This window comes from Megalobrama amblycephala, linkage group LG21, assembly GCF_018812025.1.
Source record: "Megalobrama amblycephala isolate DHTTF-2021 linkage group LG21, ASM1881202v1, whole genome shotgun sequence".
Classification (NCBI taxonomy): domain Eukaryota; kingdom Metazoa; phylum Chordata; class Actinopteri; order Cypriniformes; family Xenocyprididae; genus Megalobrama; species Megalobrama amblycephala.
The window spans coordinates 14,558,289-14,702,467 of NC_063064.1; the positions used below are offsets into that span (position 1 = coordinate 14,558,289).

At 38.3% G+C, this 144,179-nt stretch overlaps 5 protein-coding genes, 1 long non-coding RNA gene and 5 other non-coding genes across 12 annotated transcripts in view; 6 read left to right on the forward strand and 5 right to left on the reverse strand.

The window, feature by feature from the left end:
* Positions 1–4,243, forward strand: part of magi1b (membrane associated guanylate kinase, WW and PDZ domain containing 1b) — a 1,153,738-nt gene extending 1,149,495 nt beyond the window's left edge. Inside the window, 1 exon segment of the mRNA XM_048172252.1 lies at positions 2,438–4,243. Coding sequence (XP_048028209.1) covers positions 2,438–3,603 — 1,166 coding nt within the window. The 3' untranslated portion in view covers positions 3,604–4,243.
* Positions 4,244–6,460: 2,217 nt separating this feature from the next.
* Positions 6,461–7,884, reverse strand: rhol (rhodopsin, like). Its single transcript, XM_048172288.1, has one exon. It carries the CDS (start codon positions 7,526–7,528, stop codon positions 6,461–6,463), a length of 1,068 nt encoding a protein of 355 aa, XP_048028245.1. The 5' UTR covers positions 7,529–7,884.
* A 47,554-nt stretch (positions 7,885–55,438) lies between these two features.
* On the forward strand, positions 55,439–99,851 carry adamts9 (ADAM metallopeptidase with thrombospondin type 1 motif, 9). Its single transcript, XM_048171915.1, has 28 exons — positions 55,439–55,959; positions 56,742–57,121; positions 59,302–59,461; positions 61,500–61,789; positions 64,218–64,301; positions 64,474–64,598; positions 64,973–65,013; positions 65,142–65,247; positions 74,310–74,456; positions 74,741–74,882; positions 75,145–75,249; positions 77,761–77,906; positions 78,169–78,350; positions 78,944–79,080; positions 79,180–79,297; positions 79,490–79,585; positions 81,220–81,386; positions 81,547–81,676; positions 81,895–82,021; positions 82,333–82,543; positions 82,669–82,827; positions 82,941–83,102; positions 85,688–85,807; positions 88,906–89,013; positions 89,119–89,286; positions 91,833–92,108; positions 93,841–94,002; positions 97,897–99,851. Exons 1-28 carry the CDS (start codon positions 55,863–55,865, stop codon positions 98,083–98,085), a joined length of 4,335 nt encoding a protein of 1,444 aa, XP_048027872.1. The 5' UTR covers positions 55,439–55,862; the 3' UTR covers positions 98,086–99,851.
* A 1,835-nt stretch (positions 99,852–101,686) lies between these two features.
* On the reverse strand, positions 101,687–116,918 carry LOC125256167. Of its 2 annotated transcripts, none has more exons than XR_007182067.1 (4): positions 116,770–116,918; positions 116,143–116,247; positions 113,700–113,816; positions 101,687–101,822 (listed from the first exon to the last, which is right to left on the reverse strand). It is a non-coding gene; the product is annotated as an uncharacterized LOC125256167 (long non-coding RNA). The 2 variants fall into 2 exon arrangements; XR_007182068.1 differs by lacking the exon at positions 116,770–116,918 and adding an exon at positions 116,486–116,758.
* On the forward strand, positions 110,434–110,506 carry trnav-cac. The gene has a single exon. It is a non-coding gene; the product is annotated as a tRNA-Val (tRNA).
* trnav-aac lies at positions 110,859–110,931 on the reverse strand. Its single transcript has one exon. It is a non-coding gene; the product is annotated as a tRNA-Val (tRNA).
* On the reverse strand, positions 112,337–112,409 carry trnav-aac. The gene has a single exon. It is a non-coding gene; the product is annotated as a tRNA-Val (tRNA).
* On the forward strand, positions 112,622–112,694 carry trnav-cac. Its single transcript has one exon. It is a non-coding gene; the product is annotated as a tRNA-Val (tRNA).
* On the reverse strand, positions 113,371–113,443 carry trnav-aac. The gene has a single exon. It is a non-coding gene; the product is annotated as a tRNA-Val (tRNA).
* A 73-nt stretch (positions 116,919–116,991) lies between the features above and the next one.
* LOC125257235 (A disintegrin and metalloproteinase with thrombospondin motifs 9-like) lies at positions 116,992–119,703 on the forward strand. The gene is made up of 4 exons (XM_048173698.1): positions 116,992–116,998; positions 117,093–117,136; positions 118,544–118,648; positions 119,268–119,703. The coding sequence occupies exons 1-4, from the start codon at positions 116,992–116,994 to the stop codon at positions 119,355–119,357; spliced, it is 246 nt and encodes an 81-aa protein (XP_048029655.1). The 3' UTR covers positions 119,358–119,703.
* Positions 119,704–126,405: 6,702 nt separating this feature from the next.
* prickle2b (prickle homolog 2b) overlaps positions 126,406–144,179 on the forward strand; it is a 111,918-nt gene continuing 94,144 nt past the window's right edge. Inside the window, 2 exon segments of the mRNA XM_048171916.1 lie at positions 126,406–126,649; positions 128,988–129,082. Coding sequence (XP_048027873.1) covers positions 126,596–126,649; positions 128,988–129,082 — 149 coding nt within the window. The 5' untranslated portion in view covers positions 126,406–126,595.

Below are 144,179 nucleotides of genomic sequence, written 5' to 3' on the forward strand. Positions count from 1 at the left end.
TATGTAGCTCGAAAGTGCTTCTACCTGTAGAATCTTAGTTTTGAACTGCTTCAGAAAAGAGTCGTGGGAACAAAAATGTTTGCCTGCAAGTTTTGCCTCAGGTTTGGTTACATCCATTTTTCTAATCATGTACCTGTCCAATCATCAACCAGTCCATTATGTTTGGAGTTAAATAATTAGAAATCAATTTGAGCGGCATTTAAAAGCATCAAATGCATGAGTTTGTGTCAGATGAGTATCATCATCCTCTGCATCAACACTAAAATGAATTGTTGCTTGAACACATTCAGAGTAGAAACAGAATCACCAAGTACGTAAACATGCACAGTTACAACAGGTTTTTGTACAGTCATTCAGGACTCTGTGCCCCTCATACACTACGTGATTTTCTGTAGAATCTGTGAAGTCTGACTGACGGAAATATGCAGACTGGCTCTGACTTGTGGTGACAAACATTGCCTCCAATCAGGGCGAAAATCATGTAGTGTATTCCAGCCTTGATTATTGTTTTAGTTCAAACTTATAAAAAAGTGCATGTAAACGTACTTGAAGTTTTAGTTCACCCAAAAATTAAAATTCCGTCATTAATTACTCACCCTCATGTCATTCCACACATGTAAGACCTTCGTTCATCTTTGGAACACAAATTAAGATATTTTTTGATGAAATCCGAGAGCTCTCTGACTCCTCAAAAGACAGCAATTTAACCACCACTTTCAAGGCCCAGAAAGGTACTAAAGACATTGTTGAAATAGTCGAAATGACTGCTTAATTTTATGAAGTGACGAGAATACTTTTTGTGCGCAAAAACAAAACAAAAATAATGACTTTATTCAACAATATCTTCGTTTACTATGTTTATGCCCAGCGCTTCCAGGTTCTAAGAGTCATTATTGGCCAGTGCCCGGTTGCATAAAGCACCTTAAGTGTAATTTTCCCTTAAGATCGCCCTTATGTTTCCCTTAAACTTAAGGGTGTTGCAGAAAATAACCGTTAAGTATTACTTAAGGGTTTCTTTAGGTGAAACGTCATAAACCCTAAGAATTTCCCTTAAGTATGTATTTTTCACTTAAGTAATCCCTTAAAAAACCGTAAGTGTTGCCTAAAGCCCCTTAACCGTCATTTCCCTAAGTATAACATAAGGTTAGGAAAACTTCACCTTGTGTTACACGGAGTGAGCAGGTTCAATCCAAGTCTTCTAACGAGACACGATCGATCGCTTTATATGATAAACAAATTGTACTTTAGCCGTTTATTCACATAAACATTGATGAGATCACATATGTAGCACATATCATATATGGACAACGGAAGCGCAAACGTGCGTACATCACACGCAAAAACAAACCTCATTGGTTCTTGCGCACACGTTTGAGCTTCCGACACAGCCGTAATCATATGGAAGTTTTTCAATAAATGGACATAAATGATGAGAGAATATTAAAAATATCTTTATTTGTTATCCAAAGATGAATGAAAGTCTTATGGGTTTGGAACGACATGAGGGTGAGTGAATGACGGCAGAAATCTCAATTTTGAGTAAACTATCAATTTGAGTTTCTCGTCTGGTCGTTCTCTTTCATATTTGGTTTTCTTTTTTGTTTTCCTTATCCATCTTATGTTGTTTTCTGTGAAAACTTACCACGATATGTATTAACAAATAACGTGTCCATGGCAACAGTAGAACTTTATAACGGCAAAACCTGGGTTGCTGTCGTGAAACACTTAACGGTTTCCCTTACCTAAGTGAACAGTTTAAGATATTATATGCAACACCCTTAAGTCATTCCCTTAGTTAAGGGGAAATCACGCCTTAAGTGTCATACTTAAGGGAAAAACTTAAGGTGCTTTATGCAACCGGGCACAGCTCCTGCGTCAGCATCACAAGCATCGGTCACGTGAACAGCATCGGCCAATATGGAGCCGGCATTCTGACGTAGAACCTGGAAGTGCTGAACATAAAAAGCATACGAGAAAGACATTGTTGAATAAAGTTGTTATTTTTGTTTTGTTTTTGTGCACAAAAGTATTCTCGTCGCTTCATAAAATTAAGTTTAAACCACTGTAGTCACGTTGACTGTTTTAACAATGTCTTTAGTACTTTTCTGGACCTTGAAAGTGGTGGTTAAATTGCTGTCTATTGAGAAGTCAGAGATTTCATCAAAAATATCTTAATTTGTGTTCCAAAGATGAATGACAGTTTTACATGTGTGGAACGACATGAGGGTGAGTAATTAATGACTGAATTTTCATGTTTGGGTGAACTAACCCTTTAATGGGGGCACTGTTGACTAGTCATGGTAACAGCCAAACAATATCAGCTTTTCATGGAAATATAATAAGGATAAAGACACATTCACCATCCATCACATAACATGATACTTGTTCAGGCAGTAAATGATAACTGAGTTCACCCATAATTACTCATATCTTACAGACGGCATCAACGACGGCAACGGCCTCGGCGCCGGTGCACAAACTGTTTCGGAAGTGAACGCAGCTCCTCCCGAAAGTCGGCCCCACCCACCATCGGAGTCCAGCTATCCACCAGATCTTCACAAATCATCACGAAATGACGACAGGAGGGGGCGGGAGCCGGGCCAACGGGAGCACGGCCACCGGTCAAACCACCGTCACAACAACCACAGATACCGCTCCCCTGAAAAGAAAAGCAGGAGCAAGGGTCACGGAAAGGACAGCGGAACTTCAAAGCCTCACAAGAGGAAGGGCGACAAGAAGAGGTCCAGCACGGATGACTCACAGCATCATCACCACCACAGCCACAACCACCACCATCACCACCGGAAGCACCGCTCCCCGGACAAGCGCAGATCTCGGAGCGCCGAGAACACCTTGGACAGTCGACACAACCAGAGACAAGGCCGCTCACCGGATAGACGGCATCATCGCCACTCTTCCCCTCGCAGACACAGTTCACCTCAGCGTTCGCCGCACCGATCTGGTTATCGCCACAGTTCTCCTTACCGCCGTAGATCTCCCTACCGCTCCCCTCAACGCTCCAGATACCAATCTCCCTCGAGACGTCCTATGGCTTCTTCAGATAAACCCTACAACGACGAGTTCGACGGGGTGGTGGATGTGACCTTAAAGGAACCTCCTCCTCCGAAGCCTCCATCCCGCTCCGAGAGCATTCCACTTTTGGCGGCATCCCTGGACCAGCTCAGTCTGGATAACACCCTACAGAGAGAGCCACCCAGCTACCTTGAAGCCTATCGCGATTCGAGCCTTCTCCGCGGGGCTTCTCGTGACGGCACCTTTCCCCGCGTTCGAACGCCCGACTCGGATTCGGCTTTCCGGAACTACAACTCTTTATTGAGGGGCCGCTCCCCTGTGAGAACTGGGGGCAGACAGGACGGATACCGTAGAGACGAGTCTCCGGTTTCATACTCGTACCGGACGAGGAGTCTAAGTCGAGACTTGTCTCCCATCAGAGGGTACCGCGATGAGGAGGAAGAGGAGGTCGGATCCCAGCTGAGTGGGTATTATAGCACGCTCAGATCCAATCACGGTAGAGCTAACAACAACGTACCTGAGCCGAGGAGGAAGGCCTACAAAGAGAGCTCCAAAGACCTCAGCATCTGATGGGTCGACTAGGAAGGACACCACACCCAGAGCCCACTGTCCACACGAGCCTTCATCCAAGGACTGCGCAGACCCTGGATACTAAATTATTGATTTGAAAACTGGTGTTTTCTCATGGTTGAACATCTTTACAACTCTCAACAGCAGAAGAATGATTTCTTTTCTTTCCATCGAAGTGTCATTTTGGTTTCTTTTATGACCCTTTTTTATAAATCTGCTAGCAGTTCTACAGAGTTTGACAACTATGTATAAAGAAAACGATTATGTGCCTAACAGTACCATTCTTGGTGTTTTCTTTTGTTTTGTTTTACAAAGGACAGCCTTTTGGATTATGAAACCTTCTGTTACAGAGAGCCCTCTCATGCACCGAGCAGCTCAGTCATTGTGGTGCTCAGACATATACTGTGCATGTCTTTACACTTTCAATGTCTTTTCTCTCTTTTATTTTCTTTCTCTTCCCCAGTGCCACTGTTTTTTAGACATTTGACCAGAGTATAGCACAAGCCTGCATTCGTTTGTATATTTTTGACAGTTTGCAGTATGTGTACATTCAGAGGTGATCATTTTAAAAGAATGAAGGGATAATGAAATAAAAACTATGATGATAATGTTCAAAAAATAAAAACAGTATATATACACATTTCCATGGTCTTTCTTATAATTCTCAAGCTCGCGAAGAGAAAATAGGCTAGTTAGCAGCCGGTCGAGTGGAGGATAACTTGGACTGTGAAATATATTCAAGATGGATGCGTGTGGGAGGTAGAGATGGTGTTTAACTGCATTGGGTTCTTTAACACTTTGCCAACATGTCTGGAAAATAAAGAGAAGGAGAGAACAAAGACTTCTTTATCTTCTTGTCAGTTCAAAAGGTGAAGGAAAAGAGATTCAATACACTACCCACGGAGTCGACAGCTTTTTAAAAAATCCAGTGAGAACGACTCCTCTCGGGTTATCAGATGAATAAGAGTCTGAGCCTTCCTCTCTGGCTTAAAGAGAATGATGTGAATGCATAAAAAGAGAAGCGCATCAGGTGTACTTTGTTCTCTACTACAGCCCTGGTAGGGATAGGATAGGGTGGATAGGGATCAGAGGGAATTAGTACGTCCTCACTTCAACGACACAACTTTACAGAGTGATAATAAACATTACAGACCCAGAAAAGTGCTTTGAAAATATCTCGAAACTTTCAGTTAATTTAGGTATGCCCAACAAAATCTATGCCTTAAAACTATTTAGTTAAAGCTGACACAGTTTGGTCTATAGCTAAATATTTAAAAGGTAGAAATCATGATTTTAACACATGAAAAGATGACTGGGCAGAAGAACAATGTTGAGAGTCCTCTGATATCTGGCACGAGACAAAAGCGGTTGATTCATTCCTGGAATGACATAGTGTTAGTTGGTGTGTCCTGGTGTGAATGGTTGTTATTTTGACCTCATTTTAGTCCCACTGCTGCATCCAAGAATAGAAGGCCTACATTTTGGAGAATAAAAAAAAAAAAAAAAAAGAATTGGAGTGACGTAAACTACTGCTGCTTTCCAGCTGTGCAAAGTATGCTGACTTCCCAACATCTAGATCCAAGCATATCTATCTATCTATCTATCTATCTATCTATCTATCTATCTATCTATCTATCTAGGCTAGCGTTTGTGCCCTTCTCTTCTGTTTATGCAGGTTTCAATTTGTATTCTGTTGTACATCAGGGGAAGGGTAGGAGGTTTCTGGGTTGCTATAGTTACCTCAAGGTCATTTTTACAGAGTTTCATAGGCGTTTGTTTCCAGAGAGCATGGCTCAAAAACCATAAAACGCCAATAAAAATAATTATCATGGAAACATTGATTGGATTTTAAAATATTTATTTTTCCATGCTCACATACATGACAGAAAATGCAATTGTTTATAGTCGACTTTGGCAGTCAATGTCATTGTGTCAATGGCGCCTTGATCATTGTAAGGAAAGACATTTTGAAGCTTTGCCATCAACTGTTCGATATTGTAGTCTAGATTTCAGTACAATAAATGACATTGTTTAACATTAAGTATAAAACCTTCATTGCCATTTACATTTAATAAAAAGTCATTCTTTGATTAATTCTCTGAAAACCTTTTTTATATATACACTGTATCTATACATCTATATCTATATATGTATATATATAGATGGATAGATAGCGAAATATTATTAAAATATTAATTTGATTTAAATTTGCTTTCTATTTGAATATATTTTAAAATGTAATTTATTCCTGTGATGCAAAACTGATTTTTCAGCATCATTACTCATCTTCAGTGACGCATGATCCTTCAGAAATCATTCTAATATGCTAATTTGCTGCACAAGAAACATTTCTTAATTATTAACAATGTCAACAGTTGTGCTGCTAAATTATTTTTGTAGAAATTTTGATACATATTTTTTTAAGAAATATTTTGTAACAATGTAGAAGTCTTTACTGTCACTTTTGATCAATCTAATGCATCCTTGCTATTCTCACTGACCTCAAATATATATCAAATCCCAATTATGAATATAATCTATAACATCAAGATTTGAACCCAGGTCCTCTTGCACATTAAGAGTTGTGTGACACCCCTGAATTCACATATAAATATATAAAGTGCTGTTCTTGTCATGCTATAATAATAATAATTGCACGTGTTATATTTCTTTATGTATATATATATATATATTTAAAATCATTTTATCCCATTCACAGTCTGAGCTGTATTGAAACGCCTGTATGCTGAGATATTAGTCTGCCGTTTCAGAATGTTCCATATGTCCTTACAGGGAAGCTGTTACAGGTTGCAGGTAGTTGAATTGTATATTCCACAAATAGCCTTGAGCATGACCCTCAGGCAGAAGATTCAGAGCCGGAGGAGACGGATGAGGTCTCTGTCTTGGACTTTGAGGTGGAACTTACTTCCTCCTCATCCTGGAAAGGATCCTTTCCTGAACAGACTATTAACATCATGGAGTGACGGAACTGCTTATTCATCATGACGTAAATGAGCGGGTTGTAGAGCGCCGAGCTCTTGGCAAAGAATGCCGGGATGGTCATGAAAATGGGGCTGAACTGACTCCCCTGGTGGGTGAAGATATACCAGGCGACGCTAGCGTAGGGGACCCAACATATTAGGAAAGCGATGACCATGAGGATTACCATTCTGGTAACTTCTCGCTCGGCCCTCTGAGTAGTTTCAGATTCTTGCTGCTGGGCGGCTGCTACCTTGACAGCGCAGAGCAGACGGCCGTAGCAGAAAGAAATGATGGTCAGAGGGATTGTGAAATGCACAAGGAACATGTAGATAACAAAAGACTCATTTTCAGTCTCAGGATTCAACGTGTAATAATCCACTCCACACGAACACTGCAAGCCCTCAGGAATGTAGCGGGACCATCCGATTAGAGGCGGTACGGCACACGAACAGGCCATTGTCCAAGAGAAGGCAACACCGATGGTGGCGTGGAGTTGCCTGAAGCGAAATTTGGTGAAGGGCTTGCAGACGACCACCCATCTCTCAACAGCCAAGACAACCAGAGACCAGAGCGCAATCTCACCGCCGAGCGTAGCGAAGAGGCCCTCCATGTTGCAACCAGCACGTCCTAGGACAAAATATCCATGTAAGGAGGTGTAGAAGGTCGTTGTGAATCCACCAAACACCATAAAGAGATCGGCCACAGCTAAGTTCAGAAGGATGTAGTTCAGCGGTGTCCGCAGCTTTGTGTTTTCAATGGTCACATACAGTGTGAGGCCATTGATGGGGGTGCAGGTAACGATGAGGAAGAACATGTATGCGGCGACACAGTAATACGCCCCTCGCGATGCCAGGTAGAACTGTGGGTACTCGTAAGGGCTGCGCACCATGCCAGTCGCATTGGACATGGGAACGTAAAAGTCCGGTCCCTCAGTGCCGTTCATGATCGCTGGTTTGTTTCTCGCAGTTGGTTTGTTTGGTCTAGGAAATTGAGCACACTCCGTTTAAGTGCATTTATAGGACAGATTATAGATTAGCATATTTGACTGCTCAGCAGAATATGGTTTAGACAACGCTTATGCTAATCTCTGCCTGCACTGACACTCACTTACGCTCATGGTGTGATCAGGTTATGTGGATTTAATCTGTCTACATCAATTGGGGTAAACAGATCAGTTAGTGCGTAGAGCAATTTAATACAACGCATCTCCTGTTGTCTTCTTATTCAGTACATATCTTTAACATATTATAAGTTTATTATAAGTACTCAACAACTAAAGAGGGTAAGAGTAGATGAATGAAAATGTACATGAACTTTTTTCAGCATAAAGATTTTAGGTTAAAAATAAAAGTGAAAGATTGTATGTTCTGTATCTGGTCTTGTTTTTGTAAGTTATTCACCAGTGTTACTCAGGTTTTTGATTTCTATAAATGTAATTCTTTATATTTGACCCTAAAGTGCTTTATGCTATATCTACTCCATAAACTTTTGGCAACAGATTACAAGCAATATTAATTAAAGTCAACAAATAGAATCGAGTTAGAATTAATCAACTTAATTCCATTTAAAACGAGTCAAATTTAAGTAAAATTTAAACAAAAATATCTGAATAACAGACAGACGTCAAAGATGAATTGTGAACTCTTTATTTGTTATTACCAACATTGAAGAAACCTGATGATATCAAGCAGAATCACTGAAGGAAACAGAAACACAAGAATTAACAGAGGTTTAGATGTTGATGTTGATTTTATTGAAAATGTTTGGTCACCATTAGTGTGATCAGTGTTTCACTTAATTGACTTGCTAATTTTACACATTTTAAATGCTTGAATTTTAAGGAATGAATTAGATTAATTCTAACTCAATTCTAATATGTTCAATTTAATTAATAATATTGCTTGTAACCTGTTGTTACAATTTTATTGAGTAGATAGAGCGTATCAGTGTAGTTAAATTCAAAACACTAATATAAAAACTGTTGAACATTTATATACAGTAGTCAATATTTGAAGTGGATCAAAAACCTTTCATCAAAGTTGTCCTAAAACCTCCTTCTTAGGACAACTTTTTTGATCCACTTCAAATGTTGACTACTGTAGTATGAGAGGAAATATTTGTTCAGTTTCTAAACTAATTTCTAAAAGGGTTGTCTTTAAATTCTGTAGTAGTGGTCAAAAATCGCCTGTGTAATTAGACTTTGTAGACAAGTTATTTAAGGAAACTGGGGGAAATTTAAATTATATTATTAGAATTTTTGGTCCCACTTTATATTAAGTGGCCTTAACTACTATGTACTTACATTTAAATTAATCAATTGATACAATGCACTTATTGTGTACATACATGTTTTTACATTGTACTTATATTTTTAAACACCTGCATGTAATTACATCTGTAATTCATCTCTGTAATTACATTTATAATTACACTGTTGACCCATCCCTTACACCTTACCCCTACCCTTACCACCAAAGCTTTCCCTTACCTTACCCATATCCAACCTCAATAGTACATAGTAGTAGAAAAGTACATAGTAGTTAAGGCTGGGACCGAATTTTTAACTAGTTCCATTCTTAGAGCATATTTTTTTATTTATATTTAAATATAGTTATTTTATAGCATATTTCTATTAATCACATTTCAACAAGCATCGATTTTTAAGACAGTACACCACTATGATGATATGTCTGATGTTTTATTTATTAATTATTATTATTATTATTATTATTTGATTTCAACAAAATAAGTATTATTTTAATCAGGTTCTATTTGGTATTCAGCACTGGGGACATGAAGTCTATAATTCCATATTTCTCTCAAAATGAAATTCGAAATAAACTTATAATTTAAAATGGTTTAATATCTTTTCTATGAAAGGACAGTGTCACGTCAACAGAAAAAAAGGTTAAACGTCAAGAGACAGCTTGGACTCAGTGTGCATTTTTGTGCAATAACTTCCCATGCGCCATCTTGTGGTGAATATCAGAAATCGCAGTTTCTCTACAACGGCAATCCCACACATTATTTATTTATTTATTTATTTATTTGTAATTAACATATCTAAAATCCAGAAACTACTGAAGTCATCATGTTAAATATTGATTGTATACTGACTATATTGACAATTTCTATTATTAATAGCTACATAAATACAAATATACATTGAAGTATAATCAAAACAGAGTTTTACAAGTTATATTTAGCTTAATGGGCTGTTTGAATGGACAACAATGGGGTCCATCCTTCATTGGCACAATGTAGACACGCCCTCTACTGCTGACAAACAGCCCTGCAAGAGTGTACAGAAAACCTCATCCCATTCCCACCAGACATGAACTCATCAATATTTGATTTATTTAGTATTGTCACAATTTTGAACTGGTATAATTCAGTACTTGGATTCATTATGTTTTCAAAGAAGGATACACTAAGTCCACTTTTCAGTGATGTCTTATTGTAAAATTATATTTGTTTCATTTGCTTAGACTAAGTCATATAACTTTGCATTCTTCACTTAGTACTTTTCTAAAAATAAAATTTTATTCTTTTCCATCTTTACATTTTTTTTCTATTTAGTTAAATTTAGGCCTACAGATGTATATAATTGCTGAGCATTGGTACATGCACTTCTATTCCAAATGGAGTATGAGTACTGGAGTGTGAGCCATTGCTCTTTGAAATGAATGCAGTATTTTCTCAAACATCAATCCTTCACTCGGCAGGAGCTATTGGAGGACTGGCTGTTTATTAGCATCGGGTTCTTGACTTTGACGAGAGATCTGGCCTGGGGAGTTGAATTATTTCATTCCAGTAGTGTATTAAATTATCTGTGCCTGTGACACAGAAAGACCAAACAAAGCTCTTCTCACATCAGCAGAACTTCCTGTGTGTCTTATACAGCACTCTTATCTCTCTCTCTGGTCCTTAAAGTGCTGGCTCTGTGGATAAAACTTACACGACTGTATATTATCCTGTTATTAATACCCCGGGATCAAAAGCTTTTTGTGCTAACTGATGGTAACAGTGTGTTTCTTTACACACATTCTGGTTTGTATCTTCTCCAAGGAAGGAGAAGCTTCTAGAAGAAGTTATTTCTCAGGGCTTTTTTTTTTTTTTTTTTTTTTCTGGACACAATGTAATGTATGTGTCGGTCCATACATCCATACACAAAATGTTACTTTTTATAAGAATGTATCACAATTAAAAACATAGATTTTTGATTCCCATTACCATATACTTTCAAGTGCTCTGGATTACTGTCCTGCTGGAAGTGAATCTTTGTCATAATGTGAATCTTTTGCTGACTGAATCAGATTTTTAAGACGTGTTTGCCTGTTTATGACACCATTCATGTTCCTTTTGCTGGCACTAAGCTTTCCACTTCCTCCTGCTGGAAGCCCAGAACATGTTTCTCCCACACTTGATAACAATATTGGTATTTTGGTTTGTGTCAGACATAACATTTAGCTTTCAGGTCAGCTTTAGCGTTGTCAGACTACAATATTTTCTTCCGAAAGGTTTTAGGTTCTGTCTAGTCAGTCTCCCAAAGAGCAATGTTGAACAAACTACTGATGTCTGGATAGTCTCTCCAGTTTTAGCCAGAGAGCGTTGAAACTTTGTTAGTGTTGCAACTGACCTCTTAGTCTGACAATTGCTCTTCTTGTCTAGATTTTTTTTTTTTTTTTTTTTTTTTCGCCACAGTTTACTTCAAAAAATTGGTTTCAAGGTTTTCCAGGATTTTGCCTAATAAAATCATAAAGGGGACCTATTATTCCCCGTTTTACAATATGTAATATAGTCTCAGGTGTCCCCGGAATGCGTCTGTGAAGTTTCAGCACAATTTCATTTATTATACCATGTTGTAAATGCCCATTTTTTTAGTGGAAGGGAAAACATCCTCTTTTGTGCATGTCTCTTTAAATGCAAATGAGCTGCTTTCCAGAAGAGGGCGGAGCCTGTACAACTCATGCATCTGATACTCTGACAAAAACTAACAAAACATCTATCTGGTTTTGATTATTATCTCTATCGCCGTCACACTCACGTGACACTGCAGTTCTTCGTCATGATGAAAGTTAATTATTTGCATGCAGTAGTAAAATTAATAGTTTTCTGATCACACACATCCAAAGCACGCACACAGAAAGCTGGCTTTCAGATGGCACGTCTTGTGAGTATTAAAGGTGCCCTAGAATTGAAAATTGAATTTACCTCAGAAATTTGATTTGTGCAAAAGACCTCTGAAAAAGAGGTGAATCTCAACATAACACAGACTGTGACGCAACAGTCGGGATCATTGATATTTACGCCTCCAACTTTTGCATATGCCAGCCCATGTTCAAGACATTAGACAAGCCAGTATTAACGTCTGGAGCAGCACAGCCGAATCAACAGACTTTATGCAGGTAAGCAAGCAAGGATGATAGTGAAAAATGGCAGATGGAGCAATAATAACTGACATGATCCATGATATCATGATATTTTTAGTGATATTTGTGAATTGTCTTTCTAAATGTTTCGTTAGCATGTTGCTAATGTACTGTTAAATGTGATTAAAGTTACCATCGTTTCTTACTGTATTCACGGAGACCAGGGCCATGTCGTTATTTTCATTTTTAAACACTTGCAGTCTGTATAATTCATAAATGCATCTTCATTCTTTATAAATCTCTCCAACAGTGTGTAATGTTAGCTTTAGCCCCGATAGCCCCAGCATAGGCTACTATCAAACTCATTCAGAATCAAATGTAAACATCCAAATAAATACCATACTTACATGATCTGATATGCTGCATGACGAACACTTTGTAAAGATCCATTTTGAGGGTTATATTAGCTGTGTGAACTTTGTTTATGCAATGCATTATAGAGTTGGGGGGCGGGGAGCGTGAGCATTTAAAGGGGACACACACTGAATTGGCGCATTTTTAATTATGCCCCAAAATAGGCAGTTAAAAAATGTAATAATAAAAAATCTATGGAGTATTTTGTGCTGAAACTTCACAGACACATTCAGGGGACACCAGAGACTTATATTACATCTTGTGAAAAAGGGTTCTAGGGTACCTTTAAACTTATTTCTCTTTCATGTCTTATTGCACTTAAATTGTCAAATACACACAAGGTTATGTCAAAAACACACAGAGTTCACAAACAGTGGGTTATGTCTGTGAACGTAAACAACAGGGAAAGAAATCACATTTGTATATTAGATCTGTGTATTAAAGTGACAGCTGTGTAATATACAATACCTACTGCTGTATATGCTGTTAATATGAACCAAACAACAAAAGAAAAACAGAAAATCACTCACTGCTCTTGATTAAATAACTTTAGTAGCTTTAATAAGAATACATTTCTTACTTGAATGCTGCTGTTAAATGCTCTGAGGAGGAGATAAACATGGCGGACTGTGTACAGCTCACTCAGCAGAAGAGCTAAGCTAATAGGGCAGAAATCTGGAACTTGTTTGGAGAGACTGTTTATAGGGATTATTTAAAAAAGGAGTGGGGGATTTTTACCATTTACAGGCTGGTTGTTTGCACACATCTGTGTTCAAGCACCTTATAAAAGTGAATTTAGCATAATAGTTCCTCTTTAACATTCATTTCAACACAGTGACTAATGACAGCATGATCAGTCTGCTTTGATGTTTGCTGATATTTTAAATTGTAAAAGTATTTTGATGCTTACATAATTTCTGGCCATCATCTGAACAAACATCCCATTTTAATTTGACAATGTATGTGCCGATATTTTAGTATTATTTATATACTATAGTATTTATATTTTGAGTTATTTTTTATATTTTCATTTTTTTGTCATTTTTATTTTGTCATTTTTATAAGCTTTTTAAAAATATATTGCTATTTAGCATTAAAGGGGGTATTTCAAAAACACAGTTTGGAAGTTAGTCGGGCCGAGACCAACAACAAACGTCTAACCAATTAGCATCAGGGGACGTATGATGGTTGAGGAGACAGAACGAGCATTTGAAAATAAGAAAAAAAACTGCAGAACAAAAGATGGGACACAACACAAAAGAGCTCAAAAGAATATCACTGGAATGAAGGTTTATGACTGGGCAATCGCTTTAGGACTCGCGTTAATATTTGAAGCTTTCCAGCGCTGGAGAGAGCTAAGTGGGAAGGCCTGAAAACAGACGTGGGGGCTGCTTTAATTCCTTCTCATGTGAGTAACGCTGGGTTTTGATTGTCTGGAGCTGCTGTGCTGTTTGCGACTAACAATGAACACTTTGTATTTACTCTTCTGTACTGTATGTTCATTTTTTGTGCTTCCTTGTCATTCGTTCATCAACTGCGCTTTATTTTTCGTGAAGCATTTTGTTGCGCGTCAGCTGTGATAAACACATCAACTCTCGCATTGCGTGTGTAACAGTGGCCAGATAATGAGAGTTGTGCAGTTAAACCACTGTACACTGACGCCCGAGAATAAGGTGTTTAGTGCGTGTACTCACTAAATATTATATATATACAGTGGGTACGGAAAGTATTCAGACCCCCTTAAATTTTTCACTCTTTGTTATATTGCAGCCATTTGCTAAAATCATTTAAGTTCATTTTTTTTCCTCATTAATGTACACACAGCACCCCATATTGACAGAAAAACACAGAATTGTTGACATTTTTGCAGATTTATTAAAAAAGAAAAACTGAAATTTCACATGGTCCTAAGTATTCAGACCCTTTGCATAGTATTTAGTTGAAGCACCCTTTTGATCTAATACAGCCATGAGTCTTTTTGGGAAAGATGCAACAAGTTTTTCACACCTGGATTTGGGGATCCTCTGCCATTCCTCCTTGCAGATCCTCTCCAGTTCTGTCAGGTTGGATGGTAAACGTTGGTGGACAGCCATTTTTAGGTCTCTCCAGAGATGCTCAATTGGTTTAAGTCAGGGCTCTGGCTGGGCCATTCAAGAACAGTCACAGAGTTGTTGTGAAGCCACTCCTTCGTTATTTTAGCTGTGTGCTTAGGGTCATTGTCTTGTTGGAAGGTAAACCTTCGGCCCAGTCTGAGGTCCTGAGCACTCTGGAGAAGGTTTTCGTCCAGGATATCCCTGTACTTGGCCGCATTCATCTTTCCCTCGATTGCAACCAGTCGTCCTGTCCCTGCAGCTGAAAAACACCCCCACAACATGATGCTGCCAGCACCATTCTTCACTGTTGGGACTGTATTGGACAGGTGATGAGCAGTGCCTGGTTTTCTCCACACATACCGCTTAGTATTAAAGCCAAAAAGTTCTATCTTGGTCTCATCAGACCAGAGAATCTTATTTCTCACCATCTTGGAGTCCTTCAGGTGTTTTTAGCAAACTCCATGCGGGCTTTCATGTGTCTTGCACTGAGGAGAGGCTTCCGTCGGGCCACCATAAAGTCCCGACTGGTGGAGGGCTGCAGTGATGGTTGACTTTCTACAACTTTCTCCCATCTCCCGACTGCATCTCTGGAGCTCAGCCACAGTGATCTTTGGGTTCTTCTTACCTCTCTCACCAAGGCTCTTCTCCCCCGATAGCTCAGTTTGGCCGGACGGCCAGCTCTAGGAAGGTTTCTGGTCGTCCCAAACGTCTTCCATTTAAGGATTATGGAGGCCACTGTGCTCTTAGGAACCTTAAGTGCAGCAGAATTTTTTTTGTAACCTTGGCCAGATCCTGTGCCTTGCCACAATTCTGTCTCTGAGCTCTTCAGGCAGTTCCTTTGACCTCATGATTCTCATTTGCTCTGACATGCACTGTGAGCTGTAAGGTCTTATATAGACAGGTGTGTGGCTTTCCTAATCAAGTCCAATCAGTATAACCAAACACAGCTGGACTCAAATGAAGGTGTAGAACCATCTCAAGGATGATCAGAAGAAATGGACAGCACCTGAGTTAAATATATGAGTGTCACAGCAAAGGGTCTGAATACTTAGGACCATGTGATATTTCAGTTTTTCTTTTTTAATAAATCTGCAAAAATTTCAAAAATTCTGTTTTTTCTGTCAATATGGGGTGCTGTGTGTACATTAATGAGGAAAAAAATGAACTTAAATGATTTTAGCAAATGGCTGCAATATAACAAAGAGTGAAAAATTGAAGGGGTCTGAATACTTTCCGTACCCACTGTATATATATATATATATATATATATATATATATATATATATATATATATATATATATATATATATATATATATATATTATAGTTTTTATTTTTTTGATTTATTTAACAATAACAACACTGATTGTATGATGATAATAATAGGGAGTAAACACACTCTAAAGTCACTGCATAATATGTTATCAGTGAGATTATTTGTGGTCATTGAAGGTTGAAAACTGTAGACAATAACAAAGTAGTTTATCTTTTCTATGTCTGTATCCACTCACTTATTGTATGACATTTTGAAATGAGTGAGATACTAAAATGAAATATTGTGCATGCTGTGATTGCAACAGTGATTGTATAGTTAGTGAGCCTGAGTTTGGGTCCAGAAAGCTCAAAAAAGCACCATGGGGCAATGCACATGAGAAACACAATCACGAATCAAGCTGCCCTCTGCCAAAGTAAATACATAAATGAGACAGACACCTACTGCTGGAGGGCCTTTCATTGTATACAGTTGAGAAATACCAACATAAGAAACAGATTTGCCCACTTTGAAACATCAGTCAAACAAACAAAGTCTTGAGCGTTCTGACATTCAAAGCATATACTGTAAATATTTGTTTGGGTGATAAGTACAGTAGGCCTAGATTGAATTTCCACACTTATTTTGCAGTTTCTGTGCTGGTGAAGAATATCTGCATAATTTATGCAAGCATGGTGATTTTTTTTTAAAGAAATCTTTTGTATCAATGTAGTCTTTCTGTCACTTTTGATCAATTTATAATAAATATGTATACATTTATTTTAAAAAGTGTTTCTTTAAAAAAAACACAATTGTTTCCTTAGCTCAGGGGATTCTGAAAATCTTTAAAGGGATAGTTTACCCAAAAATGAAAATTGTAATCATTTACTCACCCTAAAGTTGTTCCAAATCACCAGACCAAACCAAACAGTTGATAGGCCCCATTGACTTACATAGCATGGAAAAAGTCAGTCAACTATCAATTGACATTCTTCAGAATATCTTTTTTTTGTGTGTTCTGCAGAATAAAGAAATTCTTACAGGTTTGGAACAACTTGAAAGTGAGTAAATGATGAATAACAATTTTCTTTTTTGGGTGAACTATCCCTTTAAGTTTTGTGGTGAGATCTATTGGTCTGTAAGATGTTGTCATTTTTCAATGATCTGAGATCACTTTCACAGTCATTCTTACCCAAGATGTGGTTAGAAGTTGGCATTTAACATACTATAAAAAAACAAAAAAATATGGTTTAGGCATAAATTAGACTGAAATGATAAAAAGATAATAATCTGGAATATTTTCAGTCATTGACTAGAAGTGTTTGTTTAGCCTTTGTGTTAGATGTACAACAGACTAGGGGGTTCATTTAAGAGGTATAAGCAAGGAGTCTGCACTGAATCCTCAGGATGTTTGCATATGAACAGAGTCACTTCTCCACTAGATTCATCAGGCAGACTGATCTCACTGTACGGATGATTTGTAACACTGGCCTGACTGTAGGGGTCATTTGAACTGGTTTCTAATGTTGATTAATCAGTCGCAGTGAAACAGTTACAATCTGTTTGGACTCAGAACAAGTGATAAGCAAGCAAAAATATGAGCAGAACAGACCAAAATGTCTTGGCAGCGAAGAACAAAAATGATATCTGGAGACAGTCACTAGATAAGTTAGACAAGATGACCACAGAAGATACTGATCTCAACTGTCAGCTGAATTCTCACTTCCAGTGACATTATCCTTGTCTATTACCAACATCTTATCAATAATAAATTCACCTCACTGTGCACTGAGGCAATGTGTGAGAGGTAGGCTATCATTAAAATTTGACTACTAACCTTCAAATAGTGCAGGATTTATTTATTACGCTGCACTCTAGAATACTTGATACTGATTGGTCAGTCGTGCAAGGTCAGATACTTTACACCATGGATTTACACTCTGTTCTTTCATACAAACACAACTGGTGCCGTCTATTGTCGATAAGTAAAAACAACAGTGGGTCTGTCCCAAATGGCACCCTAAGCCCTCGCGGTCTTCCTCTGAGTCCACGCTTTTATGATATAACGCCACTTTGACTGTTGGGTAGAAGTTGCCCCAGTGTGGGCTAGGCAAAAGTGTTCATCGAGGGCACATATTGGCGGTAAAGGGGGTGCTCGAGCACCCCTCTTTAACATAAAATGACAAATGGGACACTCTGCGGTGTTCATGATTGTAAGTGTGCAAGACTGTCCCATGTCTGAAAAATGCCAAAGCGTTTTTCACTTAAAGGGTTAGTTCACCCAAAAATGAAAATTCTGTCATTCATTACTCACCCTCATAAGATTCATAACACTCCGAAGCTTCCTGAAGCAGTGTTTTGAAATCAGCCATCACTAAATAAGTTGTTATTTTGTTTTTTTGGCGCACCAAAAATATTCTCGTCGCTTTATAATATTAATATTGAACCACTGTACTCACATGAACTGATTTAAATATGTTTTTAGTACCTTTATGGATCTTGAGAGAGGAAATGTCATTGCTCCCTATGGAGGCCTCGCTGAGCCATCAGATTTCAACAAAAATATCTTAATTTGTGTTCCGAAGATTAATGAAGGTCTTACGGGTGTGGAACGGCATGAGGGTGAGTAATAAATGACATTATTTTCATTTTTGGGTGAACTAACCCTTTAACTCAACACTATCTATAATGTCCTGTCCTAAATGGCACACTTCATATGCACTTACGGTCTTGTGGACTTACAATGGCCGCTGTGTTCTTGTGATCATGAAGTCCATGAGACCGTGGGATGTCCTATTTGTCATTTTAGGTTTCAGAAGGGTGCTCAAGCTCTGCAGTTGATATGTGCCCTCGATGCACACTTTTGCAGAGCCCACACTGAAGCAAACTCTGCAGCAGACTTCTACTCAACAGTCAAAGCGGTGTTATGTCATGAAAGTGCTGACTCGTAGGAAGACCCAGAATGTTTACGGTGCCTATTTGAAACCGGCCTAATACGGACTTAGGAGCACTATTTGAGGCTAAGAGTATCCCGTTCAGGAACTTATGTGCCCCGAATTTGCATTATGTCTAGGAAAACATTCCAGTAAGATGTTACATATACTGTACATTGGTTGTAAAACATAAAGTGTTTCACATTTTATTGGTGCAGAGAATGCAGAGATTATATGTATTTTGTTAAACGTTTGCAAATCAAGCATCACAATCACAAACTGGTTAAGTGTGTCTCATTGAGTAAACAAAAGTCTCAAAACACACCTGCGGTCTTCATGCCCACTTGAACACTTTGGCCATACTCCGGAAATATGTCATTGTGGCGAGCAGGGCGGGCGAGAGCCGTGAGGGAACGGCGTGAGGCCGGTGACGCGAGAGATAATGAGCTCCACCTGCGAGACACACCAGCCTTGAGTCTCTCACGGAGGAGCTCCGGAAGCATAAAAGGAGGAGCGACGACAGTGAAGGATGAGAGAGGACCAGGCCTGGATATTATTTTATGTTTTGTTATGTTTGTGTGGCCGGCGGATGTCCGCGAGGGTCTGCCAGCATTACTTTCATTTTGTTCTTTGTTTATTTTATTAAAGATTATTGTTTTAACGTTCGCCGGTTCCCGCCTCCTTCTTCCCGTACATACGAACTGTGTTACATTGGTGCCGAAACCCGGGAGGAAGGAGGGACATGCTGTCGAAGAGCCCTCGCTGCTGAGGGGGATCGCGGTGCTGCGGAGGTCGGGCAGCGCGGGAGTGAAGACCGCGAGAGGCTGCCCGAGGCGGTGGTGCTGGAGCCTAGTGACAGGTGGGACGGAGAGCTCGATGCTGTGCTCCTGGGACGAGGTGTGGTGGCTGCCGTCCAGGAGGGAGGGGAGGAGTCACCGCCATCCGCCTTGGGCTGGAGCCTGCTACCGTCCGCCATGAAGGGGAGGAGCAGGGGATGGTGGACTCGCTGCCGGCTGCCCTCAGCCAGGGGGCGGAGGAGGATCGAGCCGTCCACCGAGCATCCAGTACCATCGCATGGCACCGCGAGGAAGAGCCTCTCGGCTGGCTGAGGACCGAGCGGCAGTGTGTCTGGGAACCGGACCAAGAATTTTTTTTTCTCTCTTTTCCCTCTCTCGTTCTGTTGCTCCCTGTGCTTCCGTCTCCTTTCTCTCGTCTCGTCTGTCCTTACCCCCAGGTGCTGCAACCGCCGAGACAGGTCCTGGGGGGGAGCAGAGCGTAGTCTCAGGAGTACCCCCGGCCTGTGAAGGGTGATGGGGGTATGTGGCGACCAGGGCGGGCGAGAGCCGCGAGGGAACGGCGCGAGGCCGGTGACGCGAGAGATAATGAGCTCCGCCTGCGAGGCGCACCGGCCTTGAGTCTCTCACGGAAGAGCTCCGGAAGCATAAAAAGAGGAGCGACGACAGTGAAGGCCGAGAGAGGACCAGGCCTGGATATTATTTTATGTTTTATTATGTTTGTGTCTGACACAACATAATAAACGTCTGCCGGCATTACTTTCGTTTTGTTCTTTGTTTATTTTATTAAAGATTATTGTTTTAATGTTCGCCGGTTCCCGCCTCCTTCTTCCCGTACAGAGGAACTGTGTTACAGTCATGTATGTAGACAAGTGCACAGGCAGCAAGTGTGGCTATTGGGCCAGGTCCCCGTAAATGAATATGAAATGTGTCATTTTGGAGAGGGTTATTACAGTACAGTCAAAATTATGAAATACTTTAAGCTAAAAAAAAAAAAGTAATGAAATAAGAATATATTCTACAGACTTGACATTTTATGTTTTGTTGGTTACTTTTTTTAAAATCATAATTATTTATTTCCAGTCCTAGATATAGGCCCGGTTTCACAGACAGGGCTTAGACTAAGCCAGGATTAGGCCTTGGTTCAATTAGGCTATTTAAGTAGCTTTTATAAACATACCCTAGAAAAAAACATTACTGGTGTGCGTCTTGAGACAAAACAATAACACTGGCATATTTTAACATATATCAGTGCAAGTTGCTTTCAGTTGAAACAGCTCAAACGTGTATTTTAGTCTAGGACTAGCTTAAACCTTGTCTGCGAAACCGGGGGATAAAGTCCTAGATTTTCACTTTGGCTTTTTCACACGTGTTTCTCAAAAGCATTGTAAGTGAAGTTTTTCAGTGAGGTTAGTGTCTTCACACAGGTTTGAGAGGTGAAGATAACATTTTGGGAAGGAAATATCCTCCAGAAGACGCACCATTTACAGTATGTGTTTCATCCCTTGATTTAATCATCCACTTTCTTCTTCAACACTATCAAACTTGGTCAGCTTCTCTTCTTTCCTGCTTCAAGACATTTGGCAAGGCTGCTTGTCTCTCCCTTTTGGATCTTTCTTTTCTCCATGTCTGCCAGGACTTCCTTCCACAAATTCATCTCAAAGCCTGCCTACATGTTTCGGCTAATGAATCTGGTTTATGTTTCAGCTATTACAGTAAGGAGTACTAGTAGGGAGGAGGTCGCATCCTCCCAGAATGATTACATCTCCGATATGACAATGCTGGGCTGCGTGTGGAAAGGCCTGCACAATGAAACTGAGGTGGGGTCTCTTATGCTAGGATGGCACTGTCATATCCCATTCCTGTCCTTTTGAGACGTTGTTAAACCTTAGAGGTAGGAAGTGATGCTGGATATGGAGGTGTTCACGGATGTCCTGAACAATTATAGGTTGGGCTGACAGAAGGAAGTGACAGGGCTACATGCTTCTGATGTTGAGGGGAGGGGAGTCGATGTGAATGTTACGAGTGCCGAATCGGCCCAGTTCTGTGGGAAAAACCAAGTGAGCATGCTCAGCTTCCCTGTAGAACAAAGGCCACTGGTTGTGCCTCTCGGGACAAGCAGCAGATCTCATTCAGCACGCCTGCTGTGAGAGCAAAAAATAGAACGATTACACACTTTCTGATACACAAACCTTGGCCAAAATACACAGAGCGCATTTCTGAGTAGAGCAGCTATGATTTCAGGAGTAAAGCCAAAAATTGTAAACTAAATAGGGGAGGCCGTGGTTGTAACGTCTTGTTTCACAATGTCTGTTTTAAAAATGTGTTAAATATTTATTTCAAACTTTGATATGATGTTCCCATATTTGTTTGCTACAAACTAAAACTGTTTTTGAAATCTAGAAACTGGGTAAATTTTGTTTACACTTGTTTATTTATGCATTTATACTCCCCCAATCCCATTTTACTCTAAACAAAAAGGAAAAAAGAGATAAAGTTTTTAGCAAACAAGTTGGAAAAATGATTGAAAAATACATAAAACAACCCTCCAGTCTGCTCAAATATGATATTTGAGACCCTGGACCACAAAACCAGTCATAAGGTTCTTTTTTTTTTTTTTTTTTTTTTGAGATTTATACATCATCTGAAAGCTGAATAAATAAGCTTTCCATTGATGTATGGTTTGTTAGGACAATATTTGGCCGAGACTACTATTTGAAAATCTGGAATATTGAGAAAAAAGCTTTTAAAGTTGTCCAAATGAAGCCCTTAACAATGCATATCCACTCACAAAAATACATTTTTGATATATTTACAATAGGAAATTTACTAAATATCTTCATGGAACATGATCTTTACTTAATATCCTAATGATTTTTGGCATAAAAGAAAAATAGATAGTTTTGACTCATACAGTGTATTGTTGGCTATTTCTACAAATATATCCGTGCGACTTATGACTGGTTTTGTGGTCCAGGGTCACATTTAAACCTTATTTGAACCTGCACAACTGTTTGAAAGTTTGGAGTCTGTAAAGTTTTTGAGAGAAGTTTCTTATGCTCACCAAGGCTCCATTTTTTTTTTTTTTTGGATCAAAAGTACAGTAATATTATCAAATAATTTTACAATTTTAAATACACTGTAAAGCTTTATAGTAATATTAAAATGTATTTAATAATATAATAAATATATTTAAATTTAAAGTAAAGTAAAAGTCTTTTTTTACTGTCACTTTCTCATCTCATTCATCTTTGCTAAATAATGCACTCAATTTACATGATTTTTATTAATTTATTTTTTTGTGGCTGTCCTTACTATCATTTTTATTATAATTATTATTTTTGCTTTTATTTTGCTACTATGTTCTATTTTGCCTTTACTTTGTACAGTGGATTCAGTGTTATTGTTGCCTCACCAATGAAACACTGCATAGACGTACTGTATATAGCTACTATAAAACACATCTCTACTGAACAAATGTTGTTTTAGACTGACGCTACACAGATTATTGTAAAATCCACACTGTTCTCATAGAGTTATAGTTATGCTTTGAAAGAACGCTCAAGCTACGTCGTTTCCCAGATGCAGAGGAGCCCAATGACGTAGTCCTCTCATATCTCTGCATGTGTATGAGCACAGTGACGTCTGCAGTTACTGAGTGTGTTTGGAACTGACCAACGCGTAGAGAAGAGGAAGATGGCAAAGGAAAGGGATGTGAAGCAAGGAGTTCTGGGAAGACAATGTAGAGGGGCTTGAGAAAGGGTTGCATAAATCCCAGCTTACTTCTCTGAATCTTGTACATAAATTATTGTAATAGCAGCTTTCTTTGTGTGAAATACTTCCAGTCTCAGATTACTACAGAGACAAAAAGTAAAGCATTCATAAGTTGATTTCCCTGAAAAGTCTAAACAATTTGATTCTGTGGTACTTTCATTGTTTGTTTGAGCATAATGACCAGCCCGACAACAACAACGACGACTCAACCAATGGCGCGAGTTTGGGGCGGTGCTGTCTGTTTGTTTGACCAATAACAGACAGGGGAGTGTTTAGGGAAAACTTTTTGATAACAATCATTGATTTTGCAATTCTGTTTGGTGTTTCTAGTGGTGCGGAAATTACACACTTCACTTTTAAGTTTGATACTCTGCAAAAGTCTTTTAAATGAATGGCATTCAAGAACAGGCCAAACTCAATACAATATTTCTGAACAGACTGCATTCTTTTTCAGAAAATATTTTTCTTTTCCAAACCGTGTAGAACATGTGGCATTTGTTAAAATCTGTATCGCACCCAAAGGAATTATTATGTATTCATAGAGAGATTCCTATAGAATGACAATTGGGACAATGTACCAAAACATATGGTGTATAAAAACAGACAGATGTGTCTGAGGAAAATTAATAAATGAATAAACTCAAGTCATTTCACGTAGGAGGTCTGTGCTGTTCATATGCACAAGTGGTAAATCACACTTGGCCTCTTTAATGTAGATAAAACCTATTCAACTACAGCCAAGAGTGCTTCTACTTTTGTCTCCTTTAAGCACACCGACCTAACCATTTCTTACAGCTCACAATAAGAACTAGTTTAATCATAGTTTTGCTTTTGCATTTAAGCAGATGTGAGACAGTGCCTTTTTTTCCACAGATAATTAGCTGGAATGTCTGTTTTGAGTTGTGGTCTGCGTATGAGCTTATGTTTGAGGTTTTGTAAGAGGGTAGGTGTCATGATGAGTGCCTCAAAGTGATCTAAAACTATATGCATAGCCTGGAGGATTGTCTTCCAGACTGTTGTAGTACACCACAAACCACATTAAACATTACCAAAGAACAAATTATAAGATAAATGCCCATCTGCGTTTTCTTCACTGCCAACTTGATTCTGAAGACGCTGGTGTGTAATATGAGACTTTTTAAAACCTGAAGTAGAAGAGTAGTAGTTCATGAACAGATCATACACCGATCAGTCATGACATTATGAGCACTGACAGGTGAAGTGAATAACACTGATTATCTCTTCATCACAGCACCTGTTAGTGGGAACATTTTGTCCTTAAAGTTGATGTGTTAGAAGCAGGAAAAATGGGCAAGTGTAAAGATTTGAGCGAGTTTGACAAGGGCCGAATTGTAAACAAAACTGCAGCTCTTGTGGGGTGTTCCCGGTCTGCAGTGGTCAGTATCTATCAAAAGTGGTCCAAGGAAGGAACAGTGGTGAACCAAGGCCAAGGCTCATTGGTGCATGTGGGGAACGAAGGCTGGCCCGTGTGGTCCGATCCAACAGACGAGCTACTGTAGCTCAAATTGCTCAAGAAGTTAATGCTGGTTCTGATAGAAAGGTGTCAGAATACACAGTGCATCACAGTTTGTTGCGTATGAGGCTGCATAGCTGCAGACTAGTCAGGGTGCCTGTGCTGAACCCTGTCCACCGCCAAAAGCGCCAACAGTGGGCACGTGAGCATCGGAACTGGACCACAGAGCAATGGAAGAAGGTGGTCTGGTCTGATGAATCACGTTTTCTTTTACATCACGTGGATGACCGGGTGCATGTGCGTCGCTTACCTGGGGAACACATGGCACCAGGATGCACTATGGGAAGAAGGAAAGCCGACGGAGGCAGTTTGATGCTTTGGGCAATGTTCTGCTGGGAAACCTTGGGTCCTGCCATCCATGTGGATGTTACTTTGACACGTACCACCTACCTAAGCATTGTTGCGGACTATGTACCATGTACGGAAACGGTATTCCCTGGTGGCTGTAGCCTCATTCAGCAGGATAATGCACCCTGCCATAAAACAAAAATGGTTCAGGAATGGTTCGAGGAAAACAACAACAAGTTTGAGGTGTTGACTTGGCCTCCAAATTCCCCAGATCTCAATCCAATCGAGCATCTGTGGGATGTGCTGAACAAACAAGTCCGATCTATTGAGGCCCAACCTCGCAACCTACAGGACTTAAAGGATATGCTGCTAACATCTTGGTGCCAGATACCACACCACACCTTCAGGGGTCTAGAGGAGTCCATGCCTTGGTGGGTCAGGGCTGTTTTGGCAGCAAAAGGGGGACCAACACAATATTATGAAGGTGGTTATAATGTTATGCCTGATCTGCGTAACTAAAAAAAATTATTCATTACTTATTTTCAATATACTCTTTCTGTTTATTCCTCCAAGCACCTGCATCTTCTACAAGGGAGGGAGTCTGAGAAGAAATGGATGAGTGAAATGAGAGCACACAGAGATGTTGTACAACTCTGTTCTTGCTTTTGCCATTAGGTAAGTGGGAGACTGTTGTTGTAAAAGCACATTCCCTAAATGTTACTGCTATCAGCCTGTACGATGGAGTGAATAGCACAGACGTATAACTGTTTGTGTGTTTAAGCATAGAGCTGAGTGGAGACAGATATGCCAGCCCAGCTGGAAAGGGCCGTTTCAAAGAGGCAGAAGACAGTTTATGTTTACAGAGACTAGTCTGACATTACAGGTGCACAGCAAAAATATGGTACTGCTATTCTTTACTATATACACAATGTTCAAGTGGAAACTATCACTCTGTTCCAAAACAAAATGCATACACTGTGCTGTGCTAGTAGCCATTCCTGCTGTATCACTGTCTGCACTCACAATGGTAGTTGGCACTTTACATTGCAGCTAATTTGCATTAAGTTCTTCAAAACACATGTGCAATATGGCAGAATAAATCCTGCCATATTACAACCAGTGTTGGGGAAAGTTACTTTTAAAGGTAATGCATTAGAATATTGCGTTACTCCCTAAAAAAAGTAACTAATTGCATTAGTTTTTATGGAAAGTAACACGCTACATTACTTTTGTGTTGCTTTTTCTCATCTGGGGCGGGCTTGCTTCTTAATAAGAAAAAACAACCAAAAGTTTTATTTTTGGCAAATGTAAAAAAAGGGAAATGAATAAACCTCAAGCTGAAGGAAATGCAAATTCACGCCTGTACTGTAGAGGGCGCAGCTCAAACAAACCTTTCAGTGGGCTGCCATTCTGGACTGCAGAAGAATAGGATGCAGGCAAAGAAAGTTCAACACTCTTACTTCAGCAATTAAAAACAAAAAAATTAAACACAAATGTGATGTTTGTCTAAAGTCATTTTTGCTGATTAGTATGGTTGAATTTAGGGATGTAAAGATTCACTCAACTCACAATGCGATACGATACGATTCACAATACTGACAAATTAAGACAAATTATAAATGAGAAAGTGTCTTTTTATTATTTCTCAGACAAAATGCTGCATGTTTCTTTGTGAAATTTAAATATCTTTATAATAAAACTAAATTGAATTTTTAAAATATCCTAAATCAAATAAATCATTATGCACACGTCTCTGCATTTTTTTTCAACATGCAAGTAACTTTTTTCTTGTAAATTCAAAAGAAATGCGTTACTTTCCTAGTTACTTGAAAAAAGTAATCTGATTATATAACCTATGTTTTTTGTAATGCCTTACCCCCAACACTCATTACAACCCAGTCTCATTGGAAAGACGTGCTTATCAAAATTTTTGAAAAACTATATATACAATTCACTGTAGTTTTCATCTTAAATGGCAGTAAAACACCAACAACTTTTATTCCTTTTCACATAAATTATAATCGCAGGGGTAAATTATCAATTAAAAGTGCCCTAGAATCATATACCTCGGCATAGTTGAATAACAAGAGTTCAGTACATGGAAAAGACATACAGTGAGTCTCAAACACCATTGTTTCCTCCTTCTTATATAAATCTCATAAAAGACCTCCGAAGAACAGTCGAGTCTCAACATAACACCAACTGTTACGTAACAGTCGGGATCATTAATATGTACGCCCCCAATATTTGCATATGCCAGCCCATGTTCAAGGCATTACACAAGGGCAGGCAGTATTAACGTCTGGATCTGTGCACAGCTGAATCATCAGACTAGGTAAGAAAGCAAGGACAATAGCGAAAAATAGCAGATGGAGCGATAATAACTGACATGATCCATGATAACATGATATTTTTAGTGATATTTGTGAATTGTCTTTCTAAATGTTTCGTTAGCATGTTGCTAATGTACTGTTAAATGTGGTTAAAGTTACCATCGTTTATTACTGTATTCACGGAGACAAGAGCCGTCGCTATTTTCATTTTTAAACACTTGCAGTCTGTATAATGCATAAACACAACTTCGTTCTTTATAAATCTCTCCAATAGTGTGTAATGTTAGCTTTAGCCACGGAGGACTATCAAACTCGTTCAGAATCAAATGTAAACATCCAAATAGATTCTGTACTCACATGATCCGATGTATGCATGCAGTATGCATGACGAACATTTTGTAAAGATCCATTTGAGGGTTATATTAGCTGTGTGAACTTTGTTTATGCACTGTTTTATAGTCGCGAGCTCAGGGGGGGCAGGGAGCGTGAGATTTAAAGGGGCCGCAGCCTGAATCAGTGCAGAGTTAATGATGCCCCAAAATAGGCAGTTAAAAACTATGGGGTATTTTGAGCTGAAACTTCACAGACACATTCAGGGGACACCTTAGACTTGTATTACATCTTGTGAAAGAACGTTCTAGGGCACCTTTAAACATATCTTTCATATTGTTCATTGCACAATAGGCCTACTCAACCCGATCTCACGACAATTCATACGAATTTTACGAGGTGGCTAATTCGTACATATTCATACGACCTCACTCGTACGAATTCATACGTTTTTTGCTAAATCGTACATATTTTACGAGTTGACAAATTCGTATGAATTCATACAAATGCCCTACCCCAAACCCTGCCCCTAAACCTACCCGTCACTGGGGTTTAGACAAATCGTACGAATCGTATGAATTGGTTGTGAGGTAGCGTTGGCCTACTATGACCTCAAGATACTTCTACCATGCTGCATGATTTGTAAACTTGTACATTTTGACATTTGCATTACATAAGCAGCTCCATATGGCTTTTCTGATGTACTTGTACTAAACTGACATGGTTGTTTCACTGAATGCGTCTTATGTTTGCTTTTGTTAAAACCTTTGTCGGTTAGGTTTGGGGTATACTTTGGCATGTTATTTTCAAAGGCAACAGTAAAACAACCAGCATAATAAAAACAACCAGCATAATAAATATTGCCAGATTAACATTCATCTGTTTTGAATAAAACTGAACTCGATTTTAAATTCACTTACTGGACATTTCACTTTGAAACATTTGCAAAACATCACTTCCAAGAAATTTCACCCCAGCCACATTTTTCCAGTAATCCTGTAAAAATGATTTTATGGTGAAGTAAATTCTACAGAAAAAACAAATGTAATTTTTACATGAAAAAGTTAGTTCAGACAAGAATAAAAAAAAAAACTAAGTAAATTCTATATTAGTACTCAACTTAAGCTTGTAGAAATTAAAGCGTAAAAATCGTAAAACTACTCAACTTTTCTGATACTGGTGTTCCCATCATACACTGGGTGGTGGACACTATTTATTTTTTTTTGTTGCTGTTTTCCAGCTGTTTTTACACTATTTTATCATTGCTTTTGTGGTTATGTTTAGTAACTTGCCATTTCGTGATATTTGGAGTTCATTTTCTACTCAAAATGCCACATTTACACTCAAAACGATCCATCGAATGTTACCGTCATTGTGTATTGTGTACCAAGTACTGAGGTCTCTGTGTTCAGGTGCTGTGTTACTTCCAATATGAAGCTATGGTATCTACACAATATCTATTTAATTAGATGTTTCTAAGTAAAGCATACACTTTAAAAGCATGGTTTAATTCAGTGTTATATTGTTTGACTAAAATGTATTGCAAAAAAATTTCAACAAAGTAGAAATTACTCAACCTTTTACTGGCCAAGTTTTTTTTACTGTAGAGTAGAGTTACTTAATTCCACATTTGAAATGTACATTTTACAGTGTGGGTTGGATTAATTAGTTCATTAATTTAAAAATGACTATATTTAAAAAGTAGAATCATAATTCAGTGTAGCTTTACTTTTTACTTTAAACATTTTCTGTTTGTTGTGCTTTTTGCTTATTCGACTATCATGACATTAGCTTAGCAAAATTCTAACGTCAAACTTTGCTGGAAACGACTGTCAGCCGAGTCTCCTGTGTGGAGCGCTATTTGTGTGACGTGCGATGCTACTGCTATGTAAAGCATGTCAAACCACTTATGAGTGATGACTTATGAGCTTCTGTTTCAGTTAGAATGCTACTTTAGAAGGCAGCTGCCTATATAGCTAGTAGATAGCGGTGCAGCTCACTAGGTTTTGCAACAGAGGTACTATGTTTGAAATTCCCTGTGAGGCATCTGGCTACTCTTATCAGTTTCATTTGCTTCTTTTCATCCCCCTCACTCTGTTTCTTTCTCTCTCCATCTGTCTCTTTTTTCCTTCAAAGATTTTTGGAAATAATCGTCTACATACCACACAAATGCACCCACAGAGAAGCATTATCACACTGCCAACGAGAGACACACATTACCATAGCACTGGTGTAGTTTCATTTCTTATTATTTATGCTAAACTGTTATGGAATTAACATTCTTTACAGACACAATCCTATAAATAAGAGCAGAATTTTCTACGATAAGCCTCTATGAAGCATTTGAATTTATTGAGTCAGAAGAGAGAAGCTTGCATGTCAAGACTTTATGGAATAATGAGATGTGGTTAATTTTTCAGTATGTGACTAAATGTTGAAGTAAACAACTGTTTGTAGGCATTACCAGAGACCCTGTCACTTACTGACAGATGCCAGTGACATATTCCAAGAGCTTGCCACCTCAGCAGTGCCAGCTGTTGGAGGCCCACTCGGCATATCTCACACGCACACACACACACACACACACTCTTCTTTCAGCTCTCTAGACACCTCATTCTCAAAGAAAATAATTCAGAGGTGTTGAATGACATACAGCAGTCCCAAAAAATGCTTTGAGAAGATTGAGGCAGAAATTTTGCAAGAGAGTTTTTCCATTTCTCTGAGTGCACTTCAGTTTGGGAGTTTTTAGATGCAAGTGAGAATGAGAGTGGGCTTGAATGTGAGCTTCCCTATTCGTTTTTGTCCTCCACAGGCCTCTTTTCCATAAGTGTACCTTTTCCCCAGCTGAAATGCATTGGGATCCTGATTCCTGGTGTGATCCATGCTAAATGAGTGATTTATTTTTCTCAACCAGTTGAGCACAAACCCTGTCCCACAGTCAATTTAGTTGGTCAATTCAGCCACACAGCCACCTGTCAAAAAAAGTTCAGGCTTCAGAAAAATCATGGATGGATCCGATTGCGACAAATTGTAATGATTTCAGTATGTGCTACCAGTGCTATACTTAAGTTAGGGTAGGGTTAGGGGTTAGTATTTGTTCCAGCGCTTTGTAGGCAATCAACTCTGTGATTGACATCTTTAGATTTGTCTGTGGGGTAAGGATGTCACGGTGAGGAAATATTCACACCGGTATATAAACACTGGTATTACCGTTAAGATCTAATGGTATAGGGTTAGATATTTTATACAATTTGCAGGCATCAGGGAGCTGTTATAAATATTGCGGGGTATTGAAATCTCTTTTGAATGCGCGCTCGTTTTTCTCTTTCGCATTTGCGTTCTTGCGTACAGGCAGCCTATAATTTGCAGGAAAAGTGCCACTATCAATATGCGGGTTTTGAAATCACTTTTGAAAGCGTGCTTGCTTTTTTACTTTTGTGGTCACGTGTACAGCTTGTATAGGGGGTGGCGGTACTGACAATTTTTTGATAAAATATTTGTCAGTGATGCTCAGGATCTGTTGTGCACCAAATTCTCTGCCATCGTCTTGTCAGTCATGTCAGAGCAGACGCTTTCAATTTATGTCCATTATCCAATTGAACTAAATGGTTTTTATTTCTATAAAAAGGCAGAAGGACAGTGGGGGACATAATGGGTATAACACCGGTAAGTAACACCAAATACCGCAACAAGCCTACTGTGGGGCAGAGTTTGCACTTAAAGGGATACTCTACCCAAAAATGAAAATTCTGTCATAATTTTGTCTCCCACACGTCGTTCCAAAATGGTATGATTTTCTTATTTCTGTGGAGCATAATATATATATATATATTATAAATGTCTCATTTTGTCCATACAAAATGTTGTTTGGTTCCCAACACTCTTCAAAATATATTCTTTTATGTTCAGCAGAAGAAACAAGAGAGTGATGAAATGACACAGAACTACTAAAAAGCTCTTGATGTGACACTGCATATCCTCCTATTGACTCGTTCTTTATTTAATCTTCCATTCTTTATTCTGTCCCCTCTTCATCCATAAATCTGAATCATTTCCTCAAACATTGCTACAGGGATTTTGCATGTATTCTGGCCACAAGTTGGATATTTATTGTCTACAATTTGTCTCTTTCACCAGTTTTGTTTGTGGTTTGTCTCCCTCCCTGCTGAGTGAAGTATCCTTCTGCAAAGTAATGTCTGTGCTCTTTTAACCATCTTTTACCAACCACACCACCAGTTCTCAATGCAGAAAAAATGAGCTAATCTCAAACATGCTGTTATTCCTTATCTCTTCTCTCATAATGAATTCTGCAGTTTCACACTATAAACAACACACATGAGGTATTATTGTCTCCCAAATGGAGCTTGACACCTGCTATATTTTATACAATGGACCAAAAACTACCACCTTTAAACTATCTTATGGTGCCATCATTTATCATAACCTAGCTAAGGGTAAAAGCATACAGAGCATGACTTGGAAGTGACCGAGGCATTTTCTTGAGTTTGATAGTGCATTCAGAGTGGATCAACATTTTCCCACTTAGCCGGCCATTTCAGAAAAGACCTGATCTCTTGAGACAGCTCTGGTATTCCTGTGGCCTTCCAAAATGAACCAAAAATATTCAGTCAATTCTTGAGAAAACCGGTATGTGGCTTCTTATCATTTAGAAACTAGTGCAATGCAAGTTTTTACGATGCCATGGGAACTCAACATGCCCCATACAGTGACAGGAAATACACCTGGAGAAGTGTTTTTTTTTCTTACTTTTCAGAAAGTCACCAACTACAACAGCCCACAGCAAAGGCTTTTTGAACCTTTTGCATGTCAGCTCATTTAAAGTGGTTAACCAGCACACCGAATGACCCAGGCAGCCTTCCTTGAACCTGAGCCAGTGCTGCTGAATACTCACTGAATCACCACCTTCATGCACCCCTGTGGGCCGAGCCCTCTTGATCAGGAGAACTTTCACACAATGCAAGCAGAGAACAGGAAACGGCAGGAAGGAAGAATTAATAATGTATCCGCATCAAGAACACATAGCTGGGAACCAATCAGTATGCAAACACATCCGTTTATTCAAATTTCCCTACTTTATTCATCAGGCCGTGGCAGTTCACGCTGCTTCTCTAAAGGGGTTCCTGAATGTTTATTCACAACAGCCCACTAAAATAGACTGTAATGGCTTTAAAACTAGACTAGTAATCTGATATTTCTCAAAAGTTCTTGCCTAAGACAGACAGATTATCTGTTGTAGTGAATGAGGAGCTGATGATTCCTTCACATTCTGCAGAATTCCAGGCCTGTTTGGTTGTCTGAGCGTTTGAGGGCTGTGGTTACATACTGTGAGATTAGGGGTGGCTTCTAATTAAAACTCTTAATTACAAAACAAGACTAAGAAAAATATGTAAAATGGCTCTGAGGCAGTTTTCAAGCTATGAAATGCACTCCTCAACACTCACCGTGGAACAATTTGTTCATCTAAGATGATTGGATCTTTGTGTTTTCTTCAATCAAACTGCTGTACTTAGATCTTCATTTCTTCTCATCCCTGCAACACCGTAACAGATACAGGTGCTGGTCATATAATTAGAAAATCGTGAAAAAGTTCATTTTTTTTATTGTAAATTATTTTTAAAAATGAAACTTTCATATATTCTAGATTCCCTACATGTAAAGTAAAACATTTCAAAAGTTTTTTTTTTTTTTTTTTTTTTTACATTTTGATGATTAGAGCATACAGCTCATGAAAGTCCAAAATCCAGTATCTCAAAATATTAGAATATTTCCTAAGATCAATCAAAAAATGGATTTTCAAAACAGAAAAGTTCAAGTTCTTTAAAATATGTTCATTTGTGCACTCAATACTTGGTCAGCAGCACATATTACAGCAAATTACTTGCTCCTAGCACAAATTACAGCATCAGTGAAGTGTGGCATGGAAGTGATCAGCCTGTGGCAATGCTGAGGCACTATTGAGCCTTCAGATCATCTGTATATTGTTGGATCAACTGTTTCTCATCTTTCTCTTGAAAATATCCCATAGATTCAGGGGTCAGGCATGTTGGCTGGCCAATAAAACACAGTAATATTATGGTCAGCAAACCACTTGGAAGTGGTTTTTGCACTGTGGGCAGGTGCTAAAGTCCTGCTGAAAAGGAAATCAGCATCTCCATAAAGCTTGTCAGCAGATGGAAGCATAAAGTGCTCCAAAATCTCCTGGATGATGGCTGCATTGACTTTGCACTTGATAAAACACAATGGACCAACACCAGCAGATGTCACGGCCCCCAATTCATTACTAACTTCAGAAACTTCCCACTAGACTTCAAGCAGCTTGGATTCTGTGCCTCTCCAGTCTTCCTTCAGACTCTGGGACCATGATTTCAACATGAAATGCAAAATTTACTTTTATCTGAAAAGAGGACTTTCGACCACTGTTCACTGCCCAGTTCTTTTTCTCCTTAGCCAAGGTAAGATGCTTCTGACGTTGTTTCTGTTTCAGAAGTGGCTTGGTAGTCCTTTTCCTGAAGATGTCTGAGTGTGGTGACTCTTGATGCGCTGACTCCGGCTTCATTCTACTCATTGTGAAGCTCTCCCAAGTGTTTGAATCGGCTTTACTTGACAGTATTCTCAAGCTTGCGGTCATCCCTGTTGCTTGTGCACCTTTGCCTACCCAATTTCTTCCTTCCAGTCAACTTTTTAATTTAATATAATTTAATATGCTTTGATACATCACTCTGTAAACAGCCACCCCATTTAGTAATTACCTTCTGTTACTTACTCTCTTTGTGGAGGGTGTCAATGATTGTCTCCTGGACCATTGCCAAGTCAGCTGTCTTCCCCATTAGTGTGGTTTCAAAGAACAAGAGATACCTGGAATTTATACTGTAGGGATGGTCATTTAATGAAACTCAAATGTAAATATTCTAATATTTTGAGATACTGGATTTTGGACTTTCATTGAGCTGTACGCTCTAATCAACAAATTAAAAAAAAAAAAAAAAAAAAAACCTTTTGAAATGTTTTACTTTACATGTAGGGAATCTAGTATAAATTAAAGTTTCATTTTTTAAATAATTTACAATAAAAAAATGAACTTTTTCACGATATTCTAATTATATGACCAGCACCTGTACATAACATAACATTCCAGACTTACAGATTTATATTTTTGATATTACAAAATATTACAGCTTTAGAGCAGATGTTTTCAAACTTTTTAATGTCATGATAATCTCTTCCTAAAATATAAATTAAGCAAAATATTATATTTACAAAAATAATTTTTAAATAATTATTTTAGAGATAGTTATATCAAATTCTGTAAGTTTACCTTATAACTATTAAATGTTTTTTCACAGTTCTTTTTTTTACTGGTCACTGGTGATGTATATTACAGATTTTTTTTTTTTTTTTTTTTTTTTTTTTTTTTTTTTGAATAGCGCTGCAAGAGGGATGCATTAGGAAGACAAAATATGTGCTTGTGTTGATTATTTTTGTTTGAAGTGTCTGTATCTGATCAGAAGTTCAAAATGATGTGCTGGCGCATGAGCTTTGTGTGCGGTACGCTTAGTATCTGGTTGAGGCTATCAAGGTGAAGATAGCATCTGAAAATGTTTTGGTTTTGATTTTCTTTGTTCTTCTTTATCCCCTCTCTCTGCTATTGAGAATGAAATACAGAACATCTGTATATCATTAATGCTAGAAAGCATAAATCATTCAAAAAGACAGTATTGAGTAAAATGGGAAACTTTGATTTTTGTTGACTCTCATCCATCATAGACTGCTCTGCATAAATGACCTTTTAAAATTGCTTTTGATCACTCACTTAAATAATGCTCCTATTAGAATTACCATAAATGATAACGATTAGTATTTAAAAGCATTTTTCTGATTTGTGGGCAAAAGATTAAGAGATACTGTATACTCGGCAAGCAATAGACTGAAGCGATGCACCCAAATGTTAACATAACTGCATCCCAAGAGGCCACAAAGCTTCCGCAAATCCTTTAGCGTGAGAGAGTAGATGAGCAGTATGGGTGTACTGTACGTAGGGCAGAGGACATTCACTAACACTAATTGCTTCTTGTCATCGAAATAATAGTTCCTGGGAAAATGAACAAAGCAGGCACAGCTGACTGATTTTCACGTGGCGTAGTAGCAGAAAACTAAGCAGGGTGATTTTGTTTCATGTTTGTTAGCATGCATGTGCATAACTTACCATGCGCATGCATGCATTTTTATTTTTATTATTACTATTTTTTTGTGCATTTACTGGGTCTGAATTAAAAACAACTAAGTCCAACAAGAGGAGAAGCACACACACGTAATTATAGAAGATTTCTTACAAAACACTTTTATTAAAAGCATTATAAATAAATAAAGCATTCAGCACTAAAGCAAATAAAGCAAAAAAAATATGTGTGCAAACTTCTCCTCTTGTTGAATTTAGTTATTTTTTAAGCTTATGCACCAAAGTATTTTCCATTTACAAACTTCTTTAGTATTTTGCATGGACGTTTCATGGCTTTTTTGTTTGTCTGTTACTCTGGGTCTGAATAGCAATTTGTTTACTGGAATATTACTAACAAAAATTTATTTATGAGTAATATACTGAATAAATGAAAACATCTTAACACCTCTGCTAATTGCAAGACTGTCACGGCGAGGCATCAATCATCATCAATCATTCCACATCATGCAAATGACTGAACAACTGTCTTTTTGCAGAATCTTGGGAACAAAAGAGGGAATTTATTTTCATTTTGTACTCACTGATCAACTGTGGTGATCATAATTACCACAAGCATATGGATTTAGACACTGATTAGTCATTTCCCAATGTCACAAAACATATCCCTGATGAGCTCGTTGTGCCATGTGTTTCTACTGTAACATCTCCAGACTGAATGTTGACACAGTATATCAGCTTTCTTTATACTAAAGAGAAGACGCTGATTTCATCATAAACTGTAGTAATGGACAACCCTGTAAGGCATCATTCAAAGAGTGTGGCATCATTTAGAGAGCTGTATGTTTTGAAAATAGCTTTCAAAGAAATTCATATGTTGTCATCTGGTACCTCTGCTCATGGTTGGAAGGTTTCCGCTTATATTGATTTCAGAACAGTTTTGTTGATTCTCTTAAAGGGTTAGTTCACCCAAAAATGAAAATTCTGTCATTAATTACTCACCCTCATGTCGTTCCACACCCATAAGACCTTCATTCATCTTCAGAACACAAATCAAGATATTTTTGATAAAATCCGATGGCTCAGTGAAGCCTCCATTCCCAGCAAGTTAATTTAGACTTTCAAAAGTCCAGAAAGGTACTAAAGATATTTTTAAAACAGTTAATGTGACTACAGTGATTCAATCTAATTGTTACGAAGCAATGAGAATACTTTTTGTGAGCCAAAAAACAAAATAATGACTTTATTCAACAATATGAGGGTCAAAACCCTGCTTTATGAAGCTTCGAAGCTTTACCAATCTTTTGTTTAGAATCAGTGGTTCAGAGCATGTATCAAACGATCTCAAACTGCCAAAGTCACGTGATTTCAATAAACGAGGCTTCGTTACCTCATAAGTGTTTCGAAATTTCAATGGTTCACGTGACTTTGGCTGTGCTCCAAACCACTTATTCGAAACAAAAGATTCATAAAGCTTCGAAGCTTCATGAAGCAGTGTTTTGAAATCGCCCTGTTTTGTTTTTTGGTGCACAAAATGTATTCTCGTCACTTCATAACAATAAGACTGAACCACTAGTCACATGAACTGTTTTAAATATATCTTGGCTTTCTGGGCGTTTGAAAGTTTAAATTAACTTTCTAGGAATGGAGGCCTCAATGAGCCGTCAGATTTTATCAAAAATATCTTAATTTGTGTTCTGAAGATGAACAAAGTTCTTACAGGTGTGAAACGACATGGGGTGAGTAATTAATGACAGAATTTTCATTTTTGGGGGAACTAACCCTTTAAACATGATGAAAATTCGATTAGTTGGTCCAAGGCCAATATTACAGACTGTTTTGGGAGATTGTGAACTAAGCACTTATCTCTTCCCTTCTCTTCTGTAAAGGTTAGAGTCAGGCTTTCTGTAGGGTTTCAGAAATGTGCTCAGCCAGATGCTTTTGATTGTTCTGTTTGAAAAACAAGAATCAGTGTGTTTAAAAGAGGTTAAATGGGTCAAATTCCACTAAATGCAGTAATTCCTTTTTTATTTATGATGCACTTTGCTTTTCTTTATCACTATTATGCAGTCAGCTCACATTTTACGAGGCACAAAGCCATGCTTTGTGGTTAAAAATCTTCTAGCAGAATCGCTTAACTGGAAATTGAACGAATGGTAGTGATCACAGCACATTATATTTAAAAACTCTTTGAAAACCGCTCTCATAAAAACTGTATTGCTGTCTTGTCAATTAAATGTTGCCTGTGGCTTCTTTTGAGTATTCAGACAGCAAGAGACTTTAGGTACTGTATGTCTCAAACACTTTATGCTTTAATTTAGTATTTATTTAAACAAATACTGACTTTTTAAACCACTGGGATGATATTTATATAACCTTAAAAAAGGTTGGGGGATGAGAGGGAATATAATCGTAAACAACTAAAGCTACTTCCTCGAGAGCTGAGTTGCACATCTGGAAGTCCCTCAAGATTAAACATGCACTTTATGACCTACTGAGAATCACTCGCTACAGTATAAGCAACTCTGCCAAAAAGAAACAAAAGATAATTGCTTCATAGGTAGATTTTGGATCTTGGCCTTGGTTAAAAATTTGAGTTTGAAAGTTTGCAGTGTTAGATGTAATCTCCCATTAGACTCCCATTAGATTCATTCGGCAGGATGGGAGGGTGATAGTCACGATCCATAGGGATTCATATCCCACCCATATCTAAGCTACACCAGTCTGTTCTATAAACATGAATAATAATGATGATTCTGAATGATACATTTTGAGCAGGTTTTTTTTTTTTTTTGCATGAATAAAAAGGAAACTGCAATTGCAAATATGTCATTTCCATTCATAAGTTTTGGATTTTTAAAAAAGATTTTAATGTTTTTGAAAGAAGTCTCTTATTGTCACAGACTGCCTGTTTTGTTTTTAATTTTCATGGACTTTTTGTTTCTCTAAGTTACTTATTTTTATTTTCCAGTTTCCAGCTGTCTGGTATTGTTCATGTGTCATGTCTACACGCTGTTTCATAGCCTTTCATCTTGTGGATTAGTTTGTTTAATTAATAAATATTTTGTTTATTTGAACCTGTTTAAACTCTTTCATCATCATTATCATCTGGACAAGATGACATGACAGAATACCAGACCAAGACTGAAAATGGACATCAATTCCATAAATATTGCCCCGATGGGGAATTTTGACAGGCCTTCAGGGGTTGTGATTTTATTTTTCATCGTGAAAGAGACTTGGAGGAATACTTGGAGGAGTTCGTCAGTGTCTGCCATCATGCCACCTACGACAATCTGACACATATGGAGGGGTTCAGGTGCGGACTGGACAATGAAATTCGGCTGGTCAAACAGCAGGGGGATTCCTGCTGGAGCTGGTGGAATACCTGTGGATAGAGGGATCCTCTTTTTGGTCATTCAAGAGGATTCTGTTCCCAGTGTCCAGACCCACGTAACATCAGTCACCACCTCAGACCCAGAGCCCATGCCTACTGCGGATAAGGCACTAAGCCAGCCAGCCAGAGACTGAGAGACCCCGCTGATATCCACCACGGATACAGAGCCTGAGCCTATGCCCGCCATGGAGCCAGAGCCAGCAGCCTCGTCTGTCCCAGAAGAAAAGCCTGAGGTCCTGTCTGACCAGCTGTGTGAGCTGGCCCTTACATCCGTGCCAGTGGGGATATTAAGAGAGCTGGAGGATGAGGAATGACTGATAACAGGAAGACCAAGGTTGTGCTTCCCATCAATCCCACCCTTGTCTGCCTTTAACGTCCCTGTAATTTCTGAATTATCTGCATCAATGTTAGAAGCCCTGTTCTTCACTGTGTCATCATCGTCATTACCAGAAGTCATAAATGTTCTTTGTCACCATCATTGTGTTTCACCACCAACCTTCCTCTCTTGTTTGTTCCACTGAAGCCAGCCATTCCTACAGCCCTGCCTATGCTGGCTCCCTTCAGCCTTTCAGCTAATCTATTGGCTTTGCCATGCAACTCGGATCCACATTGGGGTTTCCAGTCACCAGCTCCACTGTGGAATGGGGATTCCCTGGCTCTGCCTCATCCCTCCGAACCCTCAGCTCCACCTCAGTCCATTGACCAGTCGGCTTTGCCCTGGCTCCTTGCCTCCTCAGCGCCACCTGGGACCATCATCCCTTTGGCTCCACGGGGCTCCCTCTTCTCACCAGCTCCACCTTGGTCAGTCATCACCCCACCATCGCCATGGACTTCCGGGCTGTCTGCTGTGCTCCATCCTTGCACCCCTACGGCCACATCAGGCTCCTCCAATCCCTCAGGCTCCACTGCGGTCCTCAATCACCAGTGTCACCTCAATCCTCCAGCCCCCTGGCTCCATCTTGGCCGATGTCGCTGGAACTCCACCTTGGACTTCTGGTCCATTGATGCCGCCGGGTCTCTCTGTCCTTCGGACTTCGCCTAGGTCTCCACATCTCCCGCCGTCACCGCTGTCGGTTGGACTCAAGATTCCACCGTGGCTCCTCCCTTCATCAGTTCAGCCGTGAGTCACCTTCCTCCGGGCTGCCTCCCATGTTGCTCTGGGCTCTCGTCAGCCATTGGCTCCTCCGTAGATTCTTCCTCCATTCACTCCTCCATGGGCCCTTCCACCATCCGCTCCTCCATGGTTCCTTCCACCATCCACTCCTCCAGGGGTTCTTCCAACTTCAGCTCCTCCTTGGCTCCTTCCACTGTCTACTCCTCACCCTGTTTGCAGGTCTTTGCCAGGCCCTCATCCACCTCCGGAGCTCCCACCCTCCCTCCCTCAGGGGTTTGAAGTTCTGTCACGGACTGCCTGTTTTGTTTACGTTTTCTTGGACAGTTTCTCACACTTCATTTGTTACCATGGTTTTTGATTAATTAGTTGTCACTTGTTAATCACTGAGTTCATTCTCCCTGTGTATTTATGTTCGTCATTTCCTTTAGTTCATTGTCTGGTACTATTCGTGTGTCGTGTCTACACACTGTTTCATAACCTTTCATCTTGAATATATATATTTTATATATATTTTAAACAATATCTCAATGAACACAAAAACAATTTCCAAAACGTTTACAAGACTGAGTTTATTTTAACATCTGTTTAATTTATAACATGAAAGTAAGGTTAATAATAAAACTTAGATTACACATTTTTCAGTTTTATTCAAATTAAGGTGATGCAAAAATGAGTACACCCCACAAAAAAGCTACTACATCTAGTACTTTGCATGGCCTCCATGCTTTTTATGACAGCACCAAGTCTTCTAGGCATGGACTGAACAAGTTGGTGACATTTTGCAACATCTATCTTTTTCCATTCTTCAAGAATTACCTCTTTTAGAGACTGGATGCTGGATGGAGAGTGACGCTCAACTTGTCTCTTCAGAATTCCCATAGGTGTTCGATTGGGTTCAGATCAGGAAACACTGAATCACTTTCACCCTGTTCTTCATCAGAAATCCAACAGTGGCCTTAGATGTGTGTTTAGGATCATTGTCATGTTGGAAAAGTGCACGACGACCAAGGGCACAGAGTGATGGTAGCATCTTCTCTTTCAGTATAGAGCAGTACATCTGTGAATTCATGATGCCATCAATGAAATGCAGCTCCCCGACACCAGCAGCACTCATGCAGCAGCACTCACCTGTGGTTGAAATCTTGTTAAATTAAAAATTTGTAGTCTAAAAGACCAGAGATTTTCAGTGGGGTGTACTCATTTTTGCATCACCCTAATTTGAATAAAACTGAAAATTTTGTTCTTTACATTTTATTATTAACCTTACTTTCATGTTATAAGTTAAACAGATGTTGTATAAAACCTAGTCTTGTCAACATTTTGGAAATTGTTTTTGTGTTCATTGAGATATTGTTTAAAATATTACTTTTCAAAGGGGGTGTACTCATTTACGCTGAGCACTATTTATATAATATAATATTTCATTAAATTTAATATTTATATATTTAAATGTAATTTATTTCTGTGATGGCAAAGCTGAGTTTTCAGCATCATTACTCCAGTCTTCAGTGTCACATGATCCTTCAGAAATCATTCCGTTATGCTGATTTGCTGCTCAAGTAACATTTATAATTAAAAAATACTCTCTACTATCACTTTTGATCAATTGGATGCATCCTTGCTGAATAAAAGTATTTATTTCTGACAGTTCTTGTTGGCACCATAACCAGGTGTATTTTAATTACTGGTTACTTTTAGAGAAAAAAAAAATAATTATACACTTCTTTGAATTTCCCTTACTCGTCATTTCCACAATGAGGCAGAAATATGTGGGAAGGAAAGTTACATTATAAAACATTTCAGTCTATTTTCTTCCCAACTGGGACTGTTTTGCTGTGGTTTTTGAATAAATTCTCAATTTAGACAAAGAATAACAAAATGATGGGGTGTATAATTTAGGAACAAAAACCAAACATTTTACATGCAGTGTTCTTGATGCGGAAATGGTTATTTGTAGTTCAAAGACTGACATTTACAATCATTATTGTCTCTTTCACAGCATGCATAAACAGCCGGTAACGTCCATTAAATGCTCTGACCATGTGCAGCTAGTTAATATACTGAATTTACAACAAAATGACCACAATTATCTAGGATAAGTGCTTTGACATAACTAAAGACTCTACATTACTCTGATCTTCCATCGAATGCAATTCATGTGTAAAGATGGCCCCCTGTGTGATTCAAAATAGGACAAAAGCATGTAAACACTCCATTCTAATTAACGGGTTTTGGCTATTCAGCTACACTCATTACTAACAGGTGCATAAAATCATGCATACAACCAAACAATTTCCTTAGACAAACATTTTTAGTTGAATGGGACTCTTTCGTGTGGTTCACTGGTGTGGAAGACCTTAACTGGCCTGTCCACACTTGAACCCCACTGAACACCTTCAGGGTAAACTGAAATGCTGAATACAGGCCAGATCACCCAACATCAGCGCTTGAGTGAATTCCCTGCATCCATGATCCAACATCTAGTGGAAAGAAGTTATTCAAACAAGGGAAGTCCAAATATGCTTTGGTTTCCATTTTATTTTATATGTGACATGTTTCATAACTTGGCATCTTTCCATCACTGTTTTCCAGGTCATGTCACTAACTGAAGTGAGAGACAGCAAGCAAGAGTACTCTTGGTGACCATGAGATCCTACAACTTCCTTTGTGCAGCTTTGATAGCAGCAAGTAATAAAACAGAACATTTCCTTTTTCATGTTGTTATCAGTTACAGTAGCTTCCGTTGAGCTCACTGCTCCTCTCATTTTCGGTCCCCTCCTTCTAACAGAGATAAGTAGGTCATTAGGGTAGTTGAGATTTTCTTATGCAGCATTTTACATCTCTAAAGACACAAAGTGACAGTTTTCTGTGACTTCAGAAAGAGTAAAACATGATTTCATTGCATGTGATAAGATACTATGCCCAAATGCTGATGGGCTGCCCAATCAAATAAAACATCCCTGGGAGATGAAACGTATCTTTGCAGCTCAAATTTACATCAGATCTGCGTTTTCCTTTGGAGTCCATTGCAGAGCTTGTACAGATGGATAGTCGCAGGAAACCGCAAGCCCAGAAGGGATTTGGCATAGCATTTGGTGTGCAAACTACAAAGAGGAAACACCAGTGTACCCTTGTAAAAGAGTTAAAATAAAGTTGAAACAAAATTTGAAGGCTTATAGGATGCCTCATAGACTGACTTATATGCGGTGTGCTGCAAGAGAGATTCTGCCTTTAATTTAAGTTTTTTAAGTTTTTTATTTTTCTGTAGGATTTGCAGCATATAGTATGAGCAGCAAACATTTAGGACTGAATTTATTAAGGAACTATTTTTGAACTAGGTGGGTCATCTGAATTATGGGGTAAGCAACTATTTGCTCTTTGATTTCCTGCCAAGTTTCAAAGCCTCATTAGAACGGCATTATTTGTGGAATTTCTCCTTTGCCTGATCGTTGATAATTACCTGTCCTAAACAATTTCTTCAGGCCAGATGCAGTCTAATAATGAATAGGTACATAGCCATGTGAACGCAACATGCCCAAACTGTGCTCTTTGTTGGGGAATAACTATACAAACAAATTTGGAGGGAAAAATCCCTTTGTCTTGAAATGAAAGCATTCTTGCTATATTGGGTTATAGTCTTAATGGACACACTACCTCTGTTACTTCATTAAGAGTGTGACATTGCTTTTATACAACAGTTCAATGAACAAGAAGTTAATAATAAGTCAACTTAAATTTTAGACACAGTATCTCCAGTTACTTCACCAACAAAAATAGTTGCAAACAAAGTCACAGCAATATTAACTGTTGCATGTATCCGAGAAAGGCAGTGTTTCATTTCTGAATGTATCAGTGCTGTTAAATATTATATAATTTTTATTAAATAAAAAAATTGCAAATATTAAAAAAAAAAAAAATGATTCAATGACTTCAATAAAAAAGTCACTCTTTTCATTCCTGAATCAGTCTGCATGTTTGAATGAATTGGCTGGGTGAATGATTCAATGACTCACTCATAGAGAACAGTCACTTGTTGCCACCTACTGGCGTAATGATGTAACCTGAAGAAAGAGTTACTGAAATTGTTTACTATTATTACAAAGACTAGTCTGTCTGGAATACAGACAAGTGAGGTGATACAAAGGTATCAGTGCTGATGGACTGTTATACGTGGTTTCTTTTATCTAAAGTGTTGCTAAGATCATGATGAGCAACCTTGCATAATCTTGGTGAGACAAGAGTATTGGCAAAGGTGTGACACTGTAAACATAGAGTGCAACAGTCAGATTCTGGAAATAAAAAATCTATTCATTGTCTCTAAAAGGAAGTTGATTTTTAATGCTAATTTCTAACTCTGACAGACCTACTGTGAGTTCCGAGATTGTTAATTGATGGCATATGCTTTTGTTGAAGCCATTAGCCCACATTATTTCAATTTAAATTTTAAAACAATCATGTTTAACAGCTGAATTTGTGCAAAAACTTCATTACCCATGATTCTGTACAGAAAATACCCATGATTCTGTACACCAATCAGTAGCAAGCAAATCACTGCAATAGTTGTAGTAGGCAAATATTGCGAAAGTGCAAGTATTTGTATAGACATTATTTTTGGAATACACTTAAAATATAGTGTTTCTATAGATTCACAATGCTTTATGGGATCATAGTTCTTTCCCTCACTAAAGCCCAGAGGTGTAAAGTATTTGAGTCAATGTACAAACCCGATTCCAAAAAAGTTAGGACACTGTACAAATTGTGAATAAAAAAGGAATGCAATAATTTACAAATCTCATAAACTTATATTTTATTCACAATAGAATATAGATAACATATCAAATGTTGAAAGTGAGACATTTTGAAATGTCATGCCAAAAATTGGCTCATTTTGGATTTCATGAGAGCTACACATTCCAAAAAAGTTGGGACAGGTAGCAATAATAGGCCGGAAAAGTTAAATGTACATATAAGGAACAGCTGGAGGACCAATTTGCAACTTATTAGGTCAATTGGCATCATGATTGTGTATAAAAAGAGCCTCTCAGAGTGGCAGTGTCTCTCAGAAGTCATGATGGGCAGAGGATCACCAATTCCCCCAATGCTGCGGCGAAAAATAGTGGAGCAATATCAGAAAGGAGTTTCTCAGAGAAAAATTGCAAAGAGTTTGAAGTTATCATCATCTACAGTGCATAATATCATCCAAATATTCAGAGAATCTGGAATAATCTCTGTGCATAAGGGTCAAGGCCGGAAAACCACACTGGATGCCTGTGATCTTCGGGCCCTTAGACGGCACTGCATCACATACAGGAATGCTACTGTAATGGAAATCACAACATGAGCTCAGGAATACTTCCAGAAAACATTGTCGGTGAACACAATCCACCGTGCCATTCGCCGTTGCCGGCTAAAACTCTATAGGTCAAAAAAGAAGCCATATCTAAACATGTTCCAGAAGCGCAGGCATTTTCTCTGGGCCAAGGCTCATTTAAAATGGACTGTGACAAAGTGGAAAACTGTTCTGTGGTCAGACGAATCAAAATTTGAAGTTCTTTTTGGAAAACTGGGACGCCATGTCATCCGGACTAAAGAGGACAAGGACAACCCAAGTTGTTATCAGCGCTCAGTTCAGAAGCCTGCATCTCTGATGGTATGGGGTTAAATGAGTGTGTGTGGCATGGGCAGCTTACACATCTGGAAAGGCACCATCAATGCTGAAAGGTATATCTAAGTTCTAGAACAACATATGCTCCCATCCAGACGTCGTCTCTTTCAGAGAAGACCTTGCATTTTCCAACATGACAAAGCCAGACCACATACTGCATCAATTACAACATCATTGCTGCGTAGAAGAAGGATCCGTGTACTGAAATGGCCAGCCTGCAGTCCAGATCTTTCACCCATAGAAAACATTTGGCGCATCATAAATAGGAAGATGCGACAAAGAAGACCTAAGACAGTTGAGCAACTAGAAGCCTGTATTAGACAAGAATGGGACAACATTCCTATTCCTAAACTTGAGCAACTTGTCTCCTCAGTCCCCAGACGTTTGCAGACCGTTATAAAAAGAAGAGGGGATGCCACACAGTGGTAAACATGGCCTTGTCCCAACTTTTTTGAGATGTGTTGATGCCATGAAATTTAAAATCAACTTATTTTTTCCTTAAAATGATACATTTTCTCAGTTTATACATTTGATATGTCATCTATGTTGTATTCTGAATAAAATATTGAAATTTGAAACTTCCACATCATTGCATTCTGTTTTTATTCACAATTTGTACAGTGTCCCAACTTTTTTGGAATCGGGTTTGTAATTAGTTACTGTACTTAAGAATCTTTTTGGCTACTTTGTAGTTGTACTGAGCATCAAAAATATTGGCAACTTTTACTCTCTACTTGACTACATTTTTGAACAAGTAAATGTACTTTTTACTACACTATATTTGTGATGAGTAATGCAATTACACACAACATTTTTCATGGCACCTAACTTTTTCTGCAGCAGTTTGTTTCTGATATAAAGAAGCGATATCGCCATCTAAGGGCATTGAAGGTACTATATCTTGTGTGTTTTGCCTTTACTTACCCAAACTTGTCAACAAGGCTACTTTACATGAATGTAAGTGCATTAGCAGGTAGTTGCTGATTGCAGGTGTTTGATTTATTAGATGAGGAAATGACTGCAGCTGGTGATGAGGCTCAAACCAGCACGTACAGTAGACTTTGACTATTTAATTTTACTTTTATTTATCTGCTTTATTGACAAGAACTTTTTGAAGGATATTGGTTTACTTGTGACCTTTTTGCGCACTTGAGCTTAACAGAGACTTGAGAGTTTGTAGACGTTTAAAAGGTTGTTGTGTTGACCTTGATTTATTGCAATATCGAGTTGTTGTTTTATTTTGATTTTAGAAAATAAACTTGATTTCTCATCTTACAAATCAATTGTTTCTTATTTTCAGCATGAGTAAAATACTTAAGTACTGTTAAAATCAGATACTCGAAGACCTTTACTCAAGTCGTATTGGAATTGGTTACTTGTTACTTGTAGTGGAGTCATTTTCGATGTAAGGTATCTGTACTTTTACTCAAGTATGGTTTTCAGGTACTCTTTACACCTCTGCTAAAGCCCATCAGTTCATGTGAGTACATTGGTTCTACCTTAATATTATAAAGCAATGACCAATGAGAATATTTTTTGTGTGCCAAAAAAACAAAATAACGACTTTTTATCTAGTGATGGCCGATTTCATAACACTGCTTCATGAAGCTTCGGAGCTTTACGAATCGAATCCATGAATTGGAGCGCCAAAGTCACGTGATTTCAGATCCAAATCACTGATTCGACTCAAAAGATTCATAACGCTCTGAAGCAGTGTTTTGAAATCGGCCATCACTAAATATTGTTAAAAAGTCATTATTTTGTTTTTTGGGCGCACAAAAATATTCTCGTTGCTTTATAATATTAAGATAGAACCACTGAACTCACATGAACTGATTTAAATGTGTTTTTAGTACCTTTATGGATCTTGAGAGAGGAAATACCATTGCTGTCTATGCAGGCCTCACTGAGCCATCAAATTTAATCAAAAATATCTTAATTTGTGTTCCGAAGATGAATAAAGGTCTTACAGGTGTAGAACAACATGAGGGTGAGTAATAAATTACATTATTTTCATTTTTGGGTGAACTAACCCTTTAAGAACACAGTCTTTTTGTCCAACTTTTTTGCTTCAAATAAAAGTTTGTAATGCTGTGATTCACCTCTCAGCTGGTTGGCTTGGTTCATGGCTTATAACGCTTGAACAAAGACTTTTTAAAATCCCAATGGGACAAATTACTTCCGGAACCAAGACCACTGAAAAAGTGGTGCTTTGCACTACTCGGGCACTAAGGCACTCTTCTGAGAATGATGTTTTAATGAGTTAGCTTGCGTAATGTACCTCTTTGACTAAAAGGCATGTTGAAATATTTTAAAATAGGCATATAAGAAAACCACCAGGCTTTCCACTTGTACGATTGAGCATGATTAGTTAATTGAGCAGGGAGCATTTTATAATCATACCTGAACACTCTTAATGTGTAAATTCATTTATATCCATTTCGTCCGATAATGGCGCCTTAAAGTAGTGATCCTTTCAGTACGATCAGGACAAGACAATATTGTAGTATGCAACAATGGTGTTAGCAACTTGCCTCTAAACCTCTGGCTAATGCTTACTCTCACAGCAAGTGGACCTTTGACATGTGAACTTCATGGATGACTCTTTCTGAAATTCAGCATTCATGATCACACTCATGTATCTTGCACTCATTCTCAAGTCTTTGAGATTGTGATATTCTGAAAAGCATCTGCAGTCTCTCATTGTTTCCCAGTGAGACTCTGAAGAGTGTATGATTGTAGTTTATTATACTAATAGTAATTTTGGGGCACAACATCCTCCCACTTTTGCTTTTTTTTTTTTTTTTTTTTAATCAGAGCAGCATTCCTTTTATACCTGACAAAGCTTACTCTATAAAACAGGTTGTTTTGAGTTTCATATAATGCTTTTGGCCTCAAAGAAGGATTTGCTGTTTAATAAAGTACTGTGCTTTACTTGCCTTTTCCTGAGGAATGAGTGTTTCAGGGTATACAAGTATAGGAATTTCAGCCTGTTGTCATATGATATTTCCTGTATTTCTCCAGCCATCCAGTTCACAACTGAAACATACGCAAAAGACAATCTCAGGCCAGAATGTCATTATAGCTGGGAAAGAGAGAGAGGATCCATAGCGATATTCTACTTATGCATTTGAATCAACTTCTTGGTGATTCTTCCCCCACCCCCACCCCCCAAATAGCATAATATAATCTGTTTAGTGTGAAAGAATCTTGATCACCTGAACATCTTGTCCATCTTGTCCTTGTCCTAACATGTCTGTTGTGTCTGAAATATTTGGGTGAGGTTAGTTTTACAAAGAGCTACTGATGTGGAAAACGCTAATGTCTGAGATAACTGACATTTCCGAGTTTTGGACCGTTTTGACAGTTTCGGTTTATTTATTGCTCTTGAGCAATAAAATCTTTTTGGTCTCTCCTGTTCTGAAAAAAATATGTAAGCTTAAAGGTAAAAGCAATAGTTTCTGTTGTAGTTGCAAATAAGTTTGCATTGAGATCTTGACTAATGAGGCAAGTTTTTCTCATATAGTGCCAGGAGCTCTGCTGGATTGCAATTATGAATTGCGTTTCCCTCAAGTTTGTCAAACTTTCCGTCTATAACTGTTGGATCATCTGACATGCAACAAGATCTTCTGATGTTTTGGACTGAAAAGCTGTCAATCACAGTGATTAGAAGCACTGCCTCTGCACATTTTCACAAAAGATGACTAATGTGCTTATGCTCAGACAGCCAAGTTACAATTTATGCTATTTGTTAAGAATGAAGACTCATGATCATCATCACTGATGTCTTCAAGCTCAATCAGGTTGTCCATCTGACTGTATTCTGAAATTTACAGTTTTTATAATAAATATAGAGGATTTCCCTCAGCATGTCTCTCTCACTCTTTATTAGTCTCTTTCAGAATCTCAAACTCCCCCCTCCCTTTCATCTCTTTTCAGTGAATGGCCACAGGAGCATAGAGGTAATTTGGGCTGCCGTTTTTCTCCAGCGGGGGCCCCAGTGCGCACCGCTGCGATCCTGTCAGACGCTGAGGGGCTGAAGTCACAGTCAGTCCCAGGTCTCCAAGCTCCTGCCAGCGGGACTCTGGCCTGGCCATTCTCATCCCAGTGACAACCAGAGAATGGAGTTTGTGACCCAGAATTCTAAGCTATATATGATATGACAAAAGGCCAGGCCAAAGCATCTGGAGAGGGCAAGCATATTTCCCCATGGTTACTCCTTCTCAGGCACATGGCTTTGATGTAAAGATGTACAGTTTGGAGAAAGAGTTTTTTTTTTATGGGGAGACATAATCTGATTGGCTTCTCTTAAACAATGATTAAAGGAATATTCAATACAAGATAAGCTTTACTGACAGCACTTGTGGCATAATGCTAATAACTTTTGCTAAATAACTTTTCTTTTACGTTGCTACTGTATGACAATGTACTGCCTAAAACCCTAAACCATTTTTGAGATAAAAATAACGAGAACAACTTGTAAAAAAAAAAAGTGTGTATTATATGTGCTTGCAATTTAAGTGTTTTATAAAATAAGTTTCATGATTCTGCTTTTCAATCCAAAAATGTACTTTCATTTGCCTCACTGTTACCTGAAAATGAGGGACAAGTCGAAATACTTTTTGTGGTATTAAACTTGGAATATTCTCTAAAGGAAGTGGTTTCAGTTTATTTGCATTATTGTCAATAAATTTAATAATAAGATGAACTCTCCAGAAGGAAACAAAGCGCTGCACTGATATGTAATGAGGAACATTGCATTCAGTATGTTAAAGCAGATTAGTCATGTGTAATCATAAGCATTATGTCATTAAAAATCCCCTTATCGATGACTCTCTGCATTTATCATCCCTAAACATGATACTAAATGTTTGGTGCAAGGTACATACAAACACAAGGTGTAGCTAAAGGAAATAGTTTGTCTGACACGACAAGTGATTATGTGGGTCCTTCTTATTCATTTGCTCCCCTCCCTTCTCCCTCTTTCTGTCCAGCTGCTTTGTATCAGCGTGGAGGCTTAAGCAGTTTGGGCATTGAGTTATCTTTTTCAATTTCTCTCCCAGCTGAGAGTGATTAGGTCACCATGTTGTCCTTATGTTTGACACGAGAAGATATGTGAGGAGATGGGTCAGGCAGCCGTAATGCAATGCCATGAAGGCTCAGATCAACAATATAACCACTTTTCTTAAACCATCTGTCACATTTCATTTTAATCAAAGTTTGTCTGACTCCATCTGGATGCCCAATCCCACACGTTTTTCCAAGTACTCGCCATGGTCAGCGTCACAACAAGCGAGACCATATGTAAAAAGCTCTCCCATACGTTACGTGATGAGAATGATTCAGTGCGGCCATTCTTGGTCAAAAGAAAATGTCTGAAAAGTCTAAACAAATTACTTTTTGGAAAAGCAGAGAAGTTTTAGGAACACAGATGTGCTTTGTTAGGAAGTGGCATGGAAAAGGTCTTTCCAACCTTAAGTTTAATCAGTCTATCTCTGTTTGCACATCTTGATGGATCCCTGCTTTACTTAATCTGTAGTGTTCCAATTCCATGGAGCAGTATAAAATTTGGAAAGTGTCTGGATTTGGAAAAGACCCCAAGCAGCTGCTCTAGATCTTGGAAAGTGTCCATGCTCAGTTTAGCTCCGTCAGCACTCTGACCTGGCTATGCATTTGATATTTAAAAGCTTATTAAGACAAAACGCACACATTTTCCCCCAGTGTAATACAAGATTCAGCAATTCTAAGCACTAAGCACTAAATGAAAATCAACTAATAAAGGCATATTTCTACACCTAAAAATCAGCCCCTTTTCTATTTTGAGATAGCTCCCAAGAAAGTTTTTGTAATGCGTTATGGGAATTTATTCTGAAGAACTTTAAAAAAAAGTATGGTCAAGCGCACAATCCAGAGACAACTGTGGCAGGAGGGTATGGCCTAAAACTAATTTTGTTTGAGATCAACATAAAAGACACATAATTGTGATAAAGCATCTGCTAAATGAATATATGTGACCTGTGCTGGCAAAATGAGTCGTGATAAGCAAATTTTCAAAAATGAGTTAGTGTTATTTTCACAATCTCTATTGAAAAAAAAATCAAAATGATGTATGTTTGTTGGAATCAGAGAACAAATGAGTGAGCTACATTTGTATGAAGTCGACAGAGTCTGCAAAGTCACCTTTGAGAAAAATCGAGTTAAAGGTTTCTGAAGGTTCCAAAACAAAATCTCCTAGCAACCATACCTTAAAATCCCTGTTAATAACAGCGAATTTGGCATACACACCTTGTCAAAACCAAATATCTATAGGAAAAATATGTATTCAACTTTTTATTATGTTTATATGCGTATATCGGGATTGCGCGCTGTCTGAGGTGTCTTTGTGTGCGTGCTTCGGATCTGTCAGTCAGCGTGAGTAAGATCGATTATATCAGCATGAGTTTGAAAATCACATTTCATTGGTTCAGACTCATGCCATCAAAAATTTGCTATGAATATTCACAAAGTTGGAATGATGCGCTTTAAAACGATACCAAACGTGTGCTGAGGGAAGCGTGCATGGTGAAACAAGCAGAGAAAAACTACATTATTCATGACCAAAGGAAAGGTACTCCTCTCAGAAAACGTACAAATAAAGATACTTTTAGATGTTTAATTGCTATTTGAAGCATTTGGATCGCCAGATGAGGGCTTAATGAACTCATTTTTGTGAAAACCTCAAATTCGACCAAAATCAACATTTTTGACTTGTTTTGCCTGTAGCCCATAATTAGCCTGTGCGCATTCTGACTCATTTTGCCAGCACGGGTCACAAAGGTAAATGTTTTTATCTCAGAATTTACTTAATTTCTCATAACTGCGACTGCCACTTTGTTTATCTTACGTGTGACTCTATATCTCGCAGTTGTGAACTTGTTTCTTGAATTTTTGACCTTAAATATCACTATGTGGCTGTTTCTTGTAATTGCCACTTTGTTTCTGACTTTATATTTCCCATTTGCAAATTTGTTTCTCATAATTGCAACTTTATATCCCACAAATAGGACTTCAATGTGACTGTTTCTCAGGATTGCCGCTTTGTTTCCCATAATTATGACTTTATATCCCACAAATGTGACTTTATTTCTTATTTTAAACTTTGCCACAAGTACCTTTTTCATTTTTTAGTCTGAGGGGAAAACAGGCCTCCCTACATTTCTGAATGACTGCATTTTTGTTGAGTTGCAAATGTATGCAGCGTTCTAGAAATCCAAATGCGCATTTGTGTGTGCAATCTATTAGCAACCTATTAGCAACCTGTGTTCAATTGGACCCAAACTTTAAAATTTCTCTCCACTCTATTTTTTCTCATGAGAACGCACAAAAATCTGCCTCAACTGCAGGATGAAGAACAAGAACAATCCAAAACCTGGGAATTTAGATATTATATCTGATTGCCTGTTGATGGTTGAGGTAAAGTTCAGCATGGTGGTTCAGGGACATTCAGCATCTCATCTTGACCCTTCTTTGAACACTCAAGCCAAATTTCTGCATCCATTCAAGCTAATTCTTATCATCTCATCAAAGCCGAGAGGAAGTGAAGTTTACACTGACTTGAGGTCACCCTTGATACACGATTACGAAGTCCAACACACTACACTCAGCCTCTCTCTCCCTCATTCATACTTTCCATTGAGGAGCCTTACAGCTGGTGCACAGTAAAATCCACATTCACTCCAGGAAATCCTACAGTGTAGATACAATCTCAACTCCTTTCATCTAAACCTAAAACATAGCTGTAATGGAAAACCGTTTGTACTCTGCTTTGTCCAAATCCATAACCCAGTGAATCCCATGAAGCGGCAGGTTTATAGTCACTTCAGAGAAGATAGCCTGCTTTAACTGTAAAGAGAGATACTGTAAGAGTTTGTGGCTGTAAGGAGCAATGTATCGACCTGAGATGTTTTATAGTGCACATGCATGCAGTGATTTAAAAATCAGCTCATCAAAGTCTTTTTAAGATTCTAATTAGCAATTAGAGCGCAGAGTAACATTTGTTATTGATATATACACTGCCCAGCCAAAAAAAAGATCGCTGTTTGGATTTTTAATAGACAAAGAGTCTATGGATGGATCATTATTACAGTGATTATTATTTTTCTAGCATGTTATATGTTTGGCAACGGTTCTTTTAACCCTAAAAGAACTGTTTTTAATTTCTTAAACAACCATGTATTAAGATGCATCATGGCCATGATTCCAGGATGACAATGTCAAGATTCATCAGGCTCAAATTGTGAAAGAATTGTTGGGAGGGAGCATGAAGAATCATTTTCACACATGAATTGGCACTGACCTTAACCCCAGTGTAAGTTTTTAGGATGTGCTGGAGGTGACTTTACAGAGTGCTCACCTCTTGCATTGTCAATACAAGATCTTGACCAAAAAATGATGCACCTCTCAGTGGAAATAAATGTTGTGATGTTATTTCCATCAAGAGGTGCGTCAAGTTTTGGTCAAGATCTTGTATTGACAATGCAAGAGGTGAGCACTCTGTAAAGTCTACTTCAGCACATCATAAAGACTTTTAATGAAATTAAGGTCTGGACTCAGAGGTGCCAATTCATGTGTGAAAATGATTCTTCATGCTCTCTGAACCATTTTTTCACAGTTTTAACCCTGGTGAATCTTGACATTGTAATCCTGGAATATGGCCATGATGTGTCTTCCTACATGGTTGTTTAAGAAATGAAAAGCTACACACTCCATCAATGAGGGTTAGAAGAACTGTTGCCAAACATATAACATGCTAGAAACATAATAATCACTGTAATATTGATGCATTCATAGATTCTTAAGTATTTGCCTATTAAAATCCAAACAGCGACTTTTTTTTTTTTTTTTGGCCGGGCAGTGTATATATAAGTGAATATTGTGCAAAATGCATAAGGATATTGCTCAATTGCTTTAAGTTATAATATCACATATATCAGCATTAGTCTTCAGCCACCCTGCTTTGATATCAGCATCAGCCACTGAAAAACACTTGTTATCAGTCATATAAATGCCATATAAATGCACATTTCTGGGACATAGGTCTTGGGACAGACACAAATGCTTAAAAACGTAGACTAAAAAGAGGAAAATTACCATATACAAAGGGTTTTCCTATATGGAAACCTCAGTGGACTTCACCAATAATGTCATTCTATTCAAGATTATATTTAAGGTCAGGTGTTCACATTTTCAATGCTCTTTACTTAAAGCCAAAGACTACTTTTTACTTATTTAAAGCTGTTTGTATTAACGTGAACATTAATTAGACTAAGAACTAACTTAGGAGAGACGCAACTGTGTTCTTATCTAACTGACTGTACATACAGTTTAACTCCACAATCTGAAGTTGGAACAAGAACATAACGCACGTGGATGATCATTAGCCTATGAGTAATATGTTTAGTGATTTTGAAATGAAGTTTAGTCTGCACGCTACATTATAGCGACACATATGGCAGGAGTGGCTTTCGGAAAGAGGGGTGTCTCTTAGAGTACGCCCAAGTCTCGGCTAAAGTAATCAGCAAACCGTAGACCACCACAGTTGCATCGACCCCCTTTCTGTTATTATGCATGCAAGCCAAGAGGTCCGACCGAGCGCTTGTTAGCGACATGGAAGTCACTTCTGTAAAGTAGAGGAGAAACGCTTTGAATGTGGCAACCGTACGGCAGAAAGTCCGGCTGAGCGCGGCTTCAAGAGACAGCGGAATACTGTATTTGGGCTTGCTTGCATTCATTTTCCTTAACGTGGACAATCATGTTTTTGTTCTTCTGGGGACTAAGCTTTTTTGTATTACTCTCTGATTTTATGAATGCACTAGCTTCAACAGGGAGACCGCGAGACTCAGAGAAAGGTAAGAGCTTTTTTCATGTTCTTTTACTCTCTCATTCAACTGAGGCGCGGAGAATGAATGACTTTCCTTGCTTGCTTTGCAGAGCTCATAGCGCGCATTTTGAAGAGTCTTCGAGTAGCCTAATAGTTGGAAACGTCAACTGACTGACACCTGATTAATCTTTTGGAGTGTAATATCTGTTAGAATAAGGCAACTCTTAGCAAATATTTATTAGCAAATATTTTTTACATGTAGGATAGCCTAGCCTTTATAAGTTAATGAATTATTAAAGAAGACTTGAAGTTTGTTCAACACTGTTACCTTTCATATTTCCCTATTTTGAGTAACAAGTAGGCTAATTCTATAAATTTAAAACTTATTCTTATAACTTTTTAAAGAAGTGAACTCTTCAAGAACAATTTGAAGTAGCCTATCCCATTTTCATCACTTTTTTATGTTTATCAGTATGGAACGATCTTACAATGTCAACCCTGTTACCATGATTATTGATAACTAAAAACAGATATTTATAACAAATATCAACATTAAATTGTCTTTTAATTAATTGTAGGCTTGTATGTCAAATTAAACTGTAAAATGGTCAACCCTGTTACCTTTCAGTTTACCTGTTAGCCTACATATAGGCTACAGCGCAGTGCAATTTACGATCATTTAGATATCATTTATCAGATTACAAAAAATGTACTTTGAAAATAATTGTAGGCTATTACATAACAGACAACATTCATTTCATAAAAAGACCTATTGTTGCTAAATTTTACGTTTAAATCTGTGTTCCACAGCGAAATTACCGCAGTTTGGCGCGTATGAGATTGTAACTCCGGCCAGAGTGAATGAAGCCGGTGACAAACTGCCAACGGGCGTGCACTTCAAGAGGAGAAAGCGGAGTACCGACCCAATACCCGGCAACATCTCCCATCATTGGACCTCTCCGCACGTCTATTATCAAATATCTGCCTTTGGGCAGGACTATTACCTTAACCTTACTCTCGAGTCGGGATTTATTGCTCCAGTTTACACTGTCACGATGCTCGGAGCATCCAGTGAAGGTCATAATTCAGAAGAGGGGGAGGAGGACACGGAGTATCAGCACTGCTTTTATAAAGGACATGTGAACGCTGGGCAGGAGCATACTGCAGTAATCAGCCTCTGCTCCGGTTTGGTGAGTTTAAAAGATGTACTTAATTATATTATCTCTATATTAGCTTATAATAACGATAATCATTATCATAGGCTCTTTTATGCAATTCAGGTCGCAGTAAGCATTCGGGAACTTTGCAAATGTTCATATGTAGGCTATTTCAGATCTTTCGTAGCCTGTGTGACTGGGCTACATAATTATACATGAATAGAAATGTGGCGCAAGTTAGTCGGATACATACGCACCACTTTTGAGGCAGATCACTTAGAAAATATTTTCTCAAACTTGGTAGTACATCGACTGCTCTCTATAAATGAGCTGGGTGACGCACACTCATCAGTGGCATAAGCAGCAGCAGTATGCTGACGTCAACGGCAGTCCATATATGGGACTCAATGTCATCTGTTGATGTGAACGTAAGTTCGCGCCATGTAACACCGTTTCTCACAGATCAAAAGCAGTCGTGGGAACTAGAGTAGTGATTCGAATAGGTTCTTTCGAATAGTTTGTTTCAAAGAACCTGTTCAAAAACGTATTCAGCGGTTCTTTCGTCGTCACTTGGGCCATGACATCCCAGCAATGCATGCTCTAAAGCAAGGGTGGCGAACACGGTCCTGGAGAGCCACAGTCCTGCAGAGTTTTGCTTCAACCCTAATCAAACACACCTGAACAAGCTAATCAAGGTCTGAAGGGTTGCTAGAAAGTTACAGGCAGGTGAGTTTTTATCAGAGTTGGGGCAGAACTCTGCAGGACTGTTCCAGGACTGGAGTTTGCCACCCCTGCTCTAAAGTCTAATACATTACAATAAAAACACGTTTTTTGAAGTAATTTCATGTGTCCTAATACAGTCTGTTGCATACAGCCATGATTTAGTTCATTAAGAACATGAAATAATACTGAAATTAATTTACATATCTCAGCTGAAAATGTTTTAGCATGCTTAATAAACACTGAAAGTATTGGTTGTCTCAGTTCCAGGAACATTGTGATTTCACTTATCGTTTGTTGCTGCAAACTGGGAAAAAAGTTTTGTAAGAATATATGGTTACTTTTGAATGGCAGTCAGTGGAGAAACATAGCCAAGCTTTTACCATCATAATGGTGGCATTTACAAATATCCATTGAAAAGATTAAAACTAAAAAGAATGACTGTTCACAAATCGCTTTAACAATTGAGTATGGATGGAGGACACACAAACTCACATAAACTTATTAGTTAGGCCCATATGTCACCTCAACAAACCCCCAAATCCTGGCTAGATTTCATAAAACATTGTCAGAAAACAATGATTAATACAACTAGTCCATTGTTTTAAAATGTGTAGTCATGAGAGCTGTAGACTTTGAAAACATTGAAATATGGAAGGAACTGTGTCCTTAATTACCTGCATTTTCAATTAGTCTGATGTTTGCAGTCGATTTTGCTCTTAATCATTCTCAAGGACCGCAAAAACTGAATCAGCTGTTTGTCTAATTCAACAAAACATGAAAGAGAAAATGTAATGTAAAATTCAATTTTTATCTTTTATTTGATTTCAACCGACATTTTGAAGAAATTATCACAGATCTGATACAACATATCATTCCTGGATGGTTCCTTTCAGGGTTTGAAAAGGTTTGGTTACTTGTATAGATAACAACTTAGCATACAGTGCCTGTAGCAAAGATTATGTGTTATATGGTATTTAATGTCATTAATATTTATTGCACAGGTATTCTTATGCATACAATATTTTATAAGTAAATTAAGTCAAGCTTGTTCGTGATGGCCAGTTTGTATCCTTTCATACTTGGATGTATCGCCTACAAACAATTTGGCTGAAATCTGTTTTCTGTAATATAATGACCAACCTCAGAACTGTTATGTTTCTTCTTGAAAATAAGGGGAAAATTTACCATTGTGCTTCTTGCTGGCTTTATCTATTAGAAAAGTCACATTTCAAAACATTATACTTTGCAAGTATAGCAGAATGTTCTGATAGTTATCAGCCACATTTTGCATTCATTACCCCCCAGAGGCCAGTACACTGATATGCATGCAATGTATGTTTACTCTATCACTCCATCAGCCGCTTAGGATTTGTACATAAATAAAATCTTAGGGGGAAGTTGTAAGGGCAATTTACAGTCACATTTACAGAATGTGTGTATAGATTTCACTGGCCATGGACCAATTTAAACATTGCTGTTGTTTGTTTTAGCTTGGCACTTTCAGGTCACCAGAAGGGGAGTTTTTTGTGGAGCCCCTTCATAGCTACAATGGTGAACATTATGAAGAAGAACACATCAAACCTCATGTCGTGTACAGAAAAGATGCCTCAAAAAAGAGTGTAGATGATCTGACTGCATGTGAAACTTCAGGTGAGTCTTACCTTTTGAGTGGGAAAGTTTTGAAATAGGTATATTTTAAACATTAAAGCAAACCAATGATGGTAGTCACAATAACAGAAATTCACTGTTCTGTAGATACTGTTCTGGATCTTGCATCACTGCCTCTGTATTGTACTGACTCACTCAAAGGACTCCTATTATGTTTTTTACATTTTCAACTTTCTTTACTGTGTTATGTTGCTCTTTGAGCATGAAAAAGGTTCCATTTACCTATTTGTATGCACATTTAAGGATAATGCATTAAAAAACACTGGATGGAAATGCCAAGATGTGCATAAATTCTAAAAATGTGAATAAAAAACGTATGCGCTCAGTTGTAGTGGATAATGTTTTTATTTGATAAGAATGCATGCATATAATCTACGATGGAAACACATTTACCGAATAAATCCCTCAATGCGCAACAAAAAACTCACGTGACTTTGCCTCAACAGTGAATGTGATTGGATAACTGGACTAACTAGCTGACGAATTTCATCGCACAGCATCTCACTTGTTGGTTTGATCATTCTGAAATACCTGAGTCAAAGTCTGTGATCAGAATGATTTGGTATAATGACCTCTCAGAAGTGTCTCAGTTGCATTCCCAAACACCAGGCATCCTGGTGTAGGAAATGTAGATGTGTAGATGTAGGAAAAAGAGCCACAGTGACTGTCCTAATTGCAGCAACTTCGATTTTGGTTGCATTTTATTTGACAGTACGTGCACTTACGTTCACTTACAGTGTACTTACCTAAGAAAGTACTGGGTAATATAAGGTAACTACATGGGTTAAGGTTAGGTTTAGGAGTAGGTTCAGGGTTAGTACTAGTTATTACCCAGTTATTGTAATTACTATAATAAGTCTATAATATGTACAGTACATGGAGAACCGACCTGTAAAACAAAGTGCTGTTAAATTTACAACCTTCAGTGGAAACATAGCTTTTGACTTTCAAATACTCATAGTGCTATTCATATCTTTTGCATCCTTTGCTTTTCTATTTTCAAATGTCATTGAGTAGAAGTCAGTGGAACAGGAAAAATCATTTTGGAAGTTCTTGGTATCATTCCAATCTTAGTTTACTGCCACAAAATCCTGTCGACTCTTGCACTTCCTGTGGCCTGAAGATAAGGAAACTCAAGAGGCACAATACCATGAAAGCCACGTGGTGAGCTGCATTGTAGTAAAGTAATGCCAGTTTTAAGTGTTTGGAAATTCAGTGTTATAAAATACATTTAGATGGGGCTAATTCACACTGCTGTGTATCAAGATCACTCAATGGTGGCTTAGTTTTTTTTAAAATTGGTGTTGTGTTATTTAAAGGAAACGTTTGGCGCCTAAAAGTGCTTGGAGGAGAACTTATTTTAGATTGCATGATTTTTATTGAAAACTCCGTTGTGGCATTCTTTAGTGGAAGAAATAGGATTCATTTTGATTTCCATCATGTTTTTTTTGCAAAGCATTTTTGTGGAAAATTAATACCCATTGTTACACGTTGAGTAGAGGGTCAGGGTTGTGTTGAATTTTTGTCCTCTTTTAGGCTCAGGGAAATTAAGACTATCCTTTTCTATTTTAATATATTTAATATACTATATATTTAATATTCCTGTGATGGCAAAGCTGAATTTTCAGCGTCATTACCCCAGTATTCAGTGTGACATGATCATTCAGTAATCATTCTAATATGCTGATTTTGGTGCTCAAGAAACATTTCTTAATATCAATGTTGAAAACAGTTGTGTTGCTTAATATTTTTATGGAAACCGTGATTCATTTTTTCCCCCCGCCATTTTCTACAGTCCATCTGATCATCTAATATAGGTCATGATAAACCCTCCTTAGATTCATAATCACTTATCACTGGACATTACCCTGTGATATAGTGATAGTATAGTAGCCTACATGGCTGCTTTCATTCGTTATTTCCAATATATAGAACAGATTATATAATAAAATTGCTTTAATTCACTATATTTACAGTAATATTTAACATTATATTATTTGTATTGTCTCCTTCATTCTAGGACATATAAAGCCACAAAGCAGACACAGGAACAGACTGAAGAGAAAGTCGCCCTCAAGCATGCTGTCCGACCTGGAGACTCTTAATTCCAGACTCTTCTCTGCCCCCTTCCCCTCCTTGGAAAACAAGCACAACTCCCGTAATGAAAGCAGTGACTCCAAGCCACACCGGAGATCAAAGCGTTTCCTCTCCTACCCCCGTTTTGTTGAAGTCATGGTTGTGGCAGACAGCAAGATGGTGGAACATCATGGAAGCAACCTTCAGCACTACATTCTTACACTGATGTCCATAGTAAGTTCCGCCCAGTTATCAGTAGTCTTTTGCTTTGATGGGTCTGTGTCTGATTCTTTAGGTCTATGTGACAGATTGTCAGCATGGGGTGAATGTGTCTGACAGACTTGATGAATGTGAATATAAAACAAATAAAATCAGGTATGTTGCATGCACAGCATGCTTTAGATGCTTTTTCGTTGGAACTCACGGGGAGGTTAGATGACCTATATTTTGATCTTGGCAAAGGCTGCATTCTCAGCAGGATCTGGCAGCACAAGCTAGTTGTCAATGGCCAAGAAACATTTTTTCAACAGCTGAGGTTAGCGTCACGTGTTCAACACTACTTAATAACGGAGATCGAAGAGGTCTGTGTGTATTTGAGCTCAGAAATTTTTAAAAAATCAGCTATTTCAGGACAACAATAAATGTGTTCCATTTTAAGGGAACTCCACACTGGGCCTGGCGTCGATGCTATAGGAAACACCTCAGCATGACAGAGTCTGAAGCATCTGTGCAACTGTTCCAATCTTGATTGGTGCAGTGTCACCCTGTGACACAAGATGGCATTCCACAGAAGCTATAAAGTATACCCAGAACAAAGCAGCATTAGCTTCTGTGTCTTCAGCAAGTGCTATGTGTTTCTGTTCATCCTATTTGGTGTTTGTTTGTCCCATAGGCCACTATGATTATTAGAAAATTATGATGAGCCAAGCAATTTAGATCCATATTTATGTTAGAGTGGGCTGACTGCGCTCATTGTGAGAACACTCCACTCGCCTCTGGCCCGCTTTGATGAGAGTGGCCAGGTTCGTGCTTCCTATGATTCGGGTCCTGCGTCTGCGGCTTAGATCATGGGGGTCGCAGATGGAGCTTGTGGAGGAGTTTAAGACAGGCCCAACCTTTTCTCACCCACTGGTTCTAGTGCTTTCACTCGGGATACAGAAGCCTGGTCTGTGGCTTCTCCCGCCCAGAGCCCTCAGGAAATCGATCTGCCATCGGTCTTGTATACAGTAGAAAAGGGGTACAGAATCCAGTTTGGTTCTCAACCACCAAGGTTCAACAGGTTGTTTTCTATGGTAGCCAGCCCCGAGTAGGCATAGGTGCTTGAACAGGAAGTTCAGTCTCTTCTGGCAAAGGAGGCCATAGAGCATATTCCTCCTCCCAAGAAAGAGTCTGGGGGTTATGTCCCGTGTCCCATCATAGATCTACGTCAGTTAAACCGTGCTCTGAGGAGATACAGGTTCAAAATGTAGACAACACCTCTCATTGTGACTCAAATCAGATCTAAGAACTGGTTTGTCATGATAGATCTAAACGATGCATACTTATATTCACGAAGTGTATGGATGCAGCTCTGGCTCCTTTGAGACTCAAGGGCATCAATGTACTCAATTACATCAAGGAATTGTTAATACTAGCTCAGTCACAGAAGATGGTGTTTCGACATCGAGATGTCATCCTCATCCACATAAGGCGCTTGAGGCTAAGACTAAACTCCAAGAAGTGTTTTAGGAGTAGTTTGGGACTCGGTTACCATGCAGGCATGACTGTCTACTGCTTGTATCGAGTCAAGTCTCTCAGCATTGTGCAGAATCAGGCTAGGCCAGTTCTGAAATAGTTTCAAAAGCTGTTGGGACTCATGACAGCCACGTCCAATGTGATACCTTTTGACCTCCTGTGCATGAGACCCTTGATGTGGTGGCTCAAGACCAGGGGGCAACCCATTTCGCATGATCGTGGTTACTTGCAGATGACTTCATTCTTTGGTCATGTGGAAGAAACCCAGGTTTCTGTCCCAAGGACCTGTGCAGGGGGCCTCTTGTCATTGCAAGATGCTTACAACAGACACTTCCCTCACAGGCTGGGGCACAGTTCTAGGGTGCAGCTCGGCTGGAGGTCTGTGGAGAGGACATCATCTCTCTTGGCATATAAACTGCCTGGAGATGATGGCTGTATTTCTAGCACTGAAGTAATTCTTCCCAGATCTCAGAAGCTATCATGTCTTTGTCCATGCAGTCTCGTACATACATCACCAGGGGGCTCTGAGGTTGTGCCCTCTTTTTAGACTGGCACACCAGATCCTCCTGTAGTCCCAGGGCAAGCTACTCTCACTGAGAGAAGTCTACATCCCTGGGTACCTAAATCAGGGAGGAGACATCCTGTCGAGGCCGGGCTAAGGCCTAGGGAATGGAGAATTCACCCCGAGGTTATGGAGTCAATTTGGAGGCTTAGGGCAAGAGTGTATATTATAATGTACCATGTAACATATATAGCATTACAGTATATTGTAAAACTGTATAAAGAGAACCATTGAATAAAGGCCCAAATGGGCCAGATTTAAGTATAAACTGTTGAAACTCTCTCAGACTGGTAATTTGAGACCCATGTGATCAAGTAATTAGAAGCTTTGACAATGAATTTCAATTGTCTGTATTCTCTCACTCAGGTTTCCTCAATCTATAAGGATCCCAGCATTGGAAACCTGATTAACATTGTTATTGTGAAATTGGTCATTATAAAGAATGAGCTGGTAAGAGTTCTCTCTTTTTTTTTTCTTTCTTTTTTTTGCAGTTTGTTAATTAATGTCTGCATTAAGAGCTCTTTTAAATATGCTTAAGCAGTACTTTACAGTCAGTTCATAATTATGTTCGTAAGGGTAAATGTATTAAAAATTGTTATCATCTGTCTCTATTCTTCTGTAGGATGGTCCCACTATCTCTTTCAATGCACAAGCCACTTTGAAAAACTTTTGCATATGGCAGCAGAGTCAGAACCACCCGGATGACAACCACCACTCACATCACGACACTGCCATCCTAATCACAAGGTGAGAAAGATTTTTATTGGAGGGTTTAGATTTTGTATTTTTTCTTTACTTATTACTCGCAGGTGTTGAAGAAGTCTACAAGTCTAGTTGTGTGATATTTTGTGTCTTCTCTCCACATTGTGATTTTCGTACCATTCATGGTGTGGACACAATTTAACTAAACGTTGGGCATACAATTACAGAAAATACCAAAAATCAGTGCTTGTATAAAAGTAATTTGAGGAACAATTTGAGTTATTATTTATGGTGCTACAACTTTTCATTTTGGCTTTGTACAAGGGCAGAATGTACAATGTAATTGACAGCATAGACACATGTAAGTAAAATGGTATCCAAGTACTTCTTAAATAAGTAAAGTCTTGTTCTTTTTTTAGGCAGGACATCTGTCGAGCACGGGACAAGTGTGACACTTTAGGTAAATCATGTGAAAAGAGTGATTATGATCATATTGAAGCTGACAATGCGGATGATGTTGATGATGGCAATTACAGCTACATCTATAATTGATATTTCTTTATTTTTATGTTCTCTCATGCATTTTAGGTCTTGCTGAGCTGGGTACAGTTTGTGATCCCTACAGAAGTTGCAGTATTAATGAGGATAATGGACTTAGTACTGCTTTCACCATCGCTCATGAGCTTGGCCATGTGTGAGTACAATTTTTGTGAAATGTTTTTTTCATAAATTTGCTTTATCCTACTTAGTTGAATGTTTTGCTATCTAGAACAATGATTACAAAAATAACATTTTTAAGTTTTAAGTGTAGCTTAAGTGTCCAGATACTTTTTAGGGCTGTAATATCTCCTGCATTATAAATGCTATTTGTCATATGGACTTAACTTGAGAGGAGCTTTTATTATACCTAGAACTATATTGTTGTAATGATGGGTCGACAGAATGGGAATCCATTTGCAGCTTTATTTAGCAAAGGTATACAAACAGGTGGGACTTTGGGCAAGAGCATAAGCAGGGACAGGCAATGGTCGAGACAGGCGGCGAACAAACAGAGTCGAATAACAGGCAAGGGTCGAGACAGGCGGCTTTACAATCAGAGTCCAGATAACAGGCAGTGTTCAAGGCAGGCGGCAAGGTTCAACAGAGATAGACAGTCCAGTCGGTAACAATAGGCAGTACACAGGGAAAAACGCTTAGAAATGATCACCTCGGCAAATCAAGACTTCGCGAGGTAAGAATGCATGTGAGAGTGTTATATAGTGTGAGAGTGATTGAGTTCAGGTGTGTGTGCAATCAGTCCCAGGAATGAGGGCCCATGGGAATTGTAGTCCGAATCAATGAAGTTCAATATTCAGGTGATGGCTCCCTCCGGCAGTCCGGAGGACGAGCCGAAGGAGCCCCATTCATGACAGAGCCCCCCCCCGTGAGCGGCTCCCGACGCGAGGAAGTGGACGCCGGGGTCGACCCCGTGGTCGAGGGGCCGGTTTCTCCGGGTGCGTCCGATGAAACTCTTCAGTGAGTGAAGGGTCCAGGATATCATCCGCTCTGACCCAGGAACGCTCCTCCGGGCCGTACCCCTCCCAGTCGACTAGGTATTGTAACCTGCCACCCCGGCGTCTGGAGTCCAGCAACTCACGTACTTGGTAAGCCTCCTCGCCTTCGATTATCAAGGGTGGGGGGTTGCGGGCCTCGGCTCCTTCTGGCTCCCCTCTCGGACCCCTGGAGGGTTTCAGCAACGAAACATGAAATGTGGGAGAAATACGATAGTTAGTAGGTAGTCTTAAACGAAATGAAACTGGTGTGATCTGTTTGACAATTTGAAAGGGCCCTACAAACCTGGGACTGAGTTTACGGCATGGAAGTCGGAGTCGAAGGTCTCTGGTGGACAGCCAGACCCACTGCCCCTCGGTGTACTGTGGATTGCAGGGTACCCGCGGGGTCTTAAATGCATTGAAAAAGTCTTAAATTTGATAATCTAAAATTAAGGCCTTAATAGCCTTGAATTTGGTATACAAAGTCTTGGATTTCGTTACAAAGGTCTTATTTTTTTATTTATTTGTTTTTTTAACTTTTCCTAGGATTAAGTTCATACCGTAACAAAATGAACTGTTACTAGTATAGGCTAATTAAAAATTCATGCAGCGTAATGTTGAGTGCACCTCGCGCTCCACGTCATAGCAGTAAGCGCGAAAGCTCGCGCACCCGTTACTATGGTTACTAGGCAAGTGAGGTAAATTACTAGAGATGAGCCGGATACTCGGCTGAAACGAGTATCCGGTACGGATAAAGCACTCCTGCCGAGTACGAGTATTATACGAGTAATAGGAGTCAATATGCTCGGATAGAATGAAAATCATCATTGGGTAGCTGATTGTGTCAGCGTTCTGTGATAGTCTAGTCCAGTGGTCTCAAACTGCCGGCCCGCGGGCCATTTACGGCCCGCAACTGATCTCAAAAATAAAACATAATCCGGCCCGCTAAATTATTATTATTATTATAATTATTATTCTCTAGTACGCGTCACATACGCGGCCGCGCCGGCATTCTCCTTCTTTTCAATGCGCTTTCGCTCCCGTGGCGTCTGTCGTTGCTATGCAACCATGAGCCGCGCTCTCAACCGCGTCGCTTCTATTATGAGCGAGCTTGCCTAAATTACAGTAAAAGCACTCGACTTTAAGTCACGAGCGTCGTTTTAAATCACCGAAACGCGTCCGATGCTACCATGTCAAGAAACAGAAGAGTGTACAAATGTATTCAAGGGTTGTATTTGTTCTGTACAGTGTTGTTCAGTGCAAGATTTTAATTTTATTTAAGCTAGCATGAAGTAAAGGAAAACAGCCTACTTCCACTAAATATTAAAAACTAATAACAATGAGAGATTTTTATTTTTTGGCAAAATAAAGTTGATATATATAGCTTCAGTTTTTTGTTTATTTCTGACCCCTCCATGGCATCTATGAGTGTTGCTGGTTTTGTTCCTAAATTACTAATTTTTTTTATTCCATGCACCTTGTTGGATGTGAGAAGTTGCACCAGACTATTGCAATTAATAGTATTATATTAGTAGTATTATATTAGTATATTAGTAGTATTACATCAATTACATTAGTAGTATTACATCAATTACATCATAGTATTAGCCTATATAATTATATTACACTCTGTAACAATGAGAGAGACCCTGCTGTTTACATTTAGTAGGCCTATGGTAAATAAAATATTTATAGTAGGTATAAAAATATATGCCGAATTAATTATTTTCTAGGGTTCAAAATTTATACAGATTTGACATTTTCCCCTCATACTTCTGTCAGAATGGGTACGAAGTTGGCATTGAATTTCATTTAAAATGGTATTAAAAAGGTCTTAAAAAGCCTTGAATTTCATTTGGAGGATCCTGGGGGTACCCTGGATTGGGACGTCGGTGTCGGTTGGCCTGTATCTCCTGCCTTCGTACAGCTCGCTGTAGATGATGGTGAGCTTGGTTCCAGGACTCCTCACTTCTCTGCAACCATTCTGTAACCGATGGCAGATCAGATGGTTCACCCGACCAGGGGAACAGCGGAGGTTGGAAACCCATGTTACACTGGAACGGGGTGATTCCCGTTGCTGGTTTGCGGAGTGAATTCTGTGCGTATTCTGCCCAGAACAGGAACCGACTCCAGTCTGCTTGGTTGTGTTGGCAGTATGTGCGAAGAAACCTGATTAACTCTTGGTTCAAGCGTTCTGTTTGGCCGTTGGATTCTGGGTGATATCCTGAAGTTAAGCTGACGTTTACATTGAGGGTTTTGAAGAAAGCCGTCCAAACCCGAGACGTGAACTGGGGACCCCTATCGGATACGATATCTTCAGGTAAGCCATACAGTCGGAATACCCAGTTACACAGGAGTTCTGCTGTTTCGAATGCTGTGGGAAGTTTGGTTAGAGGAATGAGTCTGCATGCTTTGGAGAAGCGGTCGACCACCGTAAGGATGGTAGTGTGTCCTTGTGACTCGGGGAGGTCGGTGACAAAGTCGACCGCAATGTGGGACCAGGGGCGCTGTGGAAGTGGCAGTGGTTGTAACAAACCCGCAGGTGCCTGATGGGACGCTTTGGAGGTTTGACAGTTTGAACAGTTATTAATGAATTGAACAGTATCGGGAAGCATGGAGTCCCACCAGAACCGATTTTGCAACAGATGGATGGTGGCTGTGACACCTGGATGACCAGAACTGGGAAAATCGTGAACCTGATGCAGAAGCCTGTCTCGGAAGGGTGCTGGAACATAGAGGCGATTCTGGGGACATGTTGGTGGAGGTGCGTTGTGTTCATTGGCATGAGTAATTTCAGTGATCACGTCCCATTGAACGGGAGCGAGCAACAATGAGTCGGGAATTATCTGGTCAGCATGCTCTGTCTGTTCCACCCCCTCGTGCTGTCGGGATAGAGCATCCGCTTTGATATTCTTTGAGCCTGGCCTGTAAGTCACGGTGAATTGAAAGCGTGTGAAGAATAAAGCCCACCTAGCCTGCCGAGGATTCAAACGTTTAGCTGACCGCAGATATTCCAGGTTTTTATGGTCGGTTAGAATGGTGAATGGATGTTTCGCTCCCTCGAGCCAGTGACGCCATTCTTCAAGTGCCGCCTTCATGGCAAGTAATTCCCTGTTGCCCACGTCGTAGTTCCGCTCGGCCGCTGACAGCTTTCGTGAATAGAATGCGCAGGGATACATTTTACCAGGATCACCTTGGCGTTGTGACAGTACCGCCCCTATGCCCGTACTGGAAGCGTCAACCTCCACCGTGAATGGAAGTTCAGGGTCAGGATGATGTAGTATGGGTGCTGAAGTGAAACGTTCTTTCAACTCTTGGAATGCCTGTATTGCTTCGGAGGACCATACGAGGCGAGAGGATTGTCGTTTGGTCATTGATGTCAAAGGGGCTGCTACACCGCTGAAATTCCGAATGAATCGCCTATAGAAGTTGGCGAACCCCAGGAATCTTTGAAGCTCTTTCAAGGTTTGAGGTTGAGGCCACTCTAGTACCGCCTTCACCTTGCTGTCATCCATGGCCACGCCCTCTCGACTGATCACATAGCCCAGGAAAGTTGTAGAGGTTCGATGAAATTCACATTTTTCAGCTTTGGCGTATAGTTGATGGTGAATTAGTCGTTGGAGTACTGCCCGGACGTGTTGAACATGTTCTTCATAAGAGTTGGAGTAAATGAGAATATCGTCTATGTAGACGATAACCCACCGGTTGAGCATGTCCCGAAAGACGTCATTTATGAAGGACTGGAAGACGGAGGGACTGTTGGACAGGCCGAACGGCATGACAAGGGTTTCGTAGTGGCCAGTGGCCGTGGAGAAGGCAGTTTTCCATTCATCTCCTTCCCTGATTCGGATCAGATTGTAAGCACAACGCAGATGGTGAAGTAGGCAGCTTGTCTGAGCTGTTCCAGAGCAGGAGGTACCAATGGCAATGGGTAACGGAATTTCATTGTTATGTCGTTCAAACCTCGATAATGTATGCAGGGCCTTAAACCGCCGTCCTTTTTCTTGACGAAGAAGAACCCTGAGGCGGCTGGTGAGGTAGAAGGACGGATGAAACCTTTGGCGAGCTCCTCTTCGATGTATTTCTTCATAGCCGCTGATTCAGGTTGTGACAGCGGGAAAATGCGGCCTTTGGGTGGAGTGGTGCCTGGGAGCAGGTCGATGGCACAATTGCCCGGACGGTGAGGAGGTAGCTCTGTAGATTTGGCCTTGCTGAAAGCCACTGCCAGGTCGCTGTATTCAGCCGGTATGTCAGGTTTCTCGGAACTGGTTTCTTGGAGTGTGGTACTGTGAACAGGGAGAGGAGTGACAGTTTTCAGGCAGTTCTTGTGGCATTGCGTGTCCCACTGTACAATCTGACCTTCTTTCCAGGAGATGTGAGGGTTGTGTATTCGTAGCCAAGGTAACCCCAGGATAACGGAATGGTTGGGTGAACGGATGACGTAGAATCGGATTTTCTCAGAGTGTAGAATTCCTATCTGCAGCGTGAGCTCTGCGGTGATATGGGCCACTCTGCCTCCGCCGATGGGCTTCCCATCTAGTGCCTCCACTGTCAACATGGATTTACAGTCGGTTAGTGGAATATTATAGTCCTTTATAAAGGAATCTGACATTCCAGCAGCACCAGAATCCAGAAGGGCATGAGTGGAATGACATCGATCATTGATGGTAAGTTGAATGGGAATTTTGAAGCAGTTGTAGGGTTGGAATGAACTCACCGCTTTAGCACTGGAGGTTTGAGGTCGAACTGGGCAGTTGATCTTGACGTGACCCGCTTGACCGCAGTAGAGACACAGATGAAGATGCCTCCTTTCTCTTTCTTCGGGAAGTAGGGGTGTATACCCGAGCTGCATGGGTTCTGGAGCTGAACTGGTTGAAGTGGGGGTATGAACAGGACGTCGAGTCCACAGCAGATTGTCTACGTGGATGGCCAGCTCAATGAATTTATTTAGCGAACTGCCCTCGTCTCGACAAGCGAGCTCAGCTTGCAACTCCAGTGTTAAACCTCTGCGGAACAATAGCTTCAAAGTATCCTCGGCCCAGTTTGTTTGCGCAGCCAGGGTGCGAAAGTGCAAAGTGTATTCAGCAGCGGTTTGTTTACCTTGACTGAGTGAGAGAAGCTGGTCACCGGCACTCTTTCCTCCAGCTGGATGTTCAAACACCTCTTTGAAGTTGCGTAAGAAGTCCTGGAAGGATGGGAAAGCAGAGTTGTCATCTTTCCACACCGCGGTGGCCCACTCCAGCGCTTTGCCAGTTAATAGAGAGCAGACCAGCGAGATACGGCTAAAATCCGTGGGATACAGGGAGGGTTGCTGGTTAATGAACAGCGAACACTGCAGAAGGAAGCCCTTGCATTTAGCGGCCGTGCCATCGAATTTCTCTGGAAGAGCTAGACGAGGATTAACTGTGGGAGTAGCTGGCTCGTTGGAACTCACGGAGCCTGCAGCGAGTGGAGCGGCTGCTTAGGTGGGAGTGAATCTGAGGCCTTGAAGCGTTCTCACCAGTTCCTCCGTGAGTGATGTCAGTCGGTTAAGTTGGTGTTGATGCACCGCTAGTTGGTTGGCTTGGGCACTCAGTTCAGAAGAAATCTGCATGAAAGCTGCTGGATCGCTAGTCGGCGAAGTCTTCTGTAATGATGGGTCGACAGAATGGGAATCCATTTGCAGCTTTATTTAGCAAAGGTATACAAACAGGTGGGACTTTGGGCAAGAGCATAAACAGGGACAGGCAATGGTCGAGACAGGCGGCGAACAAACAGAGTCCAGATAACAGGCAGTGTTCAAGGCAGGCGGCAAGGTTCAACAGAGATAGACAGTCCAGTCGGTAACAATAGGCAGTACACAGGGAAAAACGCTTAGAAATGATCACCTCGGCAAATCAAGACTTCGCGAGGTAAGAATGCATGTGAGAGTGTTATATAGTGTGAGAGTGATTGAGTTCAGGTGTGTGTGCAATCAGTCCCAGGAATGAGGGCCCATGGGAATTGTAGTCCGAATCAATGAAGTTCAATATTCAGGTGATGGCTCCCTCCGGCGGTCCGGAGGACGAGCCGAAGGAGCCCCATTCATGACAATTGTCTATAAATAATTTCTTTACTATTGTATTCTACATTTTTTAAAAGTAAAGCTTTTAAAATACTCCACTTCTTCAATGTCCATCATTCTGCAAGTCGCTCAGCCCCCTTCACTACCTTTTTTCTATATTTTTGGTAGTGTGTCTTTCATGTTGGGATGTTTTGGGGAGATTCCATTGCCTTTTGTACAGTTCGATAACAGTGTGTCTGTGTCTGATATGCAACTTCTCAAGGTCTTCTGCAGAAATGACTAAACTACTCAGTTATACTCTGCTTGATAGAGTGTTGGAGTGTTTTTTTAGCTTAATAGTGTTGGAGGCAAATATTAATAATGCAAATAAATTATATCATGTCACATATAACAGTCTCATCCTCATTTAGTGGCTAACGTTTATCCCACAGTATTGACTATTGCATCTACACCAAATTCACATGTACAGTCATATGAAAAATGACCTCTAAAAGACCTTTAAATGAACTCCCTTTTTGAATTCCATTCTTATCCGGTGGCAGGTGGTGACATCAGTGCTGTGCTCTTGAGTTGGGATTTAGTCCTGGTGCTGTACAGTGTTATGCAGCGCGCACCACCTCTCTCCCCTATAATTTAACACTATATTTGCTAAAGATTTACTAAAAATATTTAATTTATTTACTTTTTATCCTTTATGGTATTGGATATTTAATTGTTCATGCTCATTCCTTCTATTTTTACATTTAGATTACCTTTGCTGTCATCTAACTCTACTAAAGTTAATCTTTAAGGGTGCCCTAGAATCAGTTTTTACAAGATGTAATCTGTAAAATGTGTCTGTGAAGTTTCAACTCAAAATACCCCATAGATTTTTTTTTAATTAATTTTTTTAACTGCCTATTTTGGGGCATCATTAACTATGCACCGATTCAGGCTGTGGCCCCTTTAAATCGCACGCTCTCGACTATAAAACAGTGCATTTACAAAGTTCACACAGCTAATATAACCCTCATATGGATCTTTACAAGATGTTCGTCATGCATACTGCATGTATGCGTCGGATCATGTGAGTATAGTATTTATTCTGATGTTTACATTTGATTCTGAATGGGTTTGAGGCTGTGCTTTGTGGCTAAAGCTAACATTATACACTGTTGGAGAGATTTATAAAGAATGAAGATGTGTTTATGCATTATACAGACTGCAAGTGTTTAAAAATGAAAATAGCGACGGCTCTTGTCTCCATGAATACAGTAAGAAACGATGGTAACTTTAACCAAATTTAACAGTACATTAGCAACATGCTAAAGAAACATTTAGAAAGACAATTTACAAATATCACTAAAAATATCATGTAATCATGGATCATGTCAGTTATTATCGCTCCATCTGCCATTTTTCGCTATTGTCCTTGCTTGCTTACCTAGTCTGATGATTCAGCTGTGCACAGATCCAGACATTAATACTGGCTGCCCTTGTGTAATGCCTTGAACATGGGCTGGCATATGCAAATATTGGGGTCATACATATTAATGATCCCGACTGTTACGTAACAGTCGGTGTTATGTTGAGATTCGCCTGTTCTTCGGAGGTCTTTTAAACAAATGAGATTTACACAAGAAGGAGGAAACAATGGTGTTTGAGACTCACTGTATGTCATTTCCATGTACTGAACTCTTGTTATTCAGTTATGCCAAGGTAAATTCAATTTTTGATTCTAGGGCACCTTTAAAAACACTTATAATCTCTAAAAACAATTTAATGACACTGTTAAATGTAATCGTTAGCAAATCTCTAAATAAATATCCATTCTTCATACTGTACATCATAATGTGATGCTTAAATTTACTTGTATTTAAAATGATTGATTTTAGTCTGTAATGTCTTATTTTTAATTTATTTAGAACAAAATAGTAGTTAGCCATTCATTTATTAATCAGATTTTTAGTATCTGTATTTCTTTATGTATTTTTTTATTTTATTTTTTTAAATTGACTGCCAATTAATCATCTTGCCGAATAAATCAGCCGTCACGACTTGTCTCTATTGGCTTTTTCATAGGATCATACAATAAATGTGAAAAGACCTGGTTTTGGTCAGTCTTACAGACTCTGTGTGGATCAGAGTACATGTGTCCTGCTCATTGTCTTGTTCTGTTTGTGTTTTTGATCATGCCCTCAGGTTCAACATGCCTCACGATGACAGTAACAAATGCAGGGAGGATGGAGTCAAGAACCAGCAACATGTGATGGCCCCTACACTCAACTATTACACCAATCCTTGGATGTGGTCCAAATGTAGTCGGAAATACATCACAGAGTTCCTCGAGTATGTAAACCACTTTTACTCTCAGTACAGTGACTGGATGTTATTGAGGCTGTGATGCTGGCTTCAACTCTTGAAGTTGAGCACCACTTAATGATTAATGTCCAGTGTTAGCATGCATTTGTTTTCATTTAAACATTCTCAATTGAGATGTAAAGGACGTCATCTGTAGCAAACTGAACCGATTCTCAATTTTTTTGTGTTCGGTCACCTACTGAGAACATTTCTGTTGTGTCTCTTGTTTATTTTATTTTCCTTCAGCTCATTTGTTTATCATTTCTCATTAGCACAGGGTATGGGGAGTGTTTGCTCGATGAGCCAGTTTCTAGGCCATACAGTTTGTCCCAGCAGCTGCCTGGACAGATATATAACGTCAATAAACAATGTGAGCTGATATTTGGGCCTGGGACACAGGTGTGCCCATATATGGTGAGAAGATCCCTCAAGGAATTGCAGAACATACTGACATGAGCCTCTTCTAGTGTGTATTATCTGGTCTGACATTATTTATGGACCTGTTTTTTTTAATAAAAGACCAAGATGAAAATCTGTTTTTTGGTTACATGAAGTAGAGCTTGTTATCCAGTTACATTCAAAGCATGTTACACATGCAAAAAACTGGCATCAGTACAAATTTTGTGTGGAAGAGTTAGATGTTAAAGCTGACCGTAAGTGTTTTGATGTTGTGCAGACACAGTGCCGGAGATTGTGGTGCACCAGTCCAGAAGGAGTCCAGCGTGGCTGCCGGACCCAACACATGCCATGGGCTGACGGGACAGAGTGCTCTCCAGGAAAGGCAAGCACTTCAGAAAACTACATTTACAACAACATTTAAAACCGCTCATTTCTTGGAACCCATTTGGTATTATTTAAAGACATAGTTCACCCAAAAATGAAAACTGTCTTCATTGACTGACCATCATGTCATTCCAAACCTTTTTGACCTGTGTTTCTTCTGTGGAACATACAAGACGATATTTTGAGAAAATGTTTTTTTTTTTTTTTTGTCTGTACAATGAAAGTCAGCAGGCTCCAATGTTGTTTGAATTCCAACATTCTCCAAAATATCTTTGAATACCTTCCAAAATATGTTGTGAAGAAGAAAGAAAGTCATACAGTTTTGGAACAAAATGAAGAAATCATTTTAATTTCTGAAGTTATGATTTTCATTTTTGGGTGGACTATCCCTCAAACTTTTTCTATTATGAAACAATAGTACACTTGGCTGGTTGCTTGTCAACAGTTTGCAGTATGTTAATAGTTTTGTATAGTTTTAATACCCTGACCCTGATACCAATTATGTCTCTTGAAAGAACTCCATGGAGTTAACACATTATATTTCTGCACATGTTGCAGTTGCAAAGCAGATGAAAAACAGATTGTAACTTCAAGCACATATTTTATCCAAATAGTGACCAAATCACTTCCACAATGACACTCGTCCACACTGATATATTGTTTTGTTTTTGCCCTTGTCTCTGTTTTACAATGTTTCCCAGATTGTGAACTTGAATTGCGTAGTGGTAATGATTGTGAACAGCGTCTTTCATGTTCTCTAAATGAAAAGCGTTGCAGATAGCATCACGAAAGGGCAATTTTACAAGGTTGGGGGGTAACGCATTACAAGTAACTTGAGTTACATAATCAGATTACTTTTTCAACTAACTCGTAAAGTAACGCTTTACTTTTTCAATTTACAAAAAAATATCGAAGTTACTTTTTCAAATAAGTAACGCAAGTTACTTATTCACATTTATTGACTGACAGCTCTCCAGTCCCAATGGTGAGAGAAATAAAGTGCAGAGGTGTTGTGTGCGCTGTGTATACATGATGGTGTCACGGACTGGTTTGCAGTATTCAATGCACGACGTAGAAGATATATTCAATAAAGTTTAATGGAGTACTAGGAACAAGGATCAGGGAAAATAACCAAGAAAACAACTACAAACACAGTGTAACATAAACAAAGCTAGACAAAGGACAGACTGAAACTAAGGGCAGCATTCAGTATTCCTCAAAATCAATAAAAACAGTGAAATGCAAACTTAGAATTTTACGCAAACATATAATAATTGACTATATTAAATTACACAAATGTACTTTATGTATTTAATCTCACTTTATTAACCATTGTCTTTGCTGCTGACCTTCAATGATCTAATTCAACCATAATTATAAGCAAAAATTACTTTAGATTAGATTTAGAAATAAGAACCAACTTCCTTCTCCTGTATCCTATTCTTCTTTAATCCAGAATGGCAGCACAGCTGATAGATTTGTTTGAGCTGTGCCCTCTACTGTACAGGCATAAATATGCTTTTCCTTCAGCCTGAGGCTTATTCATTTCACTTTTGGTGTGAAAAGGCCTTAACATTTGCCAAAAATATAACTTTTTTTTTTTTTGTTGTTATTAAAAAACAAACAAACAAGCCCAGCCCAGGTGAGAAAAAGTAATGCAAAAGTAATGTAACACATTACTTTTCATAAAAAGTAACTAAGTAACGCAATTAGTTACTTTTTTAGGGAGTAACGCAATATTGTAATGCATTACTTTTAAAAGTAACTTTCCCCAACACTGCTCAACACTAACTTGCTGCAAATGCATTGTTTTTTCTCTGAATGTCATATGGCTGAATTCATATGGAATGTCTTTTCTGTGGTATCATGCAACTTAATATATCTAGATACGCACAGGATCAGTCTCTTGCAGCTTGTTTTGATTTTAACAAAGGGACCACCCAATATATGTGGATTGTCTGGTAATCATTGGGTGAAACCGTTTTAAATCAAATCGTTGCATCAGAAAGCTTGACCCACGTGCAATGCAATGGCAAAGTAGTGCTGTAGCTTTGTTGCACCTGAAAATGTTGATATGAATCATGTGAAAGAGATTTGTATGATTAAGAAAACAATCTAAAGGACTTCATGTGTTTTCCTGCAGCTAAAACAGTAGGGCACGGTACTAGCAACGGCAAGATTCATGGGGTCCATTTCCAGGGAATGCAAGAACTGATTAAAAATGTAAATGTGTACCTTGAATGCAATGCAAGTCTCTTCAGATAAAAGCATCTGCCAAATGCATAAGTGTCATTTTGATTAAACAGTTTGTTGAAATTAAACACAACTCAGCCAACCAGATGCTTGACAAGGGGTGCTTTGAGCCAAACAAAAGAGATTTTGAATTGAATCTTATCTGTGTATCAACAGCATTCTTCATCATACTAGTTGGTGTACTTTATAACAAACAAGCAGTCATAACAGACTCTGCAATTATCTCATCTTTTCTTTGTTTTCTCCTCACTTGCAGCATTGTAAACATGGCCTGTGCATCCCTAAAGAGCATGATTCTGTTCCAATAGAGGGGGCCTGGGGTGTGTGGAGTCCCTTTGGCACATGCTCAAGGACCTGCGGAGGGGGAATCAAGATCGCTGTGCGCGAGTGCAACCGACCCATGTAAGTTGCTGCTCTTTGTAGTCTAGCATCCTCACTGGACTGTGAATTGGCACCAGGTTTCTCAATGTTCCCTGACAAATGGCAGCAGCAAAGCTATCTTAAAGAAGAATATTCTTCAAAAGAAACTGCATTCCCAGTGCACTTGGGTATACAGCAGGCTTTACTCTGTTTAAATTCCAGTCAGACAGAAACATGAGGATTTTGTAATAAAGTGTTCCCAATGTGACCATGTGCTCTGATTGTGTGTTTTTATGACATTTAGGCCCAGGAATGGGGGAAAGTATTGTGTAGGACGAAGGATGAAATTCCGTTCCTGTAACTCTGAGCCATGCTCCAAGCAAAAGAAAGACTTCAGGGAGGAACAGTGTGCCAGCTTTGATGGGCGGCACTTCAACATCAATGGTCTACCTCCAAATGTCCGCTGGGTGCCAAAGTATAGCGGAAGTAAGGGATTTAGTCCAATGATTGCAACTGGCAAGGGACCGTTTTCATAAAGATGAAAATCGTCATGTCATTACAAGCCTGTAAAACTTTCTTCTGTAGAACACAAAATGATGTGGCTTGAAGAATATACACGCAGGTCTTTTCTAAACAATGACAGATTATAGTGACTATGCCAGTTAAGCTCCCAGAAAAAAACAAATAACAAAAAAAACACTTGTTGTTCTAGTTTTCTCACTTGCTGTTTGCCAGTAGTCTCTGCTCATATGCCCTCAGTATTTGTTGAGAGTGTCCCTATAGAATATGTTTCTTAATTTTTTCAGTTTTTTCAACATAGTGTTAAAACACTACATAATTGCTTCGGTATGTATAACCCATATTAAACAATTCCCCAGGATTCCCTCATGATTTGAGACTTGATGATGATTTCAAAGTTTCCATAGTTTCAAAATCAAATTACCAAACACAATTAAATTTCAATTAACTTGATAATTGCATATTACAAAGATGTGATGAGAAACATATTATCAATGTCCTAAATACAGTAGGGCTGAGGTCAGACTGTATTAACTCTCTCATTGCTCTGTGTGCTGTAGTTCTGATGAAGGATCGCTGTAAGCTATTCTGTCGTGTGGCGGGCAGCACAGCTTACTACCAACTCAGGGACAGAGTTATTGATGGCACGCAGTGTGGGCCCGACACCAATGACATCTGTGTTCAGGGCCTGTGCAGGGTGGGTGCATTTGTGTGTCAATGAATCAACCTGAAGCAGTATTCCTGTATTATCCTATTCAAGTGTCCTCTGAATTAATTCTACATCCTGTTTCTACAGCAAGCAGGATGTGACCACGTGTTGAACTCCAAGGCCAGGAGAGATAAGTGTGGGGTGTGTGGTGGGGACAACTCATCTTGCAAGACTGTTGCAGGAACATTCAACATAGTGCATTATGGTAGGTGACACAGGTCGTCAGTTGAAAACAGTTCTGTTTATGTCAGTCAAAGTAACCCAGAGTTCAAATTAAGTTTGATTCACTTCAGTTCCATGCCGTTTAGCCCAATTTCAGACCAAAAGAACAATAATATTTTAGGAAGAATATTTTATTAATTCCTGCTTTTTTTTTATTTCCTTTTTTTTTTTACAGGTTACAATGTTGTGGTGCGAATTCCCAGTGGTGCTACGAACATAGATGTCAGACAACACAGCTACTCAGGGAAACCAGAGGACGACAACTACCTCGGTGAGCCAAGAAATGGACATTAAATAGAATAGCATATGACTTATTTTCATTTCTGCTATGTTGTAGCCCTGCACATGACATGCATGAAAAAAATATATATATCGTGGCCAAGAATTAAGAATTTTCTTTCATTTTTTGTTCCCTCGTTTTAAATAAATTGTGAGCACAATTTAATAATTCATTAACTTGATATAAATCAAAAGCTTTTATATTGTGCGCATGATTAAGTAAAATGAGGAAACTAATTATTATATCAAGCACACTTTTTGCTTAAAACTGCAGTACGCGATTTCTGACAATCATTGTTGAACACTGTTGATATTTGAAATCAACCCAAACAAATACACCCCTCCCTTCATTGCTCTGCCCCCAAAAGGCACAAACACCCAATGCAAGAGTGGATGTCTCTTTATTGTAGCAGTCAGCAGAAGGAAAGCAAAATACAAATGCAAATGGGGCGTCCTCCCTCTAGGCTTGCTGCGAAGTCGGTTACGGTGTTATACAAGGAAAGACAAAAAATTTACATCACTGCCCCCCAGTACATGAGTAAAAATTTTTGTTAGTCGTCGGCCGCACACACTCAATTAAAAACTGAACATGTCTGTCAATTACTGAACCAAACATATGCAACACAGATCAGCATGGTGTAGACACATTTGAAACGATAATACCAGGAGTAAACAGTAATGCATCAGCTGACCACTTGTGATCATCAAAAATGCATATTAATAACAGGTGGAAGGGTTTTTTCATGCTCGCTCGATTTCCGGGATATTATATATAATTTGCAGGCGTCAGGGAGCCTCTATCAATATGTGGGAGACTCCTGGATCTACCAGGAGAAATGGGATGTCTGTGACATTGTCAAATTGATTTGCATATTCATAAACAGTCCTAATTTAAAATGAATCAAATGTCTTTGCTAAAGTAGGCTAATGTGCTGTAAGTGAATAGATTAAATTTACTGCAAGCTTTACAAGAGGGTTTTTGCAAGCGCTCTTATAGACTTTTTTCATGTTAATGCTCCTGAACTTTGCACACCTAATGAAATATGTGATTTTTTTCAACAGATTAGTGAGCTGTGCACGTGTGCGTGTGCGTTTATTGATATCTTTGCATGTCTTTGTGTATTTGGCGTATATGTGTGTGTTTATGTATGTTTATCTACAGTGTATGTGTGGTTTAGGCCAAGACAGGAATGTAGACGTTTTGGAAAGGGTTTGTTTGAATGTATGTAGGTGGTGGGGAAGGGAAACAGGGGTTGGTCAGTGTAATGTGTGAAGTAGTGAGGAAAGTAACTCAGGAAATTAGCTACATAATCACATTAGTGTGCATTTTTGAAGCATACTGACTTCAGTAGAGCAAGACGTGGCCTCTTCACGGAATACTGGATTTCTTTACCCCGATTAGCCTAATCTGCCCTGACTGTTGCTAAATCTGACTGTAAATGAAAACGTTTTATTTCTTAGGTCATGCAGGTCTTGTAGTGAGACAAATTTGTGTTTAAAACAAATGGACACTGCTTGAGTTGTTTATCCTGTTGCATGCCTGAATATATATTTGCTTCGACTTTTTTTTTTTGAACGTAAAGAAAATAAAGCATGCATGCATGTTGTTTCATTTTTGTTTTGCAGCCTTGTCCAACAGCCGTGGAGAATATTTACTCAATGGAGATTTTGTGGTCAGTATGTTTAAAAGGGAAGTCAGAGTGGGGAATGCTGTTATTGAATACAGTGGCTCTGACCATGTTGTTGAGAGAATCAACTGCACTGATCGCATAGAAGAGGAGATTATTATCCAGGTAATATGGCTTCATATGAACTTTTATGTTGTTTAACATTGTGAAGTCACACAACTTTGCATTTGAACAGTTCAAAAGTGTGTCAGTAGTGTTTAAACTCTTTTGTAGCATGATATTTTCGGCCTAATTGTGTTTTTTTTTTTTTTTTTTTACCAACTAGGTGCTATCTGTAGGAAACCTCTACAACCCTGATGTCAGGTATTCCTACAACATTCCCATAGAGGACAAACCTCAGCAGTTTTTCTGGGATGCGTACGGCCCATGGCAGGATTGCAGTCTTTTGTGCCAAGGTGGGTGTGAGAGAAGCAACAAATATTTTTGTGAAACGTTTGCCAGAAACTTCAGTTTAGAATTCGGTAAACTTGAACCAGACGTATGATGCTGTCGGGTCATCCAGTTCAGTATTTCTTGGAAATTTGGAAAATGCAAAGGGGAACTTTCTTCTTTCTAGATCACAAACATGTGTTTGAACTTGTGTATGTCTTGTGCTGTATGTTATGTGCATCAGGAGAGCGCAAGAGGAAGATCTTGTGCAATCGTGAGTCGGATCGAGTGGTGGTGTCTGATCAGCGGTGCCATGGCTCTCCTAAACCAGTTGTGATCACTGAGCAATGCAACACAGACTGTGAACTCAGGTACTTGTCCACATTCACTAGTTCCGTAAACATTTAGTGTTTTATTTAACAAAAACATAACCATTCAAATTTTTGGGGTCAGTCACTGCTGTAAATTCAAAATATACTAAAATACAAAAAACATTTCTTTTAAATTGTAATAATATTTCACAATATTATTGTTTTTACTGTAGTTTTGTTCAAATAAATGTATCCTTTTAGACTTTTTCAAAAACTGACCCCAAACTTCTGACCAGTAGTGTATTTTTTGTAATGAAACCAGAAATTTAACTAAATGAGGTTTATCCTGGTGGCATTTTGTTACCTTACAGGTGGTACGTTGCTCGCAAAAGCGAGTGCACAGCCACATGCGGTCTGGGCATCCGGACTTTGGACATTTACTGCACCAAACAGAGCAGGTTGGATGGAAAGACCCAGAAGGTCGATGATCGGTATTGCAGCAGTCAGCGCAAGCCTGATGACAAGGAAGTGTGCCATGGAGACTGCAACCCTGGTGGATGGGAGTACTCCTCCTGGTCTGAGGTGTGAGAAATGTTTCTGATCTCAAATCAATACCTTTGTTCAATGGTATTTATGTACTTGGAAAAATATAGACTGTATCTATATGATGTGTAACTTACTATGAGGATTTTTTCTTGGTTATTTAGTGTTCCAGGAGCTGTGGAGGAGGAACGCGTCGTAGGAGTGCATTATGTGGAAAGTCAGAGGCTGATGACGAAAGCAAGTGCAACCCACAAGAAAAGATCACAGTCCAACCCTGTAATGAGTTCCTGTGTCCTCAATGGAAAACTGGAGACTGGTCAGAGGTAAAAAAAACCCAGCATGGGCAGCAAATGTAATCTGGATTGATGCAGACTATGTATAAATCCATCATGACTTATACCACTGCTAACATGTTCCTTTTGGATTCAAATGATAGTGTCTGGTGACATGTGGCAAGGGCTATAAGCACCGCCAGACCTGGTGTCAGTTTGGAGAGGAGCGTTTGGATGACCGTTTCTGTGACTCTTCCAAACCAGATTCGGTACAGACCTGCCAACAGCAAGAATGTGCGGCCTGGCAGGTGGGACCCTGGGGACAGGTGAGAACAACAATTTCTTTTATTGCTGCGAATAAAATATTGATTTGGTGCATGTCATGTTTAGGTATGTCAGGTATTACATTGAGTATATTTGATGCTTATGCCAGTGAAATGGAAATTCAAGCACATTGTGATGAATGCAATGTAATTTTCAAGAGTGCAGTCGTTGCTGGCAAATATTGTAAACAGATTATCACAGCTGCGGTGTGGGCGGAAAGCGACCACAAGGTTAGGGAATAGACAAAGAACAATATTTTGCACTGATGGTGAGCATCATGAGAATCCATAATCAACATTCTAAAATGCTGCTAAAACGTCTATGTAGAGGCATCATTGTGTTTTATACTTTGCAAAAGTTGTACAGAATCTGAATTAAAGATGGTAATAGACAGAATTGTTTGTCATTATGATGCATGTTAACTGCCTTTGAACACCAAAGAAGTAATATATACAGTACTGTTCAAAAGTTTGGGGCTGGTAAGATTTTATTTAATGCTTTAGTTTTGACAGAAGTCTCTTATGTTCACCAAGATTACATTTATTAACCAAAAGTATAGTAAAACAGCAATATTGTGAAATATTATTATTTTCTATTATTTTCACATGATGGCAAAGCTAAATTTTCAGCAGTCTTCTGTGTCACAAAATCCTTTAGAAAAAAATCGAATGTGCTAATTTGGTGCTTAAGAAACATTTCTTGTTATTATCAATGTTGAACACAGTAGTGCTGCTTAATACTTTTGTGGAAACCATGATAAAGTTTTGTCAGGATTTTTTGATGAATAGAAAGTTCAAAAGACAGCATTTATTTGAAATAGAAATCTTTTGTAACATCTTAAATGTCTTTATTGTTCCTTTTCAGTTCAATTATAATTTCTTTAAATATTATATAAAATGTAAGAGTTTTATATATAAGCAATATCACATTTGTAGCCGTGCAATATCGGTCTATATTAGCACAGCTGTGATTCGGTCATAGGTAATCACAGCCCTGCTGATATAGAGTGTGATATTGCATTTATAGAACAGTTTGACGACACAAGTTTGTAAATAAATAAGTAGTTCCTCTATTGTGAGCTAATAAAGTAGTTCCTCTATTGTGAGGAACTACTTCCTTCCACCACAGATTCAAATCTCAAGTTGACAGTATAACAGTTTCAGCCCAAGCCTCCATTATTAATTCTAAAACGTCACTTTAAAACTAGTAATGAAGGAACGCTGAGTTGTTTCATGTAGAGTAGAGTATTTGTCAGAGATAGTGTATTACCTGCATCTGATATTCATCAGGTCAATCAAGTAAATCATATTCATAATCACAAAATCAGTTTGAATGTCCGCCGAGGAAAGCGATATCTTTGTCTTTGTCCTTTTAACATTTAAGGGGATTTCCCCTGACAGCAGGGGTCAATGCATCTCAGTTGCATCTTGTAAGGTGTTGCTTAAAGTAAAAACAATGGCCTTGTTTACAACCTTGTTTCAGTCATTTTCAAAATAAGTCTTTGCATCTGACTTACTCATGAAGGCAGTCTTTGCCACTATCTAATGGTGTATTAACGTAACTTTCGCTGAAGTTGAAATCGCATCACTAATGGACCCTTTCTCAATACCAAATGCAGTATGTTATTTATATAAAATATTATTTATTGAACAATAATATTTAAATGAACAACAGTAGCCATTATAAGAGTATGAGGTTTGTACAATAGGAAATAAACACAAGGAAACAGTTTAGTCAAAAGTACAAAAGCAGCCCTCTAGTTAGTACAGGATATGATTTCAATGTAAATATAAAGTTATGAAACTTAATATATCCCTTAAGCCAAATTGATTAGCTCTGGAACAAGTAATAGATTAATAAGACCAAAGATCGCCCGTTTCATATACCCAAAATGCATTATACCTCATGTTTAAACACTATCTACATAAGGGCCAGCGGCAAATTCCCGAAGGAGTGATTCAAATGGTGAAACGGTTCCTGTGGTAATACTGGTAGAATATTGCATGGCTGGAAATACCTCTCAGCCAATCAGATTTGAGAACCAGAACAAACTGTTGTATAAATAGAATATTCCTAAACATGCAGCCCTGCGAATATCATCCATTCATGAATAATGTGTTTTCTGCCTACTTGAACAGTTTATGGCTTATCTTCAGAAAAGCAAATAGTTTCTTCAGGGGAATCACAGAATTTGCAGTGTTTGTGTGGGCAAACTATCTTTAAGTCCTAAAGTATGATAGAGATTAGACATCACTCTTGCATAGATTAAGCAATCATGATAAATACATGTTTGAGGTGCTTTACTGAAGCATATGCTTTCTAGCTGCAAATGCTGCCACATAAGCTTGACCTTGTTGCAGTGAAGTCAGTGATGAGGAAAAGAGATAAAGAAAAGAAGAAGGGTGGACAAATTATTGGCCCATGTCCCAGGTTGCCCATGCGGGTGCTTATCACATCGAGTCAATATGGACAGTCTTAAATCTGAACTTATTCTCCAGAATAAAGCATAGTCAAGGCATTACTATGTAATATTAAATTAGCCTAGGTACTGTCACTAACTGACCACCCTCTTTATTTGTGCATGTAGTGTACCACCACATGCGGCCAAGGCTATCAGATGAGAGCTGTAAAGTGTGTGGTTGGCTCATACGGCTCTGTCATGGATGACACTGAATGTAATGCAGCAACACGTCCAACAGACACTCAGGTAGGAGCTAACATTCATATTGACTCTCATTCATTTCTCTCTCACTCAAACTCAGAACTGTGTTATTTTTCATAATATGACTTTTGGAAACCATAAAGAGGTCAATCAGTCTATTAGAACAACTCTGTTCAAATTGCTGTATTCTTGGTGAAATGAAAGAACAAGAAGCCAGATTACAGGTTGCTTTTATCAACTAAAGCCACACCACAATTAAGACTCCATTGCAAACACTGTTTTGCCTGGAAATGGATATGATTTGTTACACTGATATATTAAATGATCCATTTGCATTGTTATTCATTTAGTTTGCATTGCAAACTAAAGGTATTGTATGAATGAATATACAGTATTTTGGAGGTGTTGTCGCTTGGGTATGTTCAAGTATTATCTAAGTTTTTATGCCATCCTGAAATGAGAAACTGGAAAAAAGAAAAGAAAGTGGGTGCAGGTACAGCCTGAAAGGCAGAAAAAGAAGTTTCCCACCCAGCATATTTATCACCTGCACTCAATAAGGCCTTGTGTGAAGGAAAAGCATGGGTTTACAAACACACATAGCATCAGGTACACAATAGGAAATAAAACTTAACTGGTTTCCCACAGTCTTGGAATATCTGGCAATATCAGGGAATGTGTGTTTTTAGGCCTTTAAAAGATATGGTAATTAATACAATTGTAAAAATCTTATTTTAAAGGTGCCCTAGATTGTTTTTTTACAAGATGTAATATAAGTCCTAGGTGTCCCCTGAATGTGTCTGTGAAGTTTCAGCTCAAAATACCCCATAGATTTTTTTTTAATTAATTTTTTTAGCTGCCTATTTTGGGGCATCATTAACTATGCACTGATTTTTTCAGCGCGCCGCCCCTTTAAGAGATGCGCTCTCTGCCCCACGAGCTCTCGACTATATATACATCGCATAAACAAAGTTCACACAGCTAATATAACCCTCAAATGGATCTATACAAGATGTTCGTCATGCATGCTGTATGCATGCTTCGAATTATGTGAGTAAAGTATTTATTTAGATGGTTACGTTTGATTCTGTGTGAGTTTGAGGCTATGCTCTGTGGCTAAAGCTAACATTACACACTGTTGGAGAGATTTATAAAGAATGAAGTTGTGTTTATGCATTATACAGACTGCACGTGTTTAAAAATGAAAATAGCAACGACTCTCGTCTCCGTGAATACAGTAAGAAATGATGGTAACTTTAACCTCATTTAACAGTATATTAGCAACATGCTAATGAAACATTTAGAAAGACAATTTACAAATATCACTAAAAATATCATGATATCATGGATCATGTCAGTTATTATTGCTCCATCTGCCATTTTTCGCTGTTGTTTTTGCTTGCTTACCTTGTCTGTGCACAGATCCAGACGTTAATACTGCCTTTCCTTGTCTAATGCGTTGAATGGGCTGGCATTATGCAAATATTGGGGTCATACATATTAATGATCCCGACTGTTACGTAACAGTCGGTGTTATGTTGAGATCCGGGTGTTTTCCGGAAGTCTTTTAAACAAATGAGATTTACTTAAGGAGGAAACAATGGGGTTTGAAACTCAATGTATGTCTTTTCCATGTACTGAACTCTTGTTATTCAACTATGCCGAGGTAAATTCAAATTCTGATTCTAGGGCACCTTTAAGAGAATTTTGTGAGTGTTTTGAATCAGTTCATTTCAGTGAATAGATTCACAAATCTGTCTGAATGATTCATTAATGAATCTGAATTGAATAGATTTGACAAGCAATCATAAATGATTGGAAAGATGGAAAAATCATTTAAAAAGACACTGGTCAAACAGTGTGGGAATTCTGTATTCTGTTTTTGCATTTGCATGTGTAGTTTTTCATGATAAGCTGTCGTGGTTATAACGTCTCTGTCTATATATTTCCAGTACAGATTTATATTTAATGCTCATTTAAGTTAATCTGCAGTCATCTGGATCTCAATTTTATCAACCTTCACAATCTACACATACCTGCAAAATTACATTTACCCCTCCCCCCTCCTCCAGTGTAATTCTGCTGCAGAGCTGAAGTGGCTGAACGCTGTGTTTCACAGACTATTTTATGAACTTTCCTGAGGCATTGGTTTTTATAGAGCTTCATTTTCACAAGGCTTTTATGAGATGAAAGAAAAAACCCTTTTTCCCACCATCAAGCCATCCAGGTTGATAAAAGTCTAGGAACATATACTGTATATATACATATATTGTAATATATACTATAAGAGACAGAGAGAGTAAAAAATGTAATAAATAAGGGATATTGTACAGTCAGACGGATTATCACAAAATAATCCCAGACAGGATGATCAGGACCCAGACGCAAAGCGGAAGGATCTTGTATCACCCTGGAGGAGTTTATTTTGTGATCATACCAGGATGACTAAAAGGGAACATTATCCCACATATTACACAGCTACTTACGAAAGAAGTAAATAAATGCACGTGAAATTTCAATCTGAGTTTTATTATTCAGTTATATAAAACATAAGCAGAAGCAACGAGCATAGATATTCAGTAAATCAGTTGCTATGTAGGAAAACGGTCAACTATACTATAGTCTTGATACAAAACTATTTGATCACAGAATGCCATGACTGACCAATCAGAATCAAGTATTCCAGAAAGATGTAAAATGATTGAGCAGAATCAGAGGGGCAATAATGCTGCCTTCACATGCTCTCGGAATTATTGTAAATACGAGTTTCCTAGGTAAAAATTGCACATGAACGCCCTCCCACAACTTAAATGCGATAAGCTTGTAATCACGACTAATCACGAAATGGGAATTATCAAATTTCCGATAGCATGTGAAGGCAGTATAAGTATAGGTAGGCGGGAGTGTGGGAGAGTCAGGAACTGAAAGGAGGGATAGGGCAGACAGTATGAGAAAGCGGGAGGCCCCTGGTTTAAAATCTTCTACTTACCATAAGGCGCAGTGACCCAGAACAAGTGATTCCAGCCAGTCAAGCATAAATCAAGCACACTGGCTCCAGCCATGAAGCCCTGCCGGCCTCACCCCTAGAGTCACAGATCTTCATTACTGAAAATTGGTTGTCCTTCTCCACTTCCTCCCTTCCATAGGATTGTGAACTCTCGCAGTGCCCTGTAACTCATCCTGTCATCCCAGACACCAAAGTGATGTCACATCCTGGTCATAAAACACAATGGCGCTTTGGATCATGGACACAGGTACATCCCTGCTAATGTGATGTATATGAATTACTAAATACTTATTATGCTAGTCTCTGTAGTATTTTACTGTAGTTATTGTAAAATGGTTGTTCTTTATAATAGTGCAGCGCCACCTGTGGAAAGGGCACTCGGATGCGCTACGTAAGTTGCCGTGACCAGCAGGGTGGAGTAGCAGAGGAATCAGCCTGCGCTCATCTTACAAAACCTCCTGCTAGTGAGGTGTGCTCCATAGTGGCATGTGGACAGTGGAAGGTTCTGGAATGGACTGCGGTAAATAAAATATACCTGTTTTTTTTTTTTTTTTTTTTTATCTTATTGTAATCTGTTAAAGCTTAAGTTTGTCAGTTTTGCACCGCTAACATCACCAATCAGAATTACAAAAATAATGATTGTTTTCAAATATTTTATTACTTTTTAATTTAATCACTTATTTTATTACTCAGATATTTTATTTTAATTTAACCTAATTTTTTTTTACATTTATTTAATTTAATTTAATTTTATTTTATTTCAGTTGAAGCAGGAAAATCTCCAGTAAAATTTACGAATTTACTTTAGGGCTGTCAAATGATTAATCGCGATTAATCACATACAAAATAAAAGTTTGAGTTTGCCTAATATATGTGGGTGTACTGTGTGTAATTATTATGTATATATAAATACACACAAATTAATGTATATATTTAAGAGAAATATGTTATTTATGTATAATATAAATTATATAAAAATATAAATAAATACATATACTTGTAAATATTTCTCAAATATATACATGAATGTGTTTGTATTTATATATACATAATAATTACACACAGTACACCCACAAATATTAGGCAAACTCAAACTTTTATTTTGTATGCGATTAATCACGATTAATCATTTGACAGCCCTAATTTACTTATTTGAATTGTGACCTAGAAATAGTGCAGAAACTTAAATATACTTAAACATTCATTTCCCCCATAAAATATTCTCAAGTTTATTTTTTAAGATTAAATTACATTTTGTTTTCTCAGACATTTGGACCCCACTGTATTTATTCAGTATATATGAACTATATTAACATGCCACTGTGTTAGCCAGCATTCTTTCAACACTGTAACTATTGTATTTTCATTCACAGCTGTTCTGCAGCCGAACATTCTAGACCAATGACCTTGATCATTCTGCTCTCATTCTGGTGTTTAGAGCTCAGTTGTAATTGGAAACTGATTGAGAGTTCATTTTTTGTGGGTCTTGTGTGCAGATGGGGTTCGGTGTGCATACTGTTCACATTTATACAGGAAGACAAGAATTACTATGGAGTAGCTAGATTGCTTTAGGCCTCCTGCTTTCCACTGGTTTAAAATTGAGACAAACCAGTAAATCAACATTACATAATCCATGTTGCCGTATCTGAAAAAGTCCAAAGAACTAAACTAAAGGAACTGTTATTCTTTTTTCATTTCAATTTAAAGGTGCCCTAGATTATGTTTTTAAAAGATGTAATATAAGTCTAAGGTGTTCCCTGAATGTGTCTGTGAAGTTGCAGATCAAAATACCCCATAGATTTGTTTTTATAAATTTTTTTAACTGCCTATTTTGGGGCATCATTATAAACGCGCCGATTTTATGCTGCGGCCCCTTTAAATCCCATGGTCCACGCCCTCAGAGCTTGCGCTTGCCTTAAACAGTGCCTTAACAAAGTTTACACAGCTAATATAACCCTCAAATGGATCTTTACAAAGTGTTCGTCATGCATGCTGCGGATTATGTGAGTATTGTATACTGTTATATTGTTTACTTCTGATTTTGAATGAGTTTGATAGTGCTCCGTGGCTAACGGCTAATGCTACACTGTTGGAGAGATTTATAAAGAATGAAGTTGTGTTTATGCATTATACAGACTGCAAGTGTTTAAAAATGAAAATAGCGACGGCTCTCTTGTCTCCGTGAATACAGTAATAACCGATGGTAACTTTAACCACATTTAACAGTACATTAGCAACATGCTAACGAAACATTTAGAAAGACAGTTTGCAAATATCACTAAAAATATCATGTTATCATGGATCATGTCAGTTATTATTGCTCCATCTGCCATTTTTCGCTATTGTTCTTGCTTGCTTACCTAGTCTGATGATTTGGTTGTGCACATCCAGACGTTAATACTGGCTGCCCTTGTCTAATGCCTTTTATAATGTTGGAAACGTGGGCTGGCATATGCAAATATTGGGGGCGTACACCCTGACTGTTACGTAACAGTCGGTGTTATGTTGAGATTCGCCTGTTCTTCGGAGGTCTTTTAAACAAATCAGATTTATATAAAAAGGAGGAAACAATGGAGTTTGAGACTCACTGTATGTCATTTCCATGTACTGAACTCTTGTTATTTAACAATGCCAAGATAAATTAAATTTTTTCATTCGAGGGCACCTTTAAGTAATAGTTCATACAAAAATGTAAATCCATTAAGCCATTACGTAGCTTGACAGTCTTTCTAAGTTAAAACTGTAGTAGGTTATCTTAAAATCAGCATGAAACGGAAGTTGCGATAGTTCTTCTTTATTGTAACATTATATTTGACTGAAATGGCTTCTCGAACAAGAGAAAATGTAGGGCTGGACTTGATTTTGTCAATCGGGAACGGTTTGGATGGTTGGTTTGTTATTGTTTGCTTTTAGTGGATCTCATGTGAGTTACAGATTTTTGTTTTGTTAGTTATTTTGATTAAAGATTACAACAGCACATATAAATGAAAAAATAATGATGTGCATGGATAAATAATTTAAAATAAACACTGCAATATTTCAAAATGTATCTGTTTGTATTTGTAGTGCTCCGTATCCTGTGGTCAGGGTAAAACTACACGGCAAGTAGTGTGTATGAACATCAGCGATCAAGTTGTGGAAATGAGTGAGTGTGACCCTGATGATCAACCAGCAACAGAGCAGGAGTGTGCCATGCCCCAGTGTCCGTCTCGCTCCAGCGACCACGGGGGCTTTTTACCTAACCCTGATTCTCGGAAAAAAAATGTTCCCACCGGACGAACTGACCGTAATAGAGCTGGCAGGCCCCAGTCGCATCAATGGAGGACCGGACCATGGGGGGCGGTAAGTACCTCTAAACATCTTAGAATGATTACATCTCTGCATGCCCTGCCCTGTATGTCTCTGATATTAGATACAATCCACCAATCCAAAGACAAGTCCTGTTAGAGACCTTTTGCCAACCCAAGAACAGAATGACATCTAAGGTGTTGTACTTGAACTCTCCAAGTCAACCAGAGAGCAGCATTTCCTCTGTTTGATAAATGATGCTGTTTCCTTCAAGATATCAGTGCTTTAAATAGTCTGTAGCATTCAAATAACAGCTAAATATTGTGCAGTATTTGGGAAGCTCTTCCTCTGTGTCTTAAAGTAGGTATTTGTAGACCTTTTGAACATTGTTTCCTTTATAGCTATATATAATTTGTATCCTTCCGAGTGATAGTAATCACGAGGAATTGAATGATTTTTGTTACGACTCCACTTAATAATTTGTGTTTTTTAAGATTTCATTAATGATACTTTAAATCTTGCGATCTATTAGCAGACATCACGGTAACAGTTTTCGCTCTGACCGATTCAATCAGTTGTTAGATGTATTTAAACTGATAAGTCAAGATTTTGACACACGATTCCTGAGTCTTTTATGACAGATTCATGAAAAAAGAAAGAAAGAAAAAACCTAAAAAAGCACAAAAGTGTCTTTTTTTCTTGATCTATGCTACATGTACACTATGTATAATGTTCAAAAGTTTGGGGTTAGTAAGATTTTTTGTTGTTTGAACGATATTAATATTTTAATTCAGAAAAGATGCATTCATTTGATCAAAAGAGACAGTTAAGACATTTATAATGCTACAAAAGATTGCAAATAAATGTTTTCTTATTCATCAAACAATCAAAAATGTATTAGTTTCACAGTAATTAGAATTTAACTGCAACATGAAGATGCATTTATTTATGACAGCGGCAATTTGCACTGTGCAAATAGTGATAGATGCTATTTACACTAAGTGAAAATAGCGATATATTCTATTTACAGTAAGTGACAATAGGAGCATTTTTCTTAAGCGATGTTATTTACACTAGGTGAAAATAGTGTTAGATTCTATTTACACCATGTAAAAGTATCAGTTATTTGCAATAAAAGTAAATAGTAATTAGATGCTATCTATACTTTATATTGGCAGATACTATTTGCACCTCAGTATTTATACATTAACAGGATGCAATAATATAGAGTGTAAATAATTATATTTATTAAAGCCAGGTCTGTGAGCCTTACACACTACTGCTGCACCACTGAAGACATTGAATTTTGTGCGTCTTTTTTCAAACATCCAACCAGACATTGGTGGGCGGAGCTAGTGTAAAGAGTGTTTGCCAACAGGGGATGCTATTTGCACTTAGTGTAAATAGACACTCGATTTATGGCATGTCTATGTATTATGTTTCTCTCTTATCATATTTAATTCAGACCGCAAGTTCAGAACTTAGTCAAAATGTCATATATTTTGCCAGACCATCAAAAGCATTTTATATGCTGAACCATTTCTGAAACAAAATGTCATTTGGGTCTAGTCTTTTCTAAAAACAAAGGAAAACCCCACTTCTTGATTCCCAGTGGTAATTTTTCTCATCAAAGAAATCTGTGTTGGTCAGTGTTTGTACATTGACGTATGTTTTCATATACGATCAAAGCTAATGAAATTGGTCCAGTGAGAAATGTGCTTAAGTTTTTGATTGTGTGGCCCTTCTCTTATTATGTAGCTTCTGTTTCTCTTTCACACCTCTTCAGTGTTCAAGTACCTGTGCCGGAGGATTCCAGAGGCGTGTGGTGGTGTGTCAGGATGAGAATGGCTACCCTGCCAACAGCTGTGATGAAAGCACACAACCCACAGAGCAACGCTCCTGTGAGTCCGGCCCCTGCCCTCAGTGGGTCTATGGCAGCTGGAGTGAGGTGAGTTGCTCTGAATTTAATTGAATTGAACCTCAATAACTGTTCAAAAGTTTGGGGTCTTTTTTTTTTTGGAAAGAAAAAAACTTTTATTTAGAAAGGATACATTACATTGATTAAAATTGACAGTAAAGACCATTGTTACTGTAACTGTTCTTAACTTTCTATTAATCAAAGAATCCTGAAGAAAAAATGTATCACGGTTTCCACAAATCATGCAATCTTGCAGTCCATTAGCTCTTAGCAAATCGAAAGACTAAGGCTTTGATCACATTACATACAATTTCCATTTTATTCATGCATTTACATTTTTAATTATATTTACAACTTCATACAAATGTGCTTTGTATCTGATTTGTGAAATAAATTTCTGGCAGTAGGATTAATAGAATTTCTTTGCTAAAACAAAATAACAAAAACAAAAATTAGTTGAGTAGGATAGGCTAAAATAACTGATTTGGTCTATCTAAACAAAGCCTTAGAACTGTCCCTACTCAGAAAAACACTAGCCGCTTTTCCACTGTCGGGCCAGTGCGAGCCAGGGCTTTCAATGGGCCGGGCTGAGCTAATAGCCTCGGACCTGTAGCATCGAGCTCAAAACCATGCTGGGTTTCCACCGTCGGGCCAGAAGCTCAGCAGCACTTTGTTAAAATCGTAAATTGTTAAAATAGTAACTCGCCTCTCTAGAACAAAGTCAGACAAACCCATAATTTCACCAACAAATGGAAGTTTTATCAGAAAACTAATCAGAAAGAAATCACTGGAAATGTGATCGCAAAATGAACATGATAAAAGCAACCTTTTGTTGGCATTTTTGTTGTTTACTTAAAGATTTAAAACCCAAGCATTGATGTTTTACCACAGTTTTACAACAATAAGTGATACATTGATTATAATGATTTAATTTGTGTCAAGATTGCACATTGGTCACACAGAAATAAAGTGTTATTTACCATTATTTCACAAAAGAAACAGGACATGCGTTCAGTCGCTTCTGTTTGTTTATTTATAGTCACAGGACAATACAGGCGTGGACAAAATTGTTGGTACCCTTGATAAATATGAACAAAGATGACTGTAAAAATCTGCATTGTTTATCCTTTTGATCTTTAATTAATAAAATTAGGAAAAGAATTGAAAGTGGGGGGAAAGTCACATTATGAAATAAATGTTTTTCTCCAAAACACGTTGGCCACAATTATTGGCACCCTTTTATTCAATACTATTCAATACCTCCTTTTGCCAAGATAACAGCTCTGAGTCATCTTCTATAATGCCTGATGAGTTTGGAGAACACCTGACAAGAGATCAGAGATCATTCCTTCATGCAGAATCTCTCCAGATCCTTCAGATTTCAGCTCCATGTTGATGCTGCTTCTCTTCAGTTCACTCCACTCATTTTCTTTAGGTTTCAGGTCAGGGGACTGGGATGGCCAGGGCAGAAGCTTGGTTTTGTGCTCAGTGACCCATTTTTGTGTTGGTTTTCATGTTTGTTTTGGTTTATTGTCCTGATGGAAGATCCAACTATGGCCCATTATTGGATTTCTAGCAGAAGCGGTCAGGTTTTGATTTTTTATCTGTTGGTATTTGATAGAATCCATGATACCATGCATCTGAACAAGATGTCCTGGACCTCCAGCAGAAAAATAGGCCCACAACATTAAAGATCCAGCAGTATATTTAACTGTGGGCATGATATACTTTTTATCCATGTGTGCACCAAACCCATCTGGTGGGTTTGCTGCCAAAAAGCACTTTTTTAGTTTCATCTGACCATAGAAGCCGGTCCTGTTTGAGGTTCCAGTCTTGTCTGACAGCTGAATATGCTGGAGATTGTTTCTGAATGAGGGCAGAGGATTTTTCTTGAAACCCTCCCGGACAACTTATGGGGATGTAGGTGCTGTTTGATCATTTTTTTAGGCTTTCTGAGACTCAAGACTCAACTAATCTCTGCAATTCTCCAGCTGTGATCCTTGGAGAGTCTTTCCTCCTCACTTCACATTAGGACGATTTAGACACACGTCCTCTTTCAGTCAGATTTGTAACATCTTTAATTGATTGGAACTTCTTAATTATTGCCCTGATAGTGGAAATGGGGATTTTCAATGCTTTAGCTATTTTCTTACAGCCACTTTCTATTTTTTTTGCTGCACATCAGAACTATATTCTTTGGTTTTACTCATTGTGATTGATGATTAAGGGAATTTGGCATTTGTGTTTCCTCATGTTTATACTCCTGTGGAACAGGAAGTAATGGCTGGACAATTTCATGTTCATGATCACTCTGGTGTACTAAAAAAAATGTAAATGGGAATTTATGAATGGGAATATACTTCAGAGATATTTTACTCATAAAAAATTCTAGGGGTGCCAATAATTGTGGCCAATGTGTTTTAGAGAAAAGCTTTTATTTCATAACATGATTTTCCCCCCACTTTCAATTCTTTTCCTTCAGTGAAGGTTTTGATTTTTGCTAATTTTATGAATTAAAGATCAAAAGGATAAACAATGCAGATTTATTTTTACAGTCATCTTTGATCATATTTATCAAGGGTACCAACAATTTTGTCCACGTCTGTATGTTTACATCACATTTAGAAAGAATCATTTCTACAAATTTTTACCTGAGGAGCTTTAGCACTCTCTCCAATGACAGTCCCAATACAGTTATATTTTCAGTCAGAGAAATAGAGGAAGCTCCCGAAAAACCAGACTTGCTTTATTTTATGACATAAGCCTATGCAGAGCTAAATATGGATATCAGACAGTCTGGTATAAAGAGACTAACGTACTGACAGATAAAATAAATACACGATTGTGACAGCCAAGCGGTCATATTTAACATGTTTACTATGGTAATGGTTAGTAAAATGATTTGAAACATCTTTAATGCTGATGTTAGCTGGTATATTAAATCATCCACGGCACTGCCATCTCCAGACTCAGCTAAACTCCACCTTTGTTTGTAACCACTCCTCAGCCAGCGAGCTGGCCTGCTTTGGACCAAGGTATTCAGTTGGCCAAAAAACCCTGGCCGTTGGCCCAGAGAAAGCCCTGACGAGGTACCATTAAGCCCCAGAAGTGACAGTGGAAACACAACTGGCACACACTAGCACGCCTGCTTTAGGCCCGGCAGCGGAAACGTGGCTACTGTGATCTTATGACATTGTGACATTATGGACATGTGGTCCAAGCCATATTTTGAAAATGCAGTCTTAACCCTCAGGTTGTGTTCGGGTCATTTTGACCCAGAGAGGATTTTGTTTGTCCTGAAAATGCTAGTTGTCAACGTTATCGCATTGAACTAAAATTTTGCTCACATAGGGTATAACTACTTCCCCAATTTTTTTGAGAATTTTTGTCATTTTTGTTTCCTTGGTACACTTGGAGTTCCCAGTCAAAAAATGACCGGCGTACAAAAATTAGCTTATAAATCTCTCATTACTCTATATTATCACATAACATCCTAAGAGATTTATAAGCTATTTTTTGTAGGCCAGTCATTTTTTGAACAGGAACACCACAAGTGTGACTTTGTTCCATTTTGTACAAAATAAAAGCATATCAGAAGAAACTTCCTGGTTAAACAGTGCAAATTGTTTCCATACTTTCCAAATTTATCCACAAATAATGCTTTTTTCACGCAAAAACTGAGGTATATAAGCTCAGATCAATGAAGCCTACAATCAATCGGTTCCAAAAAGAAATACAAAATTGAAAGAAAACAATTTGACAAAAAGATTGAATCCAGTGTTTGGTGATAATACAGCATAACGAGTGATTTACAGGGTTTCAACACAGCACAACACAACACAAGGGTTAACAAAGATTATATATGTTAATGAAACAAGACTTTCACTTTTTTTTCTTACTCTTACTCTGCTTCTGCCTCCCTAGTGTTCAAAATCCTGCGGAGGAGGGATAAAGACCCGGTTGGTCACTTGTCAGCGGCCCAACGGGGAGCGCTTTAACGATCTGAGCTGTGAAATTCTTGACAAACCACCCGACCGAGAACAGTGCAATACTCAGTCCTGCTCTAATAACCCTCACTGGAACACAGACCAATGGAGCTCGGTACGCTCGTAACTATTTTAACTTTTTCCCTCCATAAGTTCTCATTCTCACAACATGCCGAAGTTTCTTTACACTCAAGACATGAAGAAAACAAACTGAAACTCAATTGGTTTGATCTTTGAGTAAGCAAATGTCTGGTTTTAGCTTTTGCTGCTTATTAGCAAGTTTCGGTTGCACTTAAAGACCTACCAAACATGCAGTTAAAAATTGTTTTCGAGTTTTGTTTCCTGACTGAAAAAGCGAGCATCTTTTTGGTCGATGTGTTTGTTTGAATCCCCCCCATTTAATTTTGTTTTCCCCAATGCAGCTGTATTTTTGATAAATACAAATCATTTTGAGGCCTTTGTTGTGGCTTGTGTTGAAAACACAGTACAGTTGTATATACAGTAGTATTTAGAATACATGGGAAGTATCACTTTTATTGCTCCACTGCAAACATCTGAAACATCTGGCCACAGGCAGTTTACTTTATTATATTGAAACCCTTGAAATCTCTCTGTGCTTTTTCTGATGCTCTTCATAATTCATTTCTCATGAAAATTGACTTCAACCATACCTCACATGAACTCAGCTAGCCATTGACCTTTTTAAAATATATGATGGTGCTTTTTCAGTATAAGGGAGACTTTGTGAAATTCTGTCTATAGTTGCTATATTTTTGTATATTTAAGATAACTTACTGAAGAATATTTTTTTTTTAAAAGTTAATACAAAAAAATTGTGACGTAATCTGAATCAAATGTAGCTTTGTTCATTTTATGTATGCTGATTTGTTCTGATATTGTAATATTTTTCTGGGTTATTTACAAAAATCAGTATTATTTCAATTTTGTGTATAAAGCAACAACAACAACAAAAAAACATGTTCTAGTCTAGTGTGTAAATTCCTCATTGCATTTCCCTCAGACCCAGGGAAGGCCAGTGTTTTTTTTGTTTGTTTGTTTCTTTAATTCTGCTTGTTGGCCAGTTACATGTGTCTACCTCATTCTCAACGAACAGCCCCATATCCATCTTCCGTCCACTTTATATATGTAAATGCGAATAATAAATGCTAAGATATCCTATAACATCCATAATCTTGCATGGATATAATACTGTATATACAGAAATATACAGTGCTGTGAAAAAGTTTTTCCCCTCACAACAAATGACACAAATCATTATAAAATGTGCATTCCAAGTGTGACTTATTATAATGTCTTATTGATGAAATGCCAGTCCAATATCTGTATGCCCTAAAAACTACAATTTTCATGTGTACGTACTTTTTCACAGCACCGTATCAACACAAATTTGTATTTTTTCCAAATACGCCATGGTGCTATAGTGTCTGTGGTGCAATTCCCTTTCATGACATGGTCTGTTAATGTCGCCAGACTGAAAATTAAGTGGTTTAAATCAAATGGCAGTATTGATGAAGGTGTGCATGAACATTTCTGTATATTATTGTATGTATTTGTATTTATTTTTGCTGCCATATGTTTTTCCTTATTTGTTTGAGCCTGTTAATGATTTTGGTCAAATTAAACAATTGCAAGGCTTTATTTTACAAATGTTATTTTATTATTATTATTGGTGTTGTTTTGAAAAGTAGGCAAAATTTTGTAATTAATTAATATTACTAGTTGATTTGTAAATTAGTTAACTAGAAATAAGACTTTGAATGTTGAATGTCTTGTATTATTTGGAAGATGTTCATTTTTTAAAAAGACAACATTTTAACTGCCAATTGTGCATATATTTTCAATATGTAATGAATGAAAGAAGGTACAAAATCACTGAGCTTAATATCTGTTTTGTGGTGTCAGATCTTTAATTCTGTATATATTTATATTTTTGTGTTTTAACCTGCTGCTTTTATTCATTTCTCATCTGAATGGGACGTCTACATTACCTATTTTAATTATAGTTGAATGGGGGTCTTTTTTTGGTGCTAACTCACCTCAGTACCTGTAGAGGAGGTCTACACCCGCTGGCTATTTTCTTTTGGACGCCGCAGGATATTAACCAGCACTGATGGTAGTGATATGGTCACAGTCAACCGAGCATACATTAAAATAACAATGGCAAAGGCACGGGGGTCAAGGACAGCCTTTGATCTGTTGGAAGGTCTTTCCAGCTCATCTAATCAGAATGGACGCACTTCTCAGAAAGAGTTTTATTCTTATGGGAAAAATAAGCGGCAAGAGCTAAGGCCGTTACGGAGCACGGAGGCCTCTACGGCCTGGATATCTGTGTGCATTCTAAAAACCTGGAAGTTCTCACATTGGAATGTAGTGAGGCACGTAGCCAAGCATTTCGCCAGGCCTGGACTGATCATTTTTGGCAACAATTTGAAAGAAAAACAAGCCAATTTTGCATGGTCCAAAAAGCAAAAAAAAAAAAGTCAATTTAGTCTGATCAATGAACTGAAGAGTAACTACAATCACACTTATCTGTTTTGATTGCATTCAGATTGGAATTGGAATATTTCTCTTGAGCGTGTTTTATTAGTCACAAACATGCAGATGCTTTCATGTTTTTGACTAAAAAAAGCCCATACACGTTTATTATTTGTATATTAATTTTCTATTGTCAAGTTTGTTAAACAATCCACACTGGGAAGTGAGTTCAAGCTTGAGCATTTCAGGATTGTGGGTGGTTTTTGGATGAAGGGAATTTTTTAAGTAAACGCCCCTTATTTTGTATCTTTTTTTTAGTTGGCAATTTGCGCTCATTACATCAGTGGTGCATTCATTTAACAAAGTACATAAACTATAGTATGGCAGCTTTCCATGGCAGCATGACCAAAATAAATGCCATGCCATATAAAAACAAACCAAATGATTGATATGGCCCCTAAATATTTACGAATATTATTACTGTATGCAAAAGTGTGCTAAGTATTTTAAATGGAAATATAAAATACTTAAAATAACAATAATTTTAGGTGCTTTACATATGATGCACCAAGATTGTGATACAGTTGATCGCATGCAGGTTTACTGAGGTTTAATATCATAAGCAGCCTGACAAGAGTTTTTCATGTACCTACACAAACTAAGTATTCATATTTGATCACACTTTTAACTTGCATAGACACACTGCATAGAATTCCTAAAAGAAAATGAGACCATATTCATGGTTACATATTCTCACAAATAAATACACAAACACAGTAAAATTCTGAGGCACAGTGAGCATGTTAATTATTTATTATGAATCAATAAGGCTTTGGATGAATTATTAAATTGGTACATGGTGCTCTTGCTTTAAAGATAAATGTGCATTTTTATATTATTTTATGTGAAGTGTCTTTGATTTTGTTATTTTGCTGCAGCTGTCTATGTTGTTGGTATTGAATTTTGGTGTATATGTATTCAGTTGAACCAATTGTATATATTTTGGTACTGTAAATATTTATAAAAGCAAATATATATTTGAATGTTAAACTGATTGCTCAAGACCTTTTTTGTCCTGGTTTCAAAATAAATTCCATCAACTTTAATGCAACTGTGACACTTGCTAGATTCTTTTGAAAAAGTATCCCCAGGAACACATTATCCAACTGGGGAGTTTCTGTTCTCTTAGTTCCTGTATTTCGTGTATGCATGCTGGGAATGGACTCGTTCAACTTCAGACTTGTCGCATCATATCCATCCTCCCTCTACGAGGCCCTTTGATTATCCGTTCCTCTCTCATCCTGGATCCAGGGAAGCCTCTCTCTCTTTTCTCTTCAGCTCCCCTCGTGGTTCATTCGCTCAGTGAACCTGCCAGAAAATATGTCAATGTTTCTTTGGCTCAACAAGCAGATGTAGCAACTGTCATTCATTATGATTCAGAGACCGTTACATTCCCCCTTTTATATCGTAAATAATATTTGAGGCGAAAGGTGAAACAAATGAATAGAAAGTCTCATGTAAAAAATGATTACCTGTTATATGCTGGTCCCATTATCATGTATTATGTTGTTGGCATTGTATACTGTACATGTCCATATACGAATTATTTACATGAATATGATATGCTGTCAAAATGGTAATAAATTTAAAATTACAATAATTACCACAAGATTGGTCTATTCTTTTGTTTACTTTGACATACCCATCAATTCTTATATTAAGACATAATCAGCTTCATAATCAGACATAATCACCTCAAATGACACACTAATTAAGCTTGTGTTTATCAAGCAGTTGGACTTCACTGTGATTTTTTCCTCCCTTGTTCGCAGTGCTCTGCGTCCTGTGGGAGAGGATACAAATACTGTAACGTGACTTGTGTTAGTCACGCGGGCCAGCCAATCACAGAAGCGAACTGCTTGCACCAGCCCCTCCCACAAAAACAAAAGCGTTGCAGAGGTGGGAGGTGCCCCAAGTGGAAGACTGAGAGCTGGGAAGAGGTAAAATGGGTCAATAGCTACAAACTTCGTCTGGCCTTCAGATTAGCTCAAGAACAGTGCATACAGAGTTTCATGGAATGGGTTTCCATGGGCGAGCAGCTGCATCCAAGCCTTACATCACCAAGTGCAATGCAAAGCGCCGGATGCAGTGGTGTAAAGCACGCCGCCACTGGACTCTAGAGCAGTGGAGACGTGTTCTCTGGAGTGAAGAATCACGCTTCTCTGTCTGGCAATCCAATGGAAGAGTCTGGGTTTGGCGGTTGCCAGGAGAACGGTTCTTGCCTGACTGCATTGTGCCAAGTGTAAAGTTTGGTGGAGGGGGGATTATGGTGTGGGGTTGTTCTTCAGGTTTTGGGCTTGGCCCCTTAGTTCCAGTGAAAGGAACTCTTAATGCTTCAGCATACCAAGACATTTTGGACAATTTCATGCTCCCAACTTTGTGGGAACAGTTTGGGGGATGGCCCCTTCCTTTTCCAACACGACTGCGTACCAGTGCACAAAGCAAGGTCCATAAAGACATGGATGAGCGAGTTTGGTGTGGAGGAACTTGACTGGCCTGCACAGAGTCCTGACCTCAACCCGACAGAACACCTTTGGGATGAATTAGAGCGGAGACTGCGAGCCAGGCCTTCTCGTCCAACATCACTGCCTGACCTCACAAATGCGCTTCTAGAAGAATGGTCAAAAATTCCCATAAACACACTCCTAAACCTTGTGGAAAGTCTTCCCAGAAGAGTTAAAGCTGTTATAGGCTGCAAAGGGTGGGCCAACTCCATATTAAACCCTACGGATTAAGAATGGGATGTCATTAAAGTTCATGTACATGTAAAGGCAGGCATCCCAAAACTTTTGGCAATATAGTGTATATTTCAGTGGGTGGGTGTGGTTCAGGTAAACCCTACATTATGGGGTCAAAATTGTCCCCATAAAATGTCTGGTCCCAATGAGGAAAACAGCTTATAAATCATACTAAGTGATGTTTTTTTTTTTTTTTTTTTGTTAAATCTAAAATTGCTGAAAGTTTTCTGTGATGGGTAGGTTTAGGGTTAGGGGACAGAATATATAGTTTGTACACTATATGTCTTTGGAATGTCCCCATAAAACATGAAAAGCCAATGTGTGTATATATACACACTACGATTCAAAAGTTATATTATGAAATATTATTATAATTTAAAATGACTGTATTCTATTTTAAATATAATTTAAAATGATTTATTCCTGTTATGAAAACACTGAATTTTCATCATCATTACTCCTTCATTGTCACATGATTCTTCAGAAATCATTCTAATATGCAGATTCAGTGCTCAAGAAACATTTCTTCTTATTATCAATGTTCAAATCAGTTGTGTTGCTTAACATTTATGTTGAAACCGTGATACATTTTTTTTTTTTTTTGATGAATAGAAAGTTCTAAAAACAGCATTTATTTGAAATAGAAATCTTTTGTAACAATATAACAGTCTTTACTGTCACTTCTGATCAATTTAATGCATCCTTCCTGAAAAAAGGTATAATTTTTCCAAAAGAAATCTTACTGACACCATATTCTAGGTCATCAACAGCATCAAGATTCTGTCAGAGGTTTACAGGATCAGAGAATTTAGTAGATTTATGACTTTCACTGGAAGTAATGAGTATTTGAACAAACTAGAGGAGAACTCTGATTTGTTGCTGTATGTAAACAGAAAACAGAAATACAGAGTTGATGGACAGAGTTCCATTACTTACCAGTGTCGCTCTCTGTAGTGTTCATCATCATATGGAAATTGACTGAAGCACTGAGAAGTTTCTTGTGTTAGTGGTGACGAGCACAGGATGCAAGAGTCTAAATATTCCCATCTCCTTCGCCCACCCTCTACCCAACCTTGCCGAGTCACTAATTTTGTCACTACAGGTGGGGCAAAGCAGATTGGCAAGAGGTGAATATGTTAGAAAGAGTGAGAACTAAATGAAAGTGCACAAGAATGCATCTCAAACCATTCTTCCTGAGATGACATGGGTAAACTGCAATAGAGCACAATAGTGAATGCTCACTTTTTAGTATCCATGGTTCTGGAAGTAATTTTTCCTTTAAAAGGGATGGTTCAGCCAAAAATGAAAACTCTGTCACCATTTAATCACTCTCATGTTGTTCCAAACCTGTATGACGTTCTTTCTTCTTTGAAACATGACAGAAGATATTTTGTCCATACAATAGAAGTCAGTGATAACCAGAACTGTTTGGTAACCCACATTCTTCAAAATATCAAAAGAAAGAAAATCATACAGGTTTAATGATTAATGGATAAATGACAGAATTTTCATTTTGGGTTATTATGCCTTTAAATTTTCTTCATAAGAATTTCAGAAAAAAAAAAAAAAAAAATCATGACAAAAAATGAAAAAGATCATCACATTACAGAACATTTGTCACCTTTAAGGAGCTTATGATCAGGCAAGAGCTAGGACCCGTGTTAAAACTGAAAAAGCTTTCCAGCACTGGAGAGACGTTAGAAAGCATGAAGACCTGAAAATGGACACCCAGGTTGCTTTTTTCTCTTCAATACATTGGTTTGTTTTGGTGTTGATTTCAAATATCAACAGTGTTTCTCAGAAATCGTTTACTGCACCTTTAAGAGTTTAAAGGTGCCATCGAACGTTTTTTTACAAGATGTAATACAAGTCTAAGGTGTCCCCTGAATGTGTCTGTGAAGTTTCAGCTCAAATTACCCCATAGATTTTTTTTAATTCATTTTTTTAACTGCCTATTTTGGGGCATCATTAAATATGAGCTGATTTATGCTGTGCGGCCCCTTTAAATCTCGTGCTCTCCGCCCACGGAGCTCGCGACTGCCTTAAACAGTGCCTAAACAAAGTTTACACAGCTAAAAATAACCCTCAAATGGATCTTTAGAAAAGTGTTCGTCATGCATGCGGCATGTATGCGTCGGATTATGTGAGTATTGTATAATGTTATATTGTTTACATTTGATTCTGAATGAATTTGAGGCTGTGCTCTGTGGCTAACGGCTAATGCTACACTGTTGGAGAGATTTATAAAGAACGAAGTTGTGTTTATGAATTATACAGACTGCAAGTGTTTAAAAATGAAAATAGCGACGGCTCTTGTCTCCGTGAATACAGTAAGAAACGATGGTAACTTTAACCACATATAACAGTACATTAGCAACATGCTAACGAAACATTTAGAAAGACAATTTACAAATATCACTAAAAATATCATGATATCATGGATCATGTCAGTTATTATTGCTCCATCTGCCATTTTTCGCTATTGTTCTTGCTTGCTTACCTAGTCTGATGATTCGGCTGTGCACATCCAGACATTAATACTGGCTGCCCTTGTCTAATGCCTTTCATAATGTTGGGAACATGGGCTGGCATATGCAAATATTGGGGGCGTACACCCCGACTGTTACGTAACAGTCTGTGTTATGTTGAGATTCGCCTGTTCTTTCGGAGGTCTTTTAAACAAATGCTAAGATAAATTCAATTTTTCAATCGAGGGCACCTTTAAAGGTGCAGCAAATGATTTCTGAGAAACACTGTTTATATTTGGTGCTCGGTCTAATCAGTCTGATCCATGTTGTTTTTTCTACTATTTACAGAGCCTGGACCATGTACAGACATTTTTTTAGCACACATATTTAGCAAATATTCACAAAATTGATTGTTGGGTGATAATTTCAATTTTCCACTGCGTCTTTTTCAAGATGTCATTCCACCCATGTGTTTCTGGATGCAAGCGTTTCCTAGCGCCGGACGATGGTCACAATCACTGCCTCACATGTTTGGGCATTAGACATGCTGAGGCTGTGTTTGTGGATAGCTCATGTGGATGACTCATGTTCTCACTTCTGGGCCACCCCAGAAAAGGGCCACTTCAGCGAATAGCCAGGGTGACTTGAGGATCACAGTGAGGGCTTCCCCACTGAGACAATCTCTGTGGGCCCCTCACTCCTCTACAACACCGCAGCCGGTGGAGCTTCCGGTTGAGTGTGTGGGTCCAGAACCCTCAAGGCTGGAAGATTAGTTTCTCTGGGCAGCCCATGCTGTTCTCAGTGCCCTGCCCCGGTGCCATTCTCCATTCTTTCCTGGAGGAGCATGAGGAGGTTACCAGATCATGGACGACACTTTTTTCTGCTTGAAACTGGTCTGGTGCTTCCTCCGCCCTCACTACCTTTGATGCCAGAGCGGCCAAGGGCTATGTGGATATTCCTCCAGTGGAGCATCCTGTAGCGATGCAGTTGTGTCCTAAAAACACTTCCTGTAGGGGTAATCCACATCACCCATCCAAGGCCTGTAAGTTCTCGTCCGTTCTAATGGGCAAGGCTTACAAAGCCGCTGGACACGCTGCCTCCACCCTGCACGCCACGGCCCTCCAACAAGTCTACCAGGCCAAGGCTTTAAAGGAGTTGCACGAGGGTAGTGCTGACCTAGAGCTTTTACAACAAGTGCGCACTCCGACGGACCTTGCTCTACGAGCGACGAAAGTCACTGCGTGCACTCTGGGGCAGACGATGTCCACACTAGTGGTCCAGGAGTGCCATCTCTGGCTGAAACTGGCTGATATATGGGAGGCCGATAAATATCAGTTCTTGGACTGCCCTATCTCCCAGGTCGGCCTCTTCAGCAACGCAGTGGAGAATTTCACCCAATAGTTCTCCACCGCACTGAAACAGACAGAGGCGATAAAACACATCCTGCCGCGACAGCCAGCTGCAGCAGCCAGCAGCCTCCACCTAGGCAATAGCATGGAGCCGGGTGCAGGCAGGCTAGCAGTACCCAAAATTTCAATAAAAGAACAGTTTCCTCTACCTCTGGGTCCCAAGAGGATGGCGGCATGCAACGCTGTGTTTTGCCATCCTCAGCCCCCTCTTCTTTTGACAGTGGGCAGCAGTCCATGTGTCAAGGCTGCAAAGAAGCCGTCTCACACACCCTCTGCCCAACTGTGGAACCAGGTAAGTGTTGCCCCGCACACTCAGACTCCACCTCAGGCCACTATGCCATCCAGGTCACGTCTCTGTGCACCACACACTCAGACCCCACTTCGGGCCGTGATGAAGCCATCCGAGTCGAACCCATGTTCCACGTGGAGGGTGCGAAGGACTTAGGAGATCTACCACAAGCAGTGGTAACCTATTCATTGAGTTGTGTTCTCTCACTGGGAAGACCCCTGGAAATGCCCGGTCAGTGCTCTTCTTCCGGCATGATGGGTTGGAGCGAAGGCTGTCTCCTTCCACCCGAAAAGTGTATGTTGCCACACATCACGATGCAGTTGATAATACATTTTTGGGGAAGCACGACCTGATCATCAGGTTCTGAGGGGTGCGAGAAGGATAAGTCCTCCTTGCTCTCACCCCGTACCCCCTTGGATCTCTCACTTGTGCTAACAGCGCTTCAGAGAGACCCTTTTGAACATTTGCAGTCAGTTGAGTTAAAAATCCTGTCTATGAAGACAGTACTCCTGACTGCAGTGGCTTCCATCAAGAGGGTCGGGGACCTGCAAGCATTTTCGGTTGACGAATCGTGCCCGGAGTTCAGGCCGGCTAACTCTCATGTTATCCTGAGACCCGGCCCAAGGTTCCCACCACTCCATTTAGGGACCAGGTGGTGAACCTGCAAGCACTGCTCCTGGAGGAGGCAGACCCAGCCCTAGTGTTGCTCTGTCCCGTCTGCGCTTTGCGCCTGTATGTGGACCGAATACAGAGCTTCAGGAACTCAGATCAGCTCTTTGTCTGTTATGGAGGCCAGCAGAAGGGAAAGGCTGTCTCCAAGCAGAGGTTGGCCCACTGGATAGTAGATGACATCATCTTGATGTATCAGTCCCAAGGCGAGCTGTGCCCCCTTGGGTTGAGAGCTCACTCTACTAAGAGTGTTGCCTCCTCATAAGCGTTGGCACATGGTGCCTCACTGACAGATATTTGTAGAGCTGCGGGCTGGGCGATACCAAACAAGTTTGCTAGATTCCATAACCATTGTGTAGAGCCAGTTTCCTCTTATGTGCTTGTCTCAACTAGCCAGTAACACCTGAGACTCAGTGTCGGCTTGCTGTGCCATTCCCCTCCTATGGACCAGATAAGTGCGTTTATTGCTCCAGTAAGTTCCCGGTTGGTGAACCCTGTTGAGTTCCTCCACCACCTTTGGCAGTTAGGGACCCATATGTTGTGATCCCCACAGTGATCGCATATGAATATTCTTCTACAGTACAGCTCCCCATGGTGAGCCTGTCTTTCCCTTGGCAGATTCTACTCTGCTGTCCCTGTCCCTGTTGACTCCCTCCTAACTTGGCTGGAGCCTCAGAGACATGTCACATGTTGCACTGCCTAATTGCCTTTCCCGCTAAGGAAGAGCACACTTTCCCAGTATTATCCAGTCTCTCTGAATGGGTCATGTGGAACAGCAGTGATAGATTTTCTCAGCGTAAGCCCTGTCCCATCTTCCGCCCTAGGCGGCAGGGGGATTAGGAAGCTTATGCAGGGCACTAAGAGGCAGCAATAGTGCCGTTTTGTTATGGATCCCAATTCATTGGTTCAGTTCCGATGTGACATTGAATGTGACTGACTGAAAGGGAACGTCTCGGTTACTTATACAACCCTCTGAGGGAGGGAATGAAAACGTCATGTCCCGTCGCCACAATTGCTGTACCTTCGCTGAAGCACCGGGTCACTAGTTCGGCTCCTCATCAAAAAACAAATGTGTGCACGCCAATGTGTATTGGTTCGTTTAGTTTAAACTCTAAGGTGAATGGGCTCTCAGGCAAGATACTAATTCATCAGTTTAGTTCAGATGTTACATCTACGTTCCCTCGTTCAGGGAACAAGGGTTACATACATAACGAGACATTTTTGAAACTTCTGAAATCACAAAATTAATTTTATAATTTTACCTATATCAACACTCCCATTTTCTGCTAATAATATATTATAGTTATTTTAATATTATATTGTATTGTGTTGGACAGTGGGGGACCTTTAAGTCAAAAAGGCTGAGAACCACAGGTCTACAGAAAAAGTTTCAGAAAACAAAAACGGTTCTGTAAAACTCAAATCTGGGTCATTTAGCAGCATGAAATCTCAGCACTTAAATGAAATGTAATTAGTTGAGTGCACCGCTCTAGAGAACACCTCCACTTCTTCCCAGCCCCCACCCCCCCTAGCTGGAGCCTATTAGAGTAGCTCACTTCGCCTGTCGGATGCTTGATGGGCCAAGTTACCACGCACAAAGCTTGGTGCTGCTCACTGTCAAAAATTTACAGCATATGACAGGATTCCCAGAAACAGGCACCTCTCTTCCTACTTCCTATACTTTCTCTGCATTTGAAGTTAACCCTATAGTAGTGTTCAAGATTGGGTTAGGATTCATCATACCTTATAATAATAGCTGAACTTTACTTATAAGACCACCAAATGCAGAGTGAATACATAGATGATTTAAATTAAACAAAATAAATGTTTTAAATTACAATAGATGTTTTAAATTAACAAAATGTATTTGAAGTTATTCTGAATAACTATTTATACTGAATAAGTAGATTATGTGTTTTGTAAAGTATGCATTAATAATTCTCCAAATACAAGGATAATTTACAGTAATATTTTACTGCTCTCCACATCCGGTTAGTCAAATTTTCATTTTTGGGTGAACTATCCCTTTAATGCTGGACAGTATATACTGTGAGTTTTTTAAATGCTGGTAATCAAATACGGTTTTAATTATGATTAAAATATTAAACTGTAATACTACTAACCATTGGAAATTGTATTCTGGTTTATCTCAAACCGGTAACCATTTCATCCCTACTTTTAACACTCAAACTAGAGTGTGCTCTGTGACCCCTAGTAAATCTTTAGCGACTCTCGGGTTGGGAAACACTGGTCTAGGTAAACTTTTGCCACCTTGAGAAGTGGCAAAAAGTCCTTCAAACATGAATTTGATTTTTCAGATTGCAATATGAGCTGAAAAACATGGGTGTTTCCGTAGTGTAGTGGTTATCACGTTCGCCTCACACGCGAAAGGTCCCCGGTTCGAAACCGGGCGGAAACAATGTGTGGCTTTTTGAAATTAGTGCCTCACTGAAAATAAATCTATAAACAAAGTGAGGCTTTTTCAAAGTGTAAAATTGGTGAGGAGTGCCCACATATCACATAAAAAAATTGTTTCGAAAGGACAAGAAAAATTTAGCATCCAGGTTTCAGTAAGCGGAAAGAACGTTGCTTTTTAAAATAAGCACCTGACTGAAAATAGTTCTTTAAACAGGAAGGATTTGACACAGTTTCAGGGTACAAAATGACAACCAGCAGAGTCGACTACAACTACTAATTTGGCCTAGAAGAGGACACGCCATCTATCCAAATCAATTCATCGACAGGAGAGAGATAAGCAACTTTAAAAACCTTGTTTCCGCCCGGTCTCGAACCGGGGACCTTTCGCGTGTTAGGCGAACGTGATAACCACTACACTACGGAAACACATGCTACTATCACTGCCACTGCCATAGTGATTTGTGGGGGAAACTGAATGGGCTTTGTGAGTTTAAATTGATGATAATTACATCAAACTGTAATAGAGTACCTCAGAGATTACATGTTTTAGCATTTTAGATCTTGCGGTTCCATCGCCCTAAAGTCTATGGGTTTTTGCTAAATCGCCTGAAATAAGGTCTGTGGTTAACAAAGCCTCTAAATATTTTCACGTTTTGATCTATGAAATAAAACACACCAGTTATAACCCGCTTATGATTTTTTAAACCTTTATTGTGTCTTATAAACAACAGTTGCTAACAAGTTGCTAAAAGGGACTACTTCCTTTGGCGGGGACTTTAGACGTCATCATGACAAACAGGACATTTGGACAGCATTTCTCATAAAAAAGTGGATAAGTATTCATATACAGCGCAGATCATAATCAGCGAGCATGTTTTTAAATAAAGTTTGAGGAAGCTTGGTGGTGGTGACGTTGATCCGCGACCATGGTGTGCTGTAGTCCGTTTATAGCCTACTGTTAACTTTTTATATCTGACGACTTTATTTAGGCTTCAAAATGTATAAATGTTGTGTTAACTTATAAAGATTATCTTGATAGACAAAACGTGTAAGTGTCATAACCCTTTGTTAAACACAGAGCTTATTTTTTGTGATTTTCCAAAAGTCTATGGGAAAAATGCACAGGCTCTATACTATAGAACAATAATTATGATATATCATCATAAACAATACATATCACACACCCCTACGCACAAAGAATGAACTTAAAAACGGAACTGACATTTACCCAGTTACCCAGTTCAGGAGTATGTAATACGCTGTCATAAATGCCGCAAATTGTCACATGAACAAGCAAATCAACAAAGAAAGAATAATAAAAATAATATGTTGGATATATAATAATATGCTGGGAATTGTATTGTGGTTTACTGTCAAACCATTAACCGTTTTATCTCTATTTCTAACACTCAAACTAGAGTGTGATTAGGGGCCGCTCGTAAATTCTTTAGCGACCCCCAGGTTGGGAAACAATGGTCTAGATACTTGAGAAGTGGTGAGAAGAAGCGTATTTGATTTTTTTTAGATTATACATCTCTGTTTTAAAGGTATATTACAGATTCTACTGAATGCACCAGAGTTTGGAAAGAAGACTGCAGTATGAACTGTGACTGAAATTTAAAACTGTAGCATCTAGGTTTCCTTAGACAGAAAGAACATGTTGCTTTTTCAAATGAGCACCTGACTGAAAATAGTTCTTCAAACAGGGAGTCAATTTGACACCGTTTCAAAGTCCAAAATGACGACCAGCATAGTCAGCTACAACTATTAATTTGGCCTGGATGAGGACTCTATCCAAATCAATTCATTAACAGGAGAACTTTTAAAACCATGTTTCCGCCCGGTCTCGAACCGGGGACCTTTCGCGTGTTAGGCGAACGTGATAACCACTACACTACGGAAACATGTGCTACTACCACTACCATGGGGGTGGGGATTTGTGGGGCAACTGAAGGGGCTTTGTGGGTTTAAACTGACAAGGAAACACTGATCTAGATAAACTTTTGCCACAAGTGGCAAAAAGTCCTTCATGTATGCATTTTATTTTTCAGAATAAACATCTCTGCTGCAAAGGTATGTTACAGAATCTTGATAGTACAAGTATGTTGTCATGGGTGTTTCCGTAGTGTAGTGGTTATCACGTTCGCCTCACACGCGAAAGGTCCCCGGTTCGAAACCGGGCGGAAACAATATGTGGCTTTTTGAAATGAGTGCCTCACTGAAAAGAGTTCAAACAAAGTGTGGCTTTTTGCTTGCATCAAGGTTTCTGTAATGTAGTGTTCATCACATTGCTTAACTTAATTTAGCTCAACATTTATGTTATTTTTTTTTAAGTGGCAGTCAGCACTTTGACATTTTCAATCTGTAAATTAATTATGTAAATGTAGTAAATTTAATAACAAAATTGTTTAATAGTAACAGTTATTACTTTTTTTAATGTTTATTATATATTAATATATTAAATAAGTAAAGTCCCACTGTAGTCAATTATTTTATCCCTTAAAACTCCTCCTTGGTCACCAAAATGACATATTTAAACTTTTTTTTTTCTTCATGAAGAGTGAATTACACAGGGTCGACTACAAGTCGATATATCAGAATGTATAACAGACATTTAAACAACATTCAAAACTTGATTTTCATCACATGGGGTCTTTACCCTGCCACGGAAATGATGAAACAGCGCCATGAAATCTACTTGTGGCTAAAAATGTATTGTATCCTTAATGTTAAGCACTACCATAGAGTATAAAGGAGAAAAGTTAAGCTTAACAATTTCCCCCATTTCTAAACAGAAACTTTTTCCAAACAGAATTTTTTTTTTTTCTTTTAGTCCAAAGAATTTTGAACAAAAATTTAAAAATTTGTTTCCGCCCGGTCTCGAACCGGGGACCTTTCGCGTGTTAGGCGAACGTGATAACCACTACACTACGGAAACTCCTGATTCTGCTTCAGGGGGTTTGAGGGACAATTGCAAAGAGGTGATGAGTTGTTGAAAACCTAATAATTATTTAAATCATAACATTAAATAAACTGATTTTTGGAAACAAAAATTTTGGAATTGCCATACTCGTTACAGACCAGAAAATAGGTGAGGAACTCTTTCTAGTTAAAAATAATTCCTGATTTAAGAATAAGAATAATCCTGATTTAAGAGAACTTAGTACTTTAGGAAATATAAAATTTTTACTTACCTCTTCTGCTTCTCAGATCTACTGTTCAGAGATGAACTCTGACAATCCTAAGGAGTATATCACATTGATCATAGGAGAAGAAGAGAACTTCTCTAAGGTCTTCGAATACAGGTGCCTCTGCATTTGAAACATTAAAGGATTAGTACACCCAAAAATAAAAATTCTGTCATTAATTACTCACCCTGTCATTAATTACTCACCCTGTTGAATAAAGTCGTTATTTTTGTTTTGTTCTTGCACACTAAAAGTATTCTTCATAAAATTAAGGTTGAACCACTACAGTCACATGGACTATTTTAACAATGTCTTTACTACCTTTCTGGAACCTGAACATGGTGGTTAAATTGCTTTTTATGGACGAGTCATATATCTCTCAGATTTCATCAAAAATATCTTAATTTGTGTTCCGATGATGAACGAAGGTCTTACAGATGTGGAACGAAATGAGGGTGAGTAATTAATGACAGCATTTTCATTTTTGGGTGACATTAAATAGTGACATTTGTGCATGTCACAAATAAGCATGATATAAAATATAAAGGGTCCGGTTTCACAGACAGGTCTTTAGATTAAGCCAGGATTAGGCCTTAGTTCAATCAGGACATTCAAATAGCTTTTTTAAAAATGTGCCTTAGAAAAAAAAAAAAAAATTACTGGTGTGCATATTGAGACAAAACAATGGCACTAACATATTTTTATGATATGTCAGTGCAAGATGCTTTCAGTTAAGACAGCTCAAACATGCATTTTAGTCTTGGACTAGACTTAAGCCTTGTCTGTGAATCCGGGGAAAGATCTGTAACACAGGTTAAATGAATTTTCTAGGTTAAATAGGCTTCCATTGCAAGTGTATAAATATCAATGCACAAATTTTCTATTTAACTCAATGGAGCAACATTACATTGTTTGTGTTGTTGTCCAGGCTGATGGACCCCACACAGTGTCTATCCAACCTAAGCAGGAGAGAAGATTACCAGTGTCGCAGAGACTATATAGCCACTGGTCTCTCTACCTTCAAGAGAGTCAGAGTGGAGCTTAACAAAATGATCATTATTTATAAGTAAGCCCAAGCCTAACTAATACAAATTTAGCTAGATATTATTTTTAGATAAGGCCAGGGCCCTTGTTCACCCATTTATTGCTTTTTAATATTGCTATATTAAATTAATAAATGTATCATTTTCATTTGCATAGCCACAGACTTGAAATTTGCCTACATCCATGAAGGCCATAGGATTCCTTTGGCCACGGCAGGAGATTGTTACAGTGCTGCCCGTTGTCCACAGGTAGACAGCACACCAGGTTAAAACCACGAATACTGAATTTCCAACTTTCTCACACTCTGGAAATAAAGTGACAATCTAACAATGCGTAAATTCTGGAAGATAACATAATGTGGTAGGCTCTTAGGGCTGGGCGATACGATATATAATCATATATCGACAATGTCCTATCGCAATGTTGATAATAAAAATCAGTTACAGATGATAATCACCAATATCGAGAAAAATATTAATAATATATTTAACACTCCCGTAGTTACCATGCACTTATTTATTCACATGCAATAGCATGAATGAAATATTTTGTAGCCTATTGCAAATTAATGGGTTAGGAATAAAAAATCTATTCTGGAATCACGTAGTTTACTTACAAGGCCAGGAATCGAATATGCCTACTCGTTATAAAACTAATATTTCGATTTTGCTTATTAATAATGGGATTTTATTTTTAAACCATTCTTTAAGCACGAGACGAAGCAGACAACACTTCTGTGCCCGCGCTGTTTTCTGAGCTGCGCACACAACCAAAGCGTGCGGTTGTGTCTAGAAGGGCTACAGCAACGACCGGAAGTGAGGCAAAATTTCACGATAAAATAACAATAACAGTAAATTAACCTAACGTTACCCTACCTACACCTACCCCCAACCCTAAACCTACCCTTACAATAATGCAAATACAGTAATTAAATGACCCAATTAATTTTGCACATTAGTATCCGTAAGTTAGCTGTATCACAGAGAGCCGTCTTATAGGCTATTTTGTGGACAAATACAAACAAAATTGTCCAAATATCCCCGTAAACACAGTTTTGTCACGTACACGGTTGAGAAAGAAAATGTGTGTGTAACAGATTGAATTTGTAGATTGACATCAATCAACAGGCCTACCCGCTAAGGATGTTCATGTCGGTTTTAACCGAAAAGATTGTTAAATTAGAATTAAATTAGAATGGATATGCGTCTATGACTCATTAAAAATAACAAAATTTGTTTTTTCAAGGGTTTCGTTTTACATGCGCAAATACCAGCATAAACAACTTAAAATACTCTGTCATTTATGTTCATCCATAAACTGTAAAGAGTCTAATTCTATCTGTGAACACTCACAATAAAAACAAAACATTGTGTTTTTGTAAAATATAGAAAACAGGTAACATTACCGCTTTCTGCCGTCTCAGTTCTCATTTCCTTGAATGTGTTTTCACTGGTTCAAGGATCAGCTCAAGTGATCACGTCGGCGCCTCGCGCGCACACGTCATCGCAGACTGTTCATTATCAAATTAAAGGAAAAATAAAATACACAAATAACATTTGTAATTACTTTTTTTTTTTCAAATAAATAATGCAGCATTTTTTTTTATAATTTCGTTATAAGAGGCCTATAAGGACACCTCTGAGCTCTGAAAACATGAGGAAACAAAATTTGGTCATGCAGAAGGAACCAATTTGGTTTTAATTGTTAATTTTAGAGAAAGTTTACAAGTTAAAAAACAGCTAACTTACACGTTAAAATGAAGGAAATTCAACTCATCATCATGAAGGCGACAACACCAAAAATGAAAGAGAAACATCGGACCTTGTTCGGCGAGCATCCGTTATAAAACACTCAAAGTACATTAATTTCGACAACTACGTGAATATATTGAACTGTGTTAATGCAGAAATACGATGTCATAGCGATCAGTGAGTCGAGCGCGCACATGCACGGTTTGTTTGCGCATCAATAAATTCGGACTCGCGCGCGCGCCTAATGTACGACTCCTGTATGTCACTGTAATCGTCTTTACCTTCATTACAATCGCCATCCATGAAACCCTTTTAGCGACACTGGTTTTCTTTTTCCAACTGAGAGAGTTTGCGTTTTGAGCCACCGTTCAGCCAGTATTTTACAGCAGCACGATGAGAAACGGCCTGGGCTGATCCGAAACAATCACAAAATACATAGAGCCTAGAGGTGATGCTTTGTTTTAAATGTTTTATTTATTTATTTACTTAATTTATCTCTTCTAATGCAACGTATTAATAATACAATTAATGAATTGTATTAATATATTTAAATTAATTTTAAGTTATCTCGCGACCCACCTGGAGGATCACTGAGGACCCCTAGTGGGCCGCGGACCACAGGTTGAAAACCACTGGCCTACAGATAAGGTAGCACAGTAAATATTACATTTATATGAATGCATTAGTAAGAGAGCAATTGCGTGTGAATTACAGCGTCTCTTTACTAATAGTGAAGCTGTGGGTTTTAGTTACTAAGAAATATATGCAAGAACTCTCAAGTTTAAGAGCTATACTGTATGTGTCTGCGTTAGCATGCATTAGTTTAGAATGGAGATTAATTTACCTGTACAATAAGCTGTTTAAAACGATTCTCCCGTTCAATTTCAAGCATCCAGATGGTATAATCACACATGTCTTGTGGAGCGCTCACAGCTAGAGTATGCATTTATTTGTCATTTTGGAAACTGAGCGTAATTTGTGGACTTTAAAGATTTCTTACGCTGTTGCGCTTGCGCCCTCTATAGGACCAGCGACTTGTCGACGTCAAGTGTAAAGCGTAAAGTGTACTTTAAAGGGTTAGTTCACCCAAAAATGAAAATTCTGTCATTAATTATTCACCCTCATGCCGTTCCACACCTGTAAGACCTTCGTTAATCTTCGGAACACAAATTAAGATATTTTAGTTGAAATCTGATGGCTCCGTGAGGCCTTCATAGGGAGCAATGACATTTCCTCTCTCAAGATCCATAAAGGTACTAAAAACACATTTAAATCAGTTCATGTGAGTACAGTGGTTCAATATTAATATTATAAAGCGACGAGAATATTTTTGGTGCTCCAAAAAAAATAAAAAATAAAAATAACGACTTATTTAGTGATGGCCAATTTCAAAACACTGCTTCATGAAGCATCGGAGCACAAATGAATCAGTGTGTCGAATCATGATTCAGATCGCGTGTCAAACTGCCAACGGCTGAAATCACGTGACTTTGGCGCTCCGAACAGCAGATTCGATACACTGATTCATTTATGATCCGATGCTTCCTGAAGCATTGTTTTGAAATCGGCCATCACTAAATAAGTTGTTATTTTGTTTTTTTGGCGCACCAAAAATATTCTCATCGCTTTATAATATTAATATTGAACCACTGTACTCACATGAACCGATTTAAATATGTTTTTAGTACCTTTATGGATCTTGAGAGAGGAAATGTCATTGCTCCCTATGGAGGCCTCACTGAGCCATCGGATTTCAACAAAAATATCTTAATTTGTGTTCCGAAGATTAACGAAGATCGGGTGTAGAACGGCACGAGGGTGAGTAATTAATGACAAAATTTTCATTTTTGGGTGAACTAACCCTTTAATTTATCACTCATTTTATAGCATTTTTAGACTACTCTTTGTAGTTTTATTTTTATTTTTGACGTGTTTGTTTTTTGATTAGTTTTCTCAAAAATTCTAATTTTAATATAGGCCTAGTATGAGGTTGCTACTACTACCACCTTGGAAGAAAAATGTTGTGACTGCACAAACAATGTGCTCTTTTTTCAGGGCCGGTTCAGGATCAACCTCTCAGGAACAGGATTAAAGGTGGCAGATAACACTAAGTGGATTTCCCAAGGGAACTATGCCATGGCTGACATACACAGGTCTCGGGTAATTCCGACACAATCCACTGACTTCCAGAACACTGACTCACATAGTGAAATCATGCATTAATAGTTCTTTTGAATACACATTCTTACCAAAATTGCTAATTATATCAACAGTACATTTTTACCCATTAGGATGTTGGTAATTGTAAATTTCCTTTTTAAGATAAAATTGTTTCTTGTAGTTTTAACAACAATGTATCTTTGGGAAATACTTCTAATGCACACCAGAAGAACTAATGATAAGAGTAAAATGAGTGGAAGTTCACCAGACCGTGTGCTGTTTCTGGCTGTGTGGCACCTGCAACTCTGAATGAATAGTACATGAAGTATTTTGCCCCTTTTTGGCTTAGAATTTGTTTTCCAGCAGGTGCAGAGAACTTCATACACCTCATCCATCTTATTTGGTACGAGTGTCCTGTTAAACACAATTGAACAGCTGCTGTCCAGAGTCAATCCTTCTTGAAATCAACAGAGAGAGACTTTTTTGGCAGAGATGAAAAAGAATCCAGTTCAATGTTATAAATAAAGAGCTTTTATTCTAAATTATTCGTTCAACGTTGTTAGGGGTATTAGCTGTTTCTGCAAGAAAACTTGACATGCAGTTTTTCTTGTATCCACAGGATGGCAGTAGAGTTTCTAGGATTTGTGGTGGTAATTGTGGAAAATGCACTCCCTCCTCCATCTCTGGACTTGTTGTTGAAGTTTCATGATGCAAGTGGTCAGAACAGCAGGAGTGTGTATGTTCTATTTCTATATATTACTGTCGATTTTAATTTCTTTGAAGTTTTAGTGGGTCTCATGTCTATGGTGCTAAAGAAAACAAACTTTTTTTTTTAATTTAAATTTTTATAAGATTCTACACTTGTTTTAAAAATGTTATGTGTATTATTTCTTAGGTGCCATACAATTCAGTTGTGAGCCATACAATGTTTTGAGACACCAGTATACCTTCTTGGCATCTATATTACTATACTACTGTTCAAAAGTAGTATAGTTTGTTTGTTTTTAAGTCTCCTATCTTCTCACCAAAGCTGCATTTATTCGATCAAAAATGCATTGAAACAAATATATAATTACAATTTAATTTATGTAAAGTAAAAATTAAATGTAATTCATTCCTGTGATGCAAAGCTGAATTTTCAGCATTATTACTCCAGTCTTCAGTGTCACATGATCCTTCAGAAATCATTCGAATATATGCTGATATGGTGCTCAAGAAACTATCAATGTTAAAAACAGTTGTGCTGCTTAATATTTTTTTCCTGGATTCTATGATGAAAAGAAAGTTCAAAACATTTATTTGAAATAGAAATCTTTTGTATCATTATAAATGTCTTTATTGTCACTTTTGATCAATTTAGTGTGTCTGAATAAAAGTCATAATTTCTTCAAAAAAAATAAATTAACTGACCACAAATATTTGAACAGTAATGTATTTGGGAAATATTAATGCTAACTGTCATCTGAAAAGTCAAATTAGAGAATTTTGTTTTGTTTTTTAACACATCATATTAGAAGATGTTAACTGCAGACTAGTGCTTTTTATTGTTTTGTTTTTTTATCTGTTTTATTCTAAAATTCCAGAGAAACCAATATAAACAGAGTGAGCCTAAATGAAAGAAACATTGTCACAGTCCAGAACACAGTCTCTGTTTAGCATTGTTTTGGAATGGAATGCTTTGTGTCCAAGAAGTGGAATTCTGACTATTTGGTGGTGCTAATATTAATGGTGCTAGTAAGACACATCATTATCGTTCTGTAGTTTTATATATATATATATATAGAGAGAGAGAGAGAGACAAAATGGCTAAACACTAAGCTTTTAATTGCCTTAACCACAAATTACTGGTCAAAAAATTGGCAACATTTAAAGGTGCCCTCGAATGAAAAATTGAATTTATCTTGGCATTGTTAAATAACAAGAGTTCAGTACATGGAAATTACATACAGTGAGTCTCAAACTTCATTGTTTCCTCCTCCTTATATAAATCTCATTTGTTTAAAAGACCTCCGAAGAACAGGCGAATCTCAACATAACACCGACTGTTACGTAACAGTTACGTAGCAGATGTACAGAGCCACGCCTCCTGTCACTCACTCAGAGCAGCGGCAGGCCTAGAGACTCTCTTTTGGTCCGGTTGAAGGGTTTTTGTTATGATATAACAGCTGATAATACAACTTTGGCACATTTGTCAGCTAAACGTTCATTCAGTGTTTCCCATTAATGACCAGGTGCCACCGTTTCATAATGAACCGAAAATTTAAAACATGTAAATGGTCTCTAACGTTGTATTTTGCCAACGAACTGAATTGAAACCGTGATATGGCTTTGTGCCTTTACAAAACAGCAAAATACAGTGATTAAGTATATATACAGTCTGTCTGCGCTGCTTCCAAAGTGCCCCAGATTGATGCATTTAACCTTAAAATGTACTAAATTTTCTTACGGGGGAGCATGCCCCCGGACCCCCCTAGAGGAGGTATACCTAACAAACTTTTACAAATTACAGTTCCAAATCATGTACATTTTATGAACTTTACTCAAGAATACTAGAAAAACGCTTCTTTCATGTCAGTAAAGCTGTTAACAGAAAATTAAAATGTCATTGGGAAAATATAGATTTGGGCTAAGCCCCGAATGTTTACAATGTCTGGCTCCGCCCCTGGTGTACGCCCCCAATATTTGCATATGCCAGCCCACGTTTCCAACATTATAAAAGGCATTAGACAAGGGCAGCCAGTATTAACGTCTGGATCTGTGCACAACCAAATCATCAGACTAGGTAAGCAAGCAAGAACAATAGCGAAAAATGGCAGATGGAGCAATAATAACTGACATGATCCATGATAACATGATATTTTTAGTGATATTTGTAAACTGTCTTTCTAAATATTTCGTTAGCATGTTGCTAATGTACAGTTAAATGTGGTTAAAGTTACCATCGGTTATTACTGTATTCACGGAGACAAGAGAGCCGTCGCTATTTTCATTTTTAAACACTTGCAGTCTGTATAATGCATAAACACAACTTCATTCTTTATAAATCTCTCCAACAGTGTAGCATTAGCCGTTAGCCACGGAGCACTATCAAACTCATTCAAAATCAGAAATAAACAATATAACAGTATACAATACTCACATAATCCGCCGCATGCATGACGAACACTTTGTAAAGATCCATTTTGAGGGTTATATTAGCTGTGTAAACTTTGTTAAGGCACTGTTCAAGGCAAGCGCGAGCTCTGTGGGCGTGGACCACGGGATTTAAAGGGGCCGCAGCATAAAATCGGCACGTTTATAATGATGCCCCAAAATAGGCAGTTAAAAAAATTAATTAAAAAAAATCTATGGGGTATTTTGATCTGAAACTTCACAGACACATTCAGGGGACACCTTAGACTTATATTACATCTTTTAAAAACATAATCTAGGGCACCTTTAAGCAAATGCACTACTTAAAAAGCCATTGTCTTAGAATAATATCAAAGACAGAATTAAGTTTTTGGCAGAGTTGGACACAATGAAACAAGTTGCAAGGTGATAAGCCGTGTCTTTGAAAATCTGGTGAGAAATATAATAATAAATGCTTCACACAGTGAAGAAAGGAGGAAGAGGTGTCATTGTGTCGAGAGCCTTTTTAGCGCTGATATTGGTGAGCTAGAGTACTTTACTGTGAAGAGTAATTTAATGCCTTGGATTACAGGAGAATATTGTAAAATGGCTTGCTTCCCTGAAAAGTTATCTAAAAAGGAATGATCAGATGTTATTTTTCAACAAGACAATGCTCCTGCCCAAATTGCAAAACCAACCAAGAAGTGGTTTGAGAACAAGTCCATCAGGCTCATGTTGTCAGAGTCCAGATTTGTGGTTTCTGGTAAGTTTTGTATTCTCTTCGGAAGAAAGTACAGCTTATCTAGCTGCCGACTCATGGTTACAACGAAGGCTGTGTAGAGATGAGACATGACCTTGATGTGTTCAGATGTGCATTCTGACACAGTGGAGGGTTGGAGAAAGAGAAGCCTGAGAAGTAAAAGTGAGGAATTTGTTTTTGTAGGTTGCATGGTTGAATTAGATTGGAAAGGTTGTGAAATGAGAATTGGGAGACAACTGGGCACTCCAAGCATTTTTGTCTGCAGGTGCCTGCCACTGGTCATCTTCTTAATCATTGCCCAAGCTGAGGCAAAGTGTTTAAATAACCTACAGAAAATTGAGATTAGGAAGTTTGTATCAAATATTGTGAATGAATTTAGATGTTCCAAATATCAAAAGGAATCAAATATCAGAACACTTCTGAATATTTTATATGTGTATATTTTCTTACTGTGTATTTATTGGGGTGATAATTCATTGGTACATTAAAATCCATTGGCACATTATTGCTACCAGTTTGAATATTGAAATATTATTTTGGTGTATTCATTGCAATCGCAAAATACATCAGGTCAAAAGACAAACAAGCCATTTGATGTTGTACTAAAAACATTTTATGACATTGATGTACTAAAAACATACTTTCACTAATTGGCATTTTAGAGATGCTGTCTGGCATTTGAGAGAGTAGAGGCCTACTTTATAAGTCTGTTTTTTTTAAATTAAGTATGGTTAAAAGTAAATGATTAGATTAGATTTATTTATTTGTGTTGTCTTGTAACATGCGCCTTTAAATGCATATTGATAATCTAAGAATAAAAAGGGAATTTTGGAAAGCACTCATTAGATAATAGAGCAGTTTGTCCTTAAACTGATGTGTGGTTTTGAGTAATGCAGTAACTCTGAATGCCTGAAGCATTATTGTAAATGAATGTGTAAATGTGTATCAAAAAGGTTAGTCTGCACACTTGGCAAATAAAGTGCATTCTGATTCTGATTCTATAATAGCCTTTGTTGCCTCTCAAATAAATTCCCTTTAATATGATGCAGCCAGATATACAAAATAATTAGTTGAATGCAGTATAGCTTTCAGTACTTGATAGAATGGCCACTTGACTTCATTTGCTTTGAAATGTGGAGAACTCTTAAGTGGTTAACTGCTTAAGTCCATTTGTGCAAATTGTTCGGTTGAGCAATGTTCCCACTTTGGAGAATGCTGCAATGCTTCAGTGTACTCTCTGATCATCCAATGCAGAACAGGGTAGAGTCAGTCACAGTATAGTTTATCAAGCAAAATTTGAATTTCTATTTCCTTAATTATAATTTAGATTAATTTTTGGGAATTTTTAAATATCACTGGGACTTGTTTTGTGAAATTCCCCCATCTTTGTCATGCATTTATTTAGGTTCCTTTGCTCAGTGACATGTCCTACGCATATATGCACATCATTTTTAGTCTTTTAATAGTTAATGACGCACTATACACTGTGCACTCTTACACTATGTACTCATCTGTGTAGTGTGTGAATTTTATAAGATCATTTTGTCATTCAGCAATGGAGTCTGATAGTGCATAAGTATGCGAATTGGGATGCACTATGGCCCGGTTTCACAAACAGGGCTGAGGCTAAGCCAGGATTAAGCCTTATTTCAATTAGGGTATTTAAGTAGCTTTTATAAACATACCCTAGAAAAAAACATTATGGCAGTGACATATTTTAAGATATTTTCTTTCAGTTAAAACAGCTCAAACATGCATTTTAGTCTAGGACTAGCTTAAGCCTTGTCTGTGAAACCAGGGGTATAAGTTTTACAGCTGAAGAGCCCAGAATGACACAGGTAATGTTTACTGTCACCATGACGACTCACGGGCTTCTTGCACAACTTCCACTAAACACCTGCATAAGTCATAGCTGAAACTCTGCTGGATTCAAAGTGCCACTGAACCTTCTCAAAGGGTGAGCATCTTTGACTAAGCTAAACTTGTGTGCTACTTAATATAACTGAATGCTTCTCTGGGGGAAAAAAGAGTTTGGTTAATATTTGGTAAATATTTAATAAGGTATGAGTTCCTCTGGTTTCTTTAGACTCTCTCTATTGAACAGACTGCATTAAGATTAGCCAGAGAAGATTCTGGCACTCCAAACTCTTCACAAACTTTCTTTGTTTACATTTTGCTGAAAGGTAGTTCTTCACCACATACACTCTATAAGCAGAAAAATATTGAGCTTGCTCTTTGAGCACCACTTAAATACTAAACACCAAGACCTTTAGTGATCAAGGAAGTGTCTTTTTATGTGTCCTTATCATGCTGCTTTGTTGATCGTGCTCTTTTCCTCTGCATCTTACCAAATAACAAATTTGATGAATCATTTAGTACCTTAGCAAAAAGAATGAGACATTTAAAAGGCTTTGATTCGATCAGTTCATGCATTTCTTAGGAATCAAACCCACGACCTACACTCTTAGAAAAAAAAAAAAGTTAATTGGGGTTCTATACAGAACCTTTTAGGGGTTCCAAATATAAAGCGCCTGATAGAACCCTTTAAAGGGATAGCTCACCCAAAAATGAAAATTATCCCATGATTTACTCACCCTCAAGCCATCCTAGGTGTATATGACTATCTTCTTTCAGATGAACACATTCATAAATATATTTAAAAATATCCTTAGTCTCCAGTGTTTAAAATGGTTGTGAATGGGGGGCCGCGTTTTGAAGTAAAAAATAATGCATCCACATCCATACAAAAAAGTAATCCATATGACTCCAGGGGGTTAATAAAGGCCTTCTGAAGCAATACGTTTTTGTAAGAAAAATATACAAATTCAAATAACTAGCTTCCGGTGGACCACTGTATGCAGAATGCGCAAGATTTGCGGCGGAATCCTTTGACCTGACGCACAACGTAATGACGAATGCAGAGGCGCAGAGGATAGAGCAAAACAAATCACTGGTCACGAATTAGAAGTCTAAAACGATCATTTTTAAAGAGAAATTTCATAGGATTTTGATATAAGAGAAGAGGAGCTTAAATTTGTTGCACAACCCTATTTGTTTGAACCGCGAGAAGCGCTTACAATACTCCAACATCCTCCAACATCAAAGGATTACTCATTTGGCGCAAGTCGACTTGCGCAGTATGTGTACAGCCGTCTGCTGGAAGCTAGTTATTTTAATTCATAAATTTCTAAATATGGATATTTTTTTCTTACAAAAAACGCATCGCTTCGCTTCAGAAGGCCTTTATTAACCCCCTGTTGTCGTATGGATTTTTTTTTTTTTATGGATGGATGCATTATTTTTGACTTCAAAACGTGACCCCCCATTTACAAACCATTATAAAACCTTGGAGGACTAAAGATATTTTTAAATATATCTCTGATTGTGTTCGTCTGAAAGAAGATAGTCATATACCTGGGGTGGCTTGAGGGTGAATAAATTTGAGCAAACTTGTTTACCACAATAATTGTATATGCTTAAATAATTAATATTTTAAGTTGAAGCATAAATGTATTATGGTAAACATAGTCTATTCGAAATAAGTTATATCATCTCCCATCGCCACCCCCAATTTCATTTTAAAATTTTATTTCAAAATGGTAAACAAATAGTAATGTAAACCAACGATTTTGGAAACAAATATACACTCACAATGTATGCTCTTGTGTGCATAGGCTTAGGCTATATATCAAATTAAACAATTCATTAACGTGATCACAAATCAATTTATAATCCAGACGTGAAATTATACATATTGATTTTTGTCAAAAAATATTTTACACGGAGACTCAAAACTTTTGAAAGAATTACACCGTCGAAATCTGTGGTTTATGTAAGTGTAATTAGAGAAAAGGTCTCACGCACTTACACAGGAATGTACCTGACATTTACTGGGTTTGTTCAAGAAAGCGCTGGCGTGTCCGGAAATGCAGTAATTTCATTCACAAGCTCGCATTAAAACTGATGGGACGGAGAGAAAACCCCAGGAGAGCGCGCACGGCGATGAGCATTTCAACCAATGCTCTCTCATAGCGACCCGATGCAATAAGCTTTGAGATTCATTTCCTCACGCTGTCATGTTTGGTCGAAGCATTAAGAAGGGAAACTCCAGCCGGTCGGTGAGTAAAGCGGTACGGGGTGTTAAAGACTTGTATTTTTACGCACTGTTACTCCACGCGCATCAGTAAGACATTCAAGAAAGGGGTTCTTTGTTATTGAGTTATTTGGACGGAAATGAAAAGGGCTAGATGTACCTAATAAAACGTACGCACTGTTGGAGCTGCCGTGTGATGTGTGAAGTTATGAACAACTAACACTCAGTGCAACATCAGGCAGGTCAGAATTGATAACAGGCGTTTGTTGTTGCAAAATAGTGCATTTTATTGTCAGAGTCGCACAATTTTAATTATTCACCACAGATGTGACATCAGTGCTACAATATGACAACATTTCAGCAGACGTGTTTCTGTGTAAATTGTATTGAATGAACACGTGTAGCCTATTTGACTCCTTTTTACAACTCAATGAGACAAACTGCTTGCCTTTTCTGAAGAATGGGTTTAAAAAGTTCGTGAAAGTGCTTTTTCTTGGTCACAATTGTAACCTGTGGGAAATGACTGCTCACTGAGTTACTGAATAAGACTAAATAGAAAGTTGAAAACAATAAAATAATTTAATATTTTATATGAGGCGAAATGGGTAGCCTATTTCTTTTTTTACGTTTCAGCTATTTGTTTTAATGTAATTGTATACTTTAAAATGCACAATTTTATGTGAATCAATCAGTCAAAATGGATTGTGACCACTGACATGTTTACATGTATTGGTGATCATGATTTATATGAGTGTAACCTTAGAATTAGGCCTACATTAATCATTTTAAATAAGATATGTTTCAAATATCTGTATTATGACACGTTTAACCCCATATCTGTCAGTGTCCTGCTAGCGGGATGCTTGGCACTCTTTTTTTTTTTAATTTTTTATAACTTTATTTCCTATCACATATTTTATTAATCATCATAAATTAGGTATAATTTGAAAGCTTACACCAGGGGTACCCAATCCTGTTCCTGGAGATCTACCTTCCTGCAAAGTTCAGCTTCAATTAGGGTCTGTGTCCGAAATCGCACCCTATACCCTTAAAGGTGCTAAAGAGGATCTTTTCGTCGACTGAGAAACCAAAGACTGTTACTGAGTTTTTGAAATGAGCGCATACGTAAGAATTTCGAGGGAACACCTCCCAAAACTCCTGCACGAGTATTGGAACATGAGTGTTTACCACCGGCATTCGCTGTGTTGTGTTAGTGGATTCATTATGTCGGACTCACCGTATGTAACTCATAATCTGCAGTTGTTACTCCTGTCTCCTGACAAAAACATTGCATGCGGCGCCTGTGGAGTGTGGGAAGTTACTGGAGCTCGCAGCCGCGCTCGTCTCTCACAAGGAACGTCACAGCAGTGATTGACAAGCCAGAGGGCCAATCGTTTACGCGATGATCGCGTAAATGATTGGCTGATGTTTTTAAGGCCCTACCTCGTGTACAGATGATGTATATTAATATTATTACTTTCAGTGCACCGAATAAATAGTCTTTTATCAGTTAGTAAAGACAGTTTCAAGTAATATTGCAAAAATGTATAAAACAAAACATCCTCTTTAGCACCTTTAAATAGGGGACTATTTGAGGGGACAGCCATTTGTAGTGGTGTCCGAAACCATAGTGGCCGTTATCAAGTGCACCCATTTAATCCCACAATGCAACACAATAACAAGTGAAGACTTCAGATGCAAAAGCCTCTAAGTGCCATTTGAAATTTTCTTCTAAAATGAGCATTTTTATCAAGCTCATATGTTTAGGTTCAGTAATTTCATTCTAATGGCAATTAATAGGTCCTTTTCATTGCCATTAGAGTGAAATTACTGACCCTAAACATACAAGCTTGATAAAAATGCTAATTTTTCTTCTAAAATTTCAGATGGCACTTAGAGGTTTTTGCATCTGAAGTCTTCAAGTGTATAACCGATATACGCTCAACGGCTAGAGAATACCCATTATGCACCGCGAGAGTCGCGCGCCAAATTGAATTCTCACGCCTGACCAGAAGATACCTGCAGCTGAATCATCCATCCATCCATTTTCCAAACTGCTGGTCCAATCTGGCTACAGCATAATATTGTACAGGTATAAATTCACATAATTATTAAATAGCAAGCTCAAACTTGGCAAACACCAGCACACTCAGTGTCCAAATTCAGTTATTTGGAAAATATTCATAGAATGTGAATGAGAGTTCACACTGTGAGACCGTATCACAGAAATGTATGTATACCTGTTAAGAAGATTTTGAGCATGTATTCAACATTTGGATGTTCTCTATGCGATATACTGTATATAAATGCCTTTTCCACAGTTAAATGGCATAACTTGCGTTTATATGAAAAATAACTCTTGTATCTCTTCCCAGCCTCTGCAGCCTACTGTGCTTGATGGCCTAGAAAGAGGACAACCTTGTACCGTTTGTGGAGAGCAGTGTCCTGGCTTTGTTCTGCATAAATGGAGGTGAGATCCCCCACCCCCCAACTTGCTAGTTCTAAACATCCTTTTTTCTTATTTTACTACATGTTCAGGAATTTGGTAGAGAATGAGATGTTATCTGACTTCATCCTGCTAGTTGACTTTTGGTGCAGGAGAGTCCAATCTTAGTTGTTTAAGAAGTTATGTTGTTGCTGTTTTGGTCAGTATTGGACAGCATCAGCATTTCTAAGCTCTTGAAATGTTCAGTGGAAATTTAGAGGTTCTTTGCCTTTAGACAGAGTCACCATAGGAGGATTCAGTAGAATTCAAATAAAGCTGACAGTGCGTGTCTGAGCCAGCAGGCAATTTGCAGGACCTGTATGCACAAAGATAACAGCGTACACTAAGCTAGCTATTCATGCTTTCCAGGACATTCAGGCTTCATTTTTGCTTGGGCGATTTCAAAAGCCAACATTTTGTTTCTCGCTCAGAATTGAGTTGAACTGTTCTGCTGGAGCACACTGTGAAACAGAGGATGTGACTAGTTAGAATTTGGTGGGGGAAAAAATGTATAGTAAGAATATGAAAAGAACTAAAAATGGAAAAAAAATTACTATCCCTTTAATTTCAACAACTGAGTCATTTTCATAATGTTAGTGTGGGCATAATGAAAAAATTAGTTGCACTTTTAATATGTAACTTCTAAAGTTCATGTTTAAATGAGAGGAAAAACTCTTTCTTTCCAGCCAAATGAGTAAGAGCATGTTGCCCTTCTCTGTTTGCTTTATAATGAATGCAAGAAAGTCTATAGTGGCAGGGGTTGCTGGGATGGAGGGTAAAAAGAACGGATCTGCCTGCTCTCCATTGCTGTAAACTATTACAGGGCAACAGTCAGCTCTGGAATGTGCACTTAATTGCCTGTCTTTTGCAGTGCTACAATAAAACTAAAGGTCTTCCAGACAAACTTAAAGCGGTCATTTGTAACATAGTTCTTTAGATGCATCTTTGTGTGTGAGTGGGAGACCTATGGCACACTATGGGGTCTCTTACACAACAGTAGCTCCTAAAGATTTTTATGAAGACTGTGAAAAGGCATATTTGAATGCAGATTGCTATCAGGGTGACTTTTTGGTTGTGTGTGTGTGTGAAAGAGAGAGAAACCGAGTGTTTTTTCTGCTGACTTTCAATGATCCAATTCAACAATCCCTCATATTTGTGTTTTTACTGCTGAAGTAATTGTTGAACTTCTCCTGCATCCTATTCTTCTGCGATCCAGAATGGCAGCACAGCTGAAAGGTTTGTTTGAGCTGCGTCTTCTACAGTACAGGCATTAATGTGCATTTCCTTCAGCCTGAGGTTTATTCATTTCACTTTTGGTGTAAAGGGCCTTTACATTTGGCAAAAATAAGACTTTTGCTTTTTTGTTATTAAAAACAAACAAACAAACAAGAAAGGCCCACCCAGATGAGAAAATATAACGCAAAAGTAATGCATTACTTTCCATAAAAAGTAACTAAGTAACTCAATTATTTACTTTTTAAAGGAGTCACATTGCAATGCATTACTTTTAAAAGTAACTTTCCCCAACACTGCAAATATTAACGTGTTAAGAAATTTGGAGAAAAGGCAGCTGAAAGTGAGTTGATGGTTCTTTTCTATTCTTTTATTTTATTTTGCAGCTATTAAATATGAAATCATGACATTAATCACAGTTATTTTATTCTTATTAAGACGATCATCATATTTGGTGGTCTTGGGCAAAGTTTGAAAAACCCTTTATTATGTAAGAATCATCGGAAAATTATCTCTACACCAGAACTTATAATCCACATAAAAGGGAGGAGATGCACCATGTGTAGGAAAATAAATGGTATAAGTTAAAATGTTGAATTGGTGGATGTAGGTAATGTCTTCAGTTAGATGGGGGCTGCACTTGTATGCCTGCCTAGAAAATAGCTATCCTGTGGCATCACCAAGATGGTCGCCAAATGAACTAATCTGTCATATAGGGACTTAAAAGCAGTGGGGTACAGCATGAAATGAAAAGGCCATGCATCAACACTTTTAACATCTGCAAACCCTAAAATGTCCTGAAATATTCATAAATGTCTAAATATTAATGAGATGGCTGGAATATCTGCTGGAGCTGGGGTCTATTTTCCCTGCTTCTCCATCATTGTATAAAACCAAGAGGGTTTTATAACAGTATATGTCTATTCAAGCTTTTTTGTATTGGTAACTCTTATACTCAAAAAAACTACTAAAGTTGGAGTAGTTTAACCACTGGACAGAGTTTGCTATTTGTCTTTGGCTTGAATAAGAAGCATTGTGGACCAGATGTCAGTCCTTTAATCATAAGTCTGGATATGTGAGACTTGTATTGCATAACTAAATCTAAATCAATAAATGTTGCTTCTGAAAGTAAATTTATAATGTTTTTGCCTGCCCTGGCTACACTCCATCAGCTTGCATTCTATGTAGAAGGAACCAAGATGGTGGCATGTGTAACACGATGAGTTGAATAATTTATGAGAGCCGTTGGCTTGATTGATTTTCTTTGTGTTAATGAGTCTCATTACTGCCCCTATTAGCATCAGTGCTTTGAGTATTTGCTATCTGATCAGCCAGCTTATATGACCCACTTATCCAGGTTGGCATGTAGCTCTAGGTTGTAGATGTTCTTTCATGTTGATTAACCCTTAAATGCATGACTGTTTCGCCAATCATTCTTACATATTCGGGTCTTTATCGACCCGGATCTATATCTAACACTGATGGATCTCTACCTGTTGCAATAATATAAAACTCCTCTGATATTAAAATAACAATTACAGAAGAATAAAATAAATCATATTTTGTTACCTTTTGGAGCTTGAAAGGGCTCCGTTTGACCAGATGTTTTATGCCATCACCACTGTCCTCGTCAGAGCTCATTTCCCAGTAAATTCAGCAAATAATGGGATAGTTTTATGTTTGAGCAAATAATGGGATAGTTTAATGTATTCTCAAAACTATAATTTTCAACATCTTCAAAATCAATATTTTGATCGCTAACAGCTTCACCAGATCCATCCAGTGACAGTTACAGTCATATTTGATTGCGTTCAGAACTTGCTCTGCAGTAAATCACTGAGCCATTTCATGTATCTCTTATTCTTTCATTTTCTGTCTGAATGAGTCATCACTTCAGCATTGTGTATCAGACATTGCCACCTTGTGGAATAAAGGTGAATTCCACTTATTTCATCATCTAAGATTTAATTATTGTTGTGCAGAAAAAATATATGTACACTCATACACACCTCGGGTCGTTAGCGACCCTATACAATTTTTACAAAAAATGAATACAAAAATAGGCATTCTTTAATAATTTTATAATTTTTTTTCTTGTTATATTCTTTATAATGAATTGATTGAGGAATACCAAGAAGGTTGATATCTAACTTTAAAAAATGAACGAGGAGGAGGGTAGTGAATGACGTCCCGGGTCACTAAAGACCCGAGGTATGCATTTAAGGGTTAAATGCATGTTTTAGGATTGACAACTCCTGACCTTTATACAGAATTTGTCTTATATTATACCACAGATTTATTTTATTTTTATGTCTATTTATTTATTATTATTTTTGCTTTTGTAAATGGTGGAAAATCCCAACAAAATTATGTTCCTCAGAATACATACGTTTTTTCTATGGTTCCCATCAAGTTCTCTGAACATTTAAAATGTCCAGTTTCTGAAATGTTTTAAAAATTTAGTTTTTTGTTTTGTTTTGTTTTTTGGAATGCAAACAATGAAGGGATAGTTCACCCAAAAAAATAAAATTCTGTCATCATTTACTCCCCCTCAAGTTGTTCCAAACCTGTATAATTTTTTTTTGTTGTTGTTGTTGTGCTGAACACAAAGGAAGATATTTGGAAGAATGTTTGTACCCAAGCAGATTCTGCCCCCCTTTGACTGCCATAGTATTTTTTTTCCTACTCTGGTAGTCAGTGAGGGGCAAGATCTGCCAACGCTATCTCACAACCAATTCGTACGTATTTTACGAGCTGGCTAATTCATAGGAATTTGTATGACCTCACTCGTACAAATTCATAAATTGTAAGTTGCAAAAAACATACAAATTCGTACGAGTGAGGTCGTACAAATTCATACGAATTAGCCAATAACATTGGCAGATCTTGCCCCCCATTGACTACCATAGTAGGGGAAAAAAATACTATGGTAGTCAGTGGGGGGCGGGATCTGCTTGGCTACAAACATTCTTCCTAATATCTTCCTTTGTGTACAGCACAACAAAGAAATTTATACAGGATTGGAACTACTTGAGCTTGAGTAAATGATGACTGAATTTTAATTTTTGGATGAACGATCCCTTTAAGAATGCATTCCATTTTATCATTTTGAAAACTTTATGGGAACATTAATTTTGAATGTTCTCTGAACATTCTGAAACAAGTAGTAATATTAAAAAAAAAAAACTTTAGGCAAATGTCCAACTAAAATATTTCAGAAATAAATCATTCCTTTTTTGTTCCTTTTGTTTTTGTGCTAAAGTTTTGAGAACATTATTAAAGACCAGATAACTCGCATGTTGTATTAATGTTTGTTCATAACTTTGAGACAACCTTTCCAGAATGTTAGCCAAAGTTCTGAGAACATTCCCTGTTAGATAAAGTCTACAGGTGTACAGTCTATAGGTGTACATTCATCAGATTTCTTATTTTAAAATCCAAAGCACTTAAAAGCTGAACTGTGAGTCTGTTCATCATGAAATATTTAAGTACAGTCACAGTTCTCTAGTGTTGCCAAGGTTCAATATGTGTGTAATTGTTGTGCCACACGGTCATTAAAATTCATTTATTTTTTACAACAGATGCAATAAAGTGATAAGCCAAAGTCAAAGTTCTTAATTTAGTGCAGCAACTTAACTGCAGACATTTACAGGTGCTGTTTAATCACCCACCAGAGATGTCTTACACCAATGGTTCAATTTCAAATTAAAAGAAATGGACAGTATTCCTGACATTTTTGCTGAAATTGGCAACCCTGTTTTTCCTTTAAAATAATTTTTTGAAAGTCTGCAATACTGATTACTGGTTAGTTAGTCCTTCAGGGTTACTTCTGCAGCGCACAGCATGACACACACTTAACGATGCATGAATGCTAATGCTAACTTTTTTGCTATAAAGAAGGCAATATACTGAGTCCACCATTACTAGAGTTAAAGAGTTACAAAATATTAATTTCTGCCACGTTATAGTGTTGGCATTTGTGTAAGATACAATGAAAAATGCACAGGAAGAGTCTGCTCACTACAGAGACCATAGAGGGACATGGTGAAGGGAAAAAAAATAAAGATGGGAGGAAATATTATGTCAATGCTTTTGCGTTCTCTCGCACGTTTTGAGCCAGAGTTAGCCATAAAGGCTAATTTTCATCTGTTGTCACTAGCCAGTTCTTAAAAGGCAAAGAAACTGAGACTAAACACTGATGAAAATGTTTTTTAAAATGTCCCTAAAGAAAGTTGTTGCTGCAGGTAGATCCACTGGACTCTGTCCTTGCAGTAACCTGCTCCAATCTGCATAACAGTGCCTTTCAGTGTGTTAACAAGCGGCCCGGCCAAACCAATCCATCAGGGCGGTCTGGCACATTGAATGGGCCTTTAAAGTAAAGTCTTCTTTTCAGCCAGTCTGGAGGAGGAGAAAAATGGAGGGAAACCCTGCTCCTCAGACATGTATAAAGAAGGCAAGAGAACATAACAACTGGGTCTTTTCTAGATTAGCATGGTCCTACAGAGCTGCTAAAACACATTCACCTTTAATGGAATGAAATCACTGTATCCACTCCCTGTGTGCTTTGATGTTGCCTGCTAACGCTTATTCCACTCATCAACTAAATGAGCTGGGGTTTTGTTGCTTAGGCAGCCATTTGAGGTTATTTTGACCAAGGATTGATATTTGGGGCCTGTGTAAATAGATTCATGCAGATGAATCACAAGTTGACCATTCAGATTCAAACAGTACTTTTACTGGGGGGTTGGGGTGACTGCATGTATATGTGGTTGCCTTTGATTGGGTGTAATGATAGGGTCGTTTATTTGCCATTGTGGTCACGGAAACGGTGGGCTGGGTCATATGCATGCAAACTGAGGCCCACTGGATACACAAATGAAAGTAACAGCAGGTATTAGAAACCGAGGTTAATCTCTAACTTGAAGCTTAATTATGTAATAAATGTAATACAATATATATATATATATATATATATATATATATATATATATATATATAACAGCATTTATATATATATATAATATAACAGCATTTATATATATATATATAACAGCATTTATATGAAGAACGTTTATATAGAAAGTTTTTGTAACAATGAAAAGGCAATATTTTCTTTTAAAGTTGTGAAAAGTACCAACTTCGGTACCAATCTTGAAGCCAATCACAGACATATCCGATGAGCACGTCAATGACCAATCAGAGGTGTTTTCGAATCCGCTCAACAGTGCTCAAAATGTCATTTTTTTTTAAAAATTTCTGTACCGACTTGGTACCGAAGTTGGTACTTTTGACAACTCTAGTTTCTTTTTTTTAATCAATGAAGTACACTCTTGCTGAGTAAAAGTATTACATTTCTTTATTATTTTTAAATTTCTTTAAATAAATCTTACAGACCCCAAACTTTCTAGTTAAATTCTAATAAAAATATATTTATACATTGTTACAAAAACTTTAAACTTTAAAAATAAATGCTGTTTTTTATTTATTTTATTTACTTCGCTCATCAAAGATTCCTGAAAAACATACATCACGGTTTCCACAAAAATATTAAGCAGCACAATAATAAGTATTTCTTGAGCACCAAGTCAGCATATTAAAATGATTTCTGAAGGATGCTATTAATGCAATTAATGATGCTGAAAATTCAGCTTTGCCATCACAGGAATAAATTACATTTAAAAATGTATATAAATAAATACAAAAAAAGTATATAAAATTGTAAATAATGTTTTACAATATTACTGTTTTCACTGTATTTTTGATCAAATAAATGCAGTCTTGGAAAGCATAACAGACTTCTTTCAAAAACATTTTTAAAAAATCTCACCAAATCATAGACAATATTGAAAAAAAATAACCCAGTTTATGTTTAGAAATAAAGACACCCATTGAATATACATAAAGAATAAACATTCTACAATATTTCTTATATTGAGTACACCAAATTTTATTCACTGTGATCATGGCGCACATATTACTTGTAGTTGCTGTTGTATGCTGTGTTGTTGCACAGTTGTCTATTAAAACTAGACTTTGGCTAGACAAGATTGATGTAGGGCAGGTCTCACCATCAATGATAGTGTTCATTTATGGAGAAGAGCTTCTCTCGCATGAGGAGTTTCGTATCAAGAGGCTTCCTTTTGTAAAGGTGTGTTTGACCGTGCATTTGTGTCACAGAAAGAAAAGAACATCTTTAGGGATTGGTTTTATCACACCTTCATATTTTACACCTTCAAAGTAGCAGATGCTCAATGGGGCTGGAGTGGGTGTAATTGGAGAGTGTTTTCATTCCTTTGTCTGTGAAGCTGTAGAGCTAATGATTACAGAGGAGTGTGTATGTGTGCCAGCCTTTGGGTACTCCATCTTTACCATAGTGATCTTAGTTTTCAGTACCCCATTATAATGTGTGCGAAAGGAGAAGACATGATGACAGGATGAGGCCTATTACTAGTGTCACATTGCCTTCACCTCTAACTCTTTTCTAACAAATCAGCATGCTTTTATTTGGACCTTTGTTAACTAAATTATGTTTCTGAACAATATATTATGCAATATATATATCTGATGTAATGCTAGTACTGCTTCAGTCTATTATTTTAAAAGGGTTGCTTTGATGGATTTTTTTGTCATTCACAACAAATAATTATATGTGGCAAAATGATTCAGTCAAATGCCACTCAGCAGACCCTTGTTAAACTCAGATGATTTTAAACCCTATTAATTATGATGTCATTTTTGGGATAGTTGCTTGTTATGCAGGTAGGCTACAGTACATCCAAATGCAATGGCTCATATGCTCATATTATTCTTTTTTTTTTTCAGTGAAAGATGTATTTTAGTCATGGGTCAACATCATGCTCTAATAGGAAACAGCTGGATTCCTTTCCATTAACATTATGTAGATTACTCCTTTTAAGTTTTTTTTTAGTTCACTGTCAACATGCCACACCACAGTCTGGATCTGACAACAGTCCTTATCACATCAAGAGGCCTGTGACCAGGGTCCTGTTTACACCTGGTGCAAGCATGTCTCAAATGTGTCTCCTGTGACCTCTGGTGATAAAATTTCATTGAGGTTTTCTTGATGAAATGACCTATTCACCTAATCACCTATTACTTTAGTGTGTTACTGAATGCTGATAAAGGAAAAACATGATAGATGGATAATAGATGGATGGACAGATAGGCAGATAGACAGATGGATAGATAAGCGGATAGATGGATAGATGTACAGACATGGATGGATAGATGGATGGAACCTGATCATAGACGATTGATGGATGGCTGGATGGATGGATGGAACCTGATCATAGGTAGATGGGTGGGTGGATGGATGGAACCTGATCATAGGTAGATGGGTGGGTGGATGGCTGGAACCTGATCATAGGTAGATGGGTGGGTGGATGGATGGAACCTGATCATAGGTAGATGGGTGGGTGGATGGATGGAACCTGATCATAGACGATGGATGGATGGCTGGATGGATGGATGGAACCTGATCATAGGTAGATGGGTGGGTGGATGGATGGAACCTGATCATAGGTAGATGGGTGGGTGGATGGATGGAACCTGATCATAGGTAGATGGGTGGGTGGATGGATGGAACCTGATCATAGGTAGATGGGTGGGTGGATGGATGGAACCTGATCATAGACGATGGATGGATGGCTGGATGGATGGATGGAACCTGATCATAGGTAGATGGGTGGGTGGATGGATGGAACCTGATCATAGGTAGATGGGTGGGTGGATGGAAAGAACCTGATCATAGACGATTGATGGATGGCTGGATGGATGGATGGAACCTGATCATAGGTAGATGGGTGGGTGGATGGATGGAACCTGATCATAGGTAGATGGGTGGGTGGATGGATGGAACCTGATCATAGGTAGATGGGTGGGTGGATGGATGGAACCTGATCATAGGTAGATGGGTGGGTGGATGGATGGAACCTGATCATAGACGATGGATGGATGGCTGGATGGATGGATGGAACCTGATCATAGACAATGGATATGGATGGGTGGTTGGGTGGGTGAATGAATGAATGAATATATGGATGGGTGGGTGAGTGGGTGAATGAATGAATGAATGAATGAATGAATGAATGGGTGGGTGGATGGATGGATGGATGGATGGATGGATGGATGGATGGATGGATGGATGGAAAGAACCTGATCATAGATGATGGATGAATGGATGGATGAATGGATGGATGGATGGAAAGAACCTGATCATAGCCATTGGATGGATGGATGGATGGATGGATGGATGGATGGATGGATGGATGGATGGATGGATGGAAAGAACCTGATCATAGACATTGGATAGATGGATGGATGGAAAGAATCTGATCATAGACAATGGATGGATAGATGGATAGATAGATAGATAGATAGATAGATAGATAGATAGATAGATAGATAGATAGATAGATAGATAGATAGATAGATAGAACACTGCTGTGATGAAGAGATGTGAAACTGGAAGATCAATGTGGCATGAAATTAAATGGGTGAAATGAGATATTCTAATGTAAGGACTAGTGATGTGTGCAAACAGAAGGCAGCAGTGCGGTTGGTGGAAGAGATCAGAGATTATAGCTGGCAGAGAGCTGTGTGTGTGTGTGTGTGTGTGTGTGTGTGTGTGTGTGTCTGTCTGGATGAGAAAAAAGGTAAAGCCATTTTCTTTCTGTCCCTGAGCTCAGGGTCAGTTGTCTGCTTGGTCTGACCAGACCAGCTGCAGCTGCTAAACACCCAGATCATGTCTTCATCACCTCAGCCAATTTAATAACACAAGAGCCTCAAAGTGCCACTGGAATCCACACCCAGTTAAGTGATAGAATAAAAGCATAGAATGCATGCATATCAAATGCTATTAAAATGCATTTAGTCCGTATTTGGCCTTTTTTGTCTTACATCTCCTGCAGCTGGCACTAAAGGCCCAACTCTGAAAGCTCTTTAAATTAGCTCTTACTTTCCCCTCAATACTGTTGTATCGAACAACAAACAGTGTTGTTTTATGTTACTGGATCACAATTATCAATCACAATTTCAAACCTTGAATTGGAGAACAACTGTACACTCTCTTAAGCATATATGCTTAAGAGAGTGTGCAGTTGTTCTCCTTCAACTCTAGTTTTTCCACTCAACTTGCACCTCCAAAGGTGTGTGTCTGCTTTGCCTTACTCAAACCCTGAATGCCATGAAATTGTGCCATGCAAACATAATATCAGCTGCCATAAATGAACTGTTTTAGTAGTAACTCCAGAAACTCATAACCTCGGTGCCCTGATGTCTTCAAACTGTTTTAAAAAGAAGAGGAGATGCTACACAATAGTGGTTCAACAGATCACAAAACTCACGGTTCGGATCGTATGACGGTTATTAAGTCACGGATCGGATCATTTTTCGGATCAGCGCAAAAAAAATTGGGTGGTTGGGGATAACTTTGCATTTATTACTTAGTCCACTTTAACTACTCTGATACCACAACAGAAACTAATAGCCTAACTAATACATTAATAATGGCAAGTGAACAGACTGTAAAAAGAACAAATACTGTACACTAATTACAAGCATAGATAAATACAACATAAAGTAACAAAGTATAAGGTCTAACTGTAGTGTTAATTTTCGTGTACAGAAATGTAATAATTAAATGTATAATGACACTGTTCACTGTATAAATTTAATATAGATTAATCTTTGTTAAAGCTGTGTTTTGTTGTTTGATTTACATGACAGACAACAGCAGGTATTTCTAGTTTGCTGTCACTTTAAGAGGAAGACCCCATGCACGCACACATCCGATAGATACACATCCGAATTCTCACTTAGTTCAAATAAGACATAACTGAATGTGTTTTTGAGAATACTTGCCGAAAGGGGTATTTTGACTGGCATAATGCGTGTATTTGTCCATCCAAATGCATTGAGAACGCGAAAGAGAAATCAATTTTGGAGTTCGCGAGCGATCTGAAACACGCCCTTCTCTGTTTGTGTGTGCGCGCGAGCCTTGTATGTATGTGCGTCTGTGCGCACCGATAACAGCGTGGCGCGTGATAACGAATTAAATCCTCTTTTGCCTCTTCTAGCACTGGAATGGTTTTATATCTATTATTTAATGTGTAAACTAGCAACTTGCAATTGATCCGCGAATCACATGCATGCCGAACCGTGGAGCTTGGTCCGTATGGATCACGGATCAACAACGATCCATTTAACCACTACTACACAATGGTAAACATGCCCCCGTCCCAACTATTTTGAGACCTGTAGCAGGCATCGACTTTTAAATGAGCTCATTTTGTGCTTAAAATTGTAAAATTTCTCAGTTTAAACATTTATGTTATCAGTGTTCAATTGTGAATAAAATATTGGCTCAAGTGATTTGAAAGTCTTTAAGTTTTCATTTTATTCATATTTAAAAACGTCCCAACATTTACGGAATTCAGGTTGTATAAATCTGATCAGTCCTGTGTATGTATACAAGTGCTCAGCATAAATGAGTACTCCCCCTTTGAAAAGTAACATTTTAAATATCTCAATGAACACAAAAACAATTTCCAAAATGTTGACAAGACTAAGTTTACATCTGTATAACATCTGTTTAACTTATAACATGAAAGTAAGGTTAAAAATGAGTACACCCCACTGAAAGTCTCTGGTGCAAAGCTAAATTTTAGACTACAAATGTCTAATTTAACAAGAATTCAACCACAGGTGAGTCTAATTATTCATTACACAGGTGTCCAGCAGACAGTTGACTATAAAAGGGTGTTAAAACCCCTTCCCATTTCATGCTGTCAGCAATGGCACCACATGGAAGAGAAATGTCACAAGACCTGAGAAAGAAAATAATTTCTTTACACCAGAAAGGTGAATGCTACAAGAAGATCAGCAAAGCTTTACTTATCCGTCAGAATACTGTAGCAAAAGTGGTACAAAAATTTAAAAAAGATGGAACTGCAACCATCTCACAGAGACGTCCAGGTCGTCCACGGAAGTTAACACCTCGACAGGAGTGTCTTCTGATGAGAAGGGTTGAAGATAATCAGCATGCAAGTTCACTGCAGTTATCTAAAGAAGTAGAAAGCCAAACTGGGGTGACTATTTCCCGTGACACAATACTACGTACACTGCAGAGGAATGGCATGCATGGGTGCCGTCCACGAAAGAAGCCTCTCCTAAAGCCCAGGCACAAAAAAGCCCGCCTAGAGTTTGCCAGGGCCCATGCTGTCAAAGATAAAGACTACTGAGACTCTATACTCTGGAGTGATGAGACCAAGATAAATGTTTTTGGAACTGATGGCTTCAAAACTGTATGGCGTCTCAAAGGTGAGGAATACAAGGAAAAATGCATGGTGCCTGCAGTGAAACGTGGTGGTGGCAGTGTCCTTATATGGGGCTGCATGAGTGCTGCTGGTGTCGGGGAGCTGCATTTCATTGATGGCATCATGAATTCACAGATGTACTGCTCTATACTGAAAGAGAAGATGCTACCATCACTCCGTGCCCTTGGTCGTCGTGCACTTTTCCAACATGACAATGATCCTAAACACACATCTAAGGCCACTGTCGGATTTCAGAAGAAGAACAGGGTGAAAGTCATTCAGTGTCTCCTGATCTGAACCCAATGGAACACCTATGGGAATTCTGAAGAGTCTCTAAAATCCAGTCTCTAAAAGAGGCCATTCTTGAAGAATGGAAAAAAATAGATGTTTCAAAATGTCCTCAACTTGTTCAGTCCATGCCTAGAAGACTTGGTGCTGTCATGGAGCAAATCAAGGAGGCCATGCAAAGTACTAGATGTAGTAGTTTTTGTTGTGGGGTGTACTCATTTTTGCATCACCCTAATTTGAGTACAACTGAAAATTTTGTTCTCCAAGTTATATTATTAACCTTACTTTCATGTTATAAGTTAAACAGATGTTATAAAAAACTTAGTCTTGTCAACATTTTGGAAATTGTTTTTGTGTTCATTGAAATATTGTTTAAATTGTTACTTTTCAAAGGGGGTGTACTCATTTACACTGAGCACTATATATATATATATATATATATATATATATATATATATATATATATATATATATATATATATATATATATATATATATATATAATATAATATACTGTATATTAGTATTATATTAGCATTAGTATTAAGGCTGTGTACCATCAGTTTTTGGCTCTGCCGAACACCGTTTCTTGGTTGTAGGCTCTTGTCTTTATAGTGATCCATCTCAAGGTGGTAAATGGCTCCAGGCGCTGTGGCTCTGAGACACTGCTGATCTGTAACACTGGGAATGAAAGGCTCTTTGACTGCGCTCAGGGTAAGGTAGGCTTTATCCTTGTGTTTCCAGTGTCCCAAGGACGTCAACTGTGAAGTGTTCACAGCAGGGCTATGTTTATTGTAGTATGTTGTTATTATACATTATACATGGACACACACACACACACACACACACACACACACACACACACACACACACACAAACACACGCTAAAACAGCTTGAGAACCGCAGATATTGGCATGGCTTCACTTCTTCCCTGCATCACTTCAGACTGTCCTTTGATTCAGTTATTTCTCTACTCTCTCACTTTGTCATCTGTCTCTCACTTACATGGAGAACTTTTACACCTCTACAGCAGTGTGGGTTGCTCTTGAGGCTGCAAATTAAAACTTTTATTGATCTCAACTTCTTCTGGCTCTTTTCGAAACCATCTTGTTTTTTCATCCTTTTCCCCTCCTGACCTCTCAAATGGCTGTCATTTATTAAAAACAGCATCTGTGTGCAAACTGTTCTGTGAATGAGCTTTAAATGGATGCATGTGACTAACTCTGCTGAAATCCCACTGGAAAAACACGATTTTTATCATGACTGTGAGGTCAGGGCCAAAACACTAGTTGAGAAATACAAGTGGTATGACAGCATTGAAAGGTTGTCCTTCAAACATTAAAAACATTATTTTATTAAAATGTCTTGTTGAAAACTGCGCTTGGCTTAACTTCTGTATTTTAGTTTGGATGATTTAAAAGTTGCTAATTACAATGCATATATTAAAAGCATAAATATAATATTTATAGTAAATGTACATTATATAAAAATAAGTATGAAAGGAATTTCATTAGTACTTAATAATATACAATAATATAAAATATTATAATCAAGTCTCAATGTAAACACACATTTCTGATACAAAATTGATTGCACATAGTTTAATTTAAAAAATATCATGATTGCCGCTGAAGTCTTCACTTTTAAATTTATGAACAGGTGGTGGTTTGTCTTGAAATCCTTGGTTGCTGTAAGTTTATTGTGTCAACAGAGGGCACTATTGTACTTGTTTAGTTCATTGGAAGAGCATGTTTAAAACTTGATGGACTTGATGTTATTTGAGTGTTGGAGCCAAGACCAACATTTATTTAAAATAAGTTTTGTTTTAATACAGATGGACTGACAGTTACCTGATCATACATATCTGTAGTTACCACTTTAGTTGTCTTTGTAAACATGAATATATATGTTCTAAGCAAAGGTAGAGTGTGATTGCTCAGATATATCTGACTAAAAACGTCTGTGTCTGTATGTGACAGAATAGAACTCAGCCTTAGAAGGTGAGGAGAATATTAATATGAAATTCGATCTCATCCTCTGCATTACTGTATGTTAAAGAAACAGAGTTTGTATTAGTGATGTATGTCCCTAATATGCATGTGGTTAGAGTTAGCAGAGGTGTAAAGAGTACCTGAATACCAAACCTGAGTTAAAGTATAGATACCTATACAGCTAAAATGTCTCCATTACAAGTTAAGTCACCAATTACAATACAACTTGAGTA

Coding starts and splice junctions, on each gene's coding strand:
- adamts9 (XM_048171915.1), top strand. CDS start 55,863: ATGTTTTTGTTCTTCTGGGGACTAAGCTTTTTTGTATTACTCTCTGAT. Junction 75,250..77,760: donor CAGAGTGCTCTCCAGGAAAG/GCAAGCACTTCA, acceptor CCTCACTTGCAG/CATTGTAAACATGGCCTGTG. Junction 82,544..82,668: donor AGTACTCCTCCTGGTCTGAG/GTGTGAGAAATG, acceptor TTGGTTATTTAG/TGTTCCAGGAGCTGTGGAGG.
- rhol (XM_048172288.1), bottom strand. CDS start 7,528: ATGAACGGCACTGAGGGACCGGACTTTTACGTTCCCATGTCCAATGCG.
- LOC125257235 (XM_048173698.1), top strand. Junction 117,137..118,543: donor ACCACTGGCCTACAGATAAG/GTAGCACAGTAA, acceptor CTCTTTTTTCAG/GGCCGGTTCAGGATCAACCT. Junction 118,649..119,267: donor CTGACATACACAGGTCTCGG/GTAATTCCGACA, acceptor TTGTATCCACAG/GATGGCAGTAGAGTTTCTAG.